We start from the raw sequence: 133,086 nt of genomic DNA on the forward strand, positions 1-133,086 counted from the left end.
TATGTTAGTTACAGAGGAAGTAGAAATTACAAAGTGCTCTAGCCGCAGTTTAGTGCATTCGAATGATGTGGGAAATCAGACACTTATATGGGAAGTGGAACCAGAACTCAAAGTCATTAAACAATCATACAACTATCCACTCTTCTCTTTCCTATAAGATGCTGCTGCAAATCAGCTGCAAGGTGGGGGAACTGGCCAGCTTAGAGTGTTGGGGTCTGGGAGATGGGGCATTTCCCCTCTAGGGGGCATTGTCCTTGGCTCCCATCTGGCCCCAGGGCAGGAGAATGGCTGGCTCAGGGCAGCAGGGAGTGGGACATGCAGCCTTTCTTTTCTAGTGGGTGCCAGCTTTGATCTAGCCTCAGGGCAGGAGATTGGCAGGCTGATGGGAGTGGGGAGTAGGACAGGGGTCTTTCTTTCTAGGGGGCACCAGCTCCAATCCAGCCCCAGGGTGGGAAATTGGTTGGCTAAGAGCGGTGGGAGATTAGGCATTTCCTCTCTAGAGGACACTGGCTGATGTAACCTCAGGGGAAGGGATCTAGCCAGCTCAGAGTGGTGGGGATCGGGATATGCGTTTTTTTCTCTCTAGAGCATGTGGTCTCTGATCCACCCACAAGGCAGGGGAATTGGCTGGCTCAAACAGGTCAGGGAATAGGATAGGAGGCCTTTCCCATCTAGGGGGAGCATGTAAAACTGAGCATCATTATTCACCTCCAGCAAAGACCACTAGCAGCCTAGTGTTTTTGAACTGTGACCTAGTTGCATCCAGGAAAGGTTTTTATTCTGTGATTAGCCAATGGAACTGCCTGCCACAGGATTCAAAGCAGGATCAGAATTTATGTGGATTATTAGAACAACCAGAGATTTCATACAGAGTGGAGGAAATATCTACAGGGCTCTGCCAGGGCACCAGCCAGCCCTGAACTGCCTGGTTTTAGGGGGAAACTGCTGCTCTGGACCATCTCCCAGGTCTTGTTCCCCACTTACCTGTGGGGTTTGCTCACCTGTCCCCGTCGAACCTAGTTTAAAGGAAGTTTGAAGTCTCATAGACTCTAGGACTGGAAGGGACCTGGAGAGGTCATCGAGTCCAGTCCCCTGCCCTCATGGCAGGACCAAATACTGTCTAGACCATCCCTAATAGAACATTTATCTAACCTACTCTTAAATATCTCCAGAGATGGAGATTCCATAGCTTCCCCGTGAGGTGCAGAATTCATATGGCCCACATTTTTCTGTGCCCCACACCCCACACACACACACATGCAGAAAAATGCAAAAAAAATCTGCCAGGGGACACGTGCCTCTTCCCCGGCAGCCCAGGAAGCGCATCTGTTCCAGCGTTCCTGGAGCAGCCTCAGAGACGCTGGGCATGCATACCTGCGTGGTTGATCATCATCAGGAGGGCAGGGTGGGGCTGGGCCTATATGTATGCCAACAAGCGAGAGAGAAAGAGACTCTGTCCCTCTCACTTGCTACTGCAGCTCGCTGGCATGGAAGGGATGTGCTTTTTATCATGGCATGTGCTTTTTATTATGCATAAGGCAGGCTAGAGGCAGAAATGTAACAGCCTGCCTGTTAGTTAGTTGATCTCATATTCTGGGGCACAAATGTAGCAGCCTGACTGCGTAGTAACAGGTAAAGTTACTGTTGATGGATAATTGATCCCATTCTCTGAGGCAGAAATGTAGCAGTCTGTCTACGTAGTAACATTGTCAATGTTCCTATTGTTAGTTAACTGTTCCCATTCTCAGTCACTTCCCCCAGGAGCATTAAAACTGTGAAAGTTTTAAGGACCCTACATTGCCACAGTGATGTAAAGGAGCCCATAGGCAGCAAGTTATATGGGGCTGTGGTGCCCGAGTTCCACCACTATTCAGGAACATGGGCCCGGCTCCACCAATGTTTGGGCTTATATTTTACGTACATTTTGATGTGAACTATATCTCTGTTCACAATTGTCCACTGAGCATCAACTTGAAAGGCATGCTTAACCTTATTTTCATAGGTGCAGGAAGTAGGGATGCGGGGGGTGCTGCAGCACCCCCACATTTTATGTAGGGTACCAGCTGCTGCCTGGTGCCTCTACTGACAACCCCGCACCCGGAGGCTCCACTGCCAGCCAAGGCTCCATTCCCAGCCATGCACTCGGGGTCCCAGCTGTGGCCACAGCCTTGGCCTCCTTACCCCTGTCCGGGTCCCCCCTCCCAGAGACACGGCTCTACTCCCAGGCCCAGCTGGAGGCATAGGGTGGACAGGGATAAGGCTATATATGGGTTTACAAGGCACATGTGGGGGATGGGTGTTGGACCCATTCTGGCTACCAGCAAAAATTATACAAATCTGGAGCCATATTATAAATGACTGCTTGCCTATATATCTTTTCTTATTTTCATAGAATTTTAGTTTATCATAGAATATCAGGAGGTCATCTAGTCCAACCCCCTGCTCAAAGCAAGCCCAATCCCCAGATTTTTACCCCAGTTCCCTAAATGGCCCCCTCAAGGATTGAACTCATAACCCTGGGTTTAGCAGGCTAATACAATTTAGTTTAACAGTCACTTGTTCTCCTATGCCAAGATAGGCAGGCACACCTGAACTTCCTTCTCGGTGCTATTTATTACTGTATATACTTAAACAGTCCCTCTTATTGGTCTCCAGTTTTCCCAGGCTTTGATCATCCTAACTGACTTTCACCGAAGCCCCTCCACTTCTGCAGTAGCCTGTGTGAGAGAGGTGCCCAGTACCGCCTAGGGGAGGTCACATCTGAAAGGCAGTGCAGTATGTTCTATATTTAACAGGTTGACAACTTACTGTATGTAGATTCCAACATCTGATTGATACCCCAGCGTTCATACTCCATGATCCCCATGTCCTGCAGGATCTGGGCCATAACCTGAGCATCCTTAGGCACACTCTTGGGAGACGACATCTTACTTCTTATGGGTTTGATTATTTGTTATATTATTATAGATTTATATTAGAGAATATTTTGGCTGTAACACAAGGGACCTGCAGGCCATATCCTGTATGTTGAGCTAAGGTGAAGTTAGCATACATATGTTTGGGACTTTTCACCTAGATAGATGGTGATGAGCTAAAGCATAAGGTCTATATATGGCTGTGACTCTAAACAGAGGATGTGCTAAAGCAGGTTGGCATAGGGGCTTTCCTAAGTTCATATCCTTTTAAACTTAACAGGTACATCACAGCATGAAAAGAACTGAAATAACCAGTTAGGACAGAAATAACAAATGTGATACCTAACCACAAAAGGGCCGTAGTAACAAACTGACATATATGATAATAAGTTGAAATCATTAATATACTAACCTATAGGAAAAAGACATGCCAACATTAGTAAGGCAAGCAAATACAAATAAGGAAAAGGGGGAAAACCACTACTGAATATGCATTAAACATACCAGCATCAGCGCAACATATTATAAAAGTGGCATCCCAGCCTAGGGGCGATAGGAGAGAGAGATGTAGTCCTTGGAAGGTGCCAGAGTGATGGCCACTGGTGATGAGGGGGAAGGTGATGGTGATGACACAGGTGATGGCTAACATTTCAGGTTGTTCTACAGGAGATGGTGAAAGTATATGGATGTGCAGATGTACATTCTATAGTATCTATCTATCTTCCTGAGCTGGAGTGTTTGTGACTGTGCTAAATGTATTATTAAACTATATTTGTAACTATAAAAAAGAGTTCCTATAGTGTGAGTTGTTGCAACTGTGCACATCGGGGTTCCCAACTATATAATAATTTGAATAATACTGGGCCTGCTTGGGGCAAGAACCTGTCAACCCTCAAAGTGATAACTGGGGATTCTTAAGTAATCAATATAATTAATATATAACCCCCCTAAAGACCAGGAAACAAGCAGTAGTTACAAGCACTGTTAAGGCACAGCAGGAGCTAGCCCAGAAGGTGTCGGAGAGAGAGCACTGGGCCTGGTGCAAGATCTAAGGCCTGAACCAGAGGCTGTGAGCCAAAGTCAGGCCATGTAGTAAAGCAGATGCTTACAAGTACACCGTCCAGTCCGTGAACTTGGCAAAGTTGTTGCTAGTGTACTAGGCACTAGATATCTATTCCAGCTAGTACAGATACAGCCCAATCTCGTACAAGATAAGATGGTTTGACGAAGCAGGGGGTTGGATGCCAAATCCCAATGAAAAAAAGAAGGTTGGGGGAGGCAGGGCCATCCTTACCGATACACAAACTACACAGCTGCATAGGGCACCAGGAAATTTGGGGCACCTGAGCTGGCCAGGAAAGCTGACCCCACCGCTGCTCCGCCCCAGCCCCACCCTCCACCCCTTCCTCTGAGCTACATCCAGGGGGACTGCAGCAGGGGTCGGGCGTGCCCTGCACTCACCAGGTGGTGGGAAGTGGAGCAACCCAGCCCCAGCCCGCTCCGTTCCACCAGCTCCCAACTGCACCGCCAATGAGTGCTGGGGGGCATTTCTCCCCTGCCCCCAAAGCTGGGAGCCAGGGGAGCAGAGTGGAGTGGGCTGGGTAACTCCACTTTCCACCACCCCATGAATATCGGGCCTGCCCTGCAATCACCGGGCGGCGGGAAGTGGAGTGACCTGGCCCCAACCCACTCCACTCTACTGGCTCGTGCTGGGGGGCAGTTTCCCCCCTACCCCTCTAAGCTTGCTCCTGTCCCCCACAGACCTTGGGTGCCCCCACACCTTCCCATGAAGGCCTGGGGCCAGCTCCCCCCCTCCAGGGGAGCTGCATAGGGCACCACAATGTCTAGGGACAGCCCTGGAGGTCTGGCTAGAGTCCTAAGCACCATTTGATCCTTTTCTCTCCAGTGTTTAATGATGGAGCTAATTAGGCTGCATTGAAAGTCACTGCTTCCTTTTAGTGATTGTCAGAGGTTGAGTCCTGAGAAGCAGGTCTAGGCTAAGAACTATGCCCTACATGCGATGAAAGGGCAGCGGGGAAAGGAAAAGCAATGCATACCCAGTGATATCACTTGGAGCTGAAATCACTAAAGACGTAGGTTAAGCAGCAGCAGCAAAAAGCGGTGGCAGTACATGAGCACCAGCAGCAGGTGCAGAGGCACACATTGACTTCAGACATTGCTCAATGCCCCCCTCCTTTCCAAGGTGGGAGGTGAACCCTTTAGGGTTACCAGGTGTTCGGTTTTCAGACGTTAAAAGTCCAGTTAGCGCAGAGCTAGCAGGCTTCCTACCTGGCTCCGGGTGGCTTCCCAGAAGTAGCAACACATCCCTCATCTCCTAGGCGAAGGGACAGCCATGGGACCTCCATGCATCACCCCTGCCCCACCCCAAGTGCTGGCTCTGCAGCTTCCATTCGCTGGGATCTGCGGCCAATGGGAACTGTGGGGGTAGCACCTGCTCCGCCTCCACCTAGGAGCCGAGGGACATGTTGCCACTTGCAGGGAGCCGCCGAGGGTGAGCCCCCTCAGTCCAATTTTTCCACATCCTTCTTGTAGTGTGGGGCCCAAAACTGGACACAGTACTCCAGATGAGGGCTCACCAATGCCGAAGAGAGGGGAATGATCACGTCCCTCAATCTGCTGGCAATGCTCCTAACTATACAGCCCAAAATGCCATTAGCCTTCTTGGCAAAAAGGGCACCCTGTTGACTCATATCTAGCTTCTCGTCCACTGTAACCCCTAGGTCCTTTTCTGCAGAACTGCTGTCTAGCCGTTCAGTCCCTAGTCTGTAGCGGTGCATGGGATTCTTCCATCCTACGTGCAGGACTCTGCACTTGTCCTTGTTGAACCTCATCATATTTCTTTTGGAACAATTCTCTAATTTGTCTAGGACCAACCCTTTGGGCACTCCACTTGATGCTAGCTGCCAACTAGACATGGAGCCATTGATCACTACCCATTGAGACCAATGATCTAGCCAGATTTCTATCCACCTTATAGTCCATTCATCCAGCCCATACTTCTTTAGCTTGCTGGCAAGAATACCATGGGAGACCATATCAAAAGCTTTGCTAAAGTCAAGGAATAACACATCCACTGCTTTCCACAGAGCCAGTTATCTCCTCATAGAAGGCAGTTAGGTTAGTCAGGGATGACTTGCCCTTGGTGAATCCATGCTGACTGTTCCTGATCACTTTCCTCTCCTCTAAGTGCTTCAGAATTGATTCCTTGAGGACCTGCTCCATGATTTTTCCAGGGACTGAGGTGACTGGCCTGTAGTTCCCCAGATCCTCCTTCTTCCCGTTTTTAAAGATGGGCACTACATTAGCCTTTTTCCAGTTATCCGGGACTTCCCCCGATTGCCATGAGTTTTCAAAGATAATGGCCAATGGTTCTGCAATCACATCTGCCAACTCCTTTAGCACCCTCAAATGCAGCACATCCGGCCCCATGGATTTGTGCTCATCCAGCTTTTCTAAATAGCCCTGAACCACTTCTTTCTCCACCGAGGGCTGGTCACCTCCTCCCCATGCTGTGGTGCTCAGTGCAGTAGTCTGGAAGTTGACCTTGTTCGTGAAGACAGAGGCAAAAAAAGCATTGAGTACATTAACTTTTTCCGCATCCTCTGTCACTAGGTTGCCTCCCCCATTCAGGGTCCCACACTATCCCTGACCTTTTTCTTGTTACTAACATACCTGTAGAAACCCTTCTTGTTACTCTTAACATCCCTTGCTAGCTGCAACTCCAAGTGTGATTTGGCCTTCCTGATTTCACTCCTGCATGCCTGAGTAATATTTTTATACTCCTCCCTGGTCATTTGTTCAATCTTCCACTTCTTGTAATCATTCCTCCTATGCCCAAATTTCATTCCTCACCCACAAAACTGTTAGGGTACGGTTATTCCATAGGCTAGTATGTTTGTGCGTAATGATGATAGGCATATACGCACATAGGTTATTTTTGTTCTTCAGTCATTTCAGTTCTTTTCTTGTGGTGTACCTGTTAAGTCTGTGGGTACAAAGTTGGAAACCCCCTGCATCATTCTTCCATTACCTGCCTGTCTTGGTAAAAGGTCTTAATACAGATATGCTAACTTTGCCTTAGCTTAACATATAGGATATGGTCTGTAGGTCCCTTGCATTACTGCTGAACTTACTTTAATATAAATCTATAAACCTATTACAATAAACCAAGTACTTAAACTATAAGAAAATATAGTTTTATATATATATATATATATATGCAAGCAAGCAGGTTAATCCTATAGGCTATACCGGGCAGCTGCGGGGGCAGAAGCTTGGTCCTCCCAGCACCTGGGGCTCCTGCTGCAGGCTCCACACCCACCGGCAGCCAAGTTGCCCCCTCCCCTGCCTCTTCCCCCAAGCATGCTGTGTTCCCTCCTCCTCTGAACAGCTGTTTGCTGCACTCCGGGGGGGAGGAGGTGGGGAAGAGGCAGGGGTGGGGTCTTGGGGAAAGGGATGGAATAGGGGCAGGATGCAGCAAAGGCGGTGACCCCACACTCCCCTTACACATCCACCCCCCCCCCACTGCCCAGAGCAAGGGATAGAGGTGGGGCAGGGAGCACCCCCATGATCCCAGCCCACACCTCCAGGCCCCTGCCCTGACTCCTGCACCCCTCCCACCCCATGCCCTGACTCCTACATCCCCCCCACATCCTCACCTCTACCCTGAGCACCAAATGGGAGCTGCCCCAGGTAAGCGCTCCACACCCCAACCCTGAGCCCTCTCCCGCATCCTAACTTCCTCCCAGCCCTGCACCCCCAGCCCTGAGCTCCCTCCCACACCCTAAGTCCTGGCCAGACCCCACACCCCAATGTTTTTTTACATTTTTTTTGTAAAGCACTCTTACCCGAAGCACTTACAATAGTTAGCTAAGGGTACAAACAATATTTGGAAAGATCACTAAGTGGTCCGCTAAGACCCCCAGCGATTTTCAAGTGGAAAAATAAGTTAGACTACAAGAACAATCAAGGTACCTCACTTTATTTTCATTTACTTCCTATTACTTATAGGAGGAGGATGAAGAAAGAAAGAATGGAAAATAGGGGCGGGGGGAGATAAGAGAAAATGTTCTTCTTCTTGGCTGGGTCCCAAGGAGGATCCCCAGAAATGAAGCTGAGCACAGAGCCCTACTAACTCTAAATCCGTCACTGGTCTGGACTGAGGAACTCAAGGATCTGAATGTGGAGGAGGCTTGGAAATAGTTTAAAGCAAATTTGTAGAAACTATCTGAGGCCTCCATCCAAAGCCAGGAGAAAAAATTCATAGGCAAGGGTTGCAGACCAAACTGGATGAATAAGCATCTCAGACAGGTTATTAAGAGAAAGCAGAAGTCTACAAGCAATGGAGGATAATGGATCAGCAAGGAAAGCTACGTCTTGGAGGTCAGAAAGTGTAGGAAGGAGTGAGACCTGCCAAAAGCTAAGCAGAATTGGACTTTGCAAAGGAAATTAAAACCTATAGTAGTGAGTTCTTTAGCTGTATAAATAAATAGAAATCAAGGAAAGAAGACATGGGACTGGTAAACACTAATAATGCGGTGAAGATAAAAGATAATGTAGGTATGGGCCAATACCTACACAAATACTTTGCTGTAGTTTTTAATAAGGGTAATGAGGAACTTAAGGGTAGTGGCAGGGTGGCTAATGGAAATGAGGATATGAAAGTAAGATGACAACATCTGAGGTGGAAGTCAAACTCCAACAGCTTAATGGCACCAAATCACTGGGCTCAGATAATCTCCATCCAAGAATATTGAAGGAACTGGCAGATGAAATTGCAAGCACAATAGCAAATATTTTTCATGAATCCATAACCTTGGGAGTCATACCCTATGACTGGAGAATTGCTAATATAGTACCGAGTTTTAAGAAAGGAAAAAAAAGTGATCCAGGAAACTACAAACCTGTTAGTTTGACCTCAATTGTATGTAATGTCTTGGAAAAAATGTTGAAAGAGAAAGTAGTTAAGGACATACAGGTAAATGGTAACTGGGATAAAATATAACATCGTTTTACAAGGTGGATCGTGCCACCCCAGCACGTAAGAGGGATGTTATTTCCTAAGGGTCTTACCAGCAGAGATTATGGATTCAGTCCTTCAGTGAGACTCACCCCGGACATTTCTAGACGAGGAAACCACTGAGAACCAGGAGGTTCCTGTCTTTATTAAGGGATGGTCTAGATAGTATTTGGTCCTGCCATGAGGGCAGGGGACTGGACTCGATGACCTCTCAAGGTCCCTTCCAGTCCTAGAATCTATGAATAAGTGTTGCCAAGTCTCCCAAGAAAAAAAAAAGCAGTACCGCCTTTCAGAACAATCCCAGCCCATTTCAGAGAGGGGGGAGGGAGGCATGTTTACACAAATTCCATCTTTTTTTAGTAGTTCTGGTTTTGCTGCGTACAACATTAAGGTACATATTAAAATCATCAATGTATTCTTTTTTAAAAGTCATCCCCACTCTCTCAAATCTCTGGTGGCTCAGTGTGGTACATTCCCATGTTGAACCACTGAAGCATATCCCAGTGTGGAACAAAAAACTGGAAAGTAGGATGTGTCAAGCGGGTGGGCCAGAAAGTTCATGAATGGGGGGGTGTTTTCTTTACTGAATGGGACTAGGAGGATTCTGAAATTGTAATGATGTGCGTATACATTGGCACTAGGGATCACCGAAACCCACTCCTACAACCATTTTTAAACTGTAACTTTGGCTTGAAGTTGCCTGTTACAAAAAAGCCCAAATAAGTGACCTACAAATAAAACAAAGTCCAAAACCCCGCAAGCCCCGTCTCCCAAAAACGTGAAGTGCCTTTTCAAACAAGCCCAATTCCGCTTGTTATAAGCGGACTTGCTGCTTCCCCTCTGTCACATGCCTCCTGCCCCCTCCCTCAGCATTCAGCTGATTTCACACCCCAGTAACCCGTCTCCTCCAAGCTGCCTCCTCCATGAAGGTCAGGAAGCGCAAGGCTGAATCCTGCCCCCTTCCCCAGTACACTTAATGTCACAGGACAGTGCAGTCTGCAGGAATCGAAGAGCTTGCTCAGTCCATAGGGGTAAAGTCCATGGGGCTCACTTTACAGAGTGCATATAGGGCTCCATCAGCATAACAGAGCAGGAATCTCTGTTGGGGATATGATATGTGGCTCTCTCAAGGTAGTGGGTGTTGTAGGAGCAAGATTGTACCTCCCATAAAGGCCCTTCTCCCAGACTGCCTGGCCAGTGGTTCGTCACGTTGCATTCCAGCGTGCCTTGGGAAGACTCACCTTCATCACACTGTCCATCGCTGCACTGTGGGACGCTTACCTTGAAGGATCCCGACATCTCCAGTGCTGTGCCTCTCCTAGGAGTGTGAGTATGCGAGTGTGAGTATGACCCCCGCCCCCGCTTCTTTTGAGCTTAGCTATCAGTATAATAAACGTGCTGCTTTCTGCCAAACTCTGGTGGGTCATTAGTCCTCCCTAAGCTTATTAACTGGCCCAATTCTGGGTAACAGTGGGCGTGCCCAGTATATATACAGGATACAGAACATACAGGAGGAGTGCTCTACACAGCCTGCAATAAATAAGGGAAAATATGCATGGCTCAGTATACAGGGAAAGGACTCAGGGCTTAATGTATGCAGAACACATCATAGGGCACAGGGTCTAGGAAGGAGTATAGAGGGTACTTGGGAAGAGCACTGGATGTAGGGGTTACTGCATATAAGGGTCCAGGACATAAAAACTGGATGTCAGCAGGACTGCATGTAGGAGTTAGGATAAAGGGGGACAAGGAAACGGCAGAAGTGCTCACTGTGTAGCGGAAGATTTTGTATACAGGGAGGAAAACCATGCTGTAACCAATAGGTCCCCAACTTCTAAACCTAGACATCTCCTGGTAAATCTTTTCGAGGGACTGGTACTAGGCTGACACTATTCAACATCAATGTTAAAAATTGCGGGACGATAGAAGAATTGGCAGCGTGGTAAATAACGATGTGGTCACAGAGCTGTCATAGAGACAGCCAATCCGAAGTATGCCAAAAAAGAGATGGAATTGAGGGTTTCATGATAAAAGCCTGACATTTGCCAGAGGCTTGGGGCATGACCTCATAAAGATTGTCAGATACGGGGCCGTCGTCAACTCATGCCATGTTGGCTGTGGTAGCCATTCTAACAATGCTGTCATAACTGGCAAATAACGTTGTTTTGCAGTTGGACATACAAGTACTGTAGGCTTGATTTTCCTTCAAAGCGACCTTAAAAACTGGTGTAAGGACACATTTTGTACTAATTTTGACTATCAGTGTGGTGTAGGCGGAATTTAATGGCTTCTCTTTTTTCTTTCATATGCTACTTTGGTTGTGTGAAACCTGCTTGGTGATCGGGTAATATTAATTGTACACAGTAGCAAAAGATATTAGATTACCACTGACTACTACTAGTGCTTCAAAAAAATGCATCATTGGGTGAAATTTAATGGTCAGCAATACACAAGAGGCCAGAATATATGTTCTAAAAGTCCCTTCTGGCCTTAACTTTTATGAATCATACTCCTCCTTCCCCTGAGGAGTATGACTCCACTCAGCCCTGCACCTCAAAATTAAGGCGCTTTCTCGATCTCGCCTCTATACACACACACACACACACACACACACACACACACACACACACCCCTGTGGAACTCATTTTGCATTGAGGCCTGGAGCTCATGGAATTTTTAAAGAGGCTCCAGTAGAAACATGGAAAATGAGACTCTCCATAATTGCATTAGCTCAACTAAAAAAAAAATGTATATTAGGAAGCTCTTTCAGGGCACAGACCAACACCTCACAAACAGAATTAGGCAGAAATTTGGTGTAGGGACAGATTGTGCCATAACTGTCCACTACAGAGTTTCCTGCATGTTCCAGCTAAGTGTGTAGTGCTCAAGGCCAGCTTTATTAACTGCGGGACCTGATTCAAATACCCAGAGGTGATCTGGGGCTTCGGCGGCACTTTGGCGGCAGTGGGTTCACTCCGGGTCTTCCACTGCACCGAAGGACCCCCTGCTGCTGAAATGTCACACATCACCTCCATATTGGTGCATATAACAAAATTCATTTCGCACATGCTTGAGAAAAACTAGAGGGAACACTGCCACAGACTGTGTATAAAGGGCCCACGACAGGCGATTATGAAAATAAAGTTTCAGATCCCAGAAAAGGCATTCCACTGTTATGCTCAAGCCAAAGTGTGTGAATACCGCCACCTACAGGTGAAAACCCAGAAGTGTTGTCGTTACCATAGAAGCCAACAATTTAAGGCTCTTTCTTATGCTGCGTCAAATGCCGTGCCGAGCAGGTGCAACATTTATAGTTGAATTCTGTTCATCAGTTTTCAGTCTAAGACTTGGACTGAAAACTGACTGAACAGAATTCAATGATATATACAGACAACCGAATTCCAAAGGGGACTGCATCTCCATCTGAAATTTTTTAAAAGTCTGCAAATGAAAAAAGGTTGAAGACCACTGGTGCAGGTAATCCACATGAGAGGTGGTTGCTAGGTTGACGTAAGAATTTGGCCATCAATCTAGCACTGTCTACACAGGGACTGAGCTCAGCTTCATTATGTCACTCAGGGTTGTGGATCTTCACACCCTGGGCAACATAGGTGGGTCGATCTAATTTTTTAGTGTAGAACAGCCCTTAGAAATAAAGACCCACAGAGCCCTGCACTTTTTTTAGTATTGCCCTTCGTGTTTATAGATTCAGTACACAGGGGATTAGAATCATGATGTAGCACCAATGGGGCGTGGGGTACAGTACTCTTTCAACACTTCTGTTAGAGGGAACTAGTCCCCAAAACCCCAGCAGGAAATCACAGGAGCGCAAGCGTGCGGCTACAGTAGCAACTGCAGAAGCTACAAACAATCCATGTATTAAAGCAGGAAGTACAAATAAATTACTTGACTGTATCTGTCTTGTTCCTTCCAACAGTACACAGCAAACTAGTGCTGTATATTTAATCTGGATGTGGTAGTGACCTTTGCATCACATTATCATGTAGTCAGACAAGCTGCCAGATACTTTACATAGGCATTTCAGCCATCAGGCTTACAATATACAAAGGAAAAATGATGTGTTTTTTTTTCCCCACTGATCTTGTGCAACGGCCAGCTGACTGATCTTCCCACCACCTACCAAAAACATCCTGTTGATAGGGGAACAGCATAGGGGAGAACAGAAGGGGTAGGATGGGCAGCACAAATGCCACCATCCTGGGACAAGCTGTGCAATAACAATAACATCAAACTCTGTATCCAATGCACTTCAGCCCCTAAATATCAGTGCAGACCCACTGGCTTTTTCAGACTCCTCGGAAGCAACAAAAGGAAACAGAAAACCATTCTGGTTTTCAAGTGGGCAGCTTTATTCTACATAGACTGTACAGACACCATCAAAGGACCCCACATCTCACGTACGACTCTCTGTAAAAGTTTGGGATCCCAAAGGGTACATCTTCATTGCAATCGAAGACTCACGGCTGGCCTGGGTCAACTGACTTGGGGTCATGGGGTTCGGGCTGCACTGGAAACGTTCAGGCTCAAACTGGAGCCCGGGCTCTGAAAACTGGCAAAGGGGGAAGGTCTCAGAGCCAGGCTCCAGCCTGAGACATGTATCCAGACATGTACACTGCAAGTTTTAACTCTGCAGCACAGGCCCTGCGAGCCTGGGTCCATCAAGCCTGGCCTTGAGGCTCGGTGCTGTGGGGTATTTATTGCAGCGTGGACGTACCCCAAGACACCGGCAGCCTAACTGGGAATGGAGGTGGCTTCTGCTGGGTTGTTCTGCTGACTGAAGTAGCCAGAGAGCTTTTTCAGTGCTTTGTAGCGATGAGAGATGGAGTTCTTCACTGCCTTGGGAAGCTCGGCATACCTGGTAAGGGAGAGAAAACCAGGAATAGCCACAATCCCAACCAAGAGTCTAAACCGGTGGTCCCCAACCTTTTCTGGGTGGCGGGCACTGGACAACGAGCCACTGAGGACTGTGGCCAGTGGACAAACATCTGCTGAAATGCTGCCAAGAAGCTGCAACGTCAAGAGGCATTGTCGCCAAAATGACGCTGAAAATCACCGGTTTTCGGTGACATTTCTGCGGTGACGCCTCTTGATGATGCCGCTTTTCGGTGGCATTTTGGCAGATGCTCGTCCGGACAGTACACGGGTGCACACAGATGCCCTGGTGGGTGTCTTGGCACCCGTGGGAACTGCATTGGGGACCACTGGTCTAAACCCTGGTTTGCTTGGTAACTGTGTGCACCTGAGTTCCAGCAGCCTGCTGAGAAGCTCAGCCTGCCCCTTTCGCTGGTTATTGTAATGCCAGGCCTTAGAGATGCCGCTGGTGACAGCCCAGATACACGCATTCTGTAGCTGTTACATTTGTTTGCAGAAGCGGTTCCCTTGGCCTGCTTTGTCCGTGAAAATTAGGGCGCCCTCTGTTGACTCTGGGCTTTACTTCGGCACCAACCTTTAGGAACATAATTTCTACTTGTGACTCAAGCAGGCTCTCTTGCCAGGCTTACCTCACTGCACCCTTTGTCAGCTTATTCAGAGGGCAAGGAATTGAGTGCGGTTCCCTAGAGAGTCAGATCCTGGGCCGAGATCTCCATTGTCCTGGACTTGTGCAGTCATTTGCTCCAGTGGGGGAGGGATAGGTCAGTGGTTTGAGTACTGGCCTGCTAAACCCAGAGTTGTAAATTGAATCCTTGAGGGGGCCATTTAGGGATCTGGAGCAAAAAAATCTGTCTAGGGATGGGTCCTGCTTTGAGCAGCGGGTTGGACTAGATGACCTCCTGAGGTCTCTTCCAACCCTGATATTCTATGAATGCCACCTCCGTCTGTTTATTTAATGACACTACCCTAGGCAGGCTGATGCAGCTCACTGAAAGTCAGAGCCAATAAAACGCGTATCTGATGCCTTTAATGGTCTACCGACTAGCAGCAGCTACTAGAAACAACAGAACCATCCCTGCATCTCTCCAAAGTCTGGGAGGAGTCCTAAATGGGAAACAGTTCATTAGAATCACACTGCACACTCAGGTCATCTGCCCTACAGGCTTGAGACAGTCTGAGCTGTGAGGTTCTGACCCACATCCCCCATGGTCAAAGCTGTTCAGATGTAGGATTCTGCTTTAAACCCATCTTAACTTCTCTCTGGCAGAGTTCACTGGAAGTGGGTTCCACTTTATGCATTAACAGAACCTTTGGTTTCTTGATTTTCTTAAGTAAAGAATTAAAGGCAGAGTGTCACTTACGTCTGGTCGTAACCGTCAGGCTGGAAGCAAGGATCCCAGCCAAAGTCTCTGGGGCCTCTGGGCTCAACAATGCGACCCTGCCAATTCGAGGAGGAAGAAGAAATAAGAGGTCTCTTTCTCAGCACTGCTCTGCCACATTCACATTCCAGATCATTACACCCTGGAAAATGAACCTGTTATATTTTAGACGGAGCTCTGTTTTGGGAAACCACCAAAAGTTACAAGATTGTTTAGCATTCCCCCAAAACAAGGCTAAGGTAAACAACTAGGGCTTCTTGGTTTAGTGCTCTATCTTCTTATGTCCATGCTGTCGGCAGACAGACCTCCTGCACTGCTCTCCACCTTCCCCCGGTGGGCCAGCTCAACACACACATCCCAGGGCACGGAGGCTTCAGGACTCAGCCCCCAAATAAGAATTCCTGACTGTCTGAAGGATAAACTAATAAACAGGCATAGGAGCAGGAGAGAGCAGTTGCAAAAAGGTTTAAGGCTAGCTGGAGAAAGCACGGGGCATGGATGGCGGGAGAAGACTGGTCACTTAAGTGCTTCTCAGTACCAGCAAGATGTAGCCATGTTAGAGGGAGTTCAGAGGAGAAACCACAAATCCAAACGAAAACGATAGGGTCTGGAAAGACGCACATCTGAGGAAAGGGTCAACTATGTGCAGCTGGGTGATAATACTTGGAGCTCATTGAAATGGTGCATCCGCACATTCTGCTTCTAGCACAAAAGGGCTTGGAGGGCTGAACAGCCACCAGGCTCAGGAGTGGAGACAAGAGAACTTGAGAGGATCATTCAGAACCTTCAACCAACGTTTTCAAACTCAGGTGCCTCTGGGCACCACGATGAGTAGCCTGATAGTCAGACATGCCGAGTATCCACATCTTCCACTGAAGTCTATGGGAGCTGCAGCTGCTCAGCAACCCTGGAAAATCAAGCCATTTATGTAGGTGACTAAATATGGATGTAGGTGGCCAAGATGAGCCCCTTCCGAACCACTGCTGTTAATCGACTCATGTTACAAGCCCCCTCATGCCCCTGCCTACTGCTATCTGCAGAGGCTTCTTTTGCCCAGCAGTCTGAATACCTACACATGTTTGGCCTTTGAACAACTTCACTGGGTCCTCCGGGTTTCCAGTGCTGAATGAAAAGGTGCAAAGAGCATAAGCAGACTTGTCTTCAAACCCCGCTAACAGCTTGTACAGACCTAAGCAACAGAAGAAAGATTCCATCATCTCCGCGTTTCATTCGGCACACGGCACAACTGACAAGAGACAATCTGCGACAAGAGAGGGGAAACCCCAAACAAATAACATTTTGTGCTCCCGAGGGAGGCCTTCCACAGACTGCATCCACACTCACAAGGGTGAGGAAGTATTACTGGGATTAGGTAGGGAATGGTGTGTCTCATGGGTATTTCAGGAGACCTGTGATCAGGACTCCTGGGCTCTACTCATGACTTTTCCACAGAATCCTTACAAGGGGGCTTAATGAATGTTTTTAAAGTGTTTTGCGATGCCTAGATGAGATACCACATAACTGCCTAGGATAATGGCTTTATTTATCTGATAGTAAAGGTTACATCTCCTGTCACTTGGGGTCAGTCTGTTTCCCATTGTCCATACTTGAGACAGCATTATGCAGCAGAGGAAGCTCCTGCAGTGCAGAGCAGGGCCGAGCTGAATACCCATGTAATGAGGCCCTTGGCTAAATCACCTGTGGGGATAGAACCCAGGACCTCCGGCTCAGAAAGTAGGAGGAGCTTCAACTAAGGGACCAAGTCCATCAGCTTGGAGGCAGTAACAGACTCATACATGGTCCAGCCACTAGACAAGCCAAGCCCCACACAGTGTTAGCATGGGTTCCACATACACTTTGTACAGTTAGTAATTCACTTGCATCCTCCCTCTTTCTAGAAGTGAGTTCCCTGGACAATGGGAATACGCGCAGCTCATCACACTCTGGGACTAACACGTTAGGCAAGAAAGGGGAGTTTGATGGTACTGGAGGGACACGAGGTGGGCGACAGGAAGATCAGGGAGGCATATACAGGGGATGGATGGATTTTGGATAGGCTGGAAAAGAAATGACAGGATTCGGTAATAGTCTGGATGTGAGGGGGGAAAGGAAAGAGGGGTGACACCACGGTTGTACTCTTGTGTTGCCATGCTGAACTGATAACTGCAGGGCAATTAGGAAGAGCAGACGTCAGTAGCAAGGCAGATATGACTCTGAAGAGAGCGGGAGTGGTAGATTTGGGAGTCATCGGCACAGAGATGGTTGCTGAAGCCATCAGAGCGGATGATCTTACCCACTGATGCCATGTAGATGGAGCAAAGGGAGGGGCTAAGGGCAGAACATGATGGGACACATGGAGGCCGTGAGGAATGGGGAGAAGTGAGCAGTCCCAGAGCTGGCAAAGGAACCGGTTACATGCAGAGCCATGAGAGCCCAGTGAGGAACGGGATTCATTTCACATTGTTGCTAGATTGCACAGGAGCATGTGATTCTGAACAGCAAATCCCATCCAGAGCAGTAATTCAAAGGGAAATACCTTCTGGTTTTAACTTCTCTAGAAACCATTTTCTGAAAGGTAAGAAGAGAACAAGTGGCAGTGGCAGGGTTATTTTCTGCCATTGTCATCAACAATGGAAATATGTCTAGTGCAACATTCTATGTCAGATTTCTCTCTGTACAGCTTTCCTAGCACTACGAATCCCCGCTGAACTGTCAGGGCTTAATAAACCTTACGCTGGGCTATATATTAACAAACATTACAAAACGCAGATTTAGACTCCAAACCAGCAAGTTACAGACCCCAGGGGTCGTATGGAAATCAATGGGTCTCCTCCCTGGGCCAGGGGTCAAATTGCATGGAGTTCATTGCAGGGTTGGGGCCTATTTCTTAAATAACTGAGCCTGTGGGTCTTTAGCCCAAAATTCCACTCCAGTACTTTTGCTATTCAGATTACCGGCCAGTCTGTTGGGCAGTACCACCTAGCCTGTATGTTCAATACTTTAGAGAGGAAGCATAATCTAATGGTTAAAGCAGCAGACCCAGGAGACCTGGGTTCTTGTCTTGAGTTGCTATACAATTTGGGGGAAATGACTTTAGCTCTCCATGCCATAGCAATCCCCCCTGTAAAATGGGAATACCTACCTCGCATAGCTGAGTTTGTAAAATACATGGGAGCTCTTTAAATAAAGAGAACTATAAAAGCACTAAGTATTCCCAGGGCCAAATGTTCAGAAGAATAATTCTCACAAAACGAGCCGTGAAATGGAAAAAAAAAAAATCCTTCGTTTGAAGATTTTTTTTCCTCCTCCCAGAATGACTAAGCCAATTGACTCACATTTGGGGAGTGATCATTTGCCTACTTTTGTTGTAAGAAATAAAGAATGTAAGTTACAGACGTACATAATCACATTCCATCTTCCATTTTCTCTGCCCTGGTAACCTGAATAAGCAGAGCAAATTGTAGAGAAACTGCAAAACTAAAAAGCAGTGCCAAGAGCTATGGCAAGACTTTGCTAGAGGAGTTATGAGTAAGGCTGTGAGTTTGTCATGGAGGTCAGATTCCGTAACTTTTCGGGAACTCCAGGTCTTCAGCAGCTGCAGGCCCCCAGTCACCCAAGCAGCTGGCCCTGGGGTGCATCTCACCAGCTGCTGCTGGGATGGCCCAGAGCCAGCTGCTTGGGTGGCCCCCAAGCAGCTGGCCCCAGGGTCAACAGAACAGCAGCCGCTGTGGTTGGCCCCAGGAGCCACTGGAGCAGCAGTTCTAGGGGCTGCCCCAGAGCAGTAGTCCCGCGGGGCCCAGGAGTAGTGGGTGGGGTCAGCAGTCAGCCCCCAATGCCAGAGCAGGGGTCAGCCATTGGCCCCCTGGGCTCCCCTGGAGCAGCTAAGATTTAGTCAGGGGTCTTTATAATAAAAGTCATGGACAGGTCACAGCCCGTGAATTTTTGTTTATTGTCTGTGACCTGTCTATGACTTTTACTAAGAAATACCTGTGACTAAATCTTAGCCCTAGTTACAAGGGATTAACTTCAGAAATCTTGTTTCCAGTTGAACTACAGCAGCCTCCAGGGTCCCATTATACAGTAAAATAAATCCAGTGGCTTGAATTAACAAAACTCAGTAGCTTTGGACAAAATTCCTGAAGTGGCAAAATGGACAAAATTCCTCCCCTGATGACTTCAGTGTAATTACACAAAGGATGAATTTGGTCCAATCACTTTAAACCACCATTTCAGTTTAAGAAACCGACCCTGCAAATGATGCCTGTGCTGAGTTTGAACTGAAGGGGGCATGGGTCAGCCCCCATGGATTCCTTTGCAGGGTCAGGTCCTAGTTCATTTCATTTCTTTGCCCCTCCCCCCATTCCACGCGGTTCTCCCGGATCAGTTCTAGGCAGGGGATATGGAGCAGCTCCCCAGCCAGTGTCAATGGGCCTGGTGCCCTCAAGGTCAAAGGACCCAATCCCCAGCTGGTGTGAATGGGCTCAACTCTATGGCGTCAACGGGCCTAATCCCCAGCTGGTGTGAATGGGCCCCGCTCTATCGGAGTCAATGGGCCAGATCCCCAGCAGGTGCGAATGGGCCCCGCTCTGCCAGTGTCAACAGGCCAGATCCCCAGCTGATGCAAATGGGCAATGCTCTATCGGAGTCAATGGGCCAGATCCCCAGCTGATGCAAATGGGCAACGCTCTATCGGAGTCAATGGGCCAGATTCCCAGCTGGTGTGAATGGGCCCCGCTCTATCGGAGTCAATGGGCCAGATCCCCAGCTGGTGTGAATGGGCCCCGCTCTATCGGAGTCAATGGGCCAGATCCCCAGCTGGTGTGAATGGGCCCCGCTCTATCGGAGTCAATGGGCCAGATCCCCAGCTCGTGTTAATGGCCCCGCTCTATCGGCGTCAACGGGCCAGATCCCCGCTCGTGTGAACGGGCCCCTGTGCCTATTGGGTTTCCGGGAAGTGGGCGGGCGGCAGCTCGCTGACTGCTAAAGGATCCCCCCGCAGCCTACAGGACCTCAAAACCCAACTGATTTTGGGGGACAACTAATAAAAGAACAGGGACAGGAGTGCAGTCAGAGGGTCAAAAGAAGGGAACCTGATGGGGACACCGAGCAGAGAACCCCAGACAGTGCCCACTGCTCCTCGAAGGCGTCAAGGGAGCCAGTAAGCAGTAGCTGGGAGTAAATCAGGGTCACTGAGCTGTCCCATCCATCCCATTATGAATTAAGTGCAAAGCAGGGACCAGATGAGTACAAATCCCTTCCCCATTTCCTCTCTCTTCAGGATGAAGCTGCAGGAGCTAGAACAGCAACCAACAGAAAAGAGAGCTCTGCTCATGGGGTTTGGAGAGCCCCCAGGAATCACATGTCAAAAACCTATAGCCCCAGTCAAACCGTAGTACAGGAAAGAACTACAAGCATATCCACTCCTACTTACATATATGGTCCTGGGAGGCCCCCCAAGGCATTGAAACACAAACAAGTGTCTTCTACTATAACAGGTCCCTGAATCTGCGGAGGGAAGTCAAAGAAACAGAAACATTAGATCTAAGGGGAAGGCACGCTCTCCTACATTGCCTTTTTGGTTACAATCCATTATGCTTCCACATGACGTTAGAGGCTTCATAAAAAAGCAGCGTCCATTAAAGCTCCTTAAATCTGAGATTATATATATAGAGAGAGAACAAGCAATGAAACCTGTGCTCTGCACCTGCAGTTAGAACTGGCACTATCAAGGCAGAGATACTAAGCTTTCCTTTGGAAGTTTGAGGAGAGCTCATCTAAGGCATTCTTATGGTATCGCCACCACTGGGGAGCAGTGCTGGAGGAACCTAAAATGCAGGGGGCGCGGTTTGTTGCATTTGCCTAGGCTTTTTGGATGACAACCTGTCACTGGCTGGTGGAGAACTACTTCATTACCCCCCAAATGGTAAGATGGGAACAAAGGTACTGACCCCAAACGCACAATCAGGGGCACCAGAACGGAGTGTCCATGCAGCCATAGCCCCATCACTTTCTGTGATCCAACCCGTCGCAGCTCCTTTATAACGTTATTTGGCAGCCACCTGCTTTGTTCGCTGCTTGCAGAAAGGGCAGCCCGTTGCAGCTACCTGGTGGGGGCTTAGAACCAGGGTGGACCGGCAGCCCCCCTACCAGCTCCCCGCTCCCCTAAGTTCCCTATGCAGCAGCCGCCCTATGCCTGGCAGTTCAGCTGTCCCTCCCCCCACTGCCTTGTGCTGCTCCTGCCCTCTGCCTTGGAGCTGCTTCTGGGAGCCTCCTGCTTGCTGTGCAGGGGGGCGGGGAGAGAGGGGTGCTAATGTCAGGGTGTCCCCATCCCCCTGCTCTTGCCCCCCATCTCCACAGAGGGGCGGGGGAAACACGACAGGGATCAGGAAGAAGGGAGCGTGTTGGCAGTAGCTGCTGTCTCAATGTGAGGAGCTAGTTAAACAGGCAATGTACTTAGAGTGGGCTCAGTGTACTTAAAGGGGCAAGGGGAGTCTCTCTCTCTCTCTCACACACGTGTGTCTCTGTCTGTCTGCCATGCTGTCTCCCATCCCTCCATTTGTGCTGCCTTGTAGAGTATGAGGCTACATTAACAACAAAGTGTTAACCCTTGAGGGCTCAGCTGTTCTAGTTCATCATTTAGCAGTAAGACATTCCCTGGGAAATATCCCACCCTCTGACTTCATCACCTCAACCATGCTCCACAATCAGCATTGCTGTGTACAGTATTAAATTGTTTGTTTAAAACTTATAATGTGTGTGTGTGCTTATTTCCCTGGAACTTCACCCCACTCCTGTTTACATTAATTCTTATGGGGAAAGTGGATTCGCTTAACACTGTTTCGCTTAAAGTAGCATTTTTCAGGAACATAATTACAACATTAAATGAGGAGTTACTGTACCTAATAACAGCAACAGCCTCTGTTCTAGGGAAGCGAGAGGCCAGAGCTCTGCGGATGGACACTCTATACTTCACCATATCCCTGCTCTACTGGATTAGAAGACAGGAATACTAATCATCTAGGATAGAACCAGTTATAGGAATATTCTGCCAAAGCAACTGAGCTGACCTCACTCTCAGTCCTAGAGATCAGTGGGATCAGGCCAGGGAAGGGCCTTTGCCATGGAAGACCCTATTTATGAACCTTTCTCATAAGGGCTTCCATTGGAATTTCTCTGTAGCTATAGTCAAATCTTCTACATCCTTTTTGTTGGCACCAGACGGTCCATGGCCATTTAATTCTTCACCAACTCTGTGCCAAACGGGTGGGTTGTCATGCAGTGGGTAACAGCAGGGCCATTTAGCCTAAACTCTTGATTAACCTCTATTCATTTTTGACTTACACCTGTGGAAGTGGAAAAAGCGGAAAAGGAAATGACCTGATTTGCTGCTTCTCGGCATTTCTGAATGGAGATCTCGTCTGGTTCCCCTTGGTATTCTGGCACTGCAACGATAGGAGGGATTACTGTGAGGGGAGGGGTGGACAGTGGCTGCTGAAACATTGCCGTTTCACATGCGAGAAACAAAGTCACGGACTTACAGTCAATTTTTTTTGCGACTAGTCTGTATGGAAACGCATCCCTGAGGATCTGAAGGACCTGTTGGGAACAAGACAGCAGCAGTTCAGCCAGCCATGCGGGCAGGTGACAGCGCCTAGCCCAGTGTGTGGGATACTGGGGGGCAGTTTGGTCCTGCCCTCCCCAAGTCACCGGGGCTCTAGTCTCACCACCCGCCTTAGACCCAGGCGATATGGGAGGTGGCAGGAAGTTGGCAGCAGGGCAGGCGCTTGGCAGCACCAGATGGGAGCAGTGTTTGGCCAGGATCAGGGATGGGAAGGGGACTCGCTCGAAGGCTCCCACCAGGCTCCGATTCAGGGGAGTGGAACCCCCCGACGGGGCTCGTCTCGTGACAGGCTCAGCATCAGGAACGTCCCCCAGGCAGCAACAATCCCGGCAGAGGCCGAGCCCCAGCCTGCTCCGGCGTTAACTCTGGAGCCTAATGACGGCAGCGCGCACAACGGCCGGGCAGTGACAGCAGGGGGCGGATGCAGCTGCGGGGGCGACGCTCTCCGGGGGTTGGCGGATGTCGTGCTTCACTCCAGTACGGTGGCCCCCTCCGTCCAATCCGCGCAGCTCCCTACCCCCCACCTCCTCTAGCTTCTTGGCGTTGCCGGTCACGAACACCACGTTCCTCCCGGCGGCGGCGGCCATAGCAGAGCCAGAGCGCCTGCGCACTGACCTGCCAATCACAGCCTCACCGCCCGGCCGCCGGAGCAACGCGCTCAGCCCCGCCCCCCAGGGCCGGCCAATGAGAGGAGAGACCGATCTTCCAGCAAGCTCCCAGGAGCCCGGGTACGCATTTCCGGTGACCAAGGCCGAGGGATGCCCGGGGACACGACACGTCCGGTCTCCCAAGCCGCTACTAGCTGGAGCAGACCGGAACTGCCTTTCTGTCCCACCTCCGAGCTCTATGGCCCTGGAGGCCGGAAGTGCGGGGTCCAGTTGCTCCGGTAACCGATGCCCCGCCAGAGGGGAGGGAGGGCTGCGGAGACGCGGCAGGGCGATGCTCCTGCCTGGGTGTGACGTGGCCTTCCTCGCACCTGGCCCGCGCGCGGCCGGCGCTCCGCTGCCCCTGCCGGGGGTCACCCGAGGTTTTACCGCCTCGCTGCCCTGCGCAGAGTTGCCAACTTTCTATGAGCACAAAACCGATAGCCTAGCCTAGCCCCGCCCCCTTTGCAGAGACCCCTCCCCCGCTCACTACAATACCCCTCCCTGAGCTGGGGCAGGGATCTGGGGCGCGGGAGGGGGCCGGAGAGGGAGATTTTATGATGCAGGAGGGGGATCCAGTCTGGGGCTGAGCAATTTGGAGTGAGGCAGGGGGCTGTGGGTTGAGGCAGGGGGTTGGGGTGCAGGAGGGGATGAGGGGTTCAGGGTGTGGGAGGAGGCTCTGAGTTCAGCCAGGGAGTTGAAGTGAAGGGGGGTGAGAGCTCAGGTGTAGGAGGGGGCTCTGGGTTTGTAGGGTCTATGGGCTGGAGTGCAGGAAGGGGTACATGCTCTGGGGTGGGGCCAGGGATGAGGGGTTTGGGGTGCAGGGGAGGGCTCAGTGCTGGGGCAGGGCATTGGGGCACAGGCTAACCTTGGGCAGCTCCCGGTCAGTGACGCAGCAGGGCTAAAGTAGGCTCCCTGCCTGCCCTGGCATCGTGCTGCACCCCGGAAGCGGCCAGCAGCTCCAGCTCCTAAGCGGGGGCAGGAGGTTCCACAGTGCATGCTGCTGTTGCCCACAGGCACTGCCTCTCCAGCTCCCATTGGCCGGGAACTGGCCAATGGAAGTGCAGAGCTGGTGCATGGAGTGGGGGCAGCATGTGGAGCCCTGTGGCCCCCAAGCCTAGGAGTCGGGCCTGCTGGCCACTTCCGGGGCACAGCATGGTGCCCCAGGACAGGTGGGGACTAGCCTGCCTTAGGCCTGCCGACTGGGCTTTTAATGTCCCGGTCAGAGGTGCTGACCAGAGCCACCAGGGTCCCTTTTTGACTGGGTGTTCCTGTCGAAAACTGGACAGCTGGTCACCCTAGCCCTACTCCAGTTTGCAGGCTCCCATTGGGGGGAACCCTGCTAGGCCCAGCTGCATATCCCCATACCTACTTCCAGGCTGCCCCCAGGCTGCTGGGGGGGATCCCTGCAGAGCCTAGCAGGGTTTTAAACTCTGATCCCCTCCTGCTTCCACTCCTCTTTAGCCCGGCCTCCCCTGGGCTTTAGCAGCGTGCAGACAGAGGTGTGCCATTCCAGTAGGTTCTTACCAGGAGAGAAATGCCTTAGTGCATCAACGGGCTGAGAAACTCAGACCCACCAGAGTCACTTAACACCTCCAGATGAGGAAACAGCTGTGAGCAGGAAGTTCCTCTGGAACTGGGGAGGCCTTGGGGCTCTATAGATAATTCTTTCTGTTCCCCAGACACACTGAAAACAGCATTTCCGTACAACATGCCAAATATTAAATACATACAGCCCTGCTGTATTAAAACAAAGAAATTAGCCAGTCAAAGGGTATAAGATCCAGAGCATAGGTTCACAGCTGTCACTTCTTAGGTCACAGGTCAGGTTGCTAAATGTGGAAGCGAATGTGAGAGTCATCAGAGGTTTTGGGAGAGGATTCAGAATCTGCTTCTGAGCTGGCACCCTGCAAATCTACTTGTAGGGCAAACTCCTCAGATGCTGAAATACACAGAGCGTGGGAATTTCAAAAGCATTGGTCACTGGCCTTGTTCTTCACCCACTGAAATCAAAGGCAAACCTTCCCTTGACTTCAAAGAGAGCCGAGCTAGAGCAATGCTGGGCTTTTTGGAAGATAACACCGGGAAGGCTCAGTAGCAGAAGTTCTTTCCTATGGACACATTTTAGGTTGGCAAATTGCGGAGTGGTTTTATTAAGTATAAATATGCTTATTTTACAGGGAAAGGTGAATTACACAGATGTGGGAATCCAGTTCACTATCCCTTGTCAGGCGGACAATGCTTCACAGCTGGGATTTTGAAAGCAGCCCAGCTCCCACTGAAGTTAGGTTGCTATTGAATCTGAGAGCATCATTCCCTTAGGGTCCTTGGAAATCCTGAGCATGCATCATCCCCTCTAACGAACAGAGAGGGTGGGAAAATTTCAAGTAATCCTTCAGGGGCAGTTAGCCCCTTTCAGACACCCGATGCAAAGCAGTGTCTGTTTTTAGTGTACCAGGCTTATGGCAGCACAAGACATGACACAGACACACAACCACATACACTACATGACACGTTCCCTTTTGGAGTTTGCAACCAGCACAGCGCTCCACCCCCCCACCCCCCGCCCCCGTATTAACAAAGCAGCCGAGAAATGTTTTCCACCGGCGCTACTTGCACAGCGACTCGAATATCTCCAGGGTCCTTTTGATCTCCCGGATCTGTTTGGCCAGGGCGTGGACCGGCTGCATGGAGCGGTCCAGCTCCTCGCCGCGGGCCATCAGCGTGTACATCCCTTTGATGCTCATGTCGACGGACTCGCCCAGGCTGTCCACGGCGTCCCGGTAGGTCTGGATGTAGCCCACGCTCAGGGCCGTCATGTTCTGGATGCTGCCGCTCAAGCTCCTCATCATCTGGTCCACTTTGTGGGCCACCTCTTGGGTCAGGCGCTCCAGCTCCGCCAGCACCGCGGGGTCAATGGGGGGGATGTCGGCCGCTTTGCTCCGCCCCAGCCCTGCGAAGGGCTGGCCCGGGGGCTCCGGCTCCTCCAGGCTGCCCCGGGAGCTCAGCTTGATTTTCAGCTGCAGGTTGTTGGCCACGAAGTGGGTGAGGTCCCCGTCGTGGCTGACCGTCCCTTCCAGCTCCAGGGCGCTGGAGATGGTGGCGCGGCGCCCTTCCTGCGCCCGGCTGGCCCCGTACGCCTGGCTGATCCCATCCAAGCTGCGGCTGTCCAGCAGCCGCCCTCCGGCCAGCCTGTCCCCAGCGGCAGCGGCCTGCTGCCTCCGCGAGCCTTCCCGGCACGGATCCTCCAGGCTGGCCGCGGCCCCCAGGGCTTGGACTCGCACCTGGGCCATGATGTGCTGCGGCAGGCCTGCGCCCCTCTCCATGCTCCGGCCTGGGGCTTCCCAGCGCGCACAGGCCGGGACAGGGACAGCGGAGGAGGAGCCTGGGGAGAGGCAGATAGGGAGGGGCGCAGGGAGAAAGCTTTGCCCGCTCCGCTGCTTCCTCTGTGCACCTTTGGGAGAAGGAGGAGCTGGGAGGAAGCGGATCCCTGATTGGGCTCTCCCAGAGCCAAAGAACAAATCACAGGCAGCAACACCAGGACAGGGGGAGGAGGCGAGACAGGAGAGGGTGTGAATGTGATTGAGACAGGGAGGATGAGAGCGAGGGGATGGGGGGATAGGAAGAGGAAAGAAAAGGTAGAAGAGAGAGACAGAAGGGGGTAGAGGGGTGGAGAGAGAAGAGGGAGAGAGAAAGGGTCACGGAAGTGAAGGGAAGATTCATGGATCTTAAGGCAGAAGGAATCTGATCATCTACTCCAGGGCAGGGGCAGCTCTAGACATTTCACCTCCCCAAGCACCGTGGCATGCCGCGGGAGGCGCTCTGCCCATCGCCGGGAGAGTGGCAGGAAGGCCGCCTTTGGCGGCGTACCTGCGGAGGGTCCACTGGTCCCACGGCTCTGGTGGTCCTCCCGCAGGCGTGTCTGTGGAGGGTCCGCTGGTCCCGCGGCTCCACCGAAGCCGTGGGACCAGCGGACCCTCCGCAGGCACTTCTGCAGGAGGTCCACCAGAGCCACAAGACCAGCAGACCCTCCGCAGGCACTTCTGCAGGAGGTCCACCAGAGCCACAAGACCAGCAGACCCTCCGCAGGCACTTCTGCAGGAGGTCCACCAGAGCCACAAGACCAGCAGACCCTCCGCAGGCACGCCTGCAGGAGGTCCACCGGAGCCGTGGGACCAGTGGACCCTCCGCAGGTAGGCCGCCAAAGGCGGCCTTCCTGCCACTCTCCCGGCGATGGGCAGAGCGTCCCCCGCGGCATGACGCCCCAAGCAAGCGCTTGGCATGCTGGGGCCTGGAGCCGCCCCTGCTCCAGGGGTGGCCAACCTGTGGCTCTGGAGCCATATGCAGCTCGTCAGAAGTTAATATGTGGCTCCTTGTATAGGCACCAACTCGGTCTGGAGCTACTGGCACCAACTTTCCAATGTGCCGGGGTGCTCACTGTTGAACCCCTGGCTCTGCCACAGGCCATGCCCCCTACCCTGAGCCTGCTGTGCCCTCGCTCCTACCCTTCCCCCTCAGAGCCTCCTGCATGCCACAAATCAGCTGATTGGGAGGTGTGGGGAGGGGGAGGGGGAGGTGCTGATTGGCAGGCCTGAAGGTGGGTGGGAGGTGCTGGAAGCAGGGTGGGGGGGAAGCTGATGAGGTGCTGCTGACGTATTACTGTGGCTCTTTGACAATGTCCATTGGTAAATTCTGACTCCTTTTCATGCTCAGGTTGGCCACCCCGATCTACTTTGACCTCCTGCATAGCATGGGCCAGAGAATCTCACCCAGTTACCTCTATTGAGCCCAATCACTTGTGTTTGCCTACAGCAGTGATTTGCAGCCAGGGCTATCTGGAGGTCTTTCGGGGGGGTACATCAGCTCATCCAGATATTTGCCCAGTTTTACAACAGGCTACAAAAAAAGCACCAGCGAAGTCAGTACATCACAAAGTCAGTATATAATTTTATAATTATATGATAAAAATGAGAAAGTCAGGAAGTGTTCAGTAATAGTGCGGCTGCGACACGTCTGTATTTTTATGTCTGATTTTGTAAGCAAGCTAGTGAGGTGTAACCTGGGGGTACACAAGCCAAATCAGACTCCTTAAAGGCGTCCAGTCGTCTGGAAAGGTTGAAAGCCACTGGCCTAAAGCATCTCTTCCAGATAGGCCTCTGGTCTGGATTGGAAGTTGTCCAGTAGACCAGGCCCAGTGTAGTGGGCAGGAACAGGCTCCTATCCCTGTAAATAGTGTGGGAGTGCTCACTCACTGTGCTGTGTTTCAGAAGCAGTCAGCGCAGAAGGATGTATTTCCCTGGCGGGAGCCAGACGGAGCCTCTGGCGTGGTGGGGAGAATGGAATCCTGCTATGGGGGAAGAGGAAATCGGGGGGACAGAGCCCTGGCACAGTGGGGAGAATAGAGGATCCTGGTATGGGGAAATGGAGGGCAGACAGAATCCCTCACAGGGGCACCCTAGTATATGCAGAATGAGGGACACACATCCCCTTGTGAGGGGAGAGAATTTGGGGAGGATATAGGGGAAGGGGGCATACAGAGGCCCTGGCATTGGAGGGTTTGGGAATTGCAGGGAGACCTTGAAATAGAGAGAATGGGAGGAGGGCATCCAGGAAGCTTATGGAGGGATAGAGGGATCCCAGGAGTCCCAGAGCTCAGCCTACACAAGCTGTTAAATACATGCCCCTCTAGTGTATATTTAGAACACACAATTATTTGGAACCCAGCTGTGATTCCTTCAGATTATTGTTGTGTAAAGAGCAAAAGACACAACACAGAAGAGAGAAGACATATTTGAGATCAGGAAGGATTTTTCCCCTGGGTCAGATAGGCAGAGACCCTGGGGCCATTTTTTGCCTTCCTCTGCAGCTTGGGGCCCTGGTCACTTGCAGGCTTAAACTAGTATAAATGGTGAATTCTCTGTAACTTGTTAAGTCTTTAACTCATGATTGGAGGACTTCAGCAGCTCAGCCACAGGTTAGGGGTCTATTATGGGAGGGGGTGGGGGAGGTTCCGTGGCCTGTAACGTGCAAGTCAGGCTAGATGATCCCTTCTGGCCTTGAAGTCTATGAGGTGTATTATGGAAGTTCCTAGGGGCCCCAGTCATGGCCCAGGGTCCCACTGTTCTAGGCACAGTACAAACACAAAACAAAAAGACATCCCCTGCCCCAGAGGGCGTACAATATGAGTTTAAAGCAAAAGACAGCAGAGGCAGACAGGGCAGTACAAGGAACCAATGAGATAATACTGGTCAGTGGGATCAGCAATGGTTTCAGTGCACCAGCAGCCTAACTGTTGTCAAGTTTTTTATAGGCATCGCAGTAAAGGAGTGTTTTGAGGAGGCATTTGAAGGAGGAGGAAGACGACTCCAGACTGCTACTGGTCAGTCACGAATTAGTTTGGAGTCAGGAAATGGACCGTTCTGGCAGCAGCTAATCCTGCTATGAAGGACTGTGATTCTTGGCAATGTGCATGAAATAGTGAAGGGCTTTGCAGCAATGGGATTCCCTAACTGCGGCAGGGCGATAGATGGCACGCATATTCCAATTTTGGCCCCGGACCATCTTGTGACAGAGTACATCAACAGAAAGGGGTACTTGTCTATGGTATTGCAGGCACTTGTGGCTCACCGTGGGTGTTTCACTACCATCAACGTGGGGTGGTTCAGGAAGGTGTACAATATGTCAATCTTCAGGAACACTGGCCTGTACAGAAAGCTGGAAGCAGGGACTTTCTTTCCAGACCAGAAAAGTCCAGCAGGGGATGCTGAAATGCATATAGTGATCCTGGGAGACCCAGTGTACTCTTTGCTCCCATGGCTCATAAACCTTACACAGGAAACCTGGACAGTAGCAGGGGGCACTTCAACAATAGATTGAACAGGTGCAGACTGACTGTAGGATGTGCCTTTAGTAGATTAAAAGCATGTTGGTGCTGCCTTTATAACAGGTTAGACCAAAATGAAGATAATATTCCCATGGTCATAGTAGCCTGCTGCGCACTCCATAATATTTGTGAGGCTAAGAGTGAAAAGTTTCCCCTGGGGTGGAGCATGGAGGCAGGATAGCCTGTGTGCTGAATATGAGCAGCCAAATACCAGGTTTATTTGAGGGGCACAACGGGAGATTATTCGAATCAGGGAGGCTTTGAGGCAACATTTTGTCAATGAGCATCAATGATGTGTTTTTCTATACAGCTCTCTGCCATGCTTTGTTAACTTGCCACCTTGCATGAAAATTGTGATGATTCCTGGGATTTGCAGTCCGCTAATGATCAAACTAACACTATGTATTACTACCAGCAGCAAACACCATGTGTAGAAGACAAAGACTGGTTATCTTTCACAGAGCCTGTTTTTATTAAATACCAATTAACAACACACAAAAAGCTTGGTGAGAAGGAAGATAAGAGTGCAGGGCAGTATAGGGTCTCATAGCTGTGTGTAAGTCCAGCTACCATTTTGGAAGCTGTCTGAAGGGGTGGAGTGAATGGGGTATGGAGACGTTCCGGGAGGTTGCAAAGAATATGTGGGAGGAGTTTGGGGAGGGAATGGAAAGCAGTTCTGTATTGGCTGCAGGGCTGTGATGGACACTGGGAGTTGCCTAATAACTCAGTTCTTTCCTCTACCACAGAAGCCTTGCTCCAGCTCTCTAACCCAGCTGAGCTCTTCCTGGCCTTCATAAAGACTAGCTGCTCTTCAGCTAAATGAAAAATTTTGATAGGGCAGAATTTAGGTACCTCACTGGTGTCTTAGGCCTTTCCACAATGTTGAGAGTGGCTAAACTTAACCCACTGAAAATCTGGATATAGAGTTAAGGAACATACACATCACACACACCCCCAATGCAACCTTAACTCTGCACCCTCAACTCTAGCTATAGCCTCTGGGAATGAGTGAAGCAAAGGTTAATAAAGGTTAATAATGAGTGAAGCAAAGGTTAATAAACTCCCAATGGGACTGGCGCATTCTCCATCTCTTCAAATCTAGATGAGATGCCTTTCTGGAAGATGCTTCAATCCAACACATTGTTACAGGGACAACTGGGTGGCATTAATGGCCTGTGCTATACAGGTCAGACTAGAATCTATAAATTTTAAGCTGTTAGGCAACTAGTAGAAAAAGTTTCCTCCCTCCTTCACACCCTTAGCGTGAAATATCTACTTCATTATATGGTATGGACGTATAGCTCTAGTGACAGCTCCAGATAGCACATAAGTAATTATTAAAGCCCATGCTCAGATTTATCACAGAGACCTATATTTTTATTTCTTCCCGCTCACAGGAACCTAGGAGAGGAAATGATCTCCTGGGTCACTGAGTCCAGTCCTTTCCTACTATAGACAACCCTGTCAAGTAATTCCATTTATAAATGTATCAAGCTCCATCTTCAAGCTAGTCAGGTTGTTTGCCCCCACTACTCCTACTGGGAGGCTCTCCCAGAACCTGGACAAATTTCAAGGTAGTTGGATACAAAATCAAGACAATCTGGAACAATTTGAGGACAAAAATACAAGCAAAACAACCCAGGAAGCTGATTTTTCTTTTTAAATTGACATCTTGTTTACTGAATTTTCTAGAAAAGTTATGCACAAATCAAAAAATCTTTGCTGATGTGCTCTGTACACACAGGATTTCTCTTAAATTAGTGGTGAGACTAAAATTTGAATGCACAAAATCGTACCAACTAGAGTGTCAAGAAATTACACTTAACCAGTTAGGAGGGTCTTAAACAGTATGTATGGGGATGGGTCTAATATAAATTGGTTGGATAGGTGGGTGGGAACAAATGGATGGATGGATCAGATGGATAACTATATGAGGAGGAATGGGCATCCATGGGAAATATGAAACCACTGGAACCAAAGCAAACTAAAAGATAGACTGAATCTTGGTCTGATTTCTAGTGGAGAGATCTCCAAATTTATTACTGAGTGTATTGCACTAGAGCTTACTGGTCCTAACTGAAATTAGGGCCCCATTGTGCCAGATGCTTCACCGACCCCAACTGAGATCTGAGCTCCCATTGTGCCAGGCACTGCACAGACTCCCAACTGAGCTTGAGGTCCCCACTGTGCTGTGGGATATTTTGCAGATATCTCATGGGATATCTTGCAGAGAGTAGATGACATCACGGAACTCGGAAGTGTGCTGAAGAAGGAGAATGCCTAAGTCAGTGGTTTTCAACCTTTTTTTCATTTGCAGACCCCTAAAAAATCTCGAATGGAGATGTGGGCCCCTTTGCAAATTCAACCTGTAGTCCATGGACTGAAAATGGACTGAACAGAATTCAATTATAAATGTTGCATGGGCTCAACATGGCATTTGACACGGCATAAGAAAGGGAGCTAAACTGGGCGCTTCTACGGTAACAACAATTCTGGGTTTCGATCTGTAGTATTCACATACTTTTGATTGATCATAACAATGGAATGCCTTTTCTGGGATCTGAAACTTTATTTTCATAGTCACCTTAGCCATAGTCTACAAACCCCAATGGGTCTGCGGACCATAGGTTGAAAATCACTGGCCTAAGTGATCTTCTCTGAGATCCTTCCTGACCCTGGAGCAAAGGAAGACAAAAGATTCTGGAAGTGACCCCCTGGCTAGGTAGGTGGTGTAAGATGTAGAGTTTTGGTTTTGTAGAACATTGGCCCATCTTCGGTGGGGCAAGAGGGGCTGTATAGTTTGGATGGCCTCCACCTCAGGATACTTACTGGATGGGGGACTCTCTCCTAGGAAGCAATGAATGAAAAAGTTTTGAGGGCTGTCATGCATAATCAGCTGAGCATGAGCTCCTAGTGTGATGTTGTGACCAAAAGGGCTAATGCAATCCTGAGATGCATAAACGGGAATCTCAAGAAGGAGCAGAGAGATTATTTTACCTCTGTATTTGGCACTGGTGCAGCCGTTGCTGAAATCCTGTGTTCAGTTTTGGTGCCCGCAATTCAAGAAGGGTATGGATAAATTGGAAAGGAGTCAGAGAAGAGCCACAAGAATGATTAAAGGATTAGAAAACCTGCCTTACAGTGACAAATGCAAGGAGTTCAATCTATTTAGCTTAACAAAGAGAAGCTTAAGGGAAGGCATTATTACACTCCATAAGAACCTACTTGGGAAACAGAAATTTGATAATGGGCTCTTCAGTCTGGCAGATAAAGGTATAACAAGAACCAATGGCTGGAAGTTGAAACTGGAAATAAGGCATAAATTTTTAAGAGTGAGAGGAATTAACCACTGGAACAATTTACCAAGGGTCGTGGTGGATTCTCCATCATTGGCAATTTTAAAATCAAGATTGTATGTGTTTCTAAAAGCTCTGCTCCAGGAATTATTTCGAATAAGTTCTCTGGCCTGTGTTATATGGGAGGCCAGACTAGATGATCACAGTGGTCCTTTCTGGCACTGGAATCAATGAATCTATAAATAAATGAATTGCGCCAGGCGATGCACAGACACACAGTGAGAGACAGTCCCTGCCCCAAAGAGCTCATAATCTGAATTATGACTCAGAGAAATTAATGAGCTGACCTAAAGCCCCTGGGAATCTTCCCACTGACTTCAATGGACTTTGGATCAGTCTGCGAACCCCCGGCCTTGGCCCCAGGAGAGAGAAAGGAGCAGAGAAGGATGACTAGATCTGGGGAGATCCAAGAGAGTGAAGGGACGGGGCCCCCATGGGATGGGCACAGACCTTAGGGGACAGGCTGAGCCTGTGAGGATTAATGATCCTTTGTGGGAGAGGGGTATGGGAGGGGGACATGCCCCCAGCAAGGACGGGTTTCCTGGTAGAAATGACTCAAAATGTGTCCTCCTGTTCCCCATGATGCCCAAATGCAGCCTCTAGCCCTTCACCCTGCCCACCTGCATCAATAAAATTCAATAAAGATGAGTGCTAACCAATTAAGATAACCAAAAATGATTAGTATCATTCTGGGGTGGATTCACAGGAGTGACTTACATAAGACTCAGGAGATAATTGTCCTGTTCCATTCGGCACTAGTGAGGCCTTAGCTGGAGAACCGTGTCAAATCCTGGACACCACAGAAAGATGTCAATAAATTCTAGAGAGTTTAGAGAACAGCAACAAAAATGATACAAGGTTTCGGAAATCTAACCTAGAAGAACTCTTAAGAAACTGGGCACATTAAGTCTAGAGAAAAGAAGACTGAGAGGGGACCTGATAACAGTCTTTAAATATGTTAAGGGTTGTTATAAAGAGGATGAAGATCATTTGTTCTCCCTGTCCACTGAAGGAAGGACAAAGAGTAATGGGCTTGATCTGCAGCAAGGGAGATTTAGGTTAGATATTAGGGAAAACTTTCTAATTTTAAGGGTAGTTAAACTCTGCAATAGGCTCCCGAGAGAGGTTGTGGAATCCTCATCACTGGAGGTTTTTAAGAACAGGTGGGACAAACACCTGCCAGGAATAGGGTTACCTGGCCCTATCTCAGCGCAGGAGCCTGGAATTGATGACCTCTTGAGGTCTCTTCGAGTCCTACATATCTATGATTCTATCACTGCAGTTTCTCTTTCAGCCTGGCTGGGTGCACCATGTCCCCAGGGGCAGCCCTGCTGCCCCTCCTCCACATCCCCTGGCCGGATGAAGGGATCCCTGTACAGGCGGCTGGCAGTGGGAATATCCGACAGGCCCCTCTCCTTGGCATGAGTCCTCTGGTGCTGCGCCAGAGCTGAGCCCTGAGAGAATCCCCTCCCACAGAGGGGGCAGACATAGGGCCGCTCCCCGGTGTGGATGCGAATGTGCTGCGTCAGCGCCGAGCTCTGCTTGAAGCTCTTGCTGCACTGGGTGCAGCAGTAGGGCCGCTCGCCCGTGTGGGTGCGCCGGTGCCGCTTGAGGGCTGAGCGGTCCCCGAAGCCCTTCCCACAGTCCCCACAGCGATGGGGGGTCTCGCCGGTGTGGGTGCGGTGGTGCTGGATCAGCGCTGAGCTCTGGTTGAAGCTCTTCCCACACTGGGCGCAGTGGAAGGGCCGCTCCCCGGTGTGCAGCCGCCGGTGGGTGGTCAGCGCCGATCTCTGGCTGAAGCTCTTCCCACACTGGGGACACGGGTAGGGTCTTTCGCCCCGGTGGATGCGCTGGTGTTGCAGCAGGGACGACCGCTGGGTGAACCCTTTGCCGCACTCCCTGCAGGCATTGGGCCGCTCGCCGGTGTGGGTGCGCCAGTGCCCATTGAGGATGGAGCGCCGCATGAACCCCTTCCCGCACTGGGAGCAGATGTGGGGCTTCTCCCCAGTGTGCACCCGCCGGTGCTCCGTCAGCGACGAGCCGCGCCGGAAGTTCTTCCCGCACTCGGGGCACTTGTGGGCCCGCTCCCTGGAGTGCACCACCAGATGCGCCACCAGGACGGTGATCTCTCCGAAGCGCCAGCCGCACTCCGTGCACTTGTATGGCAGCTCCCCCGTGTGGCAGCTCTGGTGCCGCAGCAAGTTGGTGCGGCTGCTGTAGGCTGCCCCACAGTGAGCGCAGACGTAGGGTTTCAACCCAGCGTGGACACGGCCATGGCGGGTCAGGTGCTCCTTGTGGCGGAAACTCTTCCCGCACTCGGCACATGGGTAAGGCCTGGCGCCGGTGTGGATGCGCTGGTGGCGGAGGAGGTTGGAGCGGATGGCAAAGCTCCTCCCACAGTCAGGGCACTGGTAGGGCCTCTCGCCTGTGTGCGTGCGCTGGTGTTTGACCAACTCTGAGCTCTTCCCAAAGCTTTTCCCACAATCCCCGCAGATGATGGGCCCCTCTCTTGCCCACAGGTGACCACCGGTCTTGGGTCTTTCCTGCTGAGATGGCTTCCCCTGCTGCCATCCCATGTCACCGGATGGCTCTCCCCGCTCTGGGCTCTGGGTCGTCCTGTGCAGCTCCACTCCTGCAGGCCCTTCCTGTCGGGGTTTTTCCCTCCCAGCACCTGCGAGCAGAAAGAAAGAATCCAGCCAGGGTCTGACCATGTGCTTCGATATCTCCACTGGGATCAGAAACAGGCTCATCTCACGGGAACCCCTCATTTAAGAAGCTGGACATTACCACAGCTCAGCAGAACCACGACAGTGACTTGGATCTAATGGCTCATATAGAACGTAGAGAGAGAGCATCCAGTAGTTCGCCTCAGCATTGATCAGTAGGGGGGCGCTGTGCTGCAAGGAGTGGGGGCGGGAAAGGGGCTCAGTAAGGGGCGTTCTCTTCATGCAGTCAGTGCTGACCCCGATGCAGGGAAGAGAATGGGCCAAATCCCCAGCCAGTATATACTGGCTGTAATTCCACTGGAGTCTATGGGTCCAGATTCTCAGTGGGTATAAATTAGCACCACTCCATTCACGCCCATGGAGTAACACTCGTTCACACCAGCTGGGGATCTGGCCCTGCATTGTTAGGGCCTAACCTGTCTAGAGATCTCAACCAGACCCTGTTCACCCATCCCCTTCGCCCGTCCTTTGTTGTTCAAAGGGATAATCTCCTTGGGGCAGGCACCATGTCTGTCTTTATGTTTGTCTGTCTTTGTGCTCAGTGGGACCCAGATCCTGAACAGGGCCTGTGGGTGTTGCCATAGTAACCGAGACAGAACTGGGTAGGCGTTCCCAGCTTTTCCCTTCTCTCCCGGACAGTAGCGGAGCTGGCGTCACTCATTCTTCACCTGCGCCGGCGCCTCTCATGATCTCCCTTTCCTCAGAGCCCTGGAGATCCAGGACCCTCGGTTCTTCCCCTTGCTCCATCCAGGAGATTGCGGCTGGGTCAGGGACAGGGACTCCTGCTGGCGGGGAAGGAAACAGGCGAGACGGCGCTTGGTGAAATCTCATCCAAGGGCTCACAAAGAATGTGCCCTGGTTTTAACCCTGGCCCCACTCACTGTTGGATGCAGTGCAGGATCCAAGCAGGGGGGATATGTTCACAGGGACCCTTTGGGACAATGAGACGTCTGGGTGCAGATGGGCTGCACACCACAGGAGAGTCAGGGATTCCCACGCACAGGTGAACTGGATGCCGGCAGATGACAAAAATAAAACCTAGGTCTAACCCCGCATAGATAACTTATCTGATGGGCCAAAACCACCACGGGCACTTCTGTACCGCCCACCCGCTCCTGATCCCCGAGGGCAGCGGCGCCTCACCCAGTGAGATCAGAGTCTGGTAATTCTCCTGCATGACGTCCCTGTAGAGCTGCCTCTGCCCTTCATCCAGGAGCCCCCACTCCTCCCAGGAGAAATACACGGCCACCTCCTCGAACCCCACCAGCGCCTGGAACCACAAGAGACCCCACAGTCCTATCTGACAGCAGGGGGAAGCAGGGATGAGGAAGAAGTGTCAGGGAGGGAGGGAGGGAGGAAGACGGGGAGTGAGGCAGAGAAAGGGGATAGAGGGATGGGAGCAAGAACTGTAGGGAAGTAGTTTAAAGAGTGAAGGTGATGGGATGATATTCACAAGTCAAAGAATTCTCCCTGCTCCCAAATTAGGACTGAATCCCTCTCTTGCTGTAGCCAGTGGGCTTGTGCAACAGATTTCAGTGCCTCAGGATCCAGCACCCTACTGTTGTTCAAAATAAAGTCACAGACAGAGCAGGATCGGGGCCTAGGGGGCTTTTGAATTGATCCCTCCAAGCTTCAGAGAGGAACCAGTTAACGGCCCCGTCCCCTGCCCTCAGAAAGACGCTGAGCTCCATCCTTCTACAGCGAGGATGGGGTGACCACGCAGCTCACCTGGAAGGCAACCATGGGGGTCGATGACACAGGCTCCTGCCCGTCGTCGGTCTCCTTGAATATCTGGGGTGGAAGGTGATCTGGAAAGCGGGGGGGAATGTGAAGAATGTATTATGTGGGGGGTCCTAATGCAGGTATCTGCCCCCTTCTAGACAAAACCTTCTGCTTCCACATGCTGGAGTCAGGCTTAGCCCTTGGCACCCACTTTCCCCTTGCAGGGCTGCCCCCTTGTCACCAGTCTTATCCCTAAGGTGCTCGCTCAGCTGCTCTCCCACCCCATCCCGACCGCCCTGCTCAGTACCCCTTTCCCGCCGCTCTTGGGGCTCCTGGGATGGCACGCTCCACAGCCCTGGAAGTTCCTCCTGGGATACACCCTTCAGTCGCACCAGCCGGAGGCTTGGGGAATCCATCTTGTCTGAGACCACTTCCTGCCCAGCTTGACCGAACTGCAAGCAGGACTCAAGCAGAGCCTGGGAGGACAAGAGAACGGGGGAGCCTGGGAGGACGAGAGAATGGGGGAAAACAGGGGAGCATGCATCCTAGCCACACAGGGAAAGCACAACGGAGAGCTGAGACCCCACTGTGCTGCAACCCTCAAGGCTTCTGGGGTTTCCAGGCTAAGAGCTCTGGCTTGGATTTGCCGTGGGCCCCACAAACTCCCCCACCTCTGCTCCTCAATCCTGGCTGCTTCTTTCCAGCCTCCAGGCAGCGATTTCCTGCCTCTGTTGCTGTTTCTCTCCCTCCCCTGGAGCCGCCTCTGGTTGCTGCTCTCTGTGTCTGCCCAGCACCTGGTCCTCCCCCCACCACACCGCTGGCCAGCTGGGTTGATTCCTCTGGGCCCTGACCTGGGGATGCTGCAGGGATGCACAAGAGTGACTCTGAGTCCGGGATGCAGGGGGCTGGACAGGAAGGTCCCAGCGCTATTACAGTCCCCGCTTCTGGCACAGGCAGGTTTGGGAGATTGGTGGTTTTAACCCATTAACTTCCCAGATCGGGAAACACTGTGAAATGTTTCTGAGGAGTGAGCCCATCCCTCCTGGCTCTGTGCACCACAGCCCAGGCCCAAGGTATTTAGTCTCCTAACTTCCAGTGATTTGGGGCCCTGGGGTCAGCACTGGTTGCAAGAGGAAGATTTCAACGGATGTTAGGAGGCTAAATATCTTTGAGGATCTGGGCCTGAGTCGGAATGACGGAGGATCTGGGATATAGACTCCCCCAGGGAGCCAGCAACTCCATTGGGAATTTCCCCTCACCAGCCCTCCCTGCACAGTGGCATTGTAACAGTTTTTGGAATGGGGGGTGCTGAGCTGCACCCCTCTAATCCCTGTCCATGCCCCTTACTGCCCCCTAGATCTGGGGCCAGGAGCAGGGCCTTGGCTCTGGGAGGGGGGATGTGGACAGGAGTAGGACAGCAGATGCTGGGGCCTCAGCTAGGGGCCAGCCACCAGGACCCTGAATGCGGTGAAGCAGTGGAGGCCTCGGGCACAGGGCCGCCACCCAACATGCAGGGCTGGCAGCGAAAGGCCGGCGGCTTCATGGGACCTGGGGCTGGCAGCGGAGCCAGCAGCTGGAACCCCAGGCAGCAGGGCCAGCAGCCAGGACCGTGGGCAGCAGGGGCGCAAAACCTGGGGATGCTGTACCACTCACACTCCTACTTCTCGCGCCTATATCCCTCCATGGTCACACTGATGGATGCAGGGGCTTCTTTGGGGGAATGCGGTTCTGCTTCCCATTGTTGGCCCACTAATGACCTGTCTCAGGTTACAATCCCCACAGCGTGGGGGGCCGCTCTCCCCTCTCAGCCACTGCTGACCCCAATGTTGTACTGGGAGTTCTGGGCTGAGATGGTGCCCGGCTGCATTTAGGCCTTAAAAGAGAGATCCTGGCAGTTATGTTCGGTACCGATCACACATCTCTTCCCAAGGGCTCGGGCTTGAACCCTGGTGTCCCATTTCAATCCACTCCTGGATGTTCTTAGTCACTTCCTCATCCCCTCCCCATCCCATACAGCATCAAGGAGTACAGGAGTCTCTTCCCTTTCCTGCCTCATGGTTTGTGCAATATTTTGACATGAATGATCAGCTATGGAGCCCATCTGTTGTGAAGCCCACTCCCACTCCCCTCAACAGACTCTGGGGAGGGCCGCAGGCCTGACGGGTCTGTGGCAGTTGCAAATGGCGGGCAGTTCAAAAGCCGGGGCCCATGTCATTGGAAATGGCGGGAAATTGGCCTGGTGGATGGGGAGGTGTCTGTGGCTGTTGGAAATGGTGGGAAATGGGCCTGGTGGGGCCAGGAAGGCTCCATGGTGGCTCAAGGAAGCTCTATGCCAAGATCAGTAACCAGAAAGCTGCAGTGATATATTCACAAGCGCGTCCTGTGGATCAAGTCTCAGACATTACAGTGAGGAGAGTCTATTTACTTTATAGGCTGGCGTACTGTGCCATCCACAGATCTATTTTGAAGACAATCCTTGCAGCCTCCCCAAGGCCTTTTATAACTCGCAGTACCGTGGAGGACGGCATTTTTATTTTCTTCCCCTCTACACCCTGTGTCCCCTGCCAGCATGTTGGCAATCACCCCCCTCCATCTCCACAGTCCAATCTGTGCTTTGGTAACTGCTTTTTTGGCATGTGTTTGTACAGCATTGGGCACAGTGGGCTCCTGGTACATAAGTGGGGTTTCTGAGGGTTACCACACTACAGAGAAGAGTTCGGTCTTCACCAAGATCCTGTTTATTGACTGGGGAGAAATAAGAAAGAGAAAACCAACACAAAAAACCCCTCATGAAAAGCATTTTTTCACTCTCATCTAGGCGTGGGCGGCACACAGCCAGGGGTCTCCATTACCAAGGCTGAAAATGCTACAGCTCTACCATTAGGAGCCAAGCTGGGCCTAGGAAGGGTTAATGATCCCTGCCAAGTGGGCAAGGGGGAAAACAACCCCAACCTGGGGCACTTTGCTGGCCAACTCCAGTGAGGAGGGGATGCCTGGGACCCCTTTGAAGCAGAATGTACCTGCTCTTCACATTTTTCCTTCATAAAGTTTGTGTTTCATTTTTTTATTCCGACATCCCAGGCTCTGACCCCTCCATCTTGTCCCCGGCTGTCTGGGTAGGCGGGTGGCTCAGTGTCCCTGAAAAAAGCCCCTCCATGTCTAATTCCTATTCCACCATCCGATGGCCACACCCTCAATCCAGCCCCTCTCAAAAATCTTCCCTTCATTCAGGCTCCACTTTAATCTGCAGGGGGGGCGCTGGCTCCTCTTTAATTTCCTGTGGCAGCTCCGGCTGCTCCTGTTTAACCCGATAGGACCCACCATGAATATGCTGAGGCAGCTCCAGTTCCTCCTTCATCTGCAGGGGTGTCGCCGGCTCCTCCTTCACCCCGGGGGGCATCTCACAATCCCACGTCCCTGGCGGGAGCACCACCACCACCTCCTCAGGCTCGGTGCTGCCCTCCCCCGGCTGAACGAAGGGGTCTTTGTAGAACCGCGTCCCCACGGCCTCGTGGGAGCCGTCGCTCTCCTTGGCATGAGTCCGCTGGTGCTTGGCGAGAGCTGACCGCTGGCTGAAGTTCTTGCCACAATGGGTGCAGGAGAAGGGCCTCTCCTGCGTGTGGATCCTGGTGTGCTGGACCAGCGTGGAGCTCTGCTTGAAGCCCTTTCCGCACTGGCCGCAGCGGAAGGGCCGTTCACCGGTGTGGGTCCGGTGGTGCCGCTTGAGGGCTGACATGCCACTGAAGTTCCGCCCACACTGGGCACAGCCATAAGGCGACTCCCCCGTGTGAGTGCGGCGGTGCTGGGTCAGCGCCGAGCTCTGGCTGAAGCCTTTGCCGCACTGGCCGCACTTGTAGGGCCGCTCGCCGGTGTGCAGTCGCCGGTGTGTGGTCAGCACCGAGCGCTGGCTGAAGCTGCGCCCACACTCCTCGCAGCGGTAGGGCGTCTCACCGGTGTGGATCCGGCGGTGCTGCACCAGAGCGGAGCTGGCGATGAAGCTCTTGGGGCAGTCGGGGCACTGGTGAGGCTTCTCTCCGGTGTGGGACCGCTGGTGCTGCAGCAGCGAGTGCCGCTTGGTGAAGCTCTTCCCACAGATGTCGCAGACGTTCGGCCGCTCCCCCGAGTGGCCGCGCACGTGGTCGTTGAAGGTGGCGCGGCGCATGAAGCTCTCCCCGCACTGGGGGCAGACGTGGGGCTTCTCCCCGGTGTGCACCCGCCGGTGCTCCGTCAGCGACGAGCCGCGTCGGAAGCTCTTCCCGCACTCGGGGCACTTGTGGGCCCGCTCCCCGGAGTGCGCCACCAGATGTGCCACAAGGGCGGCGATCTCCCCGAAGCGCCGGCCGCACTCTGTGCACTTGTAGGGCAGCTCCCCCGTGTGGCCGCTCTGGTGGCGCAGCAAGTTGGTGCGGCTGCTGTAGGCTGCCCCGCAGTGAGCACAGACGTAGGGCTTTAACCCGGCGTGGATGCGGCCATGGCGGGTCAGGTGGCCTTTCTGCCGGAAACTCTTCCCACACTCAGTGCACTGGAAAGGCCTGGCGCCGGTGTGGATGTGCTGGTGTTTGCTGAGGGTGGAGTGGAAGGCAAAGCTCCTCCCGCATTCAGGGCAGCTGTAAGGTTTCTCTCCTGTGTGGACCCGCTGGTGCTTGAAGAGATCATAGTTCTTCACAAAGGTCTTCCCGCAGTCGCCACAGATGACACGGCCCACCCGCCTGTGCCGTGCCTGGGGTGCAGATTTAGCCTGGGCCTTCCCCTGTCCCAGGCCCGCCCCACCCTGGCTCTCAACGGCCTCTCCCTGCTTGAGGCTCTGGGATGTCCTGTGTGGCTTCGCTCCCATAGGCCCTTCCTGTTGGTGATTCTCCTCTTCGTTTTCACTCACCGTCCCAGCACCTGCTGGGAGAGGGGGAGAGAGAGAGAGAGTCCAGCAGGGGCTTGTTCCCGGCGCTGGATAGAGAGGGGGCAGCAAAGGGGTTTGTCACTGAGCAGAAAACCTGATGGGCAGGAAGTGAATCCCTCAAACCTTTCCCTGAGTGCAGAGGAGAGGAGGTTCTGCCTCCATAGACCAGCTGAGTCCTCAGAGAAAGGCTGGGGAAGGTGAGGGCTCCTGCCGGAGTCAGGCAGAGCAGATGGGATCCAGATGTGACACCTGCTATGAGGACAGGGCACCAGCTGGGACGATACTGAGGGAGAGGAGACAGAATTGGGGGGCTTCCTGGGGCTTTGCTGGGATCCCAGCTTTTTCCTTCACTCCTGGATGGTCTCTGAGCTGGTGTCGCTCATTCCTCACCTGTGCGGGCACCTCTCGGGATCTCCTTTTCCTCGGTGCCCTGGAGATCCGGGACCCTCGGATCTTCCCCTCCCTCCATCCAGGAGGTCATGGTTGGGTCAGGGACGGGGAATCCTGCTGACAGGGAAGGAAACAGTCAAGATGGCGCTTGGCGAAATCTCCCATGGGGGCTTGATACAGGGAATGCTTCCAGATTTTAACCGTGACCATGTTCTCTGCTGGGAGAAGCAGTATCCAAGAGGGGGGAGTTCATGGGGACCCACTGGGGCAGTGAGATGCCAGTGGGGAGAGATGGGCCACTCCCCTGTAGGGGAGTCAAGGATGCACACACAAAGAGGCTAGGGAGAGGCTCAAGCAAATGGAAACTATTAAGCCATCTTAAAACTTGCTAACTGACTAGAGTCCCTTCCGAGAATGGAGATGACCCCAGAGCAGTTGCCCTGGGCAGTTCAGTGTGCAGATGCACCCCCCCTGCTCCTAATCCTTGAGAAGAAGCAACTCCTCACCCAGAGAAGTCAGAGTCTCATAATGCTCGTGGAAGTTGCCCCGTAGAGCTGCCTCTGCCCTTCGTCCAGGTCACCCCACTCTTCCTTGCGGAAGCACACGGCCACCTTCTTGAATGTCACCGCCACCTGGAACCACAAGGGACCCACATCAGAACTTACTGCACCAATTCCTTTCCCACCACAAAATCAGTGCATGAGCCACAAGGGGCAGCACAGAAAGCTTGTGGTGAAACCCCAAGGAGGCAAAGAAGCAGTGAGAGGTTTCCTTGGTGTCAGTTTTGGAAGAGAGAGATTACAAAGAAGTGGGCTGGGGCAGGAAAGGATGAGAGGGGATATGCTTCTATAACAGAGTCAAAAGAGCTGTATATCGAAGCCAGAAAGGACTGTTCTGATCATATCATCCAACCCCCTGTATGACTCAGGTGAGAGGAATCACTCAGGAGTTCCTGTATCCAGTCCAATCACTTGTGGTTGAACTAGAGCATATATTTTAGAAGGAGAGGTTCCATCTGGATTTCAAGACTCCGTCCTTTGAGAAGCTGGTTAATCACGCTCCCTGTTTAAAATGTGCACCTTACTTCCAGGTTAAAGTAATCTAACTTCCACTTCAAGACTTTGGATCTTGCTCCTACTTTGTCTACTAGGTTAACGGAGTCCCCTGTCCTCAAGAATCTCCTCCCCACAAAGGTGGTTATAGACTGTGATCGAGTTACCTTTTCCCTTTCTACTCAGTGAGCTAAATCAATCTTGTTAGAGAGCCAGGGCTGCTCTGTGGGAACATGGTGGACTACCGAGACCTTTCCAACATGTGGAAGTGGGAGTGAAACCTGAGAGGAAGTGGTGAGAGACTCTGGTGCACCCCATATCTCTCTAAATCCTACGGTCCTTGCTAACCGGCTCCTGGTACCAAACCTGTCCTCTCTAAGCAAGGTGAATAAAGACATAACTCCAGTCAGGGAGATCATGTTGGCTGGCAAAGGGAAAGATTTTGAAGAGCTGACCCAAACCAAAGTACCTCCCCTCTACAGCCTCCTGGGCTTTGCACTCAGATTGGCTACGGCTTAAAACAGTCTCCTGTCTGTGAGTGGCCAAGACAGAGGCCGCAACCCTGCAGACCCGGCCGGGACGATTCATGCTGTAGTGATCTCCAGAGACTGAGAGTGCTGCAACTCGCCACTTGTAGCCTCAAGCTGTGATCTCACAAGCGCTTTGGCTGGCTCAGAACGGAGAAGCTGATAGCCACCTGATTACAGCTTTGCTCCTCCACAATGCCTTGTTGCTTCTCAGCCTCCATTTTGGTCCACACGCCATAAAATGGCTAAACTCTCCCCTCGCCCCACGATCCTCTGAGGGCACAAAGGATTGTGGGATTTGGGCAAAACAGGTGTGTATATTTCGGTCTGTCTGCCCATCCCTGAACTGTCTCCTCCAGGGTACCCCTCTCTCCAAGATATGGTCTCTCTCATTCTTTCACTGTGCTACCTTTGCTTCCCTGAACCAACTGCACCACCTCACAATCTCCCCACAACTTCATACCCAGGCCCGTGGAGAAGCCAGCCCATTCCCTGGCAGGTGGAGGGAGCTGGGATTCCTGCCTTCAGCTCATGCTGTGTGGCTAAGCAGAGAGGCATCATCTCCAAGCAACATGATGTGATGGCCACCATCTCAGCCAACACACCAGGCACCTGCAGAACTAAGAGCGCATGTTGCTACAAGGGCCGGCTCCAGCCATTTCGCCGCCCCAAGCATGGCGGCACGCCGCGGGAGGTGCTTTGCTGCTCGCCGGTCTCACGGCTCCGGTGGATCTCCTGCAGACTTGGCTGCGGAGGGTCTGCTGGTCCCGCGGCTCCGGTGGACCTCCCGCAGGTGTGCCTGCGGATGCTCCACCGGAGCCGCAGGACCAGCGGACCCTCCGCAGGCACGCCTGCGGCAGGTCCACTGGAGCTGCCTGCCGCCCTCCTGGCAACTAGCAGAGCGCCCCCCGCGGTGTGCTGCCCCAAGCACGCGCTTGGCGTGCTGGGGCCTGAAGCCGGCCCTGGCTGCTACAGCTTGAAATGAACAACCAAGGCTCCGCAAAACGGGCTGGAACCGACTCCTGTCCTCGCTAGGTCAGGCACAGAGGGGAGATCTGTGGCGTACAATCACCAATGTGCAACAACTGCTTCTCAGTGGGGTGGGAGGGGAAAACCAGTGGCCCCACAGGAGAGATTGCCCTTGCATGACCTCCTGCTACCCCTGAGCTCATGAGAAGGGTCTGCCAAGTCGGCTACCCTGTGGATAGGGCATAAAGGGGACAGATGGAGTAGAAACAGAGGAGAAGGGAGAGGAGGGTTTGGTAGGCTAGCAAACCTAGGAGGATGGCTCGGCAGCAGCTCACCTGGAAGCTGGGCATAGGGAGCCAGGGCAGGAGATCCTGCCCTCCATCACTTCCCTCTTCATGTGGACTGGACAGCCGGTGCAAATCTGGAAGGGAAACAGGGTCAGGGACCAGACCCAGTCAGGTCAGGGTACCTTAGGGATCAAACCCTGCAACTAGAGCCCATGGCCGCTCCCACAAAGAGTGGGCCCTGCTGGAGCACAATCAGCCCCATTAGCAGCCCCCAAGCTCCAGCCACTTGGGGAGCAGTTCCCGCTCCTCCTTCTGGAGCTCCTCTGTCGAGGAGGCGCACCCCTACCTTGGGACCACCTGAACTGGGTCTGCGAAATAGTCTAGTCACTGAACAGCTGGCAGCTACCGGCAGCTCCCCCACAGCTCTGCTGGTGTCCCTCGATCCTGCCCCACAGCCCTGCCAGTGCCCCTCAATCCCGACCCACAGCCCTCTTCTCATTTGCTCTTCTTGGCGGCTTGCACCCATTGCCTGACCCTCTCACTGGGACTCCCCACCCCACTCACCGCTCCGGCCAGGGCGATTCCCTCCGGGACCCTGGGGCTGCAGACGGGGATTCAGCCCCTGTCCACACACGCTGCAGGGAGTGACTCCGAGGCGAGCCCGGGGGGGCTGGCACAGGAAGGTCCCTAGGTTATTGTGTCCCCCACTTCCTGCTGCTCTCTCCCCAGCTGGGAACTCAGTAGAATTAACCCTGAATCTCCCCCCGCCTTGTCAGCCGCGAAAACGAATCGCCCCCGAAATTCACACTCACGAGATGAGCTTTAAAAACACGTGACTCGCGTGAAAAATCAGGAGTGGTTTAAAAATCATGTGACCTGGGTTCACTCGCCTGAGACTTCTTCCAAACTAATAACCCAGGTCCGCCTTCTGAGTGGTGAGCATTTCTGGGGGAGACCCCCCCCCGCACCCCCAGTCTGGGAAGGAAAATTGCAGGATCACGAAGCCGACGTTCAATGCACACGCTGCAATGGGGGGTTTTCTGCCGCCCGCTTGCAGGGGAATCCACTTAGTCATTGCTAACCCCGATAGGGTGGGGGGGCTCAGTGGGGGGCGCTCTCCCCTCCCACTCAGTGCCGGCCCCAATGCCCCAGAGCCGCACTTTCTGCTCCCACAAAACAGAACACCCTTCCCCCGTCCCTGCCCCGCCTCTTATCTGAGGCCCCGACCCCCACTCATTCCCTCCCCTCGGTGGGTCGGTCTCCCCACCCTCACTAGCTCATTTTTCACCTAGGGTGACAGATCACCCAGCTGGCTCAGGGGGCTGGGGCAGGGGTTTGGGGTGCAGGAGGGGGTGCTGAGCTGGGCAGGGCTGCAGGAAGGGGTGCAGACTCAGGGAGGGGGCTGGGGATGAGGGGTTTGGGGTGTAGGAGAGTGCGCCAGGCTGGAACTGAGGGGTTCGGAGGGCAGGAAGGGGATCAGGGCTAGGGCAGGGGGGGCAGGCTCTGGGCGGCGCTTACCTCAAGCAGCTTTCGAAAGCAGCATGTCCCCCCTCTGGCTCCTACATGGAGGCATGGACAGGCGGCTCTGGGCACTGCCCTGTCTGCAGGCACCACTCCTGCAGCTCCCTTTGGCCGCAGTTCCAGCCAACAGGAGCTGCAGAGCTGGCATTTGGGGCAGAGGCAGTGCATGGACCCCCCTGTCTGCCAGAGTAAGAGCCAGAGGGGGGACATGCCGCTGCTTCCGGGAGCCTCATGGAGCCACAGCAGGTAAGGAGCCTGCCTTAGCCCCACTGCGCTGCCAACCGGACTTTTAACAGCCCGGTCAGCGGTGCTGACCAGAGCCGCCACGGTCCATTTTTGACCAGGCGAGCTATTCAAAAACTGGACACATGGCATCCCTACTTAGAGGTGCTATGCTATGGGGATTTGGGGAGGTTCAGGAAGGGGCACTCTCCCCTCACAGTTAGTGGGGGCCTCAATGCAGTGGTAGGGGGTGCTGAGGTGCAGGACCTGAGGCCAGTGCTACTTTGTCATGTTGATGGAGGTTTCAGCTTTCATGCTGGGCTTAAATCATAGGTCTGAAAACTGGTTGTTATTGTTATTGTCCCCCAAGGCCAGCACAATGATAACAGTGTCCTGGCCCATTCGTCTCATGGACCACTCCATTCTGCATCCCTTAATCATCTGCAGTGCCTGTAGGATACACGAATTTCTTCCCAGCTCCAAAACACTGGGATCTTGGGGATAGGACCATAAGAATGATCAAAGGTCCATCTAGCCCAGTATCTTGTTTCCAACAGTGGCCAATGCCAGGTGCTTCAGAGGGAATGAATAGAACAGGTAATCATCAAGTGATCCATCCTGTCATCCATTCCCAACTTCTGGCAAACAGAGTCTAGGGACACTTCAGAGCAGGGTTTTACATCCATGCCCGTCCTGGCTAATAGCCATTGATGGACCTATCCTCCATGAACTTATATAGTTCTTTTTTGAACCCAGTTATACTTTTGGACTTCACAACACCCCTCGGCAATAAGTTCCACAGGTTAACTATGCATCGTGCGAATACTTCCTTTTATTTTAAACCTGCTCCCTATTAATTTCCCTGGGTGACCCCTAGTTCTTTTGTCATGTGAAGGAGTAAATAATATTTCCTTATTCACTTTCTCCACACCACTCATGGCTTTATAGACCTGTATCATATCCCCCTTTAGTTGTCTCTTTTTCAAGCTGAAAAGTCTCAATTTTTTAAACCTCTCCTCCTATGGAAGTTGTTCAATACTCTTCATCATTTTTGTTGCCCTTTTCCCAATTCCAATATATGTTTTTGAGTTGGGGCAACCAGATATGCACGCAGTATTCAAGATGTGCGTGTGCCATGGATTTATATAGAGGCAGTATGTCTTGTCTCTATCCCTTTGCTAATGGTTCCTAATATTCTGTTCACTTTTTTGACTGCGACTGCACATGGAGTGGATGTTTTCAGAGAACTATCCACAACTCCAAAATCTCTTTCTTGAGCTAATTTAGACCCCATCCTTTTATATGTAAAATTAGGATTATGTTTTCCAATATCCACTACTTTGCATTTGTCAACATTGCATTTCATCTGCTGCCTTGTTGCCCAAATCAATCACTCAGTTTTGTGAGATCCCTTTGTAACTCTTCACAGTCTGCTTTGACTTAAATATCTAAACTTTGGTCTTAAGAAAAAGACCAAAGTTAAACCTAAAAAACATTCCTGCAGCAGCTGGAGGGGACAATACAGGATACCCCTATGGAGGGGCCTTCCGTGGCAGTTGGAAATGGCAGGAGGAAAGAATGTTGGGGCCTGAAGGTTCCACGGCAGTTGAAGGAGACAGTTGCTGTGCCAGTTTAACCCCCTTTCCTTGATGGGCTGTTGTGGAAGAGATCCTTAATTACTGCTAAATTAGAACCAGTTAGACTTGTAGGAACCCAGAGTTGCTAGACGGGTACCAGATCAGCCCACAGTAGGGCAAGCAGGCTCCAGATTAGGCCAGATGCCACAACTGTCTTGGGAAGATCAGATGAGCTTCTCCTGGGCATGCTCAGACTCAGCAGGGAAATAGCCATACCAGGCATACATGTTGACAGTACTTCACATGCCTCCTTTAGGGTGGTAGCAGCTTCCCCTAGAAATACAAGTGAGGTGTGACAGAAAGGCCCACACACACTAGAGAGAGCAGCTCTAACTATGGGGCCACCTGGCCTTACACTTTGTAGACCCTGAGCAAGGACTTGAACTGAGATGCTCAGGAACTGACAGGGGAAATATGTTCACTGGCAAAGCATGTGCCATCTGTCCCTCCAGTGCCTGAACTGCACAGAGAATAACCTACTACTGCTACCTGCTAAATTAGTCCATCTTTTAGTTCATAGGTATAGAGGCCTGTGCCGTATTTAGTGGCCAAAGATCCCAGCTTCGGCCTGTCTACCCATGCTATGGAGTGGGCACACAAGAGTAGTGATCAGAAAGGAGGAGCAGAAAATCCAAAAGGAGCTCCTACACAGAGCTGGGCAGGAAATTGTTTTCCGTCCCATGAAAATTTTCAAATTTTTGGAAATTTTTCCCATCCTGATTGGGATGCAAAGTCAAAATTTGAAATCTTTAATTAACTGAAAATCTGGGAAAAAAACCAAAAAAACCCCAGGTTCAGGTTTCATTTTGATAATTTCATGACGTTTCATTTTAATTTTGACCATTTTTTGTAATATTCCCCACTATAATTAACAAAATTCCAAATGAAAAGCTGCTTTGAAATGGAAAAATTAAAATTTTAATTTAAAAAAATCTCAAAACAAGTAATTTGAACAATCTGAAAACGGTTGGAATGGTTCTGTTTTTTCAGTCAAGAAATTTGTCAAAAATTTCCCACAAATAGTTTTGGTTTCAGCAAATAGGCATTTTTGATGGAAACATTTTAACAACGTATTTCCAACTATCTCTAGTCCTCTGCAGATAACAGAAAGCTAGAACTGACAAACAAGGGGAGAAGATTTAATTTACATAATGTTAATAGTTCTAATGCATTCATCACCAACACGTGTGTTAGACACACACACACTGAAGAGCCATGGTGTTTTAAACCTAGGACCACGTAACACTTCCATACAGAGCATTTATTTTACACAGACATAGAACATTTCAGCCATAGCTCTCAAACTGCTGCATGGAGGAAGGTTGGTCTCATCACCCTCAGTGTTCAGACGAGGAAAGAGAGGTACTGATAGAAGTCACTTTTAAAGTTTAACACAGCACATCACAGCCTGACTGCCTACAAGTTCTGACTCCTTGTCCTCTTGCTCTATCCAGCTAGAGCACACTCCCTTGCAAGAGCTGGGGATAGAACCCAGGAGTCCTGATCTCTCCAGTGCCTTCAAGACATAACATATTCCACCCTTTTTGTCTCTGTAACAACATAGGAAACTCACATCTCTCAAGCCAGAGTCAGTAACCACTCCTCTCCAGATGTGTCAAATCCTGAGCCAAGCTCTAATTTACCCAGATACTCTTAAATGAAAGAACAGACAAACAGAAATACTAAAATAAAGTTTCTCCTCTAGATATAGACAATTCAAAGCCAGGCTGGGGATGTGAATCATGAAGGCTCTAATCTTAGGGATCAGGATGGAGTTGTAATTTATTATTTATATTCCTAGTGCAAAGGGTCATCACTGAGATCAGGCACACCCCCCGCCTTCCCATGTGCCAGGTGCTGCGCATACCCCCACTGAGATCAGGCCTCCATCGTGCCAGGCACTGCATAGGCCTGACTGAGATCAGGACCCCCATCGTGCCAGGTGCTGCACAGACACAGTGAGAGACAGTCCCTGCCCCCAAAAGCTCATTGTTTAAATAAGACAAGGACTAGGAGGGGAGATGGTGGCAAAATGACTTGCTGAAGGTCACACAGCAAGTTGGTGGCAGAGCCAGGAATCAGTGTGTGAGATGGTTAATGATTCCTGCTGAGCAAGGGGAAATGAACCCCATTCTGTATCAGCTTGCATCTTGAGGGCTGCAGTAATTCCCGGAGGTGTTTGTTGTGAAGCAAAACAATCAACCTAACTTTTTCCTCCATCAGCTGCTTTGTGGCTTATTCACATCACACAGCTGCTAATGTCAGTCAGACCATCCAGGATTGCACCAGTGACTTCAAAATAGAAAAATATAAGCTGTTATAGCAAAGACCAAATCCCCTTTAACCAGGGCTGTAACAGACTCATATCCTTTGTGGATTAGGGACAGGAGGGGGAGCGATGACACATATCACCATGGGTTACGCTACTGCCTCCCAGCTAACGGGCCTGGTCCATTAGCTCAGGGCCTGGGGGTAGGGCTTGATGGAAAGTGTTATGGAGTTTTTTCTCTCCCCCGAAGATGAGAAAAGGAGGAAAAATCACTTACCTACATTTTTCAAGGAAATGTTTTTTTCAGCAAAAATTGGCAAAATTTCAGACAAAACAAAATATTTAAATTTGGAAATGCTTCATGGGAGTTGTAGTTATGGTGCCTCATGCTCCCATTCTCTTCCATAGGCTGGCAGTTGGACTACATCTCCCATGATGTACTATGGTCACCCCTAGAAGATATGAGGTAGTGCATCATGGGATATGTAGTCTGTAGAGTACAAACAACCCACAACTCTCAGGAAGCACTAGGGCACATACACAATTTTTGTGGCTTAAATTTTTCTGTTTTCAGGGATCTGTTTCTTTAACAAAAAAAAATTCAACATTTTCCATCGAATGTGAACGCTCTTCATGGAAAAACGTCATTTAATCCAAAATTAAATATTTCATTCAAATAAACTTTAAATGAAAAATTTTCAGCCATTATAATTATACCCGGCTCTTATCTAGTGATTTCCATTAGAAGATCTCAAAGAACTTTACAGTATCGTTGACCCCATTTTGCAGATGGGGAAACTGAGGCACAGAGGTGGCTGTTACTTGCCTGAGATCACCTAGCAAGCCAGACACTGAGCCAAAAAGAGAACCCAGAACTCCTAATATAGTGCTCTGTCCACTAGACCAGTGCTTCTCAACCTTCCCAGATGACTGGACCCCTTTCAGGAGTCTGGTTTGCCTTGCGTAAGCACAAGTTTCACCTCCACTTAAAAACGACTTGCTTACAAAATCAGACATACAAATACAAATATGTCACAGCACACGAATACTGAAAAACTGCTGACTTTCTCATTCTGTCTGTGTGAAATTTTAGTTTGTACTGACTTTGTTGGTGCTTTATATGTAGCCTGCTGTAACCCTAGCCAAATATCTAGATGAGCTGATGTGCCCCCTGGAACAGCTCTGCATATCCCCAGGGATACATTTACCCCTGGTTGAGAACCACTGCCCTAGACCACACTGCCTCACAGCTCAGCTCCAGATATTAGATCCAGAGATCACAGGTTCAGTCCCTGCATTCCTTAGAGCTGCTCTCTTCTCACTCCAGCATCTCCTGCCTAGACCCACAACCCAAGTGCAGATTCCATCACCCACTCTCCTCTTTCACAGGTTCAGCATACCACATCCCACCAGCCTCCCCCTCGAGGTCCCGTGCCTCGACGAAGGGGTCCTTGTAGACCCGTGTCCTCACAGGTCCGTTGGTGGGATCTCCATGGTTCAGGTGCTCAGCCTGGTGCTGGATCAGTGCAGCACTGTGCTGGAAACAACTGCCGCATTCAACGCAGGAACAGGGCCCCTTCTGAGCATGGACACGCCAGTGCCGGCTCAGGGACGAGCTAAGCTTGAAGCTCTTCCCGCAGCGGGTGCAGAGGAAGGGCCGCTCATCGGTGTGGACCCGCTGGTGGCGATCCAAGCTGGAGCGCGTGGCAAAGCACCTTCCGCAATCAGGGCACTGGTAGGGCCTCTCACCCGTGTGCGTGCGCTGGTGTATGATTAACTCTGAGTTCTTCATGAAGCTTTTCCCACAATCCCCACAGTTGACGGGCTGTGCCTTCCCGCGCCTGCGCCCTGGCTCCTTCTCCGCCCGCTGACGTCCTGTTCTGCCACCATCTCCCCGTTCAGGGCTCCGGGAGTCAGGGATCTCAACACACAGTGAGGGGGCGAATGGCTCAGGGAGGAGTTGGGCCGTTCCTAGTCCTGCAGAGAGAGCAGAACCCTGCTGAGCATGGAGCTGCCTTGGGGGGTGGGGGAATAGAGGGATTCAGTGTGTGTGGGAACCAGAGCAAGGAAAAGCAGCCACCTGTGCCCTGGAGATCCCTGGGGGAGAGGATCAAACCACCTCCTGTGAATCTCCTTCCAGTGAGGGGCTGTGGAGGTGACAGTCTCTCCTGTGGGGTTTGGGGCAGGGGCCAATCCTCCAGAAATCTACAGGGCCAGGGAAGAGCCCTGAGCCAAAGCTGTCCAGGACTCCCCGCTTCATCAGCTCCTGATCCCCAAGGGGCAGCGGCACCTCACCCAGCGAGATCAGAGTCTGGTAATTCTCCTGCATGACATCCCTGTAGAGCTGCCTCTGCCCTTTGTCCAGGAGCCCCCACTCCTCCCAGGAGAAATACACGGCCACCTCCTCGAACCCCACCAACGCCTGGAACCAGAAGGGACCCCACTCAGCACCTGCTGCTCCAGCCATGGCCCCCAGCGCTGGATCAGAGGGAGGGCAGCGAGGGGCACCGCTGGGAGAGCCCAAAGGGGGAGCGTGTGCAGCGGGATCCAGGGGGCAGGTGCAGTGATCACTCTCCGATAGCACATCCCGCTGCGCATCTCACCTGGTAGCCAGCTGCAGCGACCACCTGCTCCTGTGCCGGGCCGCTCCCCTCCTCGCCCAGGGCAGGCTGATCTGTGTGGAGGACAGGGAGGTCAGAGGCCAGGGCACAGCCCCACAGGGATGTGTGTATGGCCCCCTATGGAGCTAACTGCTCTGCTGGAGACCCGTGGCTGGCACAAGGTCCAGAGGGCCCTGCTGTGGTCATGCTCATCCTGGGGCACATGGGCAGCAGCTGGGCTCGCCAGCCACCTTGGCACAGCTCCCAGCCCCACAGAGCCATCTCTCTGCTGCTCCCCCACGATCTGGGGCGTGTGAACCCCGCTGGCAGCCTCGGGGGCTCGCGTGGGGCACGAGACACAAACACTCGCGGAGTCTGGTCCAGCCACACACGCGGAGCACAGCTCTGTAGCTCCAGCAACTCCGGATTTCAGTCCTGCTGCCGCTGCCCCTGCAACCTGCCCACCGGCCCCGCCGTACCCAGATCCTGCCGCTCCCGGGGCTCCGGCAGCGGCTTGTTCTCCGTCCTCCAGCAGGAAACCAGGCCCCAGCAAGAACCTGACGAGATCCATCTTGCCTGAGATCACTTCCCCTCTGCAGGCGTCACGTGTAATCCGAAGCCAATCCTGTTAGAGCCGGGAGTGAATGAGCCCTACCCGCCTACCAGTGCTCCTCAATCCCAACCGACAGCCCCGGGGCTTTCCCCATCTCTCCCTAATAGCCCAGCACTGTGCTAAGGGTTGCTGTGCTGCAGGGAGCAGGGCTGGGGAACCAGTAGAGGTCGCTCTTCCTTGTAAATCAGTGCAGACCCCAATGCCCCAGTGTGCTGAAGGGACTGGGGGGGCTCAGTAGCAGGCACTCTCCCCACACAGTCAGTGCTGGCCCCCCATGTAGTACTGGGGAGTGCTGTGCTGCAGGGGGCGGGATGGGGGCTCAGTAAGGGGCCTTCTCCTCTGTGGGTCAGTATTTTAAGTGGATGCCCCAGCATGCCACTGGCATGAGCTACAATAATGGGGTTGCAATCTTAAGTATTCAATAGTGGGCTACTGGAATTCAGCTGGCATCTAAACCAAAGGCCAGGCCACTTGCATCCATTACAGATGTCATGTGACTTATCCCAAAAGTCTGGACATGAACCTGGGCACTCGGGCCGAATCCCAACACTGGTGAACACATGTTGCCAGCCTCTCACCACTTCCTGAGGTTTTCCTTGCTGACAGATGCCCCTCCACTCCCTGTTCCAAATTCCCTCCCCAGTTCGAGGAGAAAAGGCCCAAAAGATAGTAAAATGGCTGCTGCCAGGGACCCCTCCTCCTTGCTGGTCTTGGGTGGCAGCAAGCAAAGCGCAAGCATAGAAGACAGGGCTTTGTAGTGAGCTTGGTAGCGCCAACCTGGCTGCAGCAGGAGGATGGCATGGACTGCACTCTCAGCAGGTTTGCAGATGACACTAAACTGGGAGGAGTGGTAGATACACTGGAGGGTAGGGATAGGATACAGAGAGACCTAGACAAATTAGAGGATTGGGCCAAAAGAAACCTGATGAGGTTCAGCAAGGACAAGTGCAGAGTCCTACACTTAGGACGGAAGAATCCCATTCACCGTTACAGACTAGGGACCGAGTTGCTAGGCAGCAGTTCTGCAGAAAAGGACCTAAGGGTTACAGTGGATGAGAAGCTGGATATGAGTCACCAGTGTGCCCTTGTTGCCAAGAAGGCTAATGGCATTTTGGGCTGTATAAGTAGCGGCATTGCCAGCAGATCGATGGACATGATCATTCCCCTCTATTTGGCATTAGTGAGGCCTCATCTGGAGGACTGCGTCCAGTTTTGGACCCCACACTACAAGGCTGTGGAAAAATTGGAAAGAGTCCAGCAGAGGGCAACACAAATGATTAGAGGGCTGGAGCACATGACTTTTGAGGAGAGACTGAGGGAACTGGGATTGTTTAGTCTGCAGAAGAGAAGAATGAGGGGGGATTTGATAGCTGCTTTCCACTACCTGAAAGGGGGTTCCAGAGAGGATGGATCTAGACTGTTCTCAGTGGTAGTAGATGACAGAACAAGGAGTGGGGGAAGGTTTAGGTTGGATATTAGGAAAAACTTTATCATTAGGAGAGTGGTGAAGCACTGGAATGGGTTACCTAGGGAGGTGGTGGAATCTCCTTCCTTAGAGGTTTTTAAGGTCATGCTTGACAAAGCCCTGCCTGGGATGATTTAGTTGGGGTTGGTCCTGCTCTGAGCAGGGGGTTGGACTAGATACCTCCTGAGGTCCCTTCCAACCCTGCTATTCTATGATTCTATGATGGGGGTGGCAGGGATGAAAGGTTTCATGGTGGTTGAAAATGGCACTCCGAGTGGAATGTTGGGGGTCCGAGGGTTCTGTGGCAGCTAGGGACAGAATGCTGGGGGCGTGAGGGTTCCAAGGCAGAATGCTAGGGGCCTGAGGGTTCCATGGTGACTGGGGGTGGAATGTTGGGGGACCGAGGGTTCTGTGGCAGCTATGGGCAGAATGCTGGGGGCGTGAGGGTTCCAGGGCAGAATGCTGGGAGCCTAAGGGTTCCATGGCAACTGGGAGTGGAATGTTGGGGGTCCGAGGGTTCTGTGGCAGCTAGGGGCAGAATGCTGGGGGCATGAGGGTTCCAGGGCAGAATGCTGGGGGCCTGAGGGTTCCATGGCGACTGGGGATGGAATTTTAAGACCCAAAGGTTCCAGGGTAGTCTGCAGGGGAAAACCACACAACTGGGATGGACTCAAGTCTCAGCCCTGGTACTGAATCTATGTGAGCAGATGTGTGGGCAGCAGCCAGCACCACAGGATCCTGGTCCCTGACTGAGGCCTGGAGATGCTACTATAATACAAAGAGTAACAGCTCCCGGCTCTTACAGAGCATCATTCATTCCTAGATCCCTGTGCTATACAACAGAGCTAATTAGCGTCATCCTGGCCGTGCAGATGGGGAAACCAAGGCATTGGGGGTGGGGGGTGGAGTGACTTGCCTCTGATTTCACAGCAAGTGAGCACCAGAGCTTAGAACCCAGAAGTCCTAACTCCCTGCCTTGGTCCCTCCCCCCACTCAAACTCCTTCCCCTCCCAGAGCCAGGGATAGAACCTAGGAGTCCTGACTCCTGATCCAGTACCCAGCTCACTAAATATACACCAAGCCCACCACCTCACTGGTCTAACCACTCTCATCTGCAGCCCTTTGCATGTCAACAGCATGACCCAGCCACTGCCCCTGCAAAGCCGCCACGGACCACATGTGAGGGAGATACTGGGAGTTTATTATTTTCAGACAGAAGTAGAAAACAGACAATGGATAAAAAATGTCCTTGTGCCCATCACGACAGACAGACCTGGGAGTCTGGCGACATACACATCAGCCCTTGGGGACTAGCTCAGGTGGGGCTAATGGCACCGGGAAATGGGTTGCCCTTCACCTTGGAGCATCCATCTCTCTTGCCTCGTGGGGAGCAGCCCCCCACTCCTCGCTGGCCCCGGGAGAGGGGAAGGAGCAGAGACCAAGGCACAGAGAGGGCGAGATCCAGTTAGTGACAGGACAGTCCTCCTGGAACAGGCTGGGCCTATGAGCGTTAATAATTCCTGCTGAGTGGAGGATGGTGAAGGGGGAGACGCCCCCACCCCGTGCTCTTTGCCCCCAGCTCCAGTGCAGAGGGGATTCCTGGTGCAGAGACGACTACTCCTCGTGACACCCAAATCCAGCCACGCTGAATCAGCAGATGGCAGCCAGCAACACCCTGCTCCCACCCGCCTCTATCACTCCGGCTCCTCTTTGATCTGCACGTCCAGCTCCGCGTCCCATGTCCCAGGAGGCAGCACCAGCACCTCCCCCACCTCATCCTCCTCGTCGTCCTCATCCCGCGGCTGGATGAAAGGGTCCCGGTAGATCCGGGCCCCGCCAGGCCCTGTCAGCGGGTCGCTCTCCTTGGTGTGGGTGCGCTGGTGCTGGGTGAGGGCAGAGCCCTGGGAGAAGCTTCGCCCGCACTGGGGGCAAGGGTAGGGGCGCTCGCCGGTGTGCACCCGCTGGTGCTGGATGAGGGTGGAGCCCTGGGAGAAGGCTTTCCCGCACTGGGAGCAGACGTAGGGTTTCTCTCCTGTGTGGGTACGGCCGTGCTGGGCCAGGGCCGAGCTGTGCTTGAAAGCTTTCCCGCACTGGCCGCAGCGGTAGGGCCGCTCCCCGGTGTGGATGCGCTCGTGCCGCTTGAGGGCTGAGAGGTCTCCAAAGCGCTTGCCACAGGCCCCGCAGCCGTACGGGGTCTCCCCGGTGTGGATGCGCTGGTGGGTGGCCAGCGCCGAGCTCTGGCTGAAGCCTTTGCCGCAGTCAGTGCAGCGGTAGGGCCGCTCCCCGGTGTGAACCCGCTGGTGCCGCTTGAGGGCCTTGCGGTCGCTGAAGCGCTTCTGGCACTCCGGGCACGGGAAAGGGCGCTCCCCGGTGTGCAGCCGCTGGTGGGTGATGAGGGCAGAGCTCACGCTGAAGCTGCGCCCGCAGTCGCCGCAGACGTAGGGGCGCTCGCCGGTGTGGGTGCACCGGTGCAGCACTAGGGAGGAGCGCTGGCTGAAGCCCTTCCCACACTGCGGGCAGCCGTACGGCCGCTCCCCGGTGTGCACCCGCTGGTGCTCCCGCAGCGACGAGCCGCGCCGGAAGCCCTTCCCGCACTCAGGGCAGATGTGGGGCTTCCCGCTGTGGATCACCGCGTGGCCCGCCAGCGCCGCCGCCTCCCCGAAGCGCCGGCCACACTCGGGGCACTTGTAGGGCAGCTCCCCTGTGTGGCTGCTCTGGTGCCGCAGCAGGTTGGTGCGGCTGCTGTAGGCTTCCCCGCAGTGGGTGCAGACGTGGGGCTTCTCCGCGGCGTGGACGCGGCCATGGCGGGTTAGGTGCTCCTTGTGGCGGAAGCTCTTCCCGCACTCAGCACATGGGTACGGCTTGGCGCCGCTGTGGATACGCTGGTGGCGCAGGAGGTTGGAGCTGTTGGTGAAGCCCTTCCCGCAGTCGGGGCACTGGTAGGGTCGCTCCCCTGTGTGGGTGCGTTCATGCTTGACGAACTCCGAGTCCTTGGCGAAGCTCTTCCCGCAGTCCCCGCAGATGATGGGCCCCTCGCGGGAGGAGCGGCCTGGCGGGGCCACTTCACCATCCCGCTTCGCCCGCCTCTGCAGGCCCAATTCACCAGCCTTCCCGCCCTTGGGGCTCTGGGATGGCCCAAGCGGCTCTGCTCCTCCAGGTCCTTCCCACAGGGGAATTTCCTCCTCCGTCCCGGTACCTGCTGGGAGAGAGAGAGAATCCAGCTGGGGCTTGTTCCCTGTGCCGGAGAGAGAACAGGCAGCAAAGGGAGTGGAAAACCAGCTGGGCAGGAAGCAAAATCCCCCCAAACCCTTCCCCAGAGGGGAGAGGAAGAGCCAGGTCTGCCCCAGTGGCCCAACGTAACCCCAAGCAGCTCACTGCACCTCTCCACCCCAGAAAGGAACTGGCTGCCACCTGCCAGCCAGCAAAGCTTAGCTCAGGCACTGCGGGTGAGAGCTGTTAGCCCAGAGAGCTGCTGTTTGAGCTCTGGCATCATGGTCCTGCATCTGGTGCATGCACTGCCCAGCCCCCACTGGTTACCCGTTTCCTGCTGTGCTTCGGGATCCTCTGGATGCTCAGCAGGCGACTGGTTCTCTGCTGTCAGGGGTGTATTTTGCTCCATCTCATCCTGGGATGGGCTGCCCGGCTGCGCCATCGAATCTTGGGCCCTGGAAACACCCAAAGACACCAGTCACCACGGAGCCAGGACCGAGAAGAACTGGGGAGAGGGGTCTTCATTGAGAGGCACAAATAGCCAAGGGCCATGAAGAAATTTTCAGCTCCCTGCCCATCTCAGAGGCCCAGCTGGCTGGAGGGACCCGGCTCTCACGAGCCAGCAGACTGGGGTTAGATGTGAATACAGCAGGCTGGTTACACAGTGCCCCCATTACAGCCCTGCCAGTGACCCTCACTCCCAACCCACAGCCCCTGCTATGCCAGCCCTGGGCTCCCTCCCACCCCCACAGCCTTGTCGGTGCACCTCACTCCCAACCCGCAGCCCCTGCCAGCCCAGCCCTGGGCTCCCTCTCACCCCCATAGCCCTGCTGGTGCCCCTCAATCCTGACCCACAGCCCCTGCCAGCCCAGCCCTGGGCTCTCTCCCACCCCCACAGCCCTGTCGGTGCCCCTCACTCCCGACCCGCAGCCCCTGCCAGCCCAGCCCTGGGCTCCTCCACACACAGCCGTGCTGGAGCCCCTCAATCCTGACCCACAGCCCCTGCCAGCCCAGCCCTGGGCTCTCTCCCACCCCCACAGCCCTGTCGGTGCCCCTCACTCCCGACCCGCAGCCCCTGCCAGCCCAGCCCTGGGCTCCTCCACACACAGCCCTGCTGGAGCCCCTCAATCCTGACCCACAGCCCCTGCCAGCCCAGTCCTGGGCTCCCTCCCACCCCCATAGCCTTGCGGGTGCCCCTCAATCCCGACCCACAGCCCCTGCCAGCCCAGCCCTGGGCTCCTCCACACACAGCCCTGCCGGTGCCCCTCAATCCCAACCCACAGCCCCTGCCAGCCCAGCCCTGGGCTCCTCCACACACAGCCCTGCCGGTACCGCTCAATCCCGACCCACAGCCCCTGCCAGCCCAGCCCTGGGCTCTCTCCCACTCCCACACCCCTGTCGGTGCCCCTCACTCCCGACCCGCAACCACTGCCAGCCCAGCCCTGGGCTCCTCCACACACAGCCCTGCTGGTGCCGCTCAATCCCTACCCATAGCCCCTGCCAGCCCAGTCCTGGGCTCCCTCCCACCCCCACAGCCCTGCGGGTGCCCCTCAATCCCGACCCACAGCCCCTGCCAGCCCAGCCCTGGGCTCCTCCACACACAGCCCTGCCAGTGCCCCTCAATCCCGACCCGCAGCCCCTGCCAGCCCAGCCCTGGGCTCCTCCACACACAGCCGTGCTGGAGCCCCTCAATCCTGACCCACAGCCCCTGCCAGCCCAGCCCTGGGCTCTCTCCCACCCCCACAGCCCTGTCGGTGCCCCTCACTCCCGACCCGCAGCCCCTGCCAGCCCAGCCCTGGGCTCCTCCACACACAGCCCTGCTGGAGCCCCTCAATCCTGACCCACAGCCCCTGCCAGCCCAGTCCTGGGCTCCCTCCCACCCCCATAGCCTTGCGGGTGCCCCTCAATCCCGACCCACAGCCCCTGCCAGCCCAGCCCTGGGCTCCTCCACACACAGCCCTGCCGGTGCCCCTCAATCCCAACCCACAGCCCCTGCCAGCCCAGCCCTGGGCTCCTCCACACACAGCCCTGCCGGTACCCCTCAATCCCGACCCACAGCCCCTGCCAACCCAGCCCTGGGCTCTCTCCCACTCCCACAGCCCTGTCGGTGCCCCTCACTCCCGACCCGCAACCACTGCCAGCCCAGCCCTGGGCTCCTCCACACACAGCCCTGCTGGTGCCGCTCAATCCCGACCCATAGCCCCTGCCAGCCCAGTCCTGGGCTCCCTCCCACCCCCACAGCCCTGCGGGTGCCCCTCAATCCCGACCCACAGCCCCTGCCAGCCCAGCCCTGGGCTCCTCCACACACAGCCCTGCCGGTGCCCCTCAATCCCGACCCACAGCCCCTGCCAGCCCAGCCCTGGGCTCCTCCACACACAGCCCTGCTGGAGCCCCTCAATCCTGACCCACAGCCTCTGCCAACCCAGCCCTGGGCTCCTCCACACACAGCCCTGCCGGTGCCCCTCAATCCCGACCCACAGCCCCTGCCAGCCCAGCCCTGGGCTCCTCCACACACAGCCCTGCCGGTGCCCCTCAATCCCGACCCACAGCCCCTGCCAGCCCAGCCCTGGGCTCCTCCACACACAGCCCTGCCGGTACCCCTCAATCCCGACCCACAGCCCCTGCCAACCCAGCCCTGGGCTCTCCCCACAAAGCTCCCTACTAGCCCAGTCTCCTTGCCGTGGTTGCTTGCTCCGGGCAGCGATCTGCTGCCTCTGTTGCTGTTTCTCTCAATCCCCGGGGCTGCCTCTTGCTGGGACTCTGGGTCTCCCCTGTGCTTGGAGGGGGGCCACGCCGGGGGGCTTTTCACAACCCCAGATCCAGTGCCTGGGGACCCACGTGCCTGCCCAGGGCGCTCAGCCCTGGGGCTGCGGAGCAGCTTCGTAGTCAGTGGCTTTTGCAGCAGGAAGTCGCTCGCTTCGCTGCCTCCTCCCCTTCCCCCTTGGCTTGCAGCTCTATGGTTTTAACCCGCTAGATCCGAGCGCCTTGCGGGACCCCTCTATAAACAGCCCCTGCACCACATCCCAGAGGTGGCTGCATTTTTCAGTGCCGGCTGGGCCATGCTCAATAAAACCCTCTCTGTGGCTCCTTTCCAGGGCCACCCAGAGGATTCAGGGGGCCAGGGGCAAAGCAATTTTGGGGGCCCCTTCCATAGAAAAAAGTTGCAATACTATAGAATACTGTATTCCCATGGGGGCCCCTGAGGGGCCCAGGGCAAATGGCCCCACTTGCCCCCCCTCTGGGTGGCCCTGCTCCCTTCCACGCCAGAGTGGCCGCCCGCCCCTCATTGTCTAGCGCCAGCCTCCATAACACAGCAGGGAGAGAAAGGTCCCTTTCGGGGTGATGGGTCTCTGGGGGCACTCCAGGGGTTACCTGGATTTTGCCACGTTACTATAGTGTGGCTCTGTGGCGCCCCCCCAGTGGCTGAGGAGGTCACTGTTGCAGCCTATCGTTTAGCTTGGGCCCGAGACTGGCCCAGGTTGTGTTTTGGTTGCATTTCCTCACATGACATCATCTTTAATTAAAGATTAATCTTTACAGCCTGGAGACTCCAGGTCAGTCCTGAAGAGTTGGCAAGCCAATGCCGGACGCTCACGCTGTTGGATCCTGAGGTCACAGGTTCAACTCCCGCGCTGACCCAGCTTGGGACTTAGCGCCAGCAAGCACTTGGAGCTAGGTGGGCCGGTGGAGGAGTTTCAGCTGCCCATTCCCATTGTGGGCTGTTCGTTACCTCCTGCACCCTTGGGGGTTGGACTAGGTGACCTCCTGAGGTTCCTTCCAACCCTGATATTCCATAATGCAGGAGCAGCTCTCAACTTTTCCAGATGACTGGACCCCTTTCAGGAGTCTGATTTGTCTTGCGTACCCTGAAGTTTCACCTCCACTTAAAAATGACTTAAAAACACCCCAGAAGCGGCCAGCAGCAGGTTCAGCTCCTAGGTGGAGGCATACAATCTGCTCCATGCAGCTCTCACCTGCAGACACCGCCCCCCAGCACCTGTTGCCTCAGAACCACTCAATGGGAGTAGAGCCAGTACTTGGGGGCACGGGCAGCATTGAGAGCCCCCTCCCCTTCCCCCCCCAGGAGCTGGATCTGCTGCTGGCTGCTTCCAGGGCACAGCACGGTGTCAGAACAGGCAGGGACTAGCCTGCCTGAGCCGGGCAGCACCATCGATGGGACTTTTAATGGCCCGGTTGGCGGTGCTAACCAGAGCCGCCGCGACCCTGTGCCTGACGTTCCACAACCCGCAGTTCAAAAACCATTGATCTAGTGCCTGAGCTAAAGGTGGGCAATTAAGTCGGGGACAGCAGCAGACTCCTGCATGGCCCAGCCCCCACAGGGGACTAGTCTGGGGTACAGGGAGATCCAGGGTTAAGGGCGCTGTGTTTACATGGGAAAATGGGGAGCAGCACTTGGGCCAGTGGAGGATCTAATGCAACCAGCTGGGGTAACCCAGACTCACGCCCAGCTGCATGCACACAGGTGGATTCTGCACTCCCAGAACCTCCCTCCCTCTCCCAGTGACCTCCCTGGAAATCCTGCCCCCCCAGGCTAGGCTGTTCTCAAGGAATGAGGTAAGGCGAGCACAGAACAGTGGGGGGTTAGGGGGCAAACCCCGGGAGGGGGGCAACACAAAGGACACAGAGAGCTGGGCCAGTTTCTTTATTGCATTGGGACAATTAACCCTGATCACCCACTGAGAAAGCAGAGAGTCAAGATGGAGCTGAGACCCTAGGGAGCTTCTCCGGCTGCTTGGGAGCCAGGATGGGATGTCCCTGGCTGCCAGTGAGCTCTAAGCGTTGTGAAGAGAGGAGCAGGGTGCTGGAAATGCCTCCGTGGGGAAGGATTCTCCCCTCCTGCCTGGAAGCGTCCGTCTGTCCAGCTATAAAGGCGATTAAGGAACCGGTCTCTGGGGGGCTAGGCGGGCATGGAAGGTCTCACTAACATTTGTGAAGAAGACTAAGCACATTTGAAGTGGCCAGGACAGGCCCCATGTCCCATCTCCAACCTCCATCCTGTGGCTGGCTCAGAGTTGGTGCCCCCTAGAGGGGAAAGGCCCCATGACCCACTCCCTGCCCCCTGAGGCAGCCCGTTGTCCAGTCTTCAGTCTTTAAGTGCCACCATAGTACAAATAATACCAATAAAAGAGAAATGAAGCCTGCAGCCTCTCCCCGGTGTCTCTCAGGCGAGCGTCTCTCTGGCCAAGATCACTGTCGCTCTCCCACACACGGCCTCCCCCAGAGGCGACATTTCTCTCAGGGACGGTGGCCTCCGTGAAGTCCTGTAACGCTTTCTCCTGGCGGGCTAAGGCGTCTTTCCATAGGAGCCTATGTTCCCGCCCCATGCCAACATCCCCCTCCTTTCTCAGCCCATAGGTACGTCCCCAGTCCTCCACTGTGGCCCTGGCGCAGGCGAGCGGGCGCCCAGCTGTAGCTGCAGCATCACCCACATCTGGCCAGGTGAAGGGCCCTGCTCCGGGAGGAACCGCAGGTGCTGTACCAGCCTGGGCCCTGCGGCATCGCCGGCTCCCTCGCCGCGCAGGTGGGTGCGCTGATGCTTGACCAGGGTGGCTTTCTGGGTGAAGCGCTTCCCACACTGGGCGCAGGGGAAGGGGCGCTCACCGGTGTGGGTGCGCCGGTGCTGCGCCAGGTTGGCGTTGACACTGAAGCTCTTGCCACAGTCGGGGCAGGTGAAGGGCTTCTCTCCGGTGTGGACGCGCTGGTGCAGCAGCAGGGTGGAGCTCTGGCGGAAGCTCTTGCCACACTCCCCGCAGGTGTAGGCCCGCGCCGTGTGCCGCGCCTGGTGCCGCAGACACCGGGCCACGTCGGCGAAGGCCTTGCCGCACTCGGCGCAGCGGAAGGGGCGCTCGCGGCTGTGGGTGTTCTGGTGGCGGAGCAGCTTGGAGCTCTCGCGGAAGCTCTTGCCGCACTCGGGGCAGCGGAAGGGGCGCTCGCCGGTGTGGGTGCGCTCGTGCTTGCGCAGGTTGGAGCTGTGGCTGAAGCGCTTGCCGCACTGGGGGCACCCGTGGGGCTTCTCCCCGGTGTGGGTGGTCTGGTGCTTCTTCAGGTTGGAGCTGTTGCTGAAGGTCTTGCCACACACGGCGCAGGCGTTGGGGCGCCTGGCCTTGGGGGTCTTAGCCGGGGGGTCCCCCCGTGGCCGGCACGCCCCACCTTGGTTCTCGCCCCTGCAGTCGGACCGATCGAGTCTCCCCTCCATTGGAGTCTCGAGGCCAGAGAAATTCATTTCATGCTCAGTGGATGAGTTCAGTCCATTACCCAGGGGGTTTCCCTGCTGCTGTCCCGCTCCACCAGCATCTCCCTGCTTGGCGCTCCGGGACGTCCCATGTGTCTTCGCTTCCACAGACCCCTCCTGCTGGGGATTCCCCTCCTCTGCACTGGCACCTGCTGGGAGAGAGAGAGAGAATCCAGCCAGGGGTTGTTCCCTGTGCGGGGAAGAGAGGGGGCAGCAAAGGGGTTTGTTGCAGAGCAGAAAACCTGATGGGCAGGGAGTGAAACCCCCAAACCCTTTCCCAGAGGGGAAGAGGAGGGGCTGGGTCTGCCCCAGTGGCCCAGCTGAGCCCTCAGAGAAAGGCTGGGGGAGAGGAGGGCTCCTGCTGGGGTGGGAGCTGGGAATGACACCTGCCGTGAGGACAGGGCACCTGCTGGGGATGACACTGAGTGAGATGAGACAGAACAGGGAGGCTCCTGGCAGCTTTGCTGGGATCCCAGCTGTTCCCTTCACTCCTGGACAGTCTCTGAGCCTGTGTGACACACTGACCCCTTGGCAAAGGGTCCCCTGTTCTTTGCAAACAAATCTCACCTGAGACCTGTCAAACTCATTATACCAAAGGCATTGCCTGGCATGATAATTGTCCATAAAGGGAACATGTACGGTATCTACAGAAAGCTTGTAATGTGTCACGAGTCATAACCATTGTGAGATGTACATGCAGTTAATATTTAAGGAATAATTTATTTCTATTGACAGGACACTATAGGACTTTGAATAGAAATTAGTCACCAGGGGATAAGTCTCCAGGATGACCTGTTCAGGGAAGAGGGTGTTGCCACCCTGCCCTGTCTAGCCAATTCAAGGCTCAATTGTTTAGCCTTGTGCAACACTGAGGTCTTATCTACACTTCAAATGCTGCAGCGGCATAGCTGCGCATCAGTGCAGACACTCCCTGCGCCGGTGGGAGAGGTACTCCAGGTGGTAGCTGGATCAGTGGAAGAATTCTTTTGTCAGCCTAGCACTGGCTACACGTGGATTTAGGTCCACTGAACTGTCATTCAGGGGTGTGGATTTTCCACATCCCTCTCTGACATAGTTAAGATGACCTAATTTTCTAGTGTAGACCAGGCCTAAGACCATCCATGGAAAACCATCAGAAGCACCTGAAGGTAAACAAAGGAACATTACAACATGACAGGGGTTCACCCCGTCTATGAACAGAAACAAAAGACTGTTCCAGCACAACAGAGGAGGGAGAGATCCCCTGGATCCATTCACTGAGGAACCCCTTGTGGAGCAGGTGTGTTTTCATGAACATTTGGATCCTGGCTCTTGTGAAATAAGTCAGTTCTGCAACAGACATAACGGGGGGAGGGAGCACCCACAAGTGTGCATCCAGGATCCCATTTCCTGATTTTGTTTTGTGTTGTATCCAGCTGTTTCTATCCCCCTCTCTCATCTCTAGTTCAATATTTACCCTTTCTTCAATAATCCTAGTTTTGCTTTATTAGAAGCACTCACAAGGACTGGATGACTTTAGAGGAGCAGCAATATAAGGTACAATTAGTAATGTAGGGTACCCTGCTCCTGTGAGGCAGAGGGGATTTCTGTGAGAAGCCAGTGTCAGGGGTTGGATATTACAGGAGAACAATCCAAAGGGACCGGGGAGCACCTCTTGTTAAGCTGCAGGGCAGAGATAGGGCTGGCATAGCCTGGAGGGGAGCACTTGAGTGGCTAACAGGAGTTAACCTCCGGTCACCACAGGCAAGAATTCCTCACACTGGCGGCAAGGAGTTACAGAGCAATTCCCAGCCCTGGGTGCCCCAAGAACCGTCACAGCCAATGTGACGGTTTCCCATCAGGAGTGTCATGTCCAGTTGGGAAATGGAAATTCTGCTCTGGAGAAAGCAAAGGGGTCGGAATCGTGTGGCTGGCGCAAGATCAACAGCACTCATGCTTCCCACCGGGAGCTGTATTGTAAGAGCAACAATCTCTGTGCTGCGGGGTCTGGGGGCTCCAGGGGCTGATCCCCCAGAAAGAGCACCCCAGCTCCTGATCCCAGAGGGGAAGCAGCTCCTCACCCGGCGAGATCAGAGTCTCTTCCTCCTCCTCCTTAATCTCCCTGCAGATCTTGCCATGTTCTGAGGACAGCGCTGCCCGCTCTGCCCCGGACGAACACGCAGCCTCCTTCTCCCACGTCACTGGCTCCTGGAACAACAAAGGCACCCCCGTCAGCACTGTCAGCCACATACCCCATGCTCCCCATCAGTGAACAGAGCTGACCAGACAAGGGAAATCCCTGTCTGCCGAAAATGTTGCGTTTTTTGACGTTTTTACCCCCAATTAGGGTTCTTTTTTTTTTTTTTTTTAAAGAGGCTTTTTTCTGGGGAAGGGTTTTTAACAGAAAAGTCCATTCAAGGAGAACTGAGAGGAAGTTTTTCAGCTTCCCAGCCACCAGACAGAGCACCTCACAGCCTTTGCCCACAGCTATGGGGTGGAGAAGATGACAGCCATGACTCTCTGCCTCCTCCTTCACTCCAGGAAGCAGGGGATTGATCACCTGGGTTCTCTTCCTCTCTGGTCCCAGAGCGAGATGTGTGAGAAGAGGAGGCTTTCACCAAGGCAACCCTCCCAGAAAGTTTTTTGTCAATTTCATTTGCGGAAAGTGACTGTGATGAGAGACTTGTGGGCAGGGAGTGAGGAATCTACACTGAGATTATTCCCAATAGAAAAAAAAAAATCAACATTTCCCCACAAAACTGAAATTTTTCCCCAGGGACAACTTTGGTTGGGCAAAATGGGCATTTTTCATCAGAAAAATCATCTCCACAAAATATTTTCCCCAGTAGCTCTACTAACAGAGGAAAGGTCCCATGTCCCATTCCCAGACCCCCTTCAGCTAAGCAGTCACCGCCCTCCACCCATGGGTGGATTGGAGCTGGCGCCCCCTAGAGGGGAGAGGCCCTGTGTCTCATTCCCTGATGACAAGTATCAGAGGGACTCCCTGATGATTTCACATCTGTAAATTACCTCCTGCTGTGGCCATATTCTGGGCTTTTGCTTGGCTAACTGGAAACCCTCTGCCAGCGCCATGGCCTGCTCCCCGGTCTGGGGGTGACACTCCCCCACCCAGCTCTGGATCTCCTGGGGCAGGATGCTCAGGAACTGCTCCAGCACCAACAGGTCTAGCATCTGCTCCTTGGAGCGCTGCTCTGGCCTCAGCCACGCCCGGGAGAGGAGGCAGAGGTGGCCATATGCCTCCCGGGGCCCCTCAGCCTCCTGGTAACAGAACCTCCTGAAGCGCAGACGATGCATCTCCATGTCGACGGGTCCATGTGCATCTGGCTCCTCCACTTCCTCTTTGGGAACCAGGCCACATCCTGGTGGGGGCTGGAACTGGGGCCTGAGAGCGGCTAGGGGAGCCACCTGGGCAGCCATGGCCTGTCTCTGAGCTGGATCACAGCCGTATCTCCCTGGGGATCGCCTGGCATCAGCAATGGACCCCCTGCAGCACCATCTGTACAGGGGTGCAGGACATGTCCAAGGGGGGATGAGATCAGCCCAGGGGATGATCACCTATAGGGAGAGAAATTAGAGCCACAGAAGGAACGAGACACACAGGAACAGCCCCCCTCAGCTCCAGTGTTGTGAGGAGAGAGACAGACCCAGCGCAGGCGACCCCAAGGTTTGTGGCTCTTTCTTGATCTCCTAGGAATTTCTACCCACTTAAGGAATCCAGGACTCCTGACTCCCAGATCCAACCCCCACTACCTCCCTCCTCACTCTAACCCCCCAGCCCCCACTCCCCTCCCAGAGCTGGGGACAGAACCCAGGAGTCCTGGCCCCCAGCCCCTACTCCCCTCCCAGGGCCAGGGAGAGAACTCAGGAGTCCTGGCTCCCAGCCCCCACAGCTCTAACCCCTTCAATCCCCACTCCCCCCTAGAGCCGGGGAGAGAACCCAGGAGTCCTGGCCCCCAGCCCCACCCCCAGAGCCGGGGAGAGAACCCAGGAGTCCTGGCCCCCAGCCTCCACTCCCCTCCCCGGGCCAGGGATAGAACCCAGGAGTCCTGGCTCCCAGCCCCTACACCCCTCCTAGAACCGGGGAGAGAACTCAGGAGTCCTGGCTCCCAGCCCCCACAGCTCTAACCCCACCAATCCCCACTCCCCTCCCAGAGCCAGGGAGAGAACCCAGGAGTCCTGGCTCCCAGCCCCCACAGCTCTAACCCCCCAGCCCGCCCTCCCCTCCCAGAGCTGGGGAGAGAATCCAGGAGTCCTAGCCCCTCCCAGAGCCGGGAAGAGAACCCAGGAGTTCTAGCTCCCAGCCCCCGCAGCTCTAACCCCCCAGCCCCCACTCCCCTGCCAGAGCCAGGGAGAGAACCCAAGAGTCCTGGCTCCCAGCCCCCACAGCTTTAACCCCTTCAATCCCCACTCCCCTCCCAGAGCCGGGGAGAGAACCCAGGAGTCCTGGCCCCCAGCCCCCAATCCCCTCCCAGAACCGGGAAAAGAACTCAGGAGTTCTAGCTCCCAGCCCCCACTCCCCTCCCAGAGCCAGGGAGAGAACCCAGGAGTCCTGCCCTCCAGCCCCCAATCCCCTCCCAGAGCCAGGGAGAGAACCCAGGAGTCCTGGCTCCCAGCCCCCACAGCTCTAACCCCCCAGCCCGCACTCCCCTCCCAGAGCCGGGGAGAGAACCCAGGAGTCCTGGCTCCCAGCCCCCAATCCCCTTCCAGAGCTAGGAAGAGAACCCAGGAGTCCTGCCCCCCAGCCCAGAGCCGGGGAGAGAACCCAGGAGTCCTGGCTCCCAGCCCCCACAGCTCTAACCCCCCAGCCCGCCCTCCCCTCCCAGAGCCGGGGAGAGAACCCAGGAGTCCGGGCTCTTTGGACAATGGGTGCCCCACCCTGAGGGTGGCATCGCTCAGCTGGGGTCCGGACACCCCCTGTCCGGGAGCGGGGCTCACTCACCTCCCGGAGGGAGGGGCGCCGAGCTCAGGAAGTGCCTGGCTCCGGCGCAGCAGGGCCATGGGGTCCGGGAGTGGCCCAGCCACCTGCCACTCAAGAGGGGACGGGGCTGCTGCCATTGGAGCAGCTGCATGTCCATCACGGCATAGCCCTCGCCCCCCGTTTGCACTCATCGCTGGCTCCGGAGCCAGGTCACCCTTCCTGACCCTCGCCCACTGGAGCCCCTCCCACCCCACTCCTGAGAGCCCAGGAGCCCCCACCCCCTCCAGAGCCAGGGATAGAACCCAGGAGTCCTACGTCCCAGCCCCAGCCCCACCCACTAGATTCCCATCCCCAAGCTGGGGATAGAGTCCTAACTCCAGTCGCTTAAAGGAGGGGTGGGGGTAGGAGCCCCCTCTATTGTGTCCAGTTTTGGGGCCCCCACTGCAGAAGGGATGTGAACAAATTGCAGTGAGTCCAGTGGAGGGCAACGAACATGGTTAGGGGGATGGAGCACATGATTTACGAGGCGAGGCTGAGGGAACTGGGATTATTTAGTCTGCAAAAGAGAAGAATGAGGGGGGATTTGATAGCTGCTTTCAACTACCTGAAGGGGGGTTCCAAAGAGGATGGAGCTCGGCTGTTCTCAGTGGTGGCAGATGACAGACCAAGGAGTAATGGTCTCAAGTTGCAGTGGGGGAGGTTTAGGTTGGATATTAAGAAACACTATTTCACTAGGAGGGTGATGAAACACTGGAATGAGTTGCCTAGGGAGATGGTGGAATCTCCATTCTTAGAGGTTTTTAAGGTCAGGCTTGACAAAGCCCTGGCTGGGATGATTTAGTTGGGGTTGGTCCTGCTTTGAGCAGGGGGTTAAACTATATGACCTGAGGTCCCTTTCAACCCTGAGAGAGCAGTGGGATCTAGCAGGCTATAGCCGAGGCTGCATAGTTTGCAGCACCGCTGTAAGCCTGTGACCAGAAAGAAAGCAAAGCACAATCCCTCAACAGCCAACTGCTGACCGAGTTTCCAAAGTCTCAGAGTGACTGCTCAGACCCTGGGCTGGGTCTGTGTTTCTCCAGTAGGGAGGTTACACGTGAGAATCAACACTAGAGACAGACGCTGTGCTGCATTTTCTTTTCTTTTCTCTTCCCTCCTGGGTTTGTTCTGTCTTCTTAGAACACAGGCTTGGACTTCAATGCCGGCTCCAGATCATCACCGCTAACTTCTCTTCCCCCCGCTTGGCCAATATTGCCATGTTTGACACCAGCTCAGACTGTCAGACAAGGGCTTTTTTCTTTGGATTGACTTTTGCCAGTCATGTTGTTAAAATGAAAGCCTGACTTCACATCTTCCATTTCAAATGCTTTCACTGCTCTTCCTTCTTTTGCTGTATCTCTGGAGCTGCATCTGGACTAAGGATTGGTCCCAAATCCTTTAGCTGGAATCAGGGCCCCTGTCGTGGCAGGTGCTGCACACCCCACGTGAGATCAGGGGCGCTCATTCACGCCACACACTGCACCGAGCCCAAGTGAATGAAAGGAGAATAGCAGGCCATTTTCCTTTCAATCCCCCGCACCCGGAGTAGACTACGAATAAGACTGTGACACAGCCTGTCCCAGACCCCAAGCACCAGCCCCCCATGAAAGGTCATTGCAGCAGGAAACAAGACTTTAATTCCCACACAAGTTCCTATCCCCCACCAACCAGTGCAGGGAAATTCTGACTGTAGCCAACAGGGGGCATAGATATCACAATATAGGTGTGTCTGACAATCCAGAAACAGGCAAGGCAAATCTGCAGCCAGGGATTGCCCAGGGATTCATCCATTCCTTCTAACTTTCTGAACATGTCATATTGTGTGTGTACGTGCACAGAGCTGGGAGACGTTTTTCCTCACACAACTTTTCTTCCAAGAGAAATATGCCAATGCAGCAATGCTGAAACATTTCATGTCAGTTTCGCTCAATGGCTTGGATAGAAAAAAAGGAAACTTTGGGGGAAATTTTTAAAATGTTTCACGCTGTTGGTTCAAAATGACAGTTTCAAAGTTTCCTTTCATTCTACGTTTAAAATAAAATCAAGAATGCTTTAAAATTAAAACAAACCTTTTTTATTTGACCCAAAACGTTTTTTCCACTCCCCTTCACTTCTTGATTTGCTGAAAACATCAAAACATTTTGGGTTTAGTTCAACCCCAAACCAATTTTTCCCCAAGAGTTTGGAACTGCCAGGAATAGGCAGGTTCCTTACTCCCCATCTGTGTGCGCGACACAGAAATTGTACGTGAGGCCAGTATGAATCTGTCCTGATTCATGCCCTAGCCATCTTGTTAGTTACTATTGATTATCTGTATTGAACCAGTGCTTGCTAGCCCAGATCAAGTACCAGGACCCCAGTGTGCCAGGAGCTGTACAGACAATCAACACAGGAAGCCCCTGGCCCAGGAAGCCCTCTACTGGCAGAAACAATCCAGGTGATCTGAGTTTCACGAGATTGTCCTAAACTTAGTTCCCACTTCTCTGTTACCCCTTCTACCACACAAGGGCTTCCTCCCCTCCAACTCTCCTCAATCTTCTGCTACCCCAGAAAGAGCTGAGTTTGGCCCAATGGGTTGTGGAGGCAGGGAAGCTGGAATCAGGACTCCTGGGCTCTATCCTCAGCTCTACCACTCACCTGCTGTGTGACCTTGGGTAAGCCATTTCCTGCTTTGTGCCTCAGTTTCCCCACCCATCTTTTATCTAGACTGGGAGCTCTCTGGGACAGGGACTGTCCCTCACTCCGGGCCTGTGCAGAACCTGGAATGCATACTGGACAGCTCCCAGCACAAAGAGGCAGACCTTCAGCTGCTGCTGTAATATACCTAACAACAACACAAGTGGAAGCTCTACTACATTCCTCCAGCCCCTAATTTTCCCTTCAGGTCTGTGGCTGGACTAAGGATTGATTCTCTCTGCTACTACCGCAACTCCTTTAGACATAGGCCCCATGGGGCTGCTACTGCTCCCTGCAGTGAATGCTCTGGGGATGGAGAGGGCAAGTGCAGGGAGGAGGGAAAGGGTTTATCCACTAGGGGGCGACACTGATCACCTAGCCTGGAACTAGAGCATGGCCAAGTGCCTGCTGGGAACCAGGTAGGACTAGCTGGGCTCCGGGAATTCTCTCTGGCTGCTCCGGGCCCAGGAGGGGACATTCCCTGGCTGGCACTGGGCTCCTGAATCAGCAACTGTGTGTGTGACCGAGAGAGGAGCCAGGCTGCCCCTCCCTGTGTGAAAGCTTGCCTTTGCAGCCTGCTGGGAAGCAGCTCTCCAGTTCACAGCAGCCTCACACTCCACACCTGGCTCCCAGGAGAGGGGAAGGAGCAGAGAGCAAGGTCCAGAACTAGCAACCTCCAGCGGACCCCTGGGATGGAGTCTGCAGGGGTTAATGATGCCTGCTGGGTGGAGCGGGAGATGGTGGATCCTGGGGCATTCTGCCCCTGCTCCAGCACGGAGGGCATTCCCCAGCTCAGCGCTGCAGAGATGACTCAGACAAAGTGGGGTCTGGCTAGGATTTTTTTCCCACTCAAACAAAAGTAGTACAGCCTGTTCTCTGCACAGCACCATGATTCCATGCCAGGGGGCAGCTTCATGCCCACACTGCCCCAGGGGCATCATCATCCCTCCTTTCCCCCCTCTGCTCTCCAGCCACAGACCCAGCCTTGGGGGAATCATCCTCAGAGAAATCCACCAGGCATCAATTTCTAGGCTCCCTTGTGACCCCCAGTGCAGGGGAATCAGATCCCAGGCGGGTCACCCCTAGGAGATCCAAACTGCACCCCAGTCTATTGATTCCCCTAAAATATCACCCCCCTCTGCGCTCAGCCCACAGCACGAGGGCAGAGAAACAGGGTTGAATTCCCCAGCACCTGCTCGCCAGCAGATCTGAGGTCCTTGCCTCCTAGTCAGCCCCTTCCACTGATTCTCAGTCACAATGGCATAGCCCCATCGAAGTGTGGCCTGGGCTCAGAAGGGAGAGGGATCTGTTCTCTCCCCCACCCCCCCCCACTTTGTGGCACCCTTATTTCCCCCCTCCACTAGCCCCAACTCACTCCTCACCCCCATAATTCAGCTCCCCGCCCTCAAGTCTGCTCCTTCCAGTACAGATGGGAAGATGGACAACAGGGGACCCCACCTTACAACTCAGCTGCTCACCCCCCACAATTCCCTCCATGGCTCTGTTGCCTCACCCTAGCAGAAGCATTCCACAGAACCGAGGGAGCTTGGGAGGCAGGGGGCTCCCTGCCATGGGGGAGAGGGGCTGGGCTCCACCTTCCTCCTACTGGGCAGAATCCTGCCCCCTCTCTGCATCCAGCCACCACTGCCGGTCCTTCTACTGCTGCTGGCAGAGCTCCACCCCTGTGTGGGAACCCGACCCCACCCCTGTGAGAGCTCATCCCACAGGTGGACCCTGGAACTAGGGGCGTGGCAGCTGGCTGAGCACCAAGTCCCACCCCCTCCAGCAGCTGATGGCACACTCCCTGCACATGTTCCTGGAGCAAGGGGCAGGACCACAAGCTGTGCTCCAAGCCCCATCCCCGGCCGGATCCAATTCCCGCCCCTCCCACAGGAACTGATCCCACAACCTGTGGGTGTACAAAGTGCTTGGAGTGGCAGGGGAGACGTGCAGAGCCCTGCCCCTGCAACAGGCTCTGCCCCTCTACGTCCAGCAGCTATTGCCGCACTCAGTACAGCTATAGGGTCCCTCTTCCTGGTGGGCTTGCTGCTGCAGGTGGCTGGGTCCGACCTGGAAGCCCTTGCCACACTGGCTGCAGATGTACAGGCGGTCAGCCCCGTTGGCACTGGCAGAGCTGGCATTGGCGTGGGTGCGCCGGTGTCGGATGATGTGGGAGCTGAGCCGGAAGCTCTTGCCGCACTCAGCACAGATGTAGGGCTTCTCGCCAGTGTGGACACGCCAGTGGTCCACCAGGTTGGAATGGTGGGTGAAGGCCTTGCCACACTCCGCACAGCCGTAGGGCTTTTCGCCGGTGTGGGTGCGCCGGTGGTTGACCAGGGTGGAGCTGCCAGAAAAGCGCTTGCCGCACTCGGAGCACTGGTAGGGCTTTTCGCCAGTGTGGGTGCGCCGGTGGCGAGCCAGGCAGGAGCTGCCGGTAAAGCGCTTGCCACAGACGCCGCACTGGTAGGGGGTGACGCCGGTGTGCGTGCGCCGGTGCAGATTGTAATTGGAGCTCTGGCTGAAAGCCTTGCCGCACTCGCCGCAGACATAGGGGCGCTCCCCAGTGTGGAAACGCTGGTGCTGCAGCAGGTTGGAGCTGGCGGTGAAGGCCTTGCCGCACTCCCCGCAGACATAGGGGCGTTCCCCGGTGTGGGTGCGCTGGTGCTTGGTAAGGGCCGAGCTCTGGGTGAAGCTGCGTCCACACTCCCCACACGAGAAGGGCTTCTCACCGGTGTGGATGATCTGGTGCTTCACCAGATTGGAGCGACGGCTGAAGCTCTTGCCGCACTCCATGCAAGTGTTGGAGCGCTCCGGCATTGGTGCGCTCGCCCTGCCCCCACCTCCCGGGGATGCCGTCAGTTGCAGGACGGGCTGTGGGGGAGAGGCACCAAGGCATTAATTCAATTCCACGGAGCTAAGAATAGAGCCCCCATCTCCTACCCCCATCCCAGAGCTGGTGATAGAACCCAGGCATCCTGACTCCCAGCCCCCAACCCCACTGCCTTTCCAGAGCCAGGGATAGCACCCTTCAGGAGAGAGTCAGAGACAATGAACCTTCTCCTGGCACTGCTGCCCCACCCTGGCCCTCCCCCATTCTCCTAATTCTCCTTTTCTCTCTCACTAACTGCAATCCCAACATTCCGCCCCCGGAACCCTCGGTCCCTCCGCAACATTCCGCCCCCGGAACCCTCGGTCCCTCCGCAACATTCCACCCCGGAACCCTCAGTCCCTCCGCAACATTCCGCCCCCGGAACCCTCGGTCCCTCCGCAACATTCCGCCCCTCATTTACAGTGGCTGGTTGGGGGTAAGCTAGTGCCACTAAGGGGGATTATCTTGATAAGGGGATCCCCAGAATTCCTCCATCCCTGTAATCACAGAATTCCCCCCTCCCCGTCCAGCCCTGCCCTGTCCCAGGGAGCCCCAATTTAACCCCTCCCTCCTCAACAGTTGAGCAAACAATCTTTAAGGCACCAGCCCCCGCCCATATCCAGTCCCTTCGCCATGGTCCCTCAGAGGGGCTCAGGTGGTGAGGGAGGAGCTGCGGCCCCCTCACCCTCCATGGTTACTCACTGAATTCCCCTCCACTGGGATCCTCAGCTTCTGCCCCTCGAGTTTGGGCTCCACCCGCACTTCCGAATCCACCACTGGCTCCTCCGCAGGCAGCGAGCCTCGGCGCGCCACTGATTCCAGCTGTGGGGCAGGGTTAGAGCAAAGGAACTGCTGCCTTGCATTGGCCCAGCCAGCCTCACCCCAATCTCCCCTCAGATCAGCCCCTGGGTCAACCATCCCTCTCCTAGATGGGCCCAGTCAGCCCAGCGCCCCTCCACTCTCAACCCACCCCAGGGTTGGCCCCGTGACCCCTTGGCTTAGACATCCTGCCCCCAAATTCAGTCCAGTGAACCTCCCCTCTGCATTGACCCAGCCACCTCCCCCATCTCCCAGTCAGCCCCACTCATTGAATTTCCATTCATGGAAATCCTCAGCTTCTGTACCTCAAACTCTTGGTCCTCTTCCTCCTCTGCCTTCACCCTTCTGATTACCAGCTCCTCTTCCTCCTCATCTCCCTCCTCCTCCTCCGACAGATCCTCTGGAAAAGCGGCAGAGTCCAGCTAAGGGAAAGGCAAGTGGGGAGATTATTAAACAGCATGGGAGGGGCACCCCAGCATGGTTCCTCGGCACAAACTGGATCCAGCCAACAGGCACAGTTCAAACCCCTGCTTCCTGGTCCCAGACAGGGCTGGGGGAGAAGCTGGAACTTCTCTCACTGACAGGCAGATAAGTGTTTAGTCCTAAGGGGGAAACTGAGGCACAAGATGAGGCGAATGAATTACTTCAGGCTCCAGTGCTGGGGGCAGAACCCAGGAGTCCTGACTTCCAGTCCCTCCTGCTCTAACCCCACTGCTTTCCCAGAACCAGGGATAGAACCCAGGAGTCTTGACTCCCAGACTCCTTACCCCATAGGATAAGCCATCTGAGCTCTGCTAGCTCCCCTTTAATACACTGCAGTCATTTGCCCTGCTCTTGGGGCATTTCCCCCCCCAGTACAGAAACCGCTCAGCTATTTCCAGGTTAACATTCACCCCAATCTTTTCACAGGCCCAGGAGCTTTACTTGCTCTGGGGCAGCATGGAGCGGCTGTTTATATAGGCGTCCTTTGCCTGGCACTGCAATGCAGCCACCTCTGGGGTGGAGCACAGGGACTGTTTATACAGGGTCCCTCCCCTGGCACTGCAATGCAGCCACCTCTGGGGTGGAGCACAGGGACTGTTTATACAGGGTCCCTCCCCTGGTGCTGTGATGCAGCCACCTCTGGACTATGACACAGAGCCTGGTTATCAGTCACTAAGCAGTTTAACACAGGAAGCCTATCTAGCTCACTGGGTCTAAACTTTTTTATTAGCAACCCCTTTCACAGAGTGCAACCCCCCTAGTAAATTAAACACACTTTTAAATATATTTAACATCATTATAAATGCCAGAGGCAAGCGAGGTTTGGGGTGGAGGTTGAGAGCTCGTGACCCCCACATGTAATGATCTCACAACCCTCGAGGGGTCCGGACCCCCAGTTTGAGAACCGCTGATCTAGCTGAAACCACAGGAGGATGTACGAAGCACGATGGGTATAGATTGTTCCACGCACCTATATAAGACCTTGTCTCTGGAGAGAAGGTAAGAGTACCACCCACTGAGTCTCCCCCACCTGCTCCATGCAGCACAGCACCCCCTAGCGGCACACAAGGACACTGGGGTCAGCACTGACTGTGAGGGGAGCGTGCCCCCTACTGAGCCCCCCTGCCTGCTGCACAGCACCCTTTAGCAGTGCACTGGGGTCAGCACTGAGAGGCTCACCCGCTGCCCAGCAGCACAGCACCCCCTAGCATCGCGGGGGGGGCCCTTATCAGCATGTTAGTTACTCACTGAGTCCCCATCTGCTGGGATCCTCAACGTCTGCACCTGGAACTCCTGGTCTTCCTCCTCCTCCTCTGGTTCCTCTTCCTCCTGCTGCAGCTCGGGCTGCCCGTCCAGAGGAACGGGAGAGTTCCACTTTGGCGGAGAAGGGGACTGTGACTAAAGGGGGAGCATCAGAGGAGAAGGGGGACTCAGCAAGACAAGCTCCCACTCTAGACCCACACCAAATTCCTTCTGGATGTGGCCGGGGCCAGGATCCATGGCACGTATTCGAACAGCCCTGCCAGTAGGGCAGCAGGCTGCACCCCAGAGCTGGCTGCATATGTGTGAAAGGTAGGAACAAGGTTAGGATAGGTCTCAGCACAGCCAGCCAGCCCCCTTCTCTCTAGACCTGGCCACACACCCCCCACCCCCCACAACCCCACCCTTGACCCAAATCCTGGACCCAATCAGTCACCCCCATTCTTCATCGTGGACTAGTCCCTGGGGCCAATCAGCCAGCGACCATTCCACCCCCCAGATCAGCCCCACAGCCCAGTGCTGCTGCCTCAGCCTCCCGCATGGGGCCTGCTGGAGGCAAGTCAGCATAGATGCTTTCCCAGAGAGCAGAAGGGGAAGCCCCAAGGACACAGTCCCTGCCCACCAGACACTCACTGAATCCCCATCCATGGAGATCACCAGTCTGGGTCCCTCAGATTGAGAGCTCCCCTCCTGCTCCTCCATCTCGTCTTCCTCCTCGTCCATCGGGTCTGGAGAGGGGGCCAAGTGCAGCTTTGGGAGAGGAAAATACACGGTAAAAAACAACTGCATGTGCCAATTACCAGCCCTCACTCCCAGAGCCAGGGGTAGAACCCAGGAGCCCTGAGCCCCAACCCACCAGCCCTCACTCCCAGAGCCAGGGGTAGAACCCAGGAGTCCTGAGCCCCAACCCACCAGCCCTCACTCCCAGAGCCAGGGGTAGAACCCAGGAGTCCTGACCCCCAGCCCCAACCCACCAGACCCCACTCCCAGAGCCAGGGGTAGAACCCAGGAGTCCTGACCCCCAGCCCCAACCCACCAGCCCCCACTCCCAGAGCCAGGGGTAGAACCCAGGAGTCCTGACCCCCAGCCCCAACCCACCAGCCCCCACTCCCAGAGCCAGGGGTAGAACCCAGGAGTCCTGACCCCCACCCCTCCAAGAGAGCCAAGGTGTCCTGACATCTAACCCCCCCCACGCAGCAGCCCCTCTCCCCCAGGGCAGGGACCCGCCTTCCCACTGAGCCCCGGACGGTTCCCAGCTCTGCCCCCCAACAGCGGTGGAGCCGCCCCATCCGGGCCCATCCCCGCCCCCAGCAATCAGCTGTTCACCCCACACGTGCTGCTGCCAGCCTCCCGCCACGTTACCCCGCTGGCACGGGGGGCTCCCCCTCCCAGGGACTCCGGAGGAAGTTGGGCCGGTGCTGACTGCTTCCTGTGCCCCCCTCCCCCTCGCCACCCACTCACTGCGGGGGCGGGAGCGGACTCCCCAGCTCGGCTCCCCGCCCTAGGGTGCGCCCCCAGCTCCAGCTTGCCCCGCGCTGCGGTCCCGGCGGGGACGGGACTGGGGCGCAGAGACAACGTTATGGGGCGAGAGAATGCGGGGAGGGGAGGAGAAACCCGGGAGAACCTCCATAGTGATTGGCTGGGACAGGCCACCCCCACCTTCAGTCCGGCTGCCATTGGCCGGGGGAGCAGCCGCAGACCGAGTGGATTGGGGGTGGAGAGAGACCCCATCGAGCAGCCAGCGCTTCACCGCACTGCCCGCCCCCACCTGGGAGGGGAACCCAGGAATCCTGACTTCCCACCCCCACACTCTGATCTAATCCACTAGACCTCACTCCCCACCCCAGATGCTGCTCTAAACTCGCTAGACCTCACTCCCCGCCGCAGCCAAGAATAGAACCCAGGAGTCCTGGCCACTAGCCACGGCTGCCTTAGAGACCACTCCTAGCCACAGCTGAGATGAACCCAGGAGTCCTGACTCCCAGTGCCCCGTCTAACCCACTAAACTCCCCTCCCAAAGCAGGGGACAGAACCCAGGAGTCCTGGCTCCCAGCCACTGGTGCTCTAACCATTAGACCCTCCTTCCCACTCAGACACTGATTGAACCCAGGTGGCCTTGAGCCCTATGTATGAGTTTATCCCAAATAGCCCCTGCCTCCTAATTTACCCTCTGCTCACATGAGTTTGCTGAGCAAATTTATAACCCGGAGGTTGTTCTGGGAATTGAATGTCTGAGTGCCTGGGTTACAGCAGAGAGAAACTGAATGAAAGGGGCTGTGTGTAAACCTTCCACCCAAGAGAGAGAAGTAGAGACACAATAGCGCCTTTGTACCCCATGAGAGTCTGTTCGCAATGCAATGTGGATGCTCACACGTGGGCTTCGAAACAGCATCCCCTGGCCTGTAGCCCCAGATTTAGTGGGCAGTGTAGACAAATCTTCTCTCCTGGGATGGAAGAGGTTCCCCAGCAGGAAGGGCCTTCAGGAGCGGAGCCGTGCAGGGCCTCCCAGAACCTTGAGCAGGGAGGAGGAGATCCCAGCCCACCACTGATATCCACCATAGTGGATCGACCCTACAAATGCACTGCATGCGGGAAGAGCTTTCGGCTCAGCTCCCAGTTCCTCAGGGAATTGATTAGATGAGATATGCCCAGATGATGCTGCCAGGTGACCCACACCCTACACTGCAGAGGAAGGCAAAAAAACTAACAACAAAGCCACAGACAATCTGCCCTGGGGGAAATTCCTTCCTGACCCCAAATCTGGCAATCCTAAGCACGTGAACAAGACCCACCATCAAGGCATTTAGAAAGTATTCTCTGGACCAACTCAAAGCACTGGCTCACCCTGTCCAGCGTCTTGTCTCCAGCTGCGAAGCTTTGTGCTTCAGGGGAAGGGAGGAAAGAAACCTCTCAGAATGCACCTGGCTAACTGTGCAGCAGATGCAAAGTCCTTCCTGACAGCTGCAGGGATGAAGCTTTGAAGCATAAGATTAGATTATACTGATTGTCATAATGCAGAGCTGCAAGCTTGATGAGCATGTGTGTGCTTTACTCAAGGCCACCCAGAGAGTCTGTGGTGGAATGGAGAATGAATGCAAGTCTCCCACATCCTAGGTTAGGACTGTAACCCCTGGGCCATCCAATCTCCGTTGTCCTAGCTGGGAGAGGGGCAAAAACACTTGGGAAAAATCAGTGAGTCGGGGAAATTATTATTTTAAAGAATGGGGTTTTGCAGCTGCCTTTGTGGTGGGATCAAACATCCAAACTCCACGAGAAGCTGGGAAAAGCTCAGTCTCGAATTTTTTCCATTTGTCATTGGAAGGAGCTGAAAGGACCAAGTGAGGAAGTGACAGTTTGGAGGAAGCTTTCCCAGCAGGCAGGCTGTTCTGGAAATGTCCATTAGGGGTCTCCTTCCAGGCTTCTCTGAAGCCGCTGCTGGAGATGGGATACCAGCTAGATGGGCCCATTGGTAGCATTTTTTTGTTTAACTTGACAAATCCCCCTCCTTTTCTCTGGTGTGTATCTCAGTAAAATGCTGAACATCCCACTTCCTGCAACTAGCCCCAGTAACTCCTATTGGGGAGTATTTGTTTAGATTTATTCATCCCAGTAAGCATCCCAGAACAATGAAACCTGTCTCCAAATACAAGTCTTGAAAAAATCACCACTCAGATTCTGCCCAAAATCACAAGATTAGCTTTAAAAAAGCACAAGACTTCTTGTTCAAAACTTTATGTGTGGTTCTTTTTATTTTAACTCTATATCTTTAAACTTTCCTCCACAAGCAAAGACTTAAAAAAATTGGACTTTCTAATGAAAGCTGTGATTCTTTACTAGTCACCTGACTCCAGTAGCTGGCGCTGTCATAAACAGATTGTTAAGGGTTAATGTCTCTTCTACCTGTAAAGGGTTACAAGCAAGGAACTGGACACCTGACTAGAAGACCAATCAGAAGACAAGATATTTTTAAATTTGGGTGAAGGGAAGCTTTTGTGTGTGTTCTTTGTCCGTTGTGTGTTCTTCTCTCGGAGGGTCTGAGAGAAACCAGACATTACTACAGGCTCTCTAAGTTTCTTTTCAAATAGTAAGTAAAAACAGGCGGTTAGGCTTTTTGATTGTTTTACTCTATTTGCAATTGTGGATCTGGCTGGTTAACTTTTATATGTGTAGTTGCTGGGAATATTTTGATTTGTATTGATACTGGGGGGAAAGTCTCTTTCTGGTGTCTGTAAGCTATAGGACCCTGTAATATTTACATCTTGAAGTTACAGAGATAATTCTTTACTTTTTCCTTTCTTTTAGTAAAAGATTTCTTTTAGAGAACCTGATTGATTTTTTTTCTTGTTTCCCTTGTTTTATTCCAGGGGATTGGATACTCACCAGGACGGGTGGGGAGACGGGAGGGGGGAGAAATCAAATTTTCTCTCTGTTTTCCTTGAATCTGTTTGCCTCTTTGTGGAAGGGAAGGAGATGCTTCTCTGTATGGTGAATTAAGCGGTTGGATCAGTGTCTCTCAGGATAGCTCAGGGAGGGAAATTCTGGGAGGGGGAAAGGTGGGGGAATGGTTTATTTCTCCTTGTTTTAAGAACCCAAGTGATCTGGGTTCTTGGGGTCCCCAGGGAAGGTCTGGGAGGTCAGAGTGCCCCAAAACACTATATTTTTGGGTGGTGGCAGTGCTATCAGATCTAAACTGGTAATTAAGCTTAGAGGATTCAGGTGCTAGTATCTCATTTTCTGAACTCTAAGGTTCAGATCTGAGAGGGAATGCTATGACAGGCGCTAAAAGTGAAAACATCAAATATCCCCAGTGTAGGCCGAGATCAGAAAGAGAAGGAAGGAAATGGAATCTTTGGGGCTTTTAAGACGAAAAAAATCGGAACAAAAGTTTTCCCCCAAATACATGATGTAGGGGAGATTTCATGTGAATTCTTCAGAGAGATTTCTAGGGGTATGTCTACGCTACGGATTATATCGATTTTACAGAAACCGTTTTTTAAAACAGATTGTATAAAGTCTAGTGCACGTGGCCACACTAAGCACATTAATTGGGCGGTGTGCGTCCATGTACCAAGGCTGGTGTCGATTACCGGAGTGTTGCACTGTGGGTAGCTATCCCATAGTTCCCGCAGTCTCCCCCACCCTTGGAATTCTGGGTTGAGATCCCAGTGCCTGATGGGGCAAAAAAAATTGTCGCGGGTGGTTCTGGGTACAGCCTCACCCCTCCCTCGGTGAAAGCAGCAGACAACTGTTTCGCGCCTTTTTCCCTGGGTGAACTGTGCAAACACCATAGCACAGCAAGCATGGACCTTGCTGAGTCAAGACAGCAGTCATGGACATTGTAATTCCTCGCACATTATCATGCAGTCTATGCTGAACCAGGACCTGCAAAAACCAGGCGAGGAGGAGGTGGCTACAGCAGCGCGGTGACGTGAGTGATGAGGACATGGACACAGAATTCTCTCAAACCGCAGGCCCCTGCGCTTTGGAGATCCTGCTGGTAATGGGGCAGGTTCTAGCCATTGACCGCCGATTTGGGCCCAGAAAACAAGAACAGACTGTGGGACCGCATAGTTTTTGCAGGTTTGGGACGATTCCCATGGCTGCAAAACCTTTCGCACGCGTAAGGGCACTTCATGGAACTTTGTGACTTGCTTTCCTCTGCCCGAAACACCAGAATATCAAGATGGAGAGCGCCCTCCAGTTGAAGCGAATGCCAATAGCCCTCTGGAAGCTTGCAACACCAGACCGCTACCGGTCAGTCGGGAATCATTTGAGTGGGAAATCTAATGTGGGTGCTGCTGTATGCAAGTAGCCAAGCAATCATTAGCTGCTGCTACGAAAGGTTGGGACTCTGGAATGTGCAGGTCATAGTGGATGGCTTTGCTGCAGTGGGATTCCCTAACTGTGGTGGGGCAATAGATTGGAACCCATATCCCTATCTTGTCATCGGAGCACCAGGGTGCCCAGGTACGTAAATCGCAAGGGGGACTTTTCAATGGTGCTGCAAGCACTTGTGGATCACAAGGGGATGTTTCACCAACATCCATGTGGGATGGCCAGGAAGGGTTCATAACACTCGCGTCTTCAGACACACTACTCTGTTTAAATGGCTGCAGCAAGGGAATTACTTCCCAGACCAGAAAATAACAGTTGGGGCTGTTGAAATGCCTGTAGTTATCCTGGGGACTCAGCCTACCCCCTTGTATGCCATGGCTCATGAAGCCATACACAGGCAGCCTGGACAGTGGTCAAGAGTTGTTCAACTACAGGTCTGAGCAAGTGCAGGATAATGGTAGAATGTGCATTTGGCCATTTAAAGGCGCGCTGGCGCACATTACTGACTTGCTCAGACCTCATCCAAACCAATGTCCCCTTTGTTATGCTGCTTTGCTGTGTGCTCCACAATCTCCTGTGAGAGTAAGGGGGAGACCTTTATGTCAGGGTGGGGAGGCTGAGGCAATCACCTGGTCGCTGATTACGTGGCAGCCAGACACCAGGGTGATTAGAAGAGCACACCAGGAAGCATGCGCATCAGAGAAGCTTTGAAAACGAGTTTCACCATGGGCCAGGGTATGGTGTGACTGCTGGTTTGCTTCCCCCGATGAACCCCACCCCCTTGATTGACTCATTCCCTGTAAACAACCCACCCTCCCGCTTCGGTTACAGCTTGCTTAAGGAAATAAAGTCACTATAGTTTAAAAATCATGTATTCTTTATTAATTGATTATAAAAAGAGGGAAGAACTGACAAGGTAGCCCGGGTGTGGTTTGGGAGGAGGATAGGAGGGAAGGAAAAGGCCACTAAAAAAATTTCAAAGTAATGGCAGCCTTTTGGTTGGGCTGTCCATGGGGGTGGAGTGGGAGGGTGCACGGAGCCTCCCCCCATGTGTTCTTACACGTCTGGGTGAAGAGGGTATGGAACATGGTGAACGGTGAGGGTGCTTACACAGGGGCTGCAGTGGCACTCTGTGCCCCTGCTGCTGTTCCTGAACCTCCACCAGACGCCAGAGCATGTCAGTTTGATCACGCAGCAGCCCCAGAGTTGCATCCCGCCACCGCTGATCTTCCTGCCTACACCTCTGATCTTCCTGCCGCCACTTCTCATCTCGAGCATCTCCTGTCCTCACGTTCACTGGCATCTTTCCTGTAATTTGATACCACGTCCTTCCACTCATTCAGATGAGCTCTTTCATTGCGGGTCACTTCCATGATTTCCGAGAACGTTTCGTCTCGCATCTTTTTTTCCGCCGCCTTATCTGAGACAGCCTTCAGGATGGAGTAGGGAGGCTTGAAAAATTTGCAGCTGCATGAGGGAGGGAAAAAAGGGAGAGAAGTATTTAAAAAGATACATTGTACAGAACAATGCTTATACTCTTTCACGGTGAACAACCGGCATGGGTCCGGCAGTGCTCGATCAGCACCGAGCTGTGACTAACACTCTTCCAGCAAATGGCACAGGCGTTGGGGTGCTCGCCAGTATGGGTGAGGCTGCGGCAGAAGTCCTTCCCCCAGTCAGAGCCTTTATAGGGTCTCTCTGCCATGTGGGTGCTATGTGGTCCATCTGGATCAAAGCCGACACCACAGCCAGCCTGATGGGGGGTTAACCCCTCACAGCCTGGATGTATGGAGGGTTGCTCCCCAGCCATGGGTCCTCTTGTGCTGGTTGCAGTTGGAGCTCTGGCTGAAGCCTTTCCCACAGATGGGGCATTTGTAGGGTGTTCCCCTGTGTGGGATCTCTGGTGCCAGATAAGGTCTGTGCTCCAGCCATAGCTCTTCCCACACACTGGGCAGCAGTGCATTCTCTCCCCTTTGCTGGGTCTCTGCTGCCCAGAGGAATACCTCAAATCTACCTCTTCTCCAGCGGGTCTTTCTCCTGAGAGGTCTCCACACTGCCCCTCCCTGCTCCAGGATGTTCCATGTGGCTCTGCTCCCACTGACTTTTCCCACTGGATTCTCTTTCTCCATCCTTGCATCTGCTGGAAGAGGTTGAGAATTCAGCCAGGTCCCCTTCCCTGTGCCAAGGAGAGAGGCAGAGGCAAGAGCAGAAAACCTGCTGGTCAGGAAGCGAATCCCCCAAATCCTTCCCCCGAGAGGAGGGATTGGGTCTGCCCCATCAACTCCCAGAGAAAGGCTGGGGGAGGGGATGGCTCCTGCTCTAACCCAATAGATCCCATTCCCCTCCCAGAGCTGGGGCGAGAACCCAGGAGTCCTAGTCCCAGGCCTATGCTTTAACCAGCAGGGTAAGGTCACTGCAGCGGCTCCACCCTAGCAGAGAACACTCGGTTTGGGAGCAGTAGATTTTTATCAGTAAGCGTCAGTCACTGTTGATTGCAGGGCACGCTCGCAAACCGATGAAAACATGTTTCTGCCAATAATAGTGAGAATTGACAGGCAACATGAGAAAAATGCAGCTTGAGAACTTCTTAGAGTTTGATTGAAGGCTATTGGCTTTGCAGGTTTCGACATGCAACGTTGACAGTTTGTGTTTCGACAGGTGTACAGCTGTCACTGGGTGAATCTCGGTGTTTGCTGCCATTAAATAATTAGCCTGACCTTCCCCCCCCCCAGACTGTCTGCAACTGTGACCATTTAAATCAATGCAAATAAAAAGCTTAAAAATCAGCATTGATGTTATCTGTCAATATCATAAAAAACAAAACTCAAATTCTGCCAAGCCTACTCACAACCCACAACTCCCATTGGGGGTAGGGGGGATAGCACAGTGGTTTGAGCATTGGCCTGCTAAACCCAGGGTTTGAGCAGGGGCTTGGACTAGATACCTCCTGAGGTCCCTTCCAACCCTGCTATTCTATGACTCGGATCAAAGTCACTCAGGGTACGTCTACCCTGTGCTTTAAAACCCAAAGCAGAGAGTCCAAGACCTGGCACCTACAGACTCGGGCTTGTGTTCCGGCGCTAAAAGCTGCTGTGTAGACAGCTCAGGCTGGAGCTCAGGCCCTGAAGCCTCGGGAGACTGTGGGCTGTCGATGTGAAAATGCAATGTAGACGTACACCCAGCAGCCCCATCCCTTCTCCAACCCCCTGAGCTGCTGGCCAGAGCCTATCCCAGCCTGATCTCCCTGCAGACGTCCATGCTCCCTGCCTCAATAGAGCTGAAGTCCAGCTTTCCCCTCCCTCACAGCCACCCCAGCTGGGAAAGGTCCTCCCTGGGGGATCGTCCAGCTAAACCCTCCAGTCTGCTCCCGCCATAGATCTCAGCCAGGGAATGATCCCTGCTGCCCCCTGACAGATCCTTTATTGACTCCCTTGTGTCACAGCCAGCCTCCGTCTCAAACCACCACCACGCCCATAAAGAATAATTCATTGCAGGGCTTTGGCCACATGGGGATCCCCCAGCCCATCCAGGGGCACCAATACCCAGCCTGGGCTCCCCACCTCCACAGACACTTTAGGGGTGCATCCCGCCAGGTCTCCTTGGAAGCCTGGGAAATAACCACCAGCACCTTTCCCTCTGGGGTCCCCTCCACCTACCTGGGTGGGGGCTATAGGGACTCCTGGAGAGGGGTGAGGTCTAGTGGGTTAGAGCAGAGGGGCTGAGAGCCGGGTCTCCTGGGTTCTGTTCCCAGCACTGCAGGGGAGTGGGGTTATCTCTAGCAACCCCCCTGGGGGATCCTACGAGGAGCCCCCATTCCAGCACCTACCGGCCTGCCTGGATGTGGGGAGGAAGCAGCAAGTAGACGGCTTCATGGGGGAGACAGTGGAGCCACATGGAGCACCCATGTTGGGTGCGGGGGCTGCAGCACCCAGCTCTATCTTGGGAGAGGCACAGGCCGCAGGACCCACCCCCGCTTCCTCCTGAGCTCTCTGGTTCTGCACCTCCCCTGCAAGGGCATGGGGAAAGAGGGTTTTCTCGGGGGGGCTTATGGGAGAGGTAGCCCCCTCCAAAAAACTAGGACAGCTGCATAATTCGTATGGCAGAATTGAGGGGAGGGGAATCAGGATTCCTGGGTTTCTCCCCAGCTCTGAGAGGGAAGCAGGGACCTAGTGGTTACAGCAGGAGGACTGGGAGTCATGACTCCTGGGTTCTCTCCCTTTCCCCACCATACACTCCCTGTGTTACCAGGCTCAACACACCAGTCACAGAGCCTGGGGCCCAGTTACCAGGGTCTGTGTCTGTCTGGATCTGCCACCTTCCCGAGTTTGCCAGCACTGGAGTTTAGGAATTAACCTCTCCCATGGGGCAAGTGCAGGGCTGAACTCAGTACCATGGCAAGGCAACACACCGATTTTCAAACTGTCCCAGCTGACTGAATGCTTTGAGGAAAACTTGGAGGTCAAAGATCTGTGCAGCGGGGAAGGAGCTCCCCCAGGGAGAGGACGCCTGCTCCTTTCTTGATAGACAACAGGACATCTGCGCACCTTGTGGCCAGGGCAGCCTTGGTGTTGTCTTTCACTGTCCCCACACAGGATCTAAGGCTCAAGCCCCTCACTTGCTCAGCCATGAGAACAGATCGAGGAATCCCCAACCCTAAACAAGGACTCTCAATGGAGTCCAGTCAGCTCTGCCATTAAATCCCAGAAAGGAGCAGAGCAAATGGTGGCGAGGACTCTTTACGCAGCATCCACACGGCCAGGTGAGAACACCTGCCCCCACCCCCACTCCCATTTTTACTGGGATTTGGCATCCTTCCCCCTGCTTAGCGAGTGAGTTTAGGGAGCCACCCCCCTGCCCCCTGGTACAGTTCTGCTGCTCTTCCCTCGACAATAAGGCTAAGCACATTTCCTCCCCCTGCACACACAAACACTGACGTGCTGTAACGCAGCCCCAGCCAACATTGATCATTTTGGCAAAGCAGCTCCATCAGGCTGCACACCAGGCAGAGCAAACACGGGCTGCTCCTGAAGTCTTTGCTCCCAGCTCCTAATCCGCCAGGGGGAGCCCTTCAGGCCCTGCTGACATCACTCTGCAATATCAACTGTTTTCACCATTGGCCAAACCTGCTGCATCCCTGCCCCAGGGCGGTGCTGCTAATGTTCCCACTCCCTCCCGGTCAGTGCCCCTGCACACCACTGAAGGTGATGGCACTGCGAGGGTTAAAAAAATATCAAACTCGCTGCAGGGCGGGCACATTTATTGTCTCATGGACAAGCATAAGCCTCAAATATCTATACACGCAGTATAGTAGGGGCTGGATAGAGGGGGCTAGGTGGGAATGGATATAAGGGTCTATATGGACGCATAGGTCAAGAGGCCAAGGTTAGGAAGGGTCCTGGGCTGTGGGGAATTGGGGAGGGGGGTCAGGCAGGACCCTGGCTGTGGGGGTTCAGGGGGGCAGAGAGGACCCTGGGCTGTGGGAGATCAGGGGGGTCAGGCAGGGCCTGGGCTCTGGGGATTCAGGGGGCCAGGGAGGGCCCTGGGCTGTGCAGGTTCTTGGGGATGGAACTTCCTCTTAGGCTCCCTTTCTTCTCTCCTGGGTTTCTGCTCTCTCCGATCCCAACCTTCACCCCATGGGGTGTCTCTCTCGTCTCCAGCACCAGGTGGTAAGGAGGGAATTGGGGCCGGTAATCTGGCTGGGGGTGGGGGGGCTCTACAAGCTGCGGGATGACTGGCACTGGACATGTCCATCAAATATGTCACCCCCCACTCCCCAATCCCCGACCCCTCCTCAGCACCCCCAGCCCAGCACTCTGATCCCCACTCCGCCCATCCTCAGCACACACTGAGATTTACAGAGATAGGGGTCGGTAACAATTTCCACTCCACCTCTCATCTCCTTTTCTGTGCCTCAGGTGGGAGCAGCCTCCTCTGGGGACCCAGCTGAGAACGGGGGGTCTCATCCCAGGAATGAGCTGCCCCTAGCCCCCTCTCAGTTGTGCTGAGGAACCCCAGCTTATCCTACTTCCCTCCCAGAGCCAGACCGAGGAGTCCTGATTAGCTCATACACTCCTCTCCCCTGCCACTGAGATGCAGCCACCTCTGGGGAGTGTCACAGGGACTGTTTTTTACAGAGATCCCTCACCCAGTGCTGAAATACAGTCCTGGGACATGGGGGACACAGGACAACACTGCCCAACAGTTCAGGAGCCGAAGTGAAGGACACTTCTCTGTCAAGCTGACACCACAGTGGGGAACTTGCTGGGTCAGAGGGATGGGGAATGAGATATGGGGCCTTTCCCCTCTAGGCGGGGCTGGCTCCAATCTGACCCCAGATTGGGGGACTGGCTGCCTTGGGAGGTGGGGAATGAATATGGAGTCTGTCCCCTCCAGGGGGTGCTGCCTCTGATCCGGACCTCGGGCTGGCGAGATTCTATCTCCTCTAGTCCCCTTGTGAACGGCTGCTGGTTTCCCTTTCCCAGTTACAAGCCAATGACGGGCCGCGTGGGCTTGGGGCTGATGACGAGGAAGAGGGGCACACAGAGCTGCTCAGTACAGATGCCTCCACCCATGAGCGACCAGACTCTTCCTCACCTCAGGCCCTAGACTGAGGCTCTGTCATCCTTCTCCCTCTATCCATGCAGGGCCATCCAGACCCCTCTGTCTATCCCCATACAGACCCTTATCTGTGCAGCCCCATAGACCCTTATCTCTGCATTTTCCCACACTGACCTCTCGCTCCATCCCCATACAGACCCCTCTGTCTATCCCTGCAGCCCCATGCTGAAAGCTCTGCTCCAGGAATTATTTGGGGCAGTTCTGGCCTGCTCTATGCAGGCGGTCCGATGAGAGATCACAACGGTCTCTTCCGGCCTCGGACCCTGAAGCGATCCCCATTTATTGCCCTGGTGTGAACATTTTCCCGCAACGCTCCATGGAAGACGAAGGAGCTGAAACAAGTGTAAAGGGAAATGTGACTGCAGAAAGAATCTCTGACACTCCCCATCCCCGAACACCCATACACGCACCCAATGATCCTACGCACAGGATACACACACACAGGGCCCTGATTCCCTCCAGCAGGGGAAGCACTGTGCTCTCTCTCTTTTACACACACCACACACACACACACACACACACACACACACACACACACACACACACACACACACACCACCCTGTTCTCTCTCTCTCACACACACACAAAGTTTTATTCAAACGTGGCTTTTATTCTGTAATACTCATGGATACAGCAGTGAGCACACGCCGGGTAGAAATGACCCGTGCGTGCCAGTGCCCGCTGGGCACCTGACAGCAGTGAGAGTGAAGAAGCATTTTGGGCTTATACAGTAAAAGAAAAAAAATGTGACCCAGATACAATCCTAGCTCAGCAAGAAAAAGCCCACCCGGGCCCTGCCTGCTCCCCCAGCAAGTAACCTGGGACCAGCGCCCCCAGAAGGGAAAGGCCCCTGGCCCACTGCCCAGAGTTTGAGCCAGCCAGTGCTTGGGATGGATCCGAGCTGGCACCCCTTAGAGGGCCAGGCCTTGGTCTCATGTCCTGAGCTCTTCTGTCTCATCAGCGTTATTGCTGTCCTCTTTCAGACCAGAAAGCTCTGCCTACAATCCCTCTCCCCCCACAGGACCCATTATTCTTGGCCCCCAGGCTCTCTGGCTTTTCCCTCTTCCCGATCCTGTCTCCAAGCTGGAACAGAGCCCAGAGTGCTGTCATGAACGCTCCTTAAAAGAGCCCAAAATTACAATAAATACTTAATGCTTCAGCATAACTGAGTGTATAAAAAGCAAAATAAAAGACAAGACACATTGTGGAACACAGTAGGATCCCCATAAGCAGGCAATCACCCCTCCACACACCGGCACCCCCTAGGGGGGAAAGGCCTCCCAGCCTGTTCCCACCCCATTGTGTCTGTGGTGGCGCACAGGGGCTGTTTATACAGAGATCCCACCCTAGTGCTGTGATGCAGCCACCTCTGGGCAGGGCACAGGGGTTGTTTATACAGGAATCCCTCACCCTGCACTGAGATGCAGCCACCTCTAGGGCTGGGTGCAAGGGCTGTTTAACGGCCACATAGTGTTGGAGGTGAGGATTGTTGATACCAGTCTGGAGAGAGCCCCACTGTGTTTAAACAGCAACACATCAGCATGAGTATAAAATACCTCCCTTATTTGTGCTTGTAATAACCCCCTTTCTCCCCTTCCCCCCAATTATCTCCACCTGCTCCATTTCCACCCCCCACCCCCAGCCCGAGCTGAAGACACTTTGTGATCCTATGACATTTCATCATGAGTTTTGGAAAAAATAAGCCACACCCCGCCTTTGCTGTGCCCAGGGGCTGGGGCTTAGCCCAGAGAGCCACACCCCATTGAAGGCAGGTCTTAGCCCAGCAGCCCTTCCCCTCTGCCTCCCACAGCCTCGTCTTCTTGTGGGATGAGGTGATCCATGGCCAGTGCCCATCCTCGTGGGCCTGGGGTTCAAATTCTGCTTAGCTTGGGGGCGGGCCTCCAGGCGGCTTGATGGAGCAAGGCCTATCAGCAGCGTGGGAGGAATGGAAGATGTGCTGCCCTCTGCCGGTTGTGGTGTGGCTCTGAAAGAGGCGGGGCTTCCCAGGTTGGCTTCGGGGGTGTGGCTTATCCAGCCTTTGGCAATGATTGACATGGCTGTGCGGGGGGCCATGGCCTTTCCATCTCCCACTCAGAGACGATGGGTGTGGCTATGCAAGGAAGGGGACTGCCGGGAAGTGGCCTTGCCATGAGGTGCCCTCTGCCAGGGCTGAATGTGCCCAGGGCATGGCCTGCTGAAGCGTGGCTGTGGGGTGGGGTGTGACGTGGCTTGCCCACCATGTAGGGCCAGGGCGGGGCCTGATGGGGTGTGGCTGGGCCAGTGGGCTGGGCCTGCTGGGGTGCGGCTGGGCCAGGGGTGGGGCCTGTTGGGTGTGGCTATACTGGGGGGCTGCTGGGGTGAGGCTCGGCCTGGGGCAGGGCCTGCTGGGGTAGGCTGAGCCAGGGGGTGGGGCCTGTTGGGGCGTGGCTATACTGGGGGGCTGCTGGGGTGTGGCTGGGCCAGGGGGTGGGGCCTGCTGGGGCGTGGCTGGGCCTGAGGGCGGGGCCTGCCCAGACAAGGGCGTGGCTTAGCCAAAGAGCTTGAGGAAGCAGGGGTGGCAGTAGGGCTTGTCGTTCTGCTCCTTGAAGGTGCCCTTGTTGGAGCTGCTTGAGGCAGAAGGCGCAGACGAAGTGCTCGGGTGGAACTTGCGGGCCATGGCGGTGATGCAGCGCCCGGCGATGGGCTTCTCGCAGCCCCAGCACAGTGAGCCCCGCTGCTTGTGGTAGTGCGTCTCGCAGAAGGGCCGCCCACCGTGCTCGAAGAAACTGCCCTGCAGGAACGGCGCGTAGCACTCCTGGGGGGAAGGGCAGGAGGGGTGAATGTGTGCGCCGCACCTCCCGCATGCTGCCTCTGCTTCCCTCCCTCGCCTCCCTCTGCGTCACCCCCTCCCCTCGTCCCTGCTCCCACGCTGCCCCCTCCCCATCCACCCCCGCACGGCCTCCTCCCCTCACCCCTGCATTGCCCCTTCCCCCATCCACCCACCCTCCCGCATCACCCCTCCCCTCGTCCCTCCTCCCACACTGCCCCTCCCCTATCCATCCACCCTCCCGCATCATCCCCCCCCTTGTCCCTGCTCCCCGCTGCCCCCTCCCCATCCCCCCCGCACGGCCTCCTCCCCTCACCCCTGCATTGCCCCTTCCCCATCCACCCACCCTCCTGCATCGCCTCCCCTCCCCCCCCCCGCCCCTCCCTCGCCTGCCCACACTGCCCCCTCCCCATCCACCCCCACACGGCCCCCTCCCCTCATCCCTGCATTGCCCCTCCCCCCCCCCTCACCCACACCCCCCCCTCGTCCCCTCCTCCCACACTGCCCTCCCTATCCATCCCACCCTCCCGCATCGCCCCCCTCCCCTTTCCCTGCTCCCACGCTGCCCCCTCCCCATCCCCCACCCTCCCGCATCCCCCCCCCTCATCCCTGCACTGCCCCTTCCCCATCCACCCACCCTCCTGCATCGCCCCCCCCTCATCCCTGCTCCCACGCTGCCCCCCCCTCTCCCCCCGCACGGCCTCCCTCCCCTCCCCCTGCATTGCCCTTCCCCATCCACCCCCCTCCATCCGCTCCTCCCCTCGTCCCTGCTCCCACGCTGGCCCCTCTCCCCCCCACCCCGCACGCCCCTCCCTCCCCAACCTGCCTTGCCCCTCCCCACCCACCCTCCTGCATCACCCTCCCCTCGTCCTTCTCCCTTGCCCCCCATCCACCCACCCTCCCACATCGCCCCCTCCCCTTCCCTGCTCCCACGCTGCCCCCTCCCCATCCACCCCCTCCTGCATTGCCCCCTCCCCTCCCCTGCATTGTCCCTTCCCATCCACCCACCCTCCTGCATCGCCCCCTCCCCTCGTCCCTGCTCCCACGCTGCCCCCTCCCCATCCACCCCCCTCACGGCCCCCTCCCCTCACCCCTGCTTGCCCTTCTCCATCCACCCCCCTCCTGCATCGCTCCTCCCCTCCCTTCCCACTGCCCCCCCATCACCCATCCTCCTCATCGCCCCTCCCCTCGTCCCTCCTTCCCCACACTGCCCCCTCCCCTTCCCTTCACCCTCCCGCATCACCCCCTCCCCTTGTCCCTCCTCCACACTGCCCCTCCCCCATCCACCCCCCCTCCCGCATCACCCCCTCCCCTCGTCCCTCCTTCCAACCTGCCCCCTCCCCATCCACCCCACCCTCCCGCATCGCCCCCTCCCCTCGTCCCTCCTCCCACTGCCCCCCCCATCCACCCCACCCTCCTGCATCTCCCCCTCCCCTATCCCTCCTCCCACACTGTCCCTTCCCCCATCCACCCACTGCACGGCCCCCTCCCTCATCTGCATTGCCCCTCCCCATCCACCCACCCTCCTGCATCGCCCCCTCCCCTCGTCCCTCCTCCCAGGCTGCCCCTGCCCTATCCACCCACCCTCCCGCATCGTCCCCTCCCCTCGCCCTCCTCCCACACTGTCCCCTTCCCCATCCACCCACCCTCCTGCATCGCCCCTCCCCTCGTCCCTCCTCCCACACTGCCCCCTCTCCACCCCACCCCACATGGCCCCTCCCCTCACCCCTGCATTGCCCCTCCCCCTCTTGCTCCCACACTGCCCCTCCCCTCACTTCCTCCCACACTGCCCTTTCCCCCATCCACCCACCAGCCCGCATTTCCTCCTCCCCTCCTCCCCCCTCATTGTCCCTCCCCCTCTTGCTCCCACACTGCCCCTCCCCTCACTTCCTCCCACACTGCCCCCTCTCCTCCCCCCACCTCACACCTTTCTTCTGCACTGCCCCATATCCCCACTGTCCCTCCCCCACTTTCCCTGCGCTCCCCCATTCCCACCCACCCAGCACTGCACATTCCCCATACTCCCGGGACTCCCCATCCTCCAGAGTGTCCCTCCCACAGTCCCTCCACAGTCCCGCCTCCCCCAACCTTGCATTGCCCCCTCCTCTCCAGCTGTGCCTGGCGGGGGGCAGCTCACCCTGCAGACGAAGCACTCGGGGTGCCAGAGGGCACTGAGGGCTGAGATGTAGTTCTCCAGGATGGCCTGGCCACAGCCCTGGCAGCGGGTGGAGAAGAGCTCGTAGAAGTCCTGGCGGCAGTACTGCTGGCCGTCCTTCTCATGGAAGCCTGGCAGGGGAGACAGAGAGCAGAGTCCAGTGACAGGCCGCACTGCAGCAGAGTCACTGCAAGTGAGGGGTCTGGGTGCTCCCACAGAGAGGATGCAGTGGGGGGCACTGCTAGTTGGGGGTGCTGGACTCTGTCTCACAGAGGAGTTACTGGGTCACAGCCTCGGTCCCCTCAGATGTGGGGTGCAGTGGCGTTCACTCACCTTCCTCCCCGAAGGGCCTCCCACACTTCACACAGCAGAAATGCTCCGGGTGCCAGTTCTTGTCCAGAGCTGTCACCATTTTCTGGAAGGGACAGAGTCAGGGTGTGACACTCTGTACCTCAAAATAGCATCCCGCCCCCAACCCCCATTCACCACTGCGATATGATGATGAGGTGTTTTGTACAAAGTATGCCTTGCGAGGAATCATTTAAAAAGGCTTGAGCCATTGAACATTGCTATTCTGTTGGACTGGACGTGTGATCCTTGTGTCTAAAGTTATGATGCTTTACTACGTGTGTGTTACTGGAATATGTGATGAGGTTGGGAATCACCTGCAACCAGCCTTTCAGTGGCAACAAAAATTATAGAATCATAGAATATCAGGGTTGGAAGGGACCTCAAGAGGTCATCTAGTCCAACCCCCTGCTCAAAGCAGGACCAATCCCAAAAAATCATCCCAGCCAGCGCTTTGTCAAGCCTGACCTTAAAAACCTCTAAGGAAGGAGATTCCACCACCTCCCTAGGTAACCCATTCCAGTGCTTCACCACCCTCCTAGTGAAACAGTGTTTCCTAATATCCAACCTAAACCTCCCCCACTGCAACTTGAGACCATTACTCCTTGTTCTGTCATCAGGTACCACTGAGAACAGTCTAGATCCAAAGAAGCGCCTAGTGAGACAGCTTTACATCAGGACCAGCCAGACATGTGTTAATGGCCCATTAAGGGGAATCAGCTCTTCCAGTGGCCATCCCAGATACTCCTCAGAGAGGGCACCTACCCAGTGAAAGCCGCCTAACCCACACCACAGCAAGGATCATTCTGGCAGCTGGAGGAAAGTACAAAAGAGAGAGAGTGACATCATGACTTGGCCTCTCTCCTCCCCCATCTCAACATCTGAAAGACCCTCTGGAAGACAAAGACTCTGAACTAGGGAGATTGGTCCCAGGCCGGGAAGGGAATCCAGCCTGTGTACTGAGAACTGTGAGCTGCCTGTACCATCTATTAGGGTGAGAAACTGCTTGCTTCAAATCTTGCTTAAGCTGTAGACTTTAGAGTGTGAATTTATTTTTATTTCTCATGTAACCAACTTTGAGCTCTACGCTTGCTACTTATAATCACTTAAAATCAATCTTTCCATAGTTAATAAATCTGTTTTATATTTCACCTAAAACTGTGATTTTGGTTGAAGTGCTGGGGGAATCTCAGCTCGGGTTAACAAAGGCCGTCGCATGTCCACTCCTCTTTGTCGGAGTGGCAAACTAATGAATGAACAAGACAGTACTTGGTCCTGCCATGAGGGCAGGGGACTGGACTCGATGACCTCTCGAGGTCCCTTGTAGTCCTAGAATCTATGAATCTATGTATTGTCCAAGGGACTCTTGAGCAATGTAAGACACTATATTTCTGGGGTGCAAGGCTGGGGACTGGGGCGATTGGCTGGTGCCTCTCTTTATAATCCATGACTGGCTGACAGGCCTTCATGCAATTTAGCAGGGTGTGGGACTCCACATGCTGATGGCTGAGTGATACAGCGCCTGGCAAGGTTGGCTCGCAGCAGTCTCACAGTTTCAGGTTGTTGGGGGGGTTGCATCACACAGGGTGAGAAGACCCCACTTGCCTGCAGGGGGCACTACCACCCTAGAGTCCACTACACCACACTACACTCTGGCACTGCATGGTGATACACTGCGCTGGGCAGCCCTGCTCTGCAGTCCGCAGCTTTCGTTCCCTTCGTGGCACTGCACTTCCTTGTGTTACATTGCATTGCCCTGCAGTGTTCCATGTACTGTTGTACCACCCTGCATCATAGCACAGCATCCCATAGCTTCACATTGCTTTCTGAGGTATTATCCTGCCTTCTCTAGCACTGCACCGGCAACCAGTACTGGCCTGTTTTATGTCAGTGCACTGTATTCTATCGCACTGCAAACTGCAGCTCTACATTGCAAGTCGTAACAGTGCAGTCGGTGTACTGCATTCTATAGCCTCACCACACACACTCTTGAGTCTCACTGCATGCAGTCACTAATACAGTACTTCATTGCATTGTGTTTCCCTGCACTCAGTTACTGCATTGCTCACTCTGCACTCCATAGCACTATACCACAGTACATAGCACTGCACCCTACAGTGCAGCACTGCACCATGTGGCACAGTGCTGTCACACTGTGTATCACTGCATGCACTGCACTGAGGTACACTTTTGCAATGTGCTGCCTTGTGTGGCACTACACTAACACTGCACTGAATTGTGTTGAACTGTGCTCTCATACTGAATGTCACTGCATGCTCTAACACTGCACAGTACTCTCACACTACAAGGTACTGCACAGCACTCTAACAGTGCACCACACTGTGTGGTACTGTGCTCTCATGCTTCATAACACTGCATGGCACTGCACTCTCTCACACTGCACCGCATTGTGTGGCACTGTTCTCACACGTCATAAAACTTCACGGCACTGTCTCTCTCACACTGCACTATATGGCACTGCATTCTCCCGCACTGCACTTGCTCTGAGGGAATGGCACCAGATGGGCGCAGCGTGGCCAACTTACATCCAGGATGGGCTCGTTGCAGAGTCCGCAGCGGGGCGAGAAAAGCTGGAAGTAGTCCCTTTCACAGTAGGGGGCGCCATCCTTCTCGAAGAAGTTGCTGCCCCCCATCTCCTTCTGGCAGTGGGTGCAGACGAAGTGCTCCGGGTGCCAGGTATTGCCCAGTGCCGTCACACCTGGGCAAGGGTTGGGGGGGGAGACAGATGGACAAGTAGATGGATGGACGCACACCCATTACCAAGAGAAAAAAAGACACAGCTCCTTCCTTCCCCCTTCCCACACTGACCACTCCCTTTCCCCTGTCCTGTCCTGCACTCTCCCCTCTACAGGCCCCTTCCTCCAGATAGCCTCTCCCTGACGTGCCTCACCTCCCCCTCACACCTCACCTGGTGCTCTTCCTTTTCCCCCTGCCCCTCCCAAGTGCTGCACTGTCCCACCCCCTCCACTCTGTGCCCTACCACATCCTCCACATCTCCCACGCACTCTCCTAATCTGCCCTCCCACTCCCAAAACTGACCGCCCCCACCCCAATCTATCCCTCCCCTAATCCACTTCTGTTCACTCCCCAATCCTGCCCCTGATTGCTCCCAAGTGCCCTGCTCCTCTGCCCCCCCAGTCCCTGAGTCCTGTACCCACCACCCTGATTTTCCCTCTCCCGTTCCCCCCCAGATACCCCCAGTCCTGTCCTCACCTGCCCAGCGATGGGTTTCTGGCAGGAGGCGCACAGCCCCTTGGTGCTGGTGGAGATCCCCTGGCGGCTCAGGTCCGACTGCAGCATCACCAGCATGCTGTCCAAGTTGCCACCCTGGGGGCCGGCGCTGCTGGGGGGGGCGGGCCAGAGGGGCTGGGACAGACGGATGACACCACCGGCTGCTGCGCCAGGGAGACTCGAGTGGGGGCTGGGGGCGGTGCAGCCGACACCCCGGGAGCTGGAAGGGAAGCGGCTGTGATATGAGGTGCTGAGCCATGCACCAAGCGGCGCCCAGGGGCAATACAGAACCACGCTGTGTCCCTATGGAGAGTGAGGCAGCGTGTGCCCCCACGGTGCCGAACCAAGCTGCCTGTATTGGCACCAGGCAGGCCGCATGGCCCTGCAGGAGCCATAACCACAAATGACACCAAACTGTTCCACAAAGCACTGGTTGCACCCTATTCATTGCCCCCCTCTTCCCCCCCATGAGGAATGACACAGAACACCAAATCGTGCCCATCCCCGCCACACAGCATCTGAAGCACCACAACGCCCAGTGCCCCATGGCCACACGCAGCGCCCTGACTCCCTGCCCCCAACTCACTGTGCCACGTGTTATGCTGACCAGCCACCCCAAACCTGGCCACAGACTCTGCCACTCAGCCATGGTGTGTGCTGGCTGGTCTGTGCCGCAGCCCCCGGTTACCCATGCTGGGGCTACCTCAATCCATTTCATGCCACAGGCCATGCCAGCCACCATTCCACGCCAGGAGGTGCCATTCCAGGTTAATACAGGTCTCTGCACTACACTGTACCCTGCCTCTGGGATATGGGACACCCCGCCAGGTCATCGGTTACATACCTCGGCGTTCGGTGCCGCCGCACCCATTCCAGTTCGACAGAGATTCCCACACCGGGCACGTGCTGTGTTCACCAGGCCAAACGGGCAGTGCCAGGCTGCACCAAGCCATGCTATACAATACCCAATGCCATGCAGTGCCATCCCAGCAAGCTACAGTGTCTTACACTGCCCCGTGCATCACCACACCCAGAACAATGCCACCCAGCCCGGCCTCATGGCAGCAGCTTGCCGCCAAACAGCACCACACAGCAAACAGCAGCAGGCCAGGCTGAGCCACATACCGGAGTGTGGGCTGCTGGAAGGCTGGTGCCAGGGCAGGAATGTGCCCAGTGTCTGGGCTCCCGCAGGCTGGCTCTATGCAGGGGACAGGCAGAGTCAGCCGCCCACCACAGGGTGATCTTGCCAGGCCACTTCTGATCTCAGCCGGCTGCCAGCTCCCCCCCAGACTCACCCCCTCCTGGCTCCCCCGTGGGAGGGCATGCACTTGTGTGCCACCATGTCCTTTTTCACACTCACAATCAGAGCCCCCATCGCCCACGTTGGCACCAACACCTATGGTTTCTCACCCAAGCCCAGATACATGTACTAGTGCTCCATGGCGCTGCAGCCACTTCAACACTCGCTTGCCCACCTGCTGGGTTGCTCTTTCTTGCTCCCCCATTTGCATACACACCAACCTGCCTTTGCACTTGCTTGCACACACATACTGCACACACGCCTGTGGGCTCATGAACTGATTCCCATGCCCGCTCTCTTGCACATTCATTTCCTCCCCCCACAGACCCAGAATCTCTTGCACACTCACTCTCACACTAATTATCATGCACATTTATGTGCACGCACAGTCCCTTGTTCACTCATTTGCACCTGCTGCCCCTTGCACACACACTCTCCCATGCTCATGCACTGCATCTTGCACACTTGAGCGCACATGCTCATTGGCACACTAGCTCTTCCACAATCATTTAGAGGGACACTCAGACACACAATTGAACCCTCATTTGTGCATCCATTTGCACACACAATTTATCACACGTGTTTTTCTACCCCCATTCCTGCACACACATTTGCATGCACACTCACCGCTTCTTGCACACATTTGCACACACATACTCCCTTGCCAACATACCAGCCTTTGCTCACTCACTCTCTCTCTCACACCCACACAAGTCCCTCCTCTTGCAACACACTCCCCACATTGCTCTTTTACTCCCACACTTACTGGTTCCCACTGGGGGACAGGAAGAGCCCTAATCCCATTAGACCCCACCCCCAGGCTGAGCCATGTCCCCCATAGTGTGCCAGACTCACGTTGCTCTGGACTCTGAAGTCCGACAAGGAGGCCATGAGTTTGTCCAGCTCTAGGGTAGCAGATGTGGCTGATGGCTTCACAGGAGGGGAGGTGGAGCCAGCGGAGCTAGGAGGGAAATGACAGCTTGGTCATTGGGCCCCCAACTTCCCCCCAAAGGCTCCAGGGCTGTTTATACAGGAATCCCTCACCCGCCTGAAATGCATACGCCTCTGGAGTGGGGCACAGGGACTGATTATACAGGGATCTTTCCCTGGCACTGAGATGCAGCCACCTCAGGGGTCTTCCCCCTTCAGCACTGTGGGATGTTTAACCCCATGGACCAATGGCCAGAAATGGGAGGGCCACTCACTGGCTTGGGGACCCCCCTTCCCCAGCATCCTCTGGCTTCTCCTTCCGCTTCTCCCCATCAGGGCTCTTGTTGGTTGGGAACGGGACATGATTTCGTCTGGGGAAAAGACAGACAGACAAACACACAGAGTGTTTCCATTAGTTGCCTGCAGTGACCAAGCGTATCCACCAGGGGAGCGTATTTCACAATCATAGGCAGAGATGCTAGGGCATGGAGTGGCCCCAATCCCAGTCCAGCAGAGAATGCCAGTGCCATGGAGGGGAGCCCAGATCCCAGCCCAGCAGGGGGCAGCGGTGCCCCAGGGGGGGGCCCGGATCCCAGCCCAGCAGGGGGCGGCGGCGCCCCGGGGGGAGCCCAGATCCCAGTCCAGCAGGGGGCAGCGGTGCCCTGGAGGGCAGCCCGGATCTCAGTCCAGCAGGGGGCGGCGGTGCCCCAGGGGGGAGCCCGGATCCCAGTCCAGCAGGGGACAGCGGTGCCCTGGAGGGCAGCCCGGATCCCAGCCCAGCAGGGGCAGCAGTGCCCGAAGCAGCAGTGCCAGTGGAGGGGGGGCAGTGCCCTACCTGTGATGTTGAACTGCGTGGCGTTGAGCTCCTGCAGCAGCCGGTCCAGCTCACAGAGGCCAGCGCCCAGCACCCCGCTGGACGAGGAGAAGGGTGGCGCAGTTGGCTCCTTGGGCCGGGGCGAACGGGGCTTGCAGACAGTGCTGGGGGGGAGAAGAGGGTGAGCAGAGTGCAGGGAGCAGCCCCCTCCCCCCAGCCACCTCGCAGGGAGGAGTCAGCTCCCACTCAGCCCGGGGAGCAGTGGGGAGGCAGGGCGGGATGGAGAAGCTATTTATAGAGAGCTTCTTAATGGAGTGGCTGGACCAGGGCCAGCAGGGACTGGGCCAGAGCCAAGGGGGGTCCTGCCCGCTGCTCCCCCTGCCTCACCCCTGCCTGCTTTTCCTTCCCCACTCTACATGTCTCCTCCCACACCCTAGAAACCCCACCCTACCACTTCTTCTCCTCTGCCCTCACCCCACCCCATCACCCCCACCCTACAACCCCCACCCTGCCAATCAATCCTCCTTTCCCCAGTGAGCTCCCCCCCAGGTCCTTACCCACACTCAACCCTTCACTCCCTCCCAGGACCGCCCCTGTAGACCTAACCCAGCCAGTGCTAGGGACCCACCTGTAGAGATGCTCTTTATCGCCCCCGCTAGGCGGGGCAGAGACAGGTGGAGGGTCCACGGACATGGCCTGCAAAGAGAGAGATGGGGAGGGTGCGAGGAGTCACTCAGTGGGCCTCTATTCACTAGTGACATGAACTTGCTGCATCTCAGACTAACCAGGGAGAGGCAGCCACCTCTGCGGTGAGGTGCAGAAGCTGATGAACAACAGCCCAGGGACTGATCATCCACCCTGTTCCTGCAGCTCAGCGCCCCCTAGCACCACACTGGGTGCATTGGTGCCAGGTCATACACTGACAGAGGAAGTGCCCCCTATTGAGCCTTGCCCCACTCCATGCAGCACAGCGCCCCCTAATGTCACTCTGGGTCAGCACTGACTGTGAGAGAAGAGCCCCCTCCTGAGCCGCCACCCCACTCCTCGCAGTACCCCCCTAATGTTACCTGCTGCTGAGAGTTGTAGGGTGGCGGTGGGGGCCTGGACTCAGGCGTCCATCCTGCCCCAGCTCATTGGCGTGGGCTGCCCCAGAGTCGTGAGCAGTACTGGGCGCTTGGAATGTGAGAGTCCGTAGTCTCCAGATCAGCCAGAAGGGCATCTGTCGGGGGCGCAGAGAGAGGCGGGGTCGGGAGAGGCTAGGATGGATCTGGAGGGGGGACTGCTGGGGGAAGGGGGCACAGAGGAGCAGGGGTTATGGGAAGCAGAGACAAGGGACAAGAAAAGGAAAGAGGACGCCCAGCTCTGGGCTGTGGAATTAGCATCAAGATCTGGAGCTTCCCAAACTGGGGAAGGCCCCTGGAGTCCTGATCCTCTATCCCCCACTCTTCGGAGTTGCCCGGGATTGGAGAACCCCGGAGTCCTGACTCCCAGCCCCCTCACCAAAAGAGTCCACTGCTCTCTCAGAGCTGGGTGATAACCCAGGCTCCTGACTCCCAGCCCCATGCTCTGACCACTAGACCCCACTCCTCTCCCAAGAGATTCAACCTTCAGCAATACAAGTGCCCCAAGGCAGTGCCCTAGAAGTAACCACGTGTGCTGTGACCGTGGGCTGGCTGGGGAGCTCATATGGTTAGTACCAACACCACTATCGGGGGCGAAGCGGGAAAGAAGGGGAGCCAGAGTCACTGGAAAAGGAGACAAGATGGAGGAGACGGGGGAGCAGATGAGGAGGAGGGACAGAGGGGCACTGGGATTAGCACATTCCATGAAGGGGCAGTTCCCCGGCCCGCTCCCTGCAGCACAGTGCCCCCTGTGAGCCCCCGTCCATGCCCTGCACCTCCTAGCACCACAGTGGGCAAACCCCTGCCTATGTGGGGAGAGCGCCCCTGCCCCTCTGTCTGGAGATCTCCCACTCCAGCCAGCTCCCCCAGCTCCTACAATCCTCCTTGTGGGAACATTTTCCACCACAGACTGAGCCCTACAGAGGCCTTTCATTCCCCAGCAGCCAGGAGCAGTGAAGCCAGGGCGGGATAAGACCATGGATCACACACCAGCCTGATTCGGCTCCCACCAGAACCTGGGCAAGCAACCCAGCACCGTATTCACAGGAGACCCTACGATCAGGGAAGCTTTAGGAAGTGTGGGGCCCGATTAGAACAGTTTTTGACGGGCCCCGGCAGGGATGACTAAAAAAAAACAACAAAACCATGTAAAAAACCACGTGGGGTTTGTATTCACCGGGCGGCATTCCAAGTCTTCGGCGATGGGTCCTGCACTTGCTCTGGGTCTTCAGCGGCACTGAATGACCCGCCGACAAAGTCCCACCAAAGACCCGGAGTGAGTGAAGGACCCGCCGCCGAAATGCCACCGAAGACCCAGAGTGCCGCGAGTGAGTAAAAATTAAAAAGGTGCTCTAGCCAGGGAAGGGATTCTTGGCCACTTGCCCCCCACTCTGGGCAGCCCTGCCACTGGGTGCGGGGCCCTCTTGGCGCGGGGCCCGATTCGGGGGAATTGGTGGAACTGTCTAAAGCCGGCCCTGCCTACGATAACACAAAGTGCCCACTGGCCTCCTTACCATAACAACCCATTGCTGTGCTCACAGAAGACCCTATGATAACACAGAGTGCCCACTGTCCCTCCAACCATAACAACCATTGCTGTGCTCACAGGAGACGCAATGATAATACAGAATGCCCACTGCCCCCCCCCCCCATAACAACTCATTGTTGTGCTCACAGGAGACCCTACGATAACACAGAGTGCCCACTGCCCCCCCCACCATAACAAACCATTGTTGTGCTCACAGGAACCCTACGATAACACAGAGTGCCCACTGCCCCCCCACCATAACAACCTGCACAGCATGCACAGGATGCCCTACAAAAGACCCTACAAAAAACCAGTGCTTGTAACTCCAGTGCTTATGAGCCTCTGCAACAACAAACCGTTGTGTAATTCACATCCCTACAACAAACTATCATATGTAAATACAAGTCTCTACAAAGACAAACCAACATGTGTAAACGTGAGACCCTACAATAACAAACCAGCACATGCCACCCGTATCTCACACAAGGCCCCACCCCAGCAAACAGCTCCTGCTGCTCACAAGCCCCCTACAATAACAACCATGTATACACCGTGCTCACAAGAGACCCTACGATAACAAAGCACTCATGTAAAAGTCCCTGCAGCAAACACAGTGGTCAGCCCCAAGGCCCACAAGCAACCATATAAAAACAAAGGAGTCCTTGTGGACAACCCTACAATAACAAAGGAGTGCCAGCAGCCCCGTGGTCCTGAAGAGACCCTACAATAATAACCCAGCATGGGCAGTCCTCCCAAGTGACCCTACACTAGCAAACCACTGCTTGTGGTCGCAGCACTCGCAGGAGACCCTACAACTACAAACCATGATGAATACAGCCCCTTTGTCAGTTACCGGAGACCCTACAATAACAAACTAGACCTGGGGACAGAGGGGGAAAGTGAGAGACAGGTTTAGTGAGCCCAGGGTGGAGGTTGCCAATCCAGCCTCCATGGCTCCCCCACCCCCAGCCAGAACTCCCCCACACCCAGTGGTTCCCCCAGTCCTGGCCACAGCTGCTGTGGGCTGTCCCCCCCCACACTGGTTTGGGCCAGGAATTGGGGGGTTGGCTCTCGCACCTGCTGGGAGGGGTGCTGGGGAAATCTAGCAAGGGAATGAATCCTGGGAGGGGGCTCAGTGACCCCCTCAAACCCACTACCCCAGCGCAGACATGTCTTCATTGCAGGACTCACTGAGGCTCTTACCTATGGTGGGGATGGACAAACTCAGCACCCCACAACTCAGCACCCCATCCCCCAGTCTAGCTCCCTCCCTTGGGATCCAGGCCCCCCTCTTAGGAGTCAGACCCACCCCCAACCCAGATCCTATATCCTGGGACCCCTCCCTCCCACAGCCCTGCCCCCAACCTCCTTCCTGGGATGCAGCCCCCGCAAAACCCTTCCTTTGATACAGCCCCAGCACTGCTCCCCTAGCCTCTTCCTAGGATGCAGCTTCCCAACCCTTCCTGGGTGCAGTCCCCACCCCCCATTCCTAGGACACAGCCTCCCACCCCAGCATGACACACACATCCATCCCCAAAAATACACAGCCCTCCCCCTGCCTGCCCCACCCCTGCCCTGTGCCCCCATTCCTGGGACACAGCCCCCCATCTCTTCTGGCCCCCAGCTCTGCCCCCGCCCCTTAAGGCACATACCCCCCCCCCAGTGTTAAGGGTAGAAGAGAAGAGACCCTGCGGCACATGGGTAGGCTCTCTGAGGGAGGGTAGCAGGGATGGTGCTATTTGTAGGGGGGGGGCTGGTTATTAGCGCCCCCTGTAGGTTGGGCCCCCCGCAGGCACCAGCAAGTCACAGGAATTGGCGAGAAATTCCGTCTTCCCCGATCGGGACAGGCTGGGGTGGGGGACGTGCACCCTCCCCAACCCCCCCCCCCCGCCATGCCCCTGCCGCTCTGGGGAACACGGCTGCGGCGGGGGTGGGGGGGAGAAGAGAGGATGGATGGGAGAAACAAACAAGCCCCGAGAGAGGAAAGAGGAGGAGGAAAGAGAAAGAGAGCAGAAAGACAGGAGGGAAAAAGAAAGAGAAAGAGAAAAAGAGGGAGCCAATGAGAAAAGGGAGAGAGAGAAAGAGGGAGCGAGAAAAAGAAGAGGGTGAAGGAGAGGAAAAGAGAGAGAAAAGAGCGAAGGAGAGAGAAAAAGGGAGCGGAGGAGGGAGGAACAGGGAGCGGTGCGGGAGCAGGGCGAGGGGCTGCGGGAAGGTGCCGGCAGCGGGCGGGGGCTGGGGCCGGACTGGGCGCGCGCGGGTCCCAGTCTGGCAGCGGTCCCTTACCCAGGTCGTCCATGGCGGCCCGGCCCAGCGGCGGATGGAGGCAGAGTCCCCCCCTTCCCCGGCTTCCCCCCCCCCCGCCCCGTGACGCGTCTTCCGGAGAGCCAGGGAGCCCGGCTCCGGCCCCTGCGCGCTGACCATGTATGGCAACGGGCATCGCTCGGCGCGCGGGGCTGGGAGCCCGGACTCTGGTTCCAGCCCCGCAGGGAGGGGAGCGGGGATGAGAGGGCGGGGAGGCTGAGAGTCCGGACTCCTGGGTTCCATCCCCAGAGGGAGCGGGGATGAGCAGGCCGGGAGCCCGGACTCCTGGTTCCAGCCCCGGAGGGAGGGGAGCGAGGATGAGCAGGGGGGAGGCTGGGAGCCCGGACTCCTGGGTTCCATCCCCAGGGGGGAGCAGGATGACCAGGCTGGGAGCCCGGACTCCTGGTTCCATCCCCAGAGGGAGAGCGGGATGACCAGTGGGAGCCCGGACTCCTGGGTTCCATCCCCAGAGGGGAGCGAGGATGAGCAGGGGGGAGGCTGGAGCCCGGACTCCTGGTTCCATCCCAGGGGGGAGCGGGGATAGCGGTGCTGGGAGCCCGGACTCCTGGTTCTCTATCGTGCCAGCCCCATTCCCCGCCTGCTGCTGCTGACGAAGGGAAGCGGGGAGGCCGCGGAGCCAGGGGCGCCTCCCGGGCTCGTTTTTCTGGCTGGGACTTGGGAAAAACTGTCACCAGCGCAGAGAATTGGCTGAATGGTCACAGGATGCGGGAAGGGGGCAGGAGCCAGGCAGGGGCGGGAGCAGGCCCCCCAGCCGAGAGGGGAGCGAAGGGCATCAGCCGGGAGCGAGGGGATGGGGGGCAGCCAGGGCGGGGAGCCAGGAGGGACCGCGGCGGCTAGTAGGCTGAGGGGAAAAAACCAGAGGCTCGGGAGGGGGGTCCCAGTGGCAGGGGACGAAGAGGTTGGGGCTGGAGAAGAGAAAGGGGGGGCTCCCGGGCAGGGGAGGACAAGCGGCTGGGGGCTCCCAGTGGCAGGGGACAGAGGCTGGATGAGCTCCCAGGGCAGGGGGACGGAGGAGAGCTTGGAGGAAGGAGAGGATGACACATCCAGGCCCCGCACTCAGGAAGCAGCCCTCCCTCCCCACTCCAGCTCTGCAGGCTCAGCTGGAAGCGTTGAGCAGCAGGCATTCCTGTGGAGGGGAGAAGGGAAGGCAGCCAGCGCCAAGTGGGGAGCCCACAGCCTGGTCCCCCCCCCCACCATCTCCTCCCCACTCCTAGCCAGCTCTGACAGGCTCAGCTCAGCCCAGCCCCACCCCCGGGGGGGCAGATCACATGCTGCTACCACCCCTGCCACACCCCAGCCAGGAGCAGAGATAGGAGACTAGCCCCAGCTGGGGGGGACAGACAGTAGGGGGGCTGGGAGCCAGGACTCCTGGGTTCTCCAGCAGAATGAAGACACAGACACATGCGCGTGGTGAGCCCGGCCTGTATTTCTCCATGTACAGTAGCTTATTCAATACATTTCCAGTCGTACACACCCATCCCCCCCGCCGGTGGAAAAGCACGTCCCCGGCCGCCTGTTGCTGATCCCGCAGCATGGGGGGTACCGCTGAGCACCCACCACAGCTGCCCTACCTGGGACCTAGGAAAGAAGGGCAGGGCATCTCCCTGTTCAGAGAAAGCACACACACTGCCCTGCTCCAGTGACCGGAGGGGTACCCTGCAGATCAGGGACTGAGCCCCCCTCCAGTCAAGCCTCCCCAGGTGGGGTGTATTGGGGTGCCCTGTGCCACAAAAGTAGGGGCACCCCCCCAATATGCCACGATCTCTTCATCAGGGGAGGTTGCAGGCAGGCTCCCCGCCCTGTGCCGTGGCCAGGGGCAGGAATGACTCACCCAACAGAGAAGGATTCCAACCTTTCCTGGGGGTCAGTCATCATTGTCCTGATTCCTCTCACTGCTGGGGTCCCATTCCTTACCTTGCCATTACCCCATTTCTCCCCCTCAGTCACCTCCTACTATCCTAAGCATCACCTCCCCACTCCTCTGTTCCCAACCTCCCCCACCCAGAGGGCTACAGAGTGCCCTAAGCCAAGCCCCGACCCAGAGGGGCATGGGCAGTGCCCTCAGCCAGCCCCCTAGCCTAGGTCCCATCAGTGCCCACTCCCCATGGTGTCTCCATGGCAACCGCCAGCAGCTCCTGGGCCAGTCCCTTGGGGTCTCCAGTGACTTGGAGGATCCGCGTCAGTGCGGGCCCGCTCGGCTGGTGGGCTCCTCGACGCCCCCTAGCAGGACGTAGCGGGCACAGCGCGCAGCAGCTGCCCCTCGGCCCCAGCCTCTCCCCAAGCCGGTACAGCTGGTCCAGGCTGGCGCCAGGGCGCAGGTACTGCTGGCACAACGCCTCCTCCACCAGCTCCTGCAGTCGGGGAGCAGGAACTGCTCAGCCACCGCCAGCGTCTGCTCCGCCAGCTCCCCCTCGCCAGGTGGGAACGGACCCCCCAGGGCCGGGCACGGCTCACCCCGGCAGCCATGCAGGAAGTGGGTCAGCACGGAGAAAGGGGGCAGGCGTCACCCCACGGATGGGCACCAGAGCCTGGCGTGCCTCAGCAAACCCGCCTGCCAGCATGGCCCGCAGGACATCGGAGCCGGTGCACACAGCCTGGCGCGATGCCGGGACCAGGGTTGCCTGAGTCCAACCGGAATGCAGGTCCACTCCGCCTGCCTTCACCAGCCGCTCATAGTGGCATGTGGGGGTGGCTGCCAGCCGGGAGCGCTTAGGGACGGGCGGGGCAGGGAGAGGGGGCAGCAGTTCCCAGCAGCAGGGAGAGCGAGTCCACGGCATAGAAGGTGAAGGGCGGTCGGCGCCACGTGTCAAGGCAGCCAGCAGGAGGCGCAGGCCAGAGTGCTCCAGGAGCAGCCTCCGGCATAGGGACTTCTTCCTGGGGGGAGGGGGGGGAAAGGATCAGTCCGAGATTGGCCCCTAGCCTCCTCCTTCCCTCCCCCTCACCAGATGGACCCAGGACCTCCCTGAATAAGCCCCACAACCTCCATTCCACCACCTCCTTCCAACAGCTGGGCCCAGCCCCGTCCCTAACCAGCCCCCACCACCACCACATCCACACACACCAGTGCCCACCCACCACTCACTCCTCCTCCCCTCCCAGCACCACCCACCTGCAGATGAGGGGCAGGGCCATGGCACAGGCCACTTGGTCAGCCTCAGCGCCCGTGAGAGCAGCATGTGGTGAGGACGCCCGCCCCGAAGGCCGACTCAGCCTGGACGCACAGATTGCACAGCAGGGTCTCACCTGGGGAGGGGGCAGCATGTCAGAGCCTGGCCCCTCCCCCACCACAGAGCCCCCATCCACCTGCCCTGCCCCTGCAGCATGAGACACCCCCCCAATCACATCCCCCCGGGGCATGACACAGCTCCTGTGGCACAGCATCCCTCCATATCCCACCCCCCGCCCCACGATGGTGCCCAGCCCCCACCGAGCAGCATTCCCTGCCGAGCCCCACGCCCTGCCACATAGCTCCCCCTAGTGCCATGCTGGGGCACTGTGAACCCGACAGTGGAAGGACAAGGCTCACCCCGAGCTGGGGAGCAGGAGACCCCATTAACTTAGAGCAGGGATTGGCAACCTCAGCACGTGGCCCGTCATGGAAATCTGCTGGCGGGCAGGCGGGCTGGCTTCCACTGGCCGCAGTTCACCGTGCCAGGCCAATGGGGGGCGGCGGGAGCGGCGCGGGCCGATGGATGTGCTGGCCGCGGCTTCCTGTCACCCCCATTGGCCTGGCACAGCGAACCGCAGACAGTGGGAGCTGCGATTCTGCCAAACCTGCGGACACTGCAGGTAAACAAACCGGCCCGGCCCACCAGCAGCTTTCCTGACGGGCCGCATGCCAAAGGTTGCCAATCCCTGACCTACAGCAAACCCCAATTCCCTCAGAGAGAGGGTGAGTGTGTGTGTGGTGTCACCAGGTTAGGGCTACCAGAGAGAGGACCCCAGTACTTCGGGACAAAGTGCTCTCACACTGGGATGCTAGGAGCCCCGTAATGCAGCAGGGTGACCCCCACAGCCCGGGACTGGGGCACTCACCTACCCCTGGGGCATAGCAGGGGGATCCCCATGCCCTGGGACTCAGCAGTGGGGAGGACTCACCCAACTCCTTGAACTGCCGATGCCTGCTGCCTGGACTTCTGGGGGTCTCATGGACCCACGGCAGCGGCCTCCTCTGGGGGCACGCCCAGCACCAGCCAGGCCCGCAGCAGGGAGGGGGCGTGGCAGCGCACGAATGCCTCCAGGCAGATGGGGTTGCACGTGAGCCGATGCAGCAGCCGCAGGCAGCGGGGGTAGTGGGGCCGGGGCTCCAGTGACATAGGCCAGCAGCCCCTGCAGCACCGGGCCAGTCACCAGGCTGCGGCTGGGGTCTTCGGCCTGGGAGAACCGGGAGAGCAGCAGCAGGACAGGTGCCTCGGGGGCCGACAGCTCCTCCTCCCCTCCCCACAGCAAGAACTGCGGGCCAGGACCTCGCCTGGGGGACGGAACGGAGCCGGTGTGCAGGGGACCGCGTCCGGATGGGGGCGTGATTTGCCTGCGGCGCCGTGAGGAGAAAGCAGCGGGCTGGGGCTCCAGGAAGTCATTGGCAAGGAGGCGCTGCTCAGTCCCGGTAGGAATCGGAGAAACCAGATGCAGATCTTTGGGAATTGGGCTCGGCGCCAGATCGGACTGGCTGGTCGCTGTGGGAATTGGTGACACTGGATTCAGATGCTTGGGAACAGGGCTTGGTGCCCGATCAGACCGGCTGGCCCCAGCAGGAATTGGTGGTGCCAGCGCTGGGCCTGGCTTATCTGATGGTGCTGTGATGTGCCAGCCAGGCCCGGCTGGAACCAGCGTGCCTGGACACAACTCTTCGGTGGCTGCCGCAGCCGAGAACCGTGCTGGATTTTGCAGGTCAGTCAGAGCGAAGTTTGGCGAGAGCTCCTCATTCGGGGTCGCTGCAAGCAGCAACTGAACCTGCAGGTTCTGGGCGCTGCTGGCAGCATCCGGTGCAATCTGTGCCAGATGATCTTTCTTGGTCCCAGTGGACTTTGGTGTAGCCAGCAGCACCACGGGGGCTGCGCTGTGTTCGCCCATCCTGACTGGATTTGGCAATGCCGTATGGGGCCTGGCAGCCAAACGCGGTGCCCCGCCTGGCATTAACGCTGCTGGATAGTGCCTGTCAGCTCTGGCTGTAGCCAAATGTGCCAGGGCTGGTGCCTCAGCATCTGGAGTCTCTGCCACATGGCTCCCATCAGCCACGGTTGAGTCCGGCTCTGCCACGGATGCCAAGCACTGCACCCTGGCAGCCGGATCCAGCGACGGAGGAGCTAAGCAGGTGGGCGAGTTGAGCCCCGCAGGCAGCCGGCCAGGTCCCGGTGTGTCGTCCTGCAGCTCGAGGGTGGGGCTGAGGGAGCTGTCGGGGGACCACTGAGGGGAGAGGTCACAGGGACTGGCAATGTAACCCTCGGAGAGCAGCCAGGACCTGCGGCAAGAGGGAAGGAGTGAGAGCTGGGTGCAGGGAGGAAGGGGGAACCAAGGAAGCTTAGAGCAAGCAAGCAGGAACTGGGAAAGGAGACGAGCTAGTGAGCCAGGAGCACTGGAGCAAGCAGGGGGCGGGGAAACTAGGGGAGCCCTGGGGCCAACAGGGTGCACTAGGGAGTGGGGAGGAGAACCCTCAAGTGAGCCCTAAGCGCACCGGGAGAGATGCTCACCTGAGTCTCTGGAAACTGGATGACTCTCCTTCTGGTGCCCCGCTTTCCCGTCGCCCCTCGGGGGGGAAGTCAAAGGAGGCAGCGTCCCGCTCGTCCTCGCTTTCTCCCTCCTCTTCCTTGGCCTCCTCCTCGCAGCGTGCAGCCCACTGGCCCTGGACCACCAGCCTCTCCACCAGCAGGGCCACCAGCCCGCCGGCCTGCAGAACCTCCAGCGCCTCCTGGTCGTAGAAGAAGGCCACGAAGGCCACGACTACGCGGGCATGGCAGCCTCGCTGGCGCCCATCCGCAGCAAGCGCCAGCAGCAGCTCCAGCCCGCCGGCCTCCCGCACCCGGCTGCGGTTCATCGCCTCCCGGCACAGCAGGCAGAGCGCCTGACCAGGGGCTGCAGGACGGCTCCGGCGGCTCCCGCCTCGCGCCTGCGCTGGATCTCCCCCACCAGCACTGCCACGCCCCCAGCGTACCCACCGCGGGGCCGCAGCATGCCCTGCAGGCAGAGATGGACAGTGCCGAGATGGCCGCCTCCTCACCGCCCGCTTGCTGTGCCCGGCTAACGCCACCAGGGGCGCCACCCCCACCCCCCAGGCTCAGCTGCTCGGCACAGTCCCGGCTGCAGCCCTTGGTGAGCTCCAGCAGGGCCCGGGCGGCCGCAGCAGCCAGGGCGGGGTCGTCAGGGCTGGCAGCCAGGCGCTCAGAGATGACCCGCACTGCACCCTGCTGGGCCAGTGCCAGGCGGTGCACTGGGGTGGCACCCAGGTTGCGCAGGGCCCGAATGACACTCTGTAGGCACTCGCTGTCCTGGGAGCTGGCAAGGACTTGCACCAGAGGTGGCACCGCACCTGGGAGGGGTCAGAGAGAGAAAGGGGTTAGTGAGCCCCAAATCCAGAGCATGAACCCCAATCACCCCCTCCCAGGTCAGCAGGGGACTTCCCAGTATGGAGGTGAACCCCAACATGGCTCCTCTCCAGTATGGGGTGAACCCCAGTATTACCCTCATAATGGATCAGAGATTGGGCTCCCCAATACAGGAGTGAACCCCATTATCCCCCAGGTCAGCAGGGCACTCCCCGGTATGGGGATGAGCCCCAGTATTACCCAGTATTACAAGCAAGCAGAGGGGAGCTCCCTGTATTGAATGATTCCCATTACCCCAGCCCAGGTCAGCAGGGGATGCCCAGTATGGGGTGAGCCTCAGTGCTACCCTTCGGCTAGCAGGATCAGAGGGGCTCCCCACTGTGGGGCAAGAATCCCAATTCCTAGTCTTCCCCCATCCTCCTTTCTCAGGTTGGCAGGAGGGGGGCATGACCCTACTCACCGGCATCATGGATAGCCTGCAGGTTCTCTACATCAATGGCCAGGTTGCCCAGGGCCCGTGCTGTCCGGTTGTGGATACTTTCGACTCCAAGGGATTTCAGAATCATCACTGGGGAGAGAGAAAGCATCTGTGAACCATGGTGAGTGCATTATCCCTCGCACAGAACTGAGATGCAGCCACCTCTGGGGTGGAACACAGGGGCTGGTTATCCAGGGATCCCTTGTCCGGTGCTAAGACGTAGCCGCTTCTGGGATGGAATAGGCAGACATGAGACACCCCAAGGAAAGATGGAGGGGGCACAGGACCGTACCATCAGTGGTGACCCATGCATGCACAGGGGGAACACCGAGCCACACCATAGCCAGGGAAGGTAGAAATCAAGCCACCAGGCTAACAGGTGCAAGGAGAACGCAGACTGTACCACTTTGGCCAGGCTCCAGAGACCTGGGCAATGCAGGGTAACCCCAGACCATACCACTACATCTCAAGGGGACCACAGACAGTACCATTTTGGCTCGGGGGGGCCCAGGCTGCACCCCCAGCCGTGGTACAAGCAGTGTAACCCCAGATTGTACCATTCTGGCTCGGGGAGAACCAGAGCAGGGTAAACCTGGACTGTGCCACTCTGGCTCGGGGGGGACACCCAGGCTGTTCCCCCAGGCCTGGCAGGGGGCCCGGACCGTACCATTTCGCGGCGGGGATTCCCCGCCGCGTCACTCACCCAGGGAGGGGATCCCCCCCAGCTCCCGCACCTGGGCCCGGCTCCCCCCTCGGTGCAGCAGTTGCCCAGGATGCTGAGGGCCAGGTCGAGGGTGCGGCGGGGCCGGATGGCCCCAGCCAGGAGCCCCAGCAGGGGCCCAAGCCCCCCGCGGGCCCGGAACCGCTCGATCCCGCCGGGCTGCTTGATGTGCCGGGTCCGCAGCGCCAGCAGGGCCCGGCCCAGCCCAGGCTCGGCCCCGCCCCGCAGCTGGGCCAGGCAGTAGCCCAGCGACTCGGCGGGGCAACTCCCCCCGGCCGCGGCTGCCATCGCAGGAGAGGCCCACGGGCAAGAGCAATGGGGGCAAGGCCCCCCCCCTTGAACTGGGTCCGGCCCCGAGGCATTGTGGGAGTTGTAGTTCGGGCCCCCCGGGGACCAGGCTAAAGGAGGCCAGAGGAACTACAACTCCCATGAGGTGCGGCGCCGGCGCGGAGAGAGCGCGATGTATTGTGGGGGATGTAGTTCTGCTCCCCAATGTAGCCAAAGGGAAGGACTACAGCTCCCAGAAGGCATAGCGCAGTTGCGGTGGGGAGGGGTGCAGGTAGCAATTCTCACCTCAGCTGGGGGAGTGGGTGCGGGGGCTGTCACACTGCCCTGGGGTCTGCCATCTACCTGGCGCTGGCGGGTGGGGAGGAGTCAACAGAGAGGGGGAGGAGCCACCGAGAACCAGTGGGCGGGGTCAGAATGTTAAATAGCTGCTGTCTCCCACCCTAGAGCTGGCTGCATGATGCTAACTTTCATCCAGGAGCCAGCACTCCTGGGTCCTGTCCCCGACTCTGGCAGATAGGGTGACCAGATGTCCTAATTTTATAGGGACAGTCCTTCTTTTGGGGTCTTTTTCTTATATAGGTTCCTATTACCCCCCCCCCCATCCCGATTTTTCACATTTGCTGTCTGGTCACCCTGCGGGCAGGGGAGTGGGTTCAAGGGGTCATGGGAGCCAGGACTCTTGGGTTCTGTCATTGGCTGACTCACTGACTCCCGTCCCCTGTTGGTGCCTCACTTCCCCACATGCAACACCAGGAAAAGATGCCCGACTGCAGTGGGGAGCAAACTTATCATAGGCAGGGCTGAAAGCTCACCTATGCATCAGCACCACACACACTGGGTGTGGGGCCTACAGGTTGGTGGGGGCAGCTGCACCCTAGGCTCCTGGTTGGCACCAGTTCACCTAGCATTGCATCAGGGAATTGGGAGGAACCACAGAGAAGATGGGAACCCACTGCCCCAGGATATGATCATAGACTCATAGGGTTAGAAGGGACTGCAAGTGTCATCTGGCCTAACCCCCTGCAGGTGCCCAATAGACCCCACTCCCCTGCCAGAACCGGGGTTAGAACCCAGGAGTCCTGGCTCCCATGCCCCCTCCAAACCGCTAGACCCCATCCCTATTATCTCTTGTCCCTGACATAACTGTGCAGGCTGCTAACCCCTCAGGGGAGCTGGGCCCCTGGAGAGAGACAGAGGTTATAAGCAAGGACAACATGACCTCTCTCTGCACCACCCCCAGGCCTGTGGGGAGATCAGCTGTTGGGGTGAAGCGCAGCAGAGTTTACACTGTCAGCAGCTGCCTGTTTATAGGCTCCCAGCTAGGAGAGGAAGACACTTCCTTCTGGGTACAGCACAGACCAGTTCCCTCAAGCTGGCCCAGTTATCCAAACTGGTTCCCAGTCAATCAGACTTGTGGATGCTACAGACAAAGAGAGAGAGTCCTCTGTCCCCACATGCCTTTGAGATCTGAATGCCCCCCACAAAAAAACTGGCCCCGAGTCCAGACTCCCCTGGTTTAACTCATTGGACCCCACTCCCCTCCCAGAACTCAAAGGAGAACCTGGGAGTTCTCACTCCCAGCCGTCCCCCATCCCACTCATTACACTAACCCACTAGACCGTGCCCCCCATTCATGACTATCATGGTCAGTGAAGGTCACGGTGGGGAAGCAGACAACCTTGTGAATTTAAAACCCTTGGTTGGGGCCATGGTGTGTCACCATAATGATCTGGCCTCACCCTCCTGCCCCATTTTCAGAGAGTCCCAGCAAAGCCATGTCTCCAGGCTAGAGAACCAGTCGGGGCAGGGGTGCAGGATAGAGACCAACTTTAACCCTTCTTGCACTCTGTCCTGGGACCAGGACACCTGGTTCTCTCTCCGGCTCTGGGAGGGGAATGGGGTCTAGTAGGTGAGATGGGAGGTTCTGAGTGAGGATCCTGGGTTCTAGCCCCAGCTGGGGGGAACAAGGAAGTCTTCTGGCTCCGGGAGATCTGTGAGTATTCCCCACCTATCGAGCAGTGTGTATGAACAACACCAGCCCAACACTGTTGTGAGTCAGTCCCAGCCCGTTGTGTTGGCAATGAGAAGCTGTAAACCCAGGAAGCATGGTTGCTCCATCCGCCCAGCTTGAGTTTCAGCAGATGGGGAAACAGATCAGGGTATCATGGGGTCATGGGAGATGACATCAGCATCTTCGCCTTGCACAACAGCCAGCTGCTGAACCCCCTCGGGGGCTATGAACACACCTGACTGTTCAATAGAGGGGGCTGGCCCAATGCCCCAGAGTGGCACTAGGGGGCACTGTGCTGCAGGGAGCAGAGTGGGGGCTCAATAGAGGGCACTCCCCCATTGTCATCAGTCTGACCTCAAAGCCCCAGAGCAGCACTAGGGGGTGCTGTGGTTCAAGGAGTGGGGTGGGAGGGGCTCAATAGGGGGCGTTCTCTATCCTCTGAGTGCCAATAACAGGGTGGCAAAAATCTAGTCGAATAATATAGGGATGGGGGCTGAGATCCAGGACACCTGGGTTCTGTCCTCAGCTCTGACAGAGGAGTGGGATCTAGTGGGTTAGAGCAGAGGAGGCTCCTGGGTTCCCTCCCCAGCTCTAGGTGGGTAACACCAGCCAGTGGTTCAGGGACATCCGCTCATCCCAAGGTGGGTGTGAGGGGCCCTTCCAGCAGCGGGGGACGTGCTCTGCCTCACGCTGGGCTGCCCTGTGTCACTTCCTTCTTGCGCCATCTCCCCTGCACATCCCTTCCAAGGAGAGCGAGAGTCGATGTGGGCATCTGGGGCCAGCACTCTCGCCACAGGGGGTGCCCATGGACTCCCAGGGCATGGCACTGCCACCGGGGGCTGCCACTCTAAGGAAGACATGTCCAGACTGGTGCCCCTTTCTCTTCTTTCCCACCGTCCCCCACTTTCCTTCCCTCTTTTCTCTTTCTGCTCCCTGGTTTTCTCTCTCCCTCCCTCTCCCACCTCCCTCTGTCCCTGCCCCACCCTGTGGATGTAACTCATCTCTTCCCTGTAATTCAACCCCCGGCCCCGCTGGGCTGGGGTGTGATCCTGTGTATATAAGGAGCTGCGAGGAGCCCTTCACTTCTGCAGTGTGACTTTCCCCCACCAGGCACAGAGCAGGTGAGAGCTGCTAGCTGCTGAACATCCCTAGGGGCCTGTCCCCTCTAGGGACGCCAGCTCCAGGAGTGGGAAATGAGGCATGGGCCCATCCCCTCTAGGGGGGTCATTGGCCAGGGGTGGGAAATAGGGCACGGGGGGCCTGTTCCCCCCAGGGGCGCTGCTGGCCCTAGGGGTGGAAAATGGGGCATGGGCCCATCCCCTCTAGGGCACAGGCTCCGATCTGGCCCCAGAGTGGGACCTGGCTGGCTCAGGGCAGGGGATTTCAATCCAATCTCTCCAATCCTTCTTTCAGGTTGCTCTCAGCAGGTGACATCGGGAGACATGAATCCCACCTGGGTCCAGCACCTCATTGTCCTGGGGACGCTGCTGGGAGCCGGCTACACCAGTACCGATACGGCAGGTAACACTGGTCCCCATCCTGCCCCTGATCCTGCTCTAAAGTCGCCCTCCCTGCATGGGCCAAGCCCAGGGGAGCGGGCAGCAGGATGTAGTTATTTATTGGCCACCTCCCGGCTCTGACCCCCTCCCCCACCTCTCTTGCTCTCCTTCAGATTCCTGGTGCTATGAAGACCCAAAATGCGGTAAGAGAAACCATCCATCCCCTGGGACACAGATATCCACCCTCTGACCTCACCTAGTGCAGGAGTTTATTACGGTTTTCCCACATTTGGATGGGTGGGGAAACTGAGGCATAGAAAAGGGCAGGGTCAGCATTCCAGAGCCAGGGATAGAACCCAGGAATCCTCACTCCCAGCCCTGGGTCCTGGCCACTGGTCTGGGGGGCTCTGCATTTTAATTTATTTTTAAATGAAACTTCTTAAATATTTTAAAAACCTTATTGACTTTACAATAGTTTAGTTATATATTATAGACTTATAGAAAGAGAGCTTCTACAAATGTTAACATGTATTACTGGCACGCGAAACCTTAAATTACCGTGAATAAATGAAGACTCAGCACACCACTTCTGAAAGGTTGCCGACCCCTGCACTAAACAGCATTCCCCGGCCCTAACTGCAGAAAGAACCCAGGAGTCCTGACTCCCAGTTCCCCCACTTTATCCCTCCAGAGCCCACTGCCCTGCCAGAGTCAGGGACAGAACCCAGGAATCCTCCTCGACTAAATTTTGCATCATGCAGCCACCTCTGGGGTGGGTGACAGCAGCTGATTAACATTCTGACTCCTCCCCCATTTCCTTCTCTGGCCCTTCCTGCTCCCTGTTGGTTCCTCCCCTCTCCGCAGGTCCAGAGACATGGGCAGCTCTGGGGCACTGTAGTGGTACCAGGCAGTCCCCGATCAACATCGTCACCCCTGCGGCTGTCCACAATCCCCACCTGGGGGCTGTGTCCCTCGCTGGCTATGAGGATGCCGGGAAGCTTATCTCCATGGAAAACACGGGGAAGACAGGTAGGTACAGAGTGAACCCAAAAGCGAGCACCCTGCGCTGTCGTGCCGGATGCCCAGGTCCCAGAGCCAGAACTAGGCATTTTAGCCCCTGTGATGAGCAAACATATTTGTGACCCCAGAGGTGGCATGTGGAGGGAGGGCAGGCAGGGTCCTGTGCCCCCCCCCGCCCGATTTTGCCTTCCATTTAGCATAAAAGGGGAGAGGAGGAAAGGAGCTGTGCCCCTGCCCTACCTGTGGAGCACCTGGCTGTGCAGAGGTGGCCTGGCTCAGTGCACAGGGCAGGGAGGGCCGCCTGGCAGCCAGCCAGCACCCCGGTTCCCACAGCTCAGAGAGCCAGCTTCTGATCCGCCGGCTCCTGGCAGGAGGCGACACTTTTCAAACAGTGGGGCACACCTGGCTGGCAGCCCCGCTCACGTTACAGCCCTGGTGGGTCCCATTCCCCACCCTGGTCTCTCCCCCAGCTCACAACTGCTACTCCGGACACCTGGGTCCCATTCCCTGTGTTGGTCTCTCTCCTCCCCCTACAGTGTACGTGCATTTAGCGGATGGGCTCCATCTCAGCGCCCAGGGGCTCCCAGCTATCTACACAGCCAAATCCTTCCACTTGCACTGGGGCCAGGGGGCAGCCCAGCATGGCTCGGAGCATTTCATCAATCACAAAGGGTTCTCTATGGAGGTGAGAGACGCAGGGAGCACAGCGCTGACCACAATGCCCCAGTGCAGAGCTAGGGGGGCACTGTGAGGTCTGGAGTGGGGGGGGGCTTAGCAGGGGGCAATGTGCTGCAGGGGATGGGCAGGATATTAGTAGGGGGTGCTGTGCTGCAGGGGGTGGGTGGGGAGCTCAGCGGAGTGGCCTGTGCTGCAGGGGGTGGGCGGGGGCTCAGCAGGGGGCACTGTGCTGCAGGGGCGGGTGGGATGCTCAGCTGGGGCCTGTGCTGCAGGGGCTCAGCAGGGGGTGCTGTGCTGCAGGGAGAGGGTGGGGGGCTCAGCGGGGTGGCTTGTGCTGCAGGGAGTGGGTGGGGGGCTCAGCGGAGTGGCCTGTGCTGCAGGGGGGGCGTGGGGACTCAGCAGGGGGCACTGTGCTGCAGGGGCAGGCGGGACGCTCAGCCAGGACCTGTGCTGCAGGGGCTGGGCGGGGGCACATCAGGGGGCACTGTGCTGCAGGGGGTGGGCAGGGGCTCAGCAGGGGGCGCTGTGCTGCAGGGGCGGGCGGGACGCTCAGCCGGGGCCTGTGCTGCAGGGGCTGGGCGGGGGCTCAGCAGGGGGCGCTGTGCTGCAGGGAGTGGGCAGGGGCTAAGCAGCGGGCGCTGTGCTGCAGGGGGCGGGCAGGGGGATCAGTAGGGAGGTGCTGTGCTGCACGGGGTGGGTGAGGGATCAGTAAGGGGCGCTGTGCTGCAAGGAGCAGGCAAGGGGCTCCATAGGGGGTGATCTTCAATTTTTCTCTCTCTCCCCCTTTAGCTCCACATTGTTCATACCAAGAACAACCTGAGCATGGATGACGCCCTCAGGGATCCCGAGGGAATTGCTGTGCTGGCCTTCTTCCTCCAGGTGAGGCAGTGCGGGGTGATGTGCCCAGACTCCTGGGTTCTATCCCCAGCTCTGGACAGGCAGCGAGGTTTAATAAGTTAGAACAGTGGGGGCTGGGCAGCAGGACTCCTGGGTTCTCTGGGTGGGAAGTGGTATCTAATGATTCGAGGAGGGGCTGGAGTCTTACTCTGAGTCACACTAGGACTCCCAGCCCTCCCCACGCCTCAGTTTCCCTATTTGCTGTACTCATGTGATCTTGTCCCTCAGGCAACAGCCCATGCACGCCCCTCCCACTCCTGGGATTCCTTCACCCAGCACTTGAAGAAGGTGGCTGTGAAGGGTGAGTATCCCCTGAACTGGGGTGTGGGAGAGGTGCATTATGGCTTGCCTAGCACTGAGGCTAGGGACAGTACAGTTCTGTGCCACCAGGGGGGAGAGAGAATAACGGATGTGAGGAGCGGGGTGGGGGCGAGGAGTCCGGACTACTGGGTTCTGTCCCTGAAACTGGCAGGAGAGTGTGATCTAGTGGGTTAGAGCAGGGGGGTTGGGAGCTAGGACTCCTGGGTTCTATCCCCAGCTATGGGAGGGGCCAAGCTGGGCCCTCACTCTCCCTCTGCCCCTCCAGGGGAGGATAAGGATCTGGACGGCTCCTTCTCCCTGTGGGGGCTCCTGGGCTCAGTGGACCTAGCCCGGTATTACCGCTACCAGGGTTCCCTCACCACCCCCAACTGTGACGAAGTCGTGGTCTGGACTGTCTTCCCTGACCCCATCCTGGTGCCTCCTGGCGTGGTGAGTGCGAGTGTGTGTGTAGGGTGGAGGGAAGGGACTCCTGGGTTCTCTCCCCAGCTCTGGGAGGGGAGTGGGCTCTGGTGGGTGAGAGAAGCAGGGGCTGGGAGTCAGGACTCCTGGGTTCTCTCCCCAGCTCTGGAAGGGCATGGGCTCTGGTGGGTGAGAGAAGCAGGGGCTGGGAGTCAGGGCTCTTGGGTCCTTATCCCAGCTCCCCTTCCCTCTGCTGTTCAACCCCCCCCACTCTCTGCTCCAACGTGATCCCCATCACAACCTTCTCAATTCTCTCCACTGATGGGGTGTCCTCCTCTCCACTCAGTAGGGCACCCCAAGTTTGCCTCTCACCTCAATTTGCCCCTCCCCCACTAATCAGACTCCTTCCCCACAGGTGGCTGCATTCCCCTCCATCCTCAGCTCCAAAGACTCAGATGCTGGGCCCCGGCTTCAGAACAATTACCGGCCTCTGCAGAGCCTTGGGGATCGCCAAGTGGAGGCCTCCGCATACCTCCGAGTCGCCCCCAGCACCTCTTCTACCCCGCGGCCTGCAGCCTTGATCCTTCTAGTCATCAGTATCACAGCAATCACCTGGCACCTATAAGGGGACAGAGCCAGACACCTAGAGGCTAGACTTAGGCAGGGGAAGTGCTGGGAGCCAGGACTCCTGGGTTCTGTTCCTGGTTCAGCCACAGACTCACATTGTGACCGTCATCAAGAGCCTTCCCGGCTCTGGGCCTCAGTTTCCCCATCTATAAAATAGGGATAGGTTTTGCTCCGCAGTCCTGAAGATAGCATTGATCACAGTACTCTTTGAGACTGGGAGGGAACATACCTGTCAGCTAATATTGCTCAGGAGGACTGAATCACAAGCCCCCCACTGCTTGGAGTTTGGACTGAGTGGGCAGAGGGGGCATGACGTTGCACTCCATGTGCTTTATAAAAGTATGCTTATAAATGTAAATATAATGTAACTGGAATATGCTTTATGCAAAAGGTCTTTTGTAAGTTATCGTTCCAATGATATAACCTACTGAATATATTCCTCCTATTTGTATGCATGTATCATTCTTGTATGAAGTATAACTCTGAGTTCCTACTGTAATTATGCAAAGTGTGGGCCATAATCCTGGAATCCATCTTAAATCTGGTAATTTTCCATTTACAAGGAGGGGTGGGGACCCAGAGAGACAAAAGTTTCCTGCCTTGTGCCAATGCTATAAAAGGGGGTGAAACAGGACAAAGAAGGCCATCCATGAGAACATCCCTCTTTACCACCTAGGGCTGCCAGTCATGAGAAAGCCCCTGTTTTCCCTGGAACTAACAAGGACTGTACCAGGGGAAAGGGTTGGGCCTGGACTAGGAAGGAGTCTAGTCTGTGAAAGAAGCTTATTGTAACATCTCTGAGGGTGAGATGTAATCAGTTTCTTAATGCATTAGGCTTATATTTGTGTGTGTTTGCTTTATTTTGTTGATGTACATTGTTCTGCCTGTTATTACTTGAAACGCCTTAAATCCTACTTTTTATACTTAATAAAACACTTTTTTTATTAATGAACCCAGAGTAAGTGATTAATATTGGGGGGGGGAGAGCAAACAGCTGTGCATATCTCTCTGTCAGTGTTATAGAAGGTGAACAATTTCTGAGTTTACCCTGTATATGCTTTATAGAGAGTAAAATGGATTTATTTGGGGGTTGGATCCCATTGGGAGCTTAGTGTCTGGGTGCTGCAGATAGGCAATCTGCTAAGCAGTTTTTTGTGAAAGTCTGCAGCTTTAGGGGCATGGTTCAGACCTGGGTCTGTGTTGCAGCAGGCTTGTATGTCTGACTCAACAAGGCAGGGTTCTGGAATCCCAAGCTGGCAGGGAAAATGAGCTCAGAGCTAATTTCAGCACATCAGGTTACAGTCCCAAGGGTATCCCTGTTGTTGTACCAATTATATTAGACCAGTAAAAACCAGCAGGATCTTATTAAAGGGGACAAGGCAAAGATGCCACATTTATTATGATAACAATTTATGACTAATAACTAATATCTTAATTCATATACACACATTATACCTAATACCTATACACACACACACATTCACATTATACCTAATACCTATACACACACACACACACACACATTCATCATGTGTTCTGCAGCTGCTGCATAGTTACCAGTCCTGAAGATACCTTAAGTTCATGGCTTGATTTTGCAGCTTGGGTTCGTAGCTTGTGGAAGCTAACTGGCCAGGAAAGTTGGGCACAAGGCTGAGCTGGATCTCTGTTGGGCAGGCACCGATGTTCTTCCATGTTGGCAGCAGAATGTTACCCAGAGTTTCTCATCTCACCCTTCTTTTTTATAGGCTTTTAGTTTGGATTCAAAGTCTATAGGTCTTGCTGTGTCACGCTGCCTCTGGGTTTAGATTGATCACCCATCAATTGCAGGCTTGACTTTCAGCCTTGGACCTGGCTTTGATCTTCCTTCTGTTGTTCTGTTGTCCTTTTCTTTTTAGGGTGGATGCTTCTTACTTTGTTTAGGGCTGTTGTCTAGGTCTTCAGCCGTTGGTATTTGAACTTTATGTCATCAGGACAGGCTGGAGCTGGAGGTTGATTCCGTCATCCACACATACCTCATTCACACATCTAAACTAAACTAATAAGATTACAGCAGGGTTTGCAAAAATGAAGGTTGGAGGAAGCTTTTACAAAATGGAGTGAGTGTTTTAAAATGGGGTTTGAATTACAATATGGAACAGAAGTTACAGTATAGGCAAGTGTAGTGAATGGTGAACAGAAGTTACATTAATAAAGTGAACAATTGAAAACAATTTCATTTATCAGTTCTACATTGTCCCCCTTTTGACCCTTCAATCCAGGGGCATTAAATGGGTCACACTTTATGTAATTGTTTTAAGGCAGAACCAACATAACAGTTAGGATTACTAATAGGACAATGAGAGGATGAAAAATTATGTTTAGAACTGCTGACCAGGTGGGCTGCTTCTACAACACTTTGCCCCTTGATTTATGACCATTACAGTAGTTGTTGACATTGTAGGGCAAGGTGATTTGTTGCAAACAAACCAAATAATTATAACTAGATGAATATAACTAAACCTATTACAATTGACTAAACACCAGATATAACCCACACATAAATGAAAACAATTATAGTTATAATAATTGGGAATACAATAAAAGCATTACAATTATTGGGTACATTGACAAATAAAATGAGGACCAAGTTTGATGCTGCAATAGCCATTAAACAATAAAAGTTACTGAGTTTAGGACCTTTTTAAGCACACACAGCAAATAAGATTTTGTAGGAGGACCACAGTTGTTATGCAAAGTTAAGCTGATTTGGACTTAAACTAACATTTTGTTGCTAAAATGTTGCAGAATCCCCTATTTTTAACAGTTGTTTTTAAGAGGTTTCTGGGGACCTGAAAGATGGGGCCCTACAATTATGGGCCAAGGTTTTACAAGTTATGAGAGCCCAAGAACTACCCTTTAGGGCTTGGAGGAGTAGAACCAGAGTGCATAGAGGAAAGTGTGGAATTAACAATATAAGCAAATGTAACTAACAATACAAATGTATCAATAACAAAAATTAACAACAAAATGACTATTAGATAACCTAACAAAAAATAAACCTGATGCACTGGGGACCAAAGTTTTTTGGACACAAGTGGTAATTGCTAAGTTGGATGAACTTGGGGGAAGTAGAGAAAGGAAAAGACATTTGTCCTGTCTGGTGTAGTATTTCTTTCTTTTTTCTGGACCCAATGCTAGCACAGGACACCACTAGAGACAGACACAGAACATGCAGCACAGAACACTGAACACAGACTTTGTCGCGACACTATAACCATGGTATTTTATAACTTTTCAGCTGGTACCAGCTCTCCTGATGTTCTGGTTCAGAGCCTGAACAATAGAAGCTTAGAAACAAATTAGCACAGTGCTCCCACATGGCAGACCCTGCTTAATCTTTGCCACAGTGTGTTTGGTACTTGGGGCTGCACAAATGCTAATTAAGTGGTGCATATCTTTGAGTTTAAATTTTTTATTTTAAAATCCCCAGCCACTTTGCCATGGCCTGGAGGTTTGAGGCAGAAGCAGGCACTGTTGTTACTGTTGCAATGGAATTTTGGCCCTGGGAGGAGGAATCTACCCAAATATCCCCCTTCCCACTCTCCAGAGGGGTCCCAAAAGTCTGCCCCTTCTGGGGTCTCAAATGTTTCTTTTTTTTTCCTTTTTTCTTTTAGTTGGAATAGTTTCTCTTTTAGAGATTTTTTTTTTCTTTTTACAGGCTGTTAGGTGGAGGTAGCTGTTATTACAAGCCTCCCACAGCAGTCAGATTCCTGCAGCGTCTCTTTTTGTTGCATTTGGGGGTTTACATATGAGGATATATTGGGCCAAGCTATCCTCTAGATTTAAAATGGTGCAGATATCTGCAAGGGCTTGTTCAGTCTAAGGACTGTGCCCATATCTTTGCAGGATTTGTTTAGAAGGCATTATCTCTTTAATAAAAGGTGAGGTAGAAGCTACATTTGACTCCATTCCTTCCTCTGAGACTGTTTTTCCTTGCCTTTTCTTAAACATTTTTAATTTTGTTTAGCAAGCAGCACTGCTGGCCCCTGGGACCCTCTTGCTGCCCCTGATTTTTTTTTTTCTTTCTGCTACCTCTTTGGAGGCCAACAGGTTTTGTTAACAAATTTTTTTTTTTCTACTACCTCTTCGGAGGCCAGCAGATTTTGTTAACAATTTTATGTTTTCTGCTACCTACGCGGAGGCCAGCAGGTTTTGTTAACAATTTTATGTTTTCTGCTACCTACGCGGAGGCCAGCAGGTTTTGTTAACAATTTTAAGAGCTCTTTATTTTCCTGCTACCCACACGGGGGCCAGCAGGTTTTGGTTAACCAAGAATAGAGCTGTGCTCTGTAGAGCTGGTTGTGTGCACACAGATTGGTTTACAATAAGTGAGGCAAAAATACCAATAATCCCCCTTTCGCTATTCTCCACCAAAATGTTGTACCAATTATATTAGACCAGTAAAAACCAGCAGGATCTTATTAAAGGGGACAAGGCAAAGATGCCACATTTATTTTGATAACAATTTATGACTAATAACTAATATCTTAATTCTTATACACACACATTATACCTAATACCTATACACACACACACACACACATTCACATTATACCTAATACCTATACACACACACACACACACATTCACACACACACACTCATATTCATCAGGTGTTCTGCAGCTGCTGCATAGTTATCAGTCCTGAAAATACCTTAAGTTCATGGCTTGATTTTGCAGCTTGGGTTCGTAGCTTGTGGAAGCTAACTGGCCAGGAAAGTTGGGCACAAGGCTGACCTGGATCTCTGTTGGGCAGGCACCGATGTTCTTCCATGTTGGCAGCAGAATGTTACCCAGAGTTTCTCATCTCACCCTTCCTTTTTATAGGCTTTTAGTTTGGATTCAAAGTCTATAGGTCTTGCTGTGTCACACTGCCTCTGGGTTTAGACTGATCACCCATCAATTGCAGGCGTGACTTTCAGCCTTGGACCTGGCTTTGATCTTCCTTCTGTTGTTCTGTTGTCCTTTTCTTTTTAGGGTGGATGCTTCTTACTTTGTTTAGGGCTGTTGTCTAGGTCTTCAGCCGTTAGTATTTGAACTTTATGTCATCAGGTCAAGCTGGGGCTGGAGATTGATTCCATCATTCATACATACCTCATTCACACATCAAAACTAAACTAATAAGATTACAGCAGGGTTTGCAAAAATGAAGGTTGGAGGAAGCTTTTACAAAATGGAGTGAGTGTTTTAAAATGGGGTTTGAATTACAATATGGAACAGAACTTACAGTATAGGCAAGTGTAGTGAATGGTGAACAGAAGTTACATTAATAAAGTGAACAATTGAAAACAATTTCATTTATCAGTTCTACACTGTGACCTAACTTGTCACAGGGGGTTTTGCTGAGCAGTGTGCGTGTCCATCCATCTATGCTACTGCCCTCTGCTGGAGGGATGAACTCTTCTGTGTGTGTGTGTGTGTGTGTGTGTGTGTGTGTGTGTGTGTGTGTGTGTGTGTGTGTGTGTGTGTCCCTCTGTTACTCCTATTGCCCCCTGCTGGAGGGATGAGCCTTGCTCCGTGTGTGTGTGAAAGGAAAACATATAGAACCAGAGAGTGAAGCAGAGGCAAAAAGCAAGAAAGCCAGGTGTGACCGAGATGGTAATTTACTGCAATACCCTGGACAAACCTTACTGAATGAAGGTTAAGTACCATAGGAATTCATGGGATTAAACAGGCAGATGTTTCCATATTCTTGAGGGATTGCAGGGACCCGCTCTAGAGAGAGCCAGGCTAACATAAACTCTGGGAAGTGTTTGAAAGACTCTGGAACAACGGGCCAGCTAAGGACGAACTGTCGGTTGAGTGGGATCCCTTGGAGATACTTTGGAGGATGAGAAGGCAACGTCTCAGCTCCAGAGGAGAAACCCATTGTCGTCTGATCTTCTGCTACGGGAAGACAAGACCTGAGCCCTGAGCTGTTTAAAAGGAGGAACTCAGATTCCGGGGGGTTCTTGTTCTGAGCTAACATCAGTTATGAACTTGTGACCACAGATAAACCCCTGGGTGTGCTTTCCTGAGCCCTGGTTGCGGTTTGGGTGATCTCTGGGTAGCTTATTAGCACACGTGTAGGTTCCTGTGTTGTTCTGAATATATTTTCTCTGTAACGCTTTCACCTTAAGAATAAATGTGCTTGCTGGGTGGTGACTTACCTGCGGGCACTGATGTTGATTATAGCCTCTGAGGGGAAGGCAACGCAGACCTGCAGAGACAGTCTGGCCTGCTGGTGAATTCACAGTGTAGGCAGGGAATTGTGCAGCCTGGAAACACCCAGGAGGAAGCAAGACACAGGTGTGTATCCAGGAGCTGGGAGCCTCAAATGGGAGCCCTTGCTGGACCATATGGGGGAAATACAGGTGCAGTTGCCCTGAAAGGGGACAACAAGCAGTGCTCTGTGAGCTAAGTGTGACCCAGGGAAAAGCCAGAGAGCGCTCTTGGGTCTGTTGGCTAAAGCAGCTTGGGGCTAGAAGATGAGAACTGGCTCCTTAGGCCTTGGCTACACTGGCAAGTTAAAGCACATTAAATCAGCCCCAGGCACCCTACCTCCTGAGGTGTCCGCACTGGCAAGGCACATAGAGCACCCCAACCCCGTGGTTGAAGCTGTTTTCAAGCCAGGAGCAAGGTAGCCAGATGCAGCAGACAGTGTTTGGGGAAGAACAAACAGCAGAGGAGGTTTCCAGTAAGTGGCTTTTATTTTGGGAAGGTAGTTGTTTGGTGCAGGCTCTTGGGGTGAGGAGGGTTGCAGAAAGAAGGGTTAGGGCTGCGTGCATGCCTAAATGCGGAATAGGGCATTGATGTGCTCTCTCAAATCGTGGTAATCAGCCTCAGTGATCTCTTGAAAGGTCTCATGCAGAAGCTGGTCAATCTGCTTGCACAGGTTCCTTGGCAGAGCTACTGTGCTCCTTGTCCCAGTAAAGCTAACGTGTCCACACCACTGTGCTGTGAGGGGCGGGGGGATCATTGCTGCACATAAGGACCAGGCAGAAGCCACATTGTAGTAGAAGATTCTCCCTTTCTTCCCAGGTCACCTTCAGCAGTGAGATATCTGCCGAATCAATACTCTAGTGTGAACAATGCTGCCTCTATCAGAGGGGGAGCCGTGTTAGTCTGGATCTGTAAAAGCAGCAAAGAGTCCTGTGGCACCTTATAGACTAACAGACATTTTGGAGCATGAGCTTTCATGGGTGAATACCCACTTCGTCAGATGCAACCGTTTCATATTGGGTTTACAGATGCAACCTTGAGATCCCAGCCGTCCTTGTTATCAATGGCCAAAAGACTGCAAAGAATCAGGAAGCGTCCACAAAAAAGGAAAGAGGACCTGCTTCATGAAGTCATGCAGCAGTCCCTTACTGAAAATCAAAAAGTACAGGAGTGGCAGAAGCCTGAAAAGAGGCTCCACCAGCAGAAGGCAGGTTGCCAGCACCAAAGCACGGAGTGCCTCCCAACCATCATGGATTGCCAAGCAGATTCAATCCAGGTGCTCATAGCACTGCAGACAGAGCACATCCATGCCCCCCTCCCCCACAGCCCTTGTCCCAGAACTCTTTCCCTTGTGCCCCCATATCACTGCCAACCCACTTCCCCCAACATCCGGTTTCTTATCGCCACCATCTGCGTCCAACATCTGTCAATTCACCACACAGCCCTGCAAACTATGACCCTTACCCACTGCACTCAACCCCAGTCACCATGCATTTTAGTCAGCCTGAAATGCAGCACTCACTGCATGGCACTCCAGACAGGAAGGCTAAATATGATTACAGTACATAGGCAAATCTATGATTGTACCTTTCTCCTCCCACACAGCACAGATGTGTCATGCTAGGTGTGTTTCCCCATCAGTTGTGTTTCTTTTCAATAAATTTCTTGGCTTTGAAAACATTCTTTATTGCATTAAGTAAAAGATACTGTAATCCAGGAAAACAACAGGCACTGCAAGTCAGTGCATCATACGCAGCAAACATAGACGCCTACTAGCATTGGAACCTCTGCACTTCACTCCTGTGCAAGCCACCAAACATTACTGGTGGCTTTTGACATCAAATTGCTCCCTCAAGGTATCCCTATTCCTTACAGCCCCGCACTGGGCTCCTCTAATAGCCCTGCACTTTGGCTGTTCAAATTCATCCTCCAGGTGTTGAACTTCCATGGTCCATGCCTGAGTGAAGCTTTCGCCCTTCTCTTCACAAATATTATCGAGGGTACAGCATGTGGCTATAACCCTGAGGATGTTGTGATTGGCTAGGTCCAACTTCCCAGACAGACAGCGCCAGCGGCCCTTTAAACAGCCAAAAGCACACCCAACAGTCATTCTGCACCAACTCAGCCTGTTGTTGAACCACTCCTCGCTGCTGTCAAGGCTCCCTGTGTAGGGTTTCATGAGCCACATCATTAAAGGGTAAGCGGGCCCTCCAAGGATCACAATGGGCATTTCAACTTCCTCTATGGTGATCTTCTGGTCTGGGAAGAAAGTCCTGGCCTGCAGCTTCCTGAACAGGCTTGTGATCTGAAAGATGTGTGAGTCTTATAAAGGTTATAACCGACTGAATATATTCCTCCTATTTGTATGCATGTATCATTCTTGTATCTGAAGCTAGAAATATGAAGTATAACTCTGAGCTCCCATTGTAATGGGCCATTAATGGTGGTTTAGAATCTTGATGGTTCCCATTGACTAGGACAATTGGTTGTAGATGGTTTATTTACCTGCAAGCCTCTTGTGTACATATGGGCCAGCCCTTGGGTAATGAAGAATGAGGTCTCACAGGCCATGTGACTATGTCACATGATACTGGAATCCATCTTAAATCTGGTACTTTTCCATTTAGACGTAGGGGTGGGGACCCAGAGAGACAAAAGAGAGTGGAACAGGACAAAAAAGGCCAGTCATGAGAACACCCCTGCTTACCACCTAAGGCTGCCAGTCATGAGAAAACTCCTGTTTTCCACCTGAGATGTCTGCTGGAACTAACAAGGACTGTACTGGGGGAAAGAATCGGGCCCAGACTAGGAAGGAGCCTAGTCTGTGAAAGAAGCTTATTGGAACATCTCTGAGGATGAGATATTACCTATAATCAGTTTCTTAATCAATTAGGCTTAGACTAGTGTGTTTTTTGCTTTATTTTGCTTGGTGACTTACTTTGTTCTGTCTGTTATTACCTAAAGCCTACTTTTTATACTTAAAAAAAATCACTTTTTTATTAATGAACCCAGAGTAAGTGATTAATACCTGGGGAAGCAAAGAGCTGTGCATCTCTCTCTCTCAGTGTTATAGAGGATGGACAATCTATGAGTTTACCCTGTATAAGCTTTATACAGAGTAAAATTAATTTATTTGGGATTTGGATCCCACTGGGAGCTGGGTGTCTGGATGCTGGTGATAGGAAA

At 54.8% G+C, this 133,086-nt stretch overlaps 8 protein-coding genes and 1 long non-coding RNA gene across 13 annotated transcripts; 1 reads left to right on the forward strand and 8 right to left on the reverse strand.

Annotated features, from left to right (window-relative positions):
• Window positions 1–13,301: 13,301 nt before the first annotated feature.
• ITPA (inosine triphosphatase) lies at window positions 13,302–23,457 on the reverse strand. 4 transcript variants are annotated; one of them, XM_030562557.1, is made up of 8 exons: window positions 23,373–23,457; window positions 22,766–22,823; window positions 22,605–22,669; window positions 20,659–20,732; window positions 17,764–17,795; window positions 16,301–16,416; window positions 15,210–15,286; window positions 13,302–13,831 (listed from the first exon to the last, which is right to left on the reverse strand). In XM_030562557.1, the coding sequence occupies exons 1-8, from the start codon at window positions 23,433–23,435 to the stop codon at window positions 13,708–13,710; spliced, it is 609 nt and encodes a 202-aa protein (XP_030418417.1). In that variant the 5' UTR covers window positions 23,436–23,457; the 3' UTR covers window positions 13,302–13,707. The 4 variants fall into 4 exon arrangements, 3 of the variants coding, with proteins under 3 accessions (XP_030418417.1, XP_030418419.1, XP_030418420.1); XM_030562559.1 differs by lacking the exon at window positions 13,302–13,831 and adding an exon at window positions 13,838–14,422; XR_004000354.1 differs by lacking the exon at window positions 13,302–13,831 and adding an exon at window positions 16,023–16,134 and having other exon boundaries at window positions 15,207–15,286.
• Window positions 23,458–24,749: 1,292 nt separating this feature from the next.
• Window positions 24,750–26,926, reverse strand: BORCS6 (BLOC-1 related complex subunit 6). The gene has a single exon (XM_030562549.1). It carries the CDS (start codon window positions 26,816–26,818, stop codon window positions 26,102–26,104), a length of 717 nt encoding a protein of 238 aa, XP_030418409.1. The 5' UTR covers window positions 26,819–26,926; the 3' UTR covers window positions 24,750–26,101.
• A 7,914-nt stretch (window positions 26,927–34,840) lies between these two features.
• Window positions 34,841–55,232, reverse strand: LOC115651304 (zinc finger protein 184-like). Its single transcript, XM_030562239.1, has 9 exons — window positions 55,027–55,232; window positions 54,551–54,621; window positions 43,464–43,577; window positions 41,408–43,069; window positions 38,487–38,681; window positions 38,186–38,265; window positions 37,601–37,727; window positions 37,126–37,242; window positions 34,841–36,402 (listed from the first exon to the last, which is right to left on the reverse strand). Exons 1-9 carry the CDS (start codon window positions 55,116–55,118, stop codon window positions 34,994–34,996), a joined length of 3,867 nt encoding a protein of 1,288 aa, XP_030418099.1. The 5' UTR covers window positions 55,119–55,232; the 3' UTR covers window positions 34,841–34,993.
• A 2,573-nt stretch (window positions 55,233–57,805) lies between these two features.
• Window positions 57,806–69,829, reverse strand: LOC115651305 (zinc finger and SCAN domain-containing protein 2-like). The gene is made up of 5 exons (XM_030562240.1): window positions 69,098–69,829; window positions 68,149–68,275; window positions 65,202–66,240; window positions 60,163–60,290; window positions 57,806–59,824 (listed from the first exon to the last, which is right to left on the reverse strand). The coding sequence occupies exons 1-5, from the start codon at window positions 69,503–69,505 to the stop codon at window positions 58,320–58,322; spliced, it is 3,207 nt and encodes a 1,068-aa protein (XP_030418100.1). The 5' UTR covers window positions 69,506–69,829; the 3' UTR covers window positions 57,806–58,319.
• Window positions 69,830–73,093: 3,264 nt separating this feature from the next.
• LOC115651428 (zinc finger protein 771-like) lies at window positions 73,094–80,737 on the reverse strand. 2 transcript variants are annotated; one of them, XM_030562460.1, is made up of 6 exons: window positions 80,611–80,737; window positions 79,783–79,899; window positions 79,138–79,287; window positions 77,712–77,828; window positions 77,290–77,409; window positions 73,094–76,589 (listed from the first exon to the last, which is right to left on the reverse strand). In XM_030562460.1, exons 2-6 carry the CDS (start codon window positions 79,870–79,872, stop codon window positions 75,702–75,704), a joined length of 1,365 nt encoding a protein of 454 aa, XP_030418320.1. In that variant the 5' UTR covers window positions 79,873–79,899; window positions 80,611–80,737; the 3' UTR covers window positions 73,094–75,701. The 2 variants fall into 2 exon arrangements, with proteins under 2 accessions (XP_030418320.1, XP_030418321.1); XM_030562461.1 differs by lacking the exon at window positions 80,611–80,737 and adding an exon at window positions 80,512–80,573.
• A 5,675-nt stretch (window positions 80,738–86,412) lies between these two features.
• On the reverse strand, window positions 86,413–93,957 carry LOC115651499. Its single transcript, XR_004000367.1, has 4 exons — window positions 92,236–93,957; window positions 91,717–91,934; window positions 86,999–87,124; window positions 86,413–86,451 (listed from the first exon to the last, which is right to left on the reverse strand). It is a non-coding gene; the product is annotated as an uncharacterized LOC115651499 (long non-coding RNA).
• A 60-nt stretch (window positions 93,958–94,017) lies between these two features.
• Window positions 94,018–108,153, reverse strand: TGFB1I1 (transforming growth factor beta 1 induced transcript 1). The gene is given in 15 exon segments (XM_030562581.1): window positions 94,018–94,397; window positions 96,547–96,695; window positions 96,898–96,979; window positions 99,459–99,629; window positions 100,144–100,273; window positions 100,275–100,384; window positions 102,320–102,425; window positions 102,670–102,751; window positions 102,754–102,765; window positions 103,230–103,372; window positions 103,837–103,904; window positions 104,276–104,322; window positions 104,325–104,386; window positions 104,388–104,427; window positions 108,141–108,153. Coding segments are annotated over 15 exon segments (1,482 nt in total). The 3' UTR covers window positions 94,018–94,130.
• Window positions 108,154–109,585: 1,432 nt separating this feature from the next.
• Window positions 109,586–116,232, reverse strand: ARMC5 (armadillo repeat containing 5). Its single transcript, XM_030562313.1, is given in 15 exon segments — window positions 109,586–110,538; window positions 110,541–110,674; window positions 110,676–111,053; window positions 111,289–111,356; window positions 111,358–111,422; window positions 112,278–112,345; window positions 112,347–112,472; window positions 112,474–113,640; window positions 113,870–114,239; window positions 114,242–114,381; window positions 114,383–114,432; window positions 114,434–114,705; window positions 115,182–115,289; window positions 115,903–115,944; window positions 115,947–116,232. Coding segments are annotated over 15 exon segments (3,531 nt in total). The 5' UTR covers window positions 116,209–116,232; the 3' UTR covers window positions 109,586–110,257.
• Window positions 116,233–119,641: 3,409 nt separating this feature from the next.
• Window positions 119,642–124,069, forward strand: LOC115651490 (carbonic anhydrase 4-like). The gene is made up of 8 exons (XM_030562583.1): window positions 119,642–119,740; window positions 119,892–119,921; window positions 120,583–120,747; window positions 121,275–121,423; window positions 122,206–122,295; window positions 122,542–122,614; window positions 122,900–123,063; window positions 123,449–124,069. Exons 1-8 carry the CDS (start codon window positions 119,662–119,664, stop codon window positions 123,656–123,658), a joined length of 960 nt encoding a protein of 319 aa, XP_030418443.1. The 5' UTR covers window positions 119,642–119,661; the 3' UTR covers window positions 123,659–124,069.
• The last annotated feature ends 9,017 nt before the right edge of the window (window positions 124,070–133,086 follow it).

Source organism: Gopherus evgoodei, chromosome 4, assembly GCF_007399415.2.
Source record: "Gopherus evgoodei ecotype Sinaloan lineage chromosome 4, rGopEvg1_v1.p, whole genome shotgun sequence".
Classification (NCBI taxonomy): domain Eukaryota; kingdom Metazoa; phylum Chordata; order Testudines; family Testudinidae; genus Gopherus; species Gopherus evgoodei.

What these genes read in the sequence shown, in the direction of transcription:
- ITPA (XM_030562557.1), bottom strand. Translation starts at nt 23,435, where the DNA reads ATGGCCGCCGCCGCCGGGAGGAACGTGGTGTTCGTGACCGGCAACGCC. An exon ending in ACGCCAAGAAGCTAGAGGAG is followed by an intron (nt 22,824 to 23,372) that starts GTGGGGGGTAGG and finishes TGTTCCCAACAG; the next exon opens with GTCCTTCAGATCCTCAGGGA. An exon ending in AGTCGCAAAAAAAATTGACT is followed by an intron (nt 22,670 to 22,765) that starts GTAAGTCCGTGA and finishes CTATCGTTGCAG; the next exon opens with TGCCAGAATACCAAGGGGAA.
- BORCS6 (XM_030562549.1), bottom strand. Translation starts at nt 26,818, where the DNA reads ATGGAGAGGGGCGCAGGCCTGCCGCAGCACATCATGGCCCAGGTGCGA.
- LOC115651304 (XM_030562239.1), bottom strand. Translation starts at nt 55,118, where the DNA reads ATGGATCTCGTCAGGTTCTTGCTGGGGCCTGGTTTCCTGCTGGAGGAC. An exon ending in CCCCCATGGTTGCCTTCCAG is followed by an intron (nt 37,728 to 38,185) that starts GTGAGCTGCGTG and finishes TTGTGGTTCCAG; the next exon opens with GCGCTGGTGGGGTTCGAGGA. An exon ending in CATGAGAGGCGCCGGCGCAG is followed by an intron (nt 36,403 to 37,125) that starts GTGAAGAATGAG and finishes TTCTGCTCGCAG; the next exon opens with GTGCTGGGAGGGAAAAACCC.
- LOC115651305 (XM_030562240.1), bottom strand. Translation starts at nt 69,505, where the DNA reads ATGGCTGCCCAGGTGGCTCCCCTAGCCGCTCTCAGGCCCCAGTTCCAG. An exon ending in GAATATGGCCACAGCAGGAG is followed by an intron (nt 68,276 to 69,097) that starts GTAATTTACAGA and finishes TTGTTGTTCCAG; the next exon opens with GAGCCAGTGACGTGGGAGAA. An exon ending in GGGGACGTACCTATGGGCTG is followed by an intron (nt 60,291 to 65,201) that starts AGAAAGGAGGGG and finishes GGGTGTTTCCAG; the next exon opens with GGCCCAAGATTCGATGGCGC.
- LOC115651428 (XM_030562460.1), bottom strand. Translation starts at nt 79,872, where the DNA reads ATGGACGAGGAGGAAGACGAGATGGAGGAGCAGGAGGGGAGCTCTCAA. An exon ending in TCTCCATGGATGGGGATTCA is followed by an intron (nt 79,288 to 79,782) that starts GTGAGTGTCTGG and finishes CTCCCCCTTTAG; the next exon opens with TCACAGTCCCCTTCTCCGCC. An exon ending in TCCCAGTGGAGGGGAATTCA is followed by an intron (nt 76,590 to 77,289) that starts GTGAGTAACCAT and finishes TCTCCCCCACAG; the next exon opens with CCCGTCCTGCAACTGACGGC.
- LOC115651490 (XM_030562583.1), top strand. Translation starts at nt 119,662, where the DNA reads ATGAATCCCACCTGGGTCCAGCACCTCATTGTCCTGGGGACGCTGCTG. An exon ending in CTATGAAGACCCAAAATGCG is followed by an intron (nt 119,922 to 120,582) that starts GTAAGAGAAACC and finishes CCCTCTCCGCAG; the next exon opens with GTCCAGAGACATGGGCAGCT. An exon ending in TCCTGGTGCCTCCTGGCGTG is followed by an intron (nt 123,064 to 123,448) that starts GTGAGTGCGAGT and finishes CCTTCCCCACAG; the next exon opens with GTGGCTGCATTCCCCTCCAT.